The sequence below is a fragment of the Sinohyriopsis cumingii genome, chromosome 18, assembly GCF_028554795.1.
Source record: "Sinohyriopsis cumingii isolate HCF-2022 chromosome 18, ASM2855479v2, whole genome shotgun sequence".
In the NCBI taxonomy this organism is placed as follows: domain Eukaryota; kingdom Metazoa; phylum Mollusca; class Bivalvia; order Unionida; family Unionidae; genus Sinohyriopsis; species Sinohyriopsis cumingii.
This window is the reverse complement of record NC_142978.1, coordinates 55,502,728-55,605,595: the sequence shown is the minus strand read 5'-3', so window position 1 is coordinate 55,605,595 and position 102,868 is coordinate 55,502,728. Positions and strand designations below refer to the sequence as shown.

Below are 102,868 nucleotides of genomic sequence, written 5' to 3'. Positions count from 1 at the left end.
CTCTACAGTACCTATTTCCAATCTGATCCACTGCATTTGTTACCAGTCTAGAGTACCTATTTCCAATCTGATCCACTGCATTTATTACCACTCTAGAGTACCTATTTCCAGTCTGATCCACTGCGCTTGTTACCAGTCTAGAGTACCTATTTCCATTCTGATCCACTGCATTTGTTACCACTCTAGAGTACCTATTTCCAATCTGATCCACTGCATTTGTTACCACTCTACAGTACCTATTTCCAATCTGATCCACTGTGTTTGTTACCACTCTACAGTACCTATTTCCATTCTGATCCACTGCATTTGTTACCACTCTAGAGTACCTATTTCCAATCTGATCCACTGCATTTGTTACCACTCTAGAGTACCTATTTCCAATCTGATCCACTGCATTTGTTACCACTCTAGAGTACCTATTTCCAATCTGGTCCACTGCATTTGTTACCACTCTAGAGTACCTATTTCCAATCTGATCCACTGCATTTGTTACCAGTCTAGAGTACCTGTTTCCAATCAGATCCACTGCATTTATTACCACTCTAGAGTACCTATTTCCAGTCTGATCCACTGCGTTTGTTACCAGTCTAGAGTACCTATTTCCAATCTGATCCACTGCATTTGTTACCACTCTCGAATACCTATTTCCAATCTGATCCACTTAGTTTTTTTACCTCTCTAGAGTAACTATTTCCAATCTGATCCACTGAGTTTGTTACCGTTCTAGAGTACTTATTTCCAATCAGACTCACTGAGTTTGTTTCCACTCTAAAGTACCGTGTCTCTCTACTATAGCATGCTTCGTTATACAATGAATTCTGATACAGTGTAGTTGTGGCATGGCTCTCGAAATTCCATATGCATATATTTTTCTTAAAAGTATGAAAAATAATGTTTAAAAAGTTTACTGTCATTTTGAGGAAGAAAATGTAAATGAATCCTAATATAAAACAACTGTGTTGCAGCAACTAAAATTACATATACATATATTTTACTTGTACATGACAAAATACTTTTTTCTTTTTAAAAGTATGAACAAAATTGTGTAAAAAAGTGTATTTGAGGATTGCACTGGGCTTTGCCAGTGTCGAACTTTTTTGTGGGAATTTCTTATTGGCAACAAAATATACCTGGCAATTTTTTGTGACAACGCTGTTAGCTGTTTAAACTTGAATATACAATCTTGTCAAGTCATCTGAAGATAGGGTATCTTAAAGAGATGTTAAGATGTCACCAGTTTAAATACTTGTACATGTAGCATGTAAACAACTATCGCCATGTGCTACTGCGACAATATCGTAATTTATTGTTTAGTGTTACTCTGATATAGCTCAAATGAAGACAACAATGAGGGTCACACTGTATTATTATTATTGCTAGGTGATAATTATTAAGCATATGGATAAATATGTGGTCTCAAATCATTCAGTTGTGAGCATAAATAAAACATTACAAAAATCTAGCTTTTATTATTGCTGATGCAATTAAAGAGGCAGGTCTTCATACATTCCTAGACCAAAAGGAAGGAAACTTGAACTTCCAACAAGCAAATCTTACGAATCTTTTTCAAAAATGCGACAAAACATGCAAGAAAGTTCCAACTGTCATGGATTAATAATTACCTCTGCAATGAGCATAAGCATAATTATAATTATCAAAGTTCCAGTTGTTATGGAATAATAATTACCTCTGGCTTGAGCATAAGTATAATTATAATTATCAAAGTTACAGTTGTCATGGATTAATAATTACCTCTGGCTTGAGCATAAGCATAATTTTAATTATCAAAGTTCCAGTTGTCATGGATTAATAATTACCTCTGGCTTGAGCATAAGCATAATTATAATTATCAAAGTTCCAGTTGTCATGGATTAATAATTACCTCTGGCTTGAGCATAAGTATAATTATAATTATCAAAGTTCCAGTTGTCATGGATTAATAATTACCTCTGGCTTGAGCATAAGCATAATTATAATTATCAAAGTTCCAGTTGTCATGGATTAATAATTACCTCTGGCATGAGTATAAGCATAATTATAATTATCAAAGTTCCAGTTGTCATGGATTAATAATTACCTCTGGCATGAGCATAAGCATAATTATAATTATCAAAGTTCCAGTTGTCATGGATTAATAATTACCTCTGGCATGAGTATAAGCATAATTATAATTATCAAAGTTCCAGTTGTCATGGATTAATAATTACCTCTGGCATGAGCATAAGCATAATTATAATTATCAGCATATGGCTTGACTGTCTAAACATAATTAAAAACAAGAACATTCTTTATTCATAAAATAAACATAACACAATTTCTAGAAAACGCCCAGTATTTATTGTACCTTGTTTTTACAACTTTCATTGTTATATTGTCATATTTTGGAGCAAACTGATTTTTATAAAATTAGGAAAGCCCATATATACACATACGTATACAGTAGTCCCCCTCTTATAAGGCCACCCCTACTGCAGGAGGGAGGTGGCCTTATAATGGGTTTGGCCTTTCTAGAGGGGATGACAGATGTGAATAGTAAATACATATGAAGAAAGTCACAAGTACATTTAATTGAAAAACATTTCATATTTTCATTTAAAAATCACATGCATGTTGTGAAATAAATGTAAAACGGACTTTCTTCATTGTCAAAAGAATGTTATGAATAACCATTGATATAGCTTTAAAACTATCTTTATGATTATGTTACAGATCACATAATCTGTCACTTTGCTGGTAACGGTCTAAAAAATAAACCAGTCTCATCACAATAAAAATATCCTTGCTGTCATATCCCCTGCATATATAGTTTAGTCTTTTGTTCCAATCTTCGACAACTTTGTTATTATCATCAGCTGATTCTTCACTAAGGACAGAACACTTATTGTGTCAGACTTGAAATCTATGCAACCATCCGTTACTTGCGGTAAAGTCATCATATCCCATTTCAACTGACAAAATTGTTGCATATTCTTGGATCATTTGACCGATGTGTGGAATTTTCTTAGCACACGTAATGCAAAACCATTCAAAAACCTTGTCATTCAAATCAGGATACAAACATCTCCTGGCTCAAAAAATTTTCATTTCTCCATCCATTCCACCTTCCCACTTTTGCAGAATTGTTTCCTTACCTTTCAGGATATGATATTGTTTGTCTGAGTCTTTCTGACATCACAGTTTTCTGCAAGGAATCTCGACCTGCCCCCCCCCCCCTTCAGTCAGTTGAATTACTTTCGCTTTCTCTTCTATATTGAGAATTTTTCTTTTCTTTGTTGACATGTTGATCTTTTTGCAGTAAGTTAATGATGTTACCATCTACAAGACTGATAAAACAATTTTTTATGCATTTAAACAAATTGCCATGTGTTTTTAAAGGAAGTGATCTTGTCACGTGATTCGTTAGTCGTAGTCTGGTACCCTATTGTTTTTATACAGTTCTTTACACTAAGTGAGAGAAGCCAGAATGGCTTTGTTATGTACCATTAACAAAACACAGATTTGACCTCACGGCCGTTAGGATTTGTGATCTTGACAATTACTGTGAGTAGTAATAGCCACTAATTATTAAAGTGAACAAGCCCAACATCTTACTAAGGGAAGCCGTAAAGGCTATCAAACCATTTTCCTGCTGAGTTGTGTATTGTACATTGATACTGCCACTTCTCAGCTGTTACTAGGCTACTGCTCAATAATTGTAATCTTAACAATTATCAGAGTGACTAAACCGGACATCTTATGATAACACAGCAGTAAGGCTAATCAGATTACATGTACTTACCCTTTTGTGTGGATTAAAATTTTAGTCTTTCTCGGCTTTATGGAATAAATGTGGCTTCTCGTGAGGCATAAATATTATAATATTAACCTTAGTGGTACATGTACTTTAGTCAATACTTTTTTCATTAACAAAAACCTGACATCAGGAAACAAAAATCAGATTACTTAACACATGAATAAAATACTGGTTCTGGATACATATTAAAATAAAATGCAGCCGCTTGTGAGGGGTAAATTTTATATTGTTGCACTAATATGCTGGTTGCGTTAGCCGGGTGGCCTTTCATGAAGGGTACTTTTGAACACAAACTCATCGGTGCCAACAGATTCTGGCCGTAAGGAGCGGGTGGCTGCTGGTCAGGGAGGCCGTTCAAGAGGGGGACTACTGTACATATAACCCAAAAATTTATATAAAAAAATGGTGATAGTGACTGGACTATTGTTCTACTCCAGATGCTTCCATGTATACAGTTAGCAGTCACATGATCAAGTGCCACAGTGAAATAGTGCTAAATAGAATCTTGCATAAAAATTAACCATGACCTACCTTTTCTACCTTACCTAAACCCTACACCACTATAAACATTATTTCAATTGCTAACCAACAGACCTACAGAGAAAAAATCTCTTAAGTGAGGCCAATGATAGCTATGACAATAAAAAGTAATACAATTGCTATGGAACAGACCTACAGAATGAATCTCTTTAGTGAGACAGATGGTAGCTATGGCAAATTGAAACATTGCTAGAACATAAAAAATAAGCCATGGTAACATAGTATTAACGTTAGTTTAATTCTTCAAATTCTTTTACGTATCAAATTTCATGACCATTATATAAAATGTCCCAAAAAAATTCAAACCTTACCCCAGCTTAAAATATTGCCCAACTTAACAACCTCTAACCTCATTTGACAAAGTTGTAACAGGTTTCTGTAAGCACTGTTAAATTTAATTAAAATAATAAACATAATGAATTTGTGATGTGACTAACAAAGTTATTGCTATGTAGTGTTAAGTGAGTTCCCCAAAATGGTATCCACAAAAAAGAAAAGGTACAATCCTTAAAAGAAGTGGTGTGATAACATATAGATCACATGGGAATGAGTCATAACTTAACTAAAATCTTTGATCTAAAACTTGGTCTTGGTGTATTTTAGGTCACTAAAACCTTATTTGAGTAACAAAAGATGCAATAAAATGCATTGTGTGATAAAAGAAAATCAAACAACGAAATATGTCGCTTCATAAATATGTACAGATCTTGCTCATCTAACATCTTGGTGATATTGACCTAGCTACTAGTTTGATGCAGATCAAGACAGAATAGCTGGATATCCTGACAATATCAACCAATCAGATGCAAGATCACCTCAATAAATATGAAATAGGCTGGATATCTTGACAATATCAACCAATCGGATGCAAGATCACCTCAATAAATATGAAATAGCTGGACAACCTGACAATATCAACCAATCAGATGCAAGATCACCTCAATAAATATGAAATAGCTGGATATCCTGACAATATCAGCCAATCAGATGCAAGATCACCTAATTAATCTGTATGGCTCTCATTCATATATCTGTACTGAAATGAGATCCTGATGATTTAAGTAGCAAGTCAGAATCAGAAATATGTACAGTGACCCAGCTATAACACAGTAGTTGTGGTCCATAGAACCAAACAGTGTTATAGACAAACTGTGTTATAAGCAACCAGGTCAGTTAGCTTAAGAAAATGATGCATATACCAAAAAAGATGTCTGTGGGAGGTGTAATAAAAGCAGGTGAAAATATACAGTCATTTGATTAAATGAAAACAAAACTAGTCTGAAATACACTTGTGCATTGACAACTTACATTTATGTAATAAAGTCCATAATACGTTAAATACCATACATGTGTACGAAAAATCCCAGAATTTGAGTATAGATCACGTTATAAAATGTATGTATCAGTCACATCCATTAGAAAACAGAAATAAGATATATGTCAAGAATGGTAGTCCTTGTTTGATCTATGTTGTATTATCAGTAAATAATTGTCACTAAACAATTCACTACGATATTGTTACCAGTAGCATGTGGCTATGGTTGTTTACATGCTACATGTACATGTACTTAAACTGGCCTAGATTTTGGACAGCTGGAGACAGCTATCATCTTGCCACGGCTACCCTAGCAAACAGGCATTTCACAGGAAAATAAAAACACGAACAAATTAAAAAGTAACTTGACGGCCAGATATTTATGGTTTCAGAACATTGGAAATTTAATTTGCAGTTCATGACGTCATTAGTAGCAATCAAAGGCATAAACATTTTTCCTGCTAACTTGTACAGAATGATCAATGCTTCAAAGGTGACCAGTTTCTTTGAAGTTTCAGCAAAAGAAATTTTCTATGAAAATTTATTAAAAAAACTTAGTCATCGTTCGGTTGATTGTACTAATTTGTTCCTGCATTGAAGGTTGGTCAGTTGTAGTTAGTCTGATAGATGAATGAGTGGATCAAAAGCATACAGTACTCGGGACAGATGTCAGCATTATGACATTGCACTGTTAAAATGTTTTGTCAACATGAACAAAGATTCATTTATGTAACAATAGATAGATTCCAGTGCATTTTATATCCTAGTTTGCAGTTTCCTTTAATGTTGCATCTGGTTTTCTTCAATCCAAACCCAAGAAACATGTTTAAACAGCCACAAATGTTGACAGAATCTCCAGATGGTGTATTTTTTCACCAGTAAGGAAAAAAAATCACAATTTGCAACATTTACAAAGCCCAGTGCAATTCCTGAATAAACATTTTACACATTTTTCGTACTTTTAAGAAGAAAAAATGCACAAGAAAAATATGGGTATGTGATTTTTTTTCAGGAGCCATGCCACAGTCGGCTTATGTTATAATTCATAATTGATCTTTTCTCCAAAATTTTAATATACTTTTTACACACTATTTTTCATACTTTTAAGAAAGAAATGTTTTCATGAATGAAATCATGTTATAATGGAGCTTGCTCTAAAAGGGGTACATTGTAATGATGTAGACCTAGTATAGCACCTAATCTTTAGAAGCTGTAAGCACTTTCTAATATTTGATAACACTTAAAAACATGTACAACAACAGGATTACATAAACAAACCCAACAAAATTACAAAACAAGACAGAAATGTGTTTTTGAATGAGAAAATTACATGTGTTTGAAATTTCGGGAGCCATGCCACAATCGTGTTATATCCGAATTAATGTTATAACGGAGCTTGCTCTAAAAGGGGTACACTGTAATGATAATATTTGATAACGCTTAAAAACATGTACAACAACAGGATTACAAAAACAAACCCAACAAACCCAACAAAATTACAAAACACAAAAACATCCTAACAGTAGTTAACATTATTGAGTATTTAAGTCTGTTCTTGTAGTCTAAATAGTTGAGTGTTTAGAGCACTCTTGAATAAGATCACAGTGTCTTTGTGTCTAAGATCTATGGGCAATTCATTCCACATTGTTGGTGGCTTGGTATGCAAAAGAAAATCGGTATGACTTCGTTTTAACAGTGGAACAATGAGAATGCGAGTGTTGGAAGAGGAGCATAAATTTCTAGATGAAGTGTATCAGTGGATGAGGTCAGACTGGTATATTTTATTGGAGCCAGTTAACGAAATGTAGCATAGTGAACATATTTTTTACTTCATTCTGGATTGAATGGGTAGGCAATGTAGGTTACAGTGCAGGAAGAGGTGTGCTTAGTTGTATTTTTTGTATTCTAAAGATTATCTGAGCGGCTGTTTTGAACTTTTTGAAGTTTCCACAGTAGATATGAGATGAACCAGATAATGTGAATTACAAAACTCCAGTCTTGAAAGCACTAAGGAATACACCAGTATTTTAGTGGCATCAACCAATAGCAAATTGCAATGATGAGTCTCAGATACATATTTGCAGCTTTGCATATGTTCATTACATGTTGGTGTAATGAGATGGTACTGTCGAGTGTGAGACCTACATTTCTTACTGACTGTGTAAATTTAATGTTGGCATTACTGATAGTTATTGTTTGGGGCAAATGATATGATTTAGAATGTCTTTGTATGGTGATCTGGATGGCTTCAGTTATATCATTATTCATCTGCAGCTTGTTACATATCATCCATGACTTCACATCAGAAATGCACCTCTCTACACCTTGGATTGTAGCCTCAATCTCAGCTGGGCAGCTAGATTTGTATAGTTGAGTATCACTAGCATACAACTGGTAAGACACCGGCTGTCGATCTGTGTCCCTTGTGAGCAGTTGAGGGCATAGAATGAAGAGAACAGGGCTGAGAACAGAGCCTTGTGGAACTCCAAAGCATATATCAACTGGACTGGAATGTTTTCCATTCATAAACATTATTTTGAACAACAGTAAGACTGATGGATGAACTGAGGTAAGATAATATATATACACCTAGTCAACTTGGGATCAGTGACATGCATCAAAGTAGTTTTTGACTTTCATGAATGATTTGAGAACACTTACTTTTAATTATTTCATAGTTATAACCTAGTCACCTTGAAATCAGCATCAAAACAATCTTTGACAAACCAATTTTTAGAGACAATAAACTCTGCACATTTCTGAATTTAATCACAACATGGCTAGGTTAGGTCTTGAAAGTTGGCAAATCCCCAACACTTGCAGATATTATGATAAAAACATAGCTGACAAGTTAAAATGCAAGTAACTTGCTTTAGATAGTTAATGCATTTTCGTGCCTGTGCAGGTAAATACAAGACTGAAAGTATTTACTTGGACATTGTATTCTGCGAAATAAAGGATTGAAAGATGAAAGAAACTTGCAAACCTGAGTGTGCCTATAATTCACTCAGTATCAGTAATTAGCTCAATTTGGAATTCTCCAAAGTGTCAGATCAAACAAGTGGATATATACTACTATTGGCCCTACAGTCCACAAATTTTGCACATTTAAAACTCTCGTGCAATTCTTTTCCACCATATCTTAGTCTCTTAGGTTACTGTGATCTATTTATACACAATAACCATCTTGGAAAATGGTGCTTCCAGTGCTACAACTTGTAATTAAAATGGTGGCATTTGCAACTAGAAATTCAGTATAGGCAAGTGAAAATTTAACACTATGTCCCCATTATATATGGCAGGGGCAAAGAAAAACTAGAAGCCGGTATATGATGTTGCTTACTTTTTCATTGCTGCCTCACTGAATGAACCATGAGGAGGCTATTTTTGCACACAACAGTGAGATGGATTTGTCCTTAGTGTGATGCATTTAGTTTAAGCATCCTCACAAATAAAGAGATTTTCACCTGAATTTCATTTTCAAAATTTACAAATAAAAGGTGTTACATGCTGTCAGTTGAGCTACTGACTACATTGAACAAGCATTGGAGATGGCCTGCACTGGGGGGGGGGGGGGAAGAGGGGAAAAAAAGAAATATAATTATGTTCAAAACTGACAGGGAAAAAGTTAGTGATTCAGAAGAAGAAAAAAAAAAGTTTTTGAATTTTAACTTTAGTTTTATAGCTCATATCTTGACCAAATAGTTTTGATTGGAATAAGAACAAAAACATACTGATTGGGGTTTCAAAGTCAAGGTCACCACAGCTTGGAGAAGAAAACTGGCATCTGTACAATAACTTTAGTTGCAGAACATACACCTTAATGATACTTTGTGGCTTGAGCATGTTGTGATTAAATTCAGAAATGTGCAGAGTTTATTGTCTCTAAAAATTGATTTGTCAAAGGTCAAATATAAAGGTTATTATAAGACAGTAGTTTAAATATCAATAAAAGAATTTTAATTACAAATTGCATACATCCACCAAAAGAATAGCTTGCTGTTCTAGTAAGGGCATAAAATGCACATGTATAGTCAAAACCTCCAAGGTCAAGGTCAGAGTACTGCAAAGAAGGAACTCTAACGCCATGTCGTGTGTTCTTGACAGTCATCCTTCAGGTCACTTCTTGAAAGGTTTTTCCTTTAGGCAGTAAAGGAACTTAATTGCTTGAAGTTAAGAAGGGTGGCCAATATGGGTAAATGTATCATTTTTATATATTAATTTTATAAAATTGTACTTGAAATAATGCTCTTTAAATTACTGCAAATTTGATCTAAGCTGAGCTAACTGTTTTTATGATGCCTTATTGGGAAGTTTGAACTAACAAGAAACAATTATCATGGGCTGGAAGCATCAGAGTCCATCAAATGGGCGGAATATTGGGTATTGAGCGCTGTTTCGTGTTGAACAACTGCATTGTCCATGGCCAATAATTATTACATTAGTTACCCTTCATCCAAAACTGGATTGCCCATGGCAAGTAATTATTACATTAGTCACCCTTCATCCAAAACTGGATTGCCCATGGCCAATAATTATTACATTAGCTACTCTTCATTCAAGAGGAACCCAGTCTATATTACCTTTTGGAGAATTTAATATTGCAGGAGAAACAGTTATTATCAAAGAGTCTACATCTATCTTACGCAAAATAAAAAATAAAAACTGGAGAACTACACATTTCAGACATACCACTAGAGATACCCTTGGAAGCGACAGTTGAGAAGTTCGAGACAAAACTGAAAATCAAAGTGATATCTTCAAGACTAGCAACCATCCCAATGACATCAAACTACAATGGAACGAGAATCTTGGAAATAGAAATGAGTAAACTACCAGAGGTGAAACGAGCGTTTTTTCTACACGGCTTCTTGGCTAAAACATGATATAAGGGGTGTATTTACCATCGAAAATGCAACAAATGCGAACAGACAGGACACACACCTCATAAATGTCCGAATAACCAGGAGAACAACACAGCAAGCAACACAGAAAGCACAAATAATAGTCAGAGAAGACCGAGGACAAATCAACAACAACAGAAGGAGAAAGACCAAGGAGAAACTCAAACATCAAATCGATTACACCAACAATAACCTGGAAAACAACAACCAGAACAAGAAATACTAACCACAACGCAGCTGCGGAGAGAACAAATACATCACCGACAACAACAACCGCAAGGAAACCCAAAGCAACAACAACATGCAGGACAGAAGAGCCAACAAAGACAACAAGAAGAACAAGAACAGACACAGCAACAGCAAAAAATACAATGCAAAAGACACAAATAATTGACCGGAAAGTACAAGCCCCAATAACAACAACAACAACAGAGATTGGAGCGACAAATGTAACAACAACAGGACAAGTGACAGAGAACAGAGACATAATTAATAACCAGAAGCAAATAAGAGTACAAGAAAATCCACAAGATCCGGAACAACAATTATCAAAAAGAAGTGAAAAATTATACTCCAAAAGAGAAAGGTACAGAATCAAGAGAAGAGCAAAAAGACGACGGCTAAAAGAAGAGGAAGAATCAAGGATGGCAGAAGAATTATTTTTACAACTTGATGAATGTTTAGAATAAAATAAAATTAAAATGTTTTAAAACAAAATAAATTAATGAAATTTTAAAATAAATAAATAAATAAATTAAATTAAAAATAAAATGATAATAATAACAAAATATAACAATATACCATACAACCAAATATACAATATAGCAAACATTTACAAGTAGGACAGGAGGGCCTCCCTAACTGGTATGAGAAGATCAAACAGGTGAGAGCACCCTCCATAAATAAAATAAAAAAGAATAACCCAATTCTGTCGAGTTTTGTAGTCGCAGAGATGTACGTTGAGGATCAAAAGTTGTTACATATCATTGCATTAAATGAGAATGTTTAAGTCAACATATTAAAAGTTACTGGCAAGTTTATGATCACTGGTGACGTTTATCAGAAGTCTGGATTTTACTCCGTATATAAAACGCAAATACGATTATTTCATTAGCTGGAATAGTGTACAAATGTGATTCGTTATTGAAAGGTAAAATGAAGAAATGCAGCGGTGTTTTAGGAAAAAAATTGGTCATCTGCAAAACGAGCAAAACTAAATACCAGAACCCCGGGACGGGGTTTGATTTTTTAGCGCAGCAGCAAGGGTGTATGTGTGTGTGTGTGCGGCATTTAATGTTTCGCCTACATCATAAGCGCCATATCGACATTAATGGAGTGTACGTGATCTGTCGACATAAAACCACACAGCATGTTTTGCCACTCCATCACTGCAATGCAGACGCAGAAAGATCGTTTTCTAGAATGAAAAACATTTAATAAGACTTAGGGTTCTGTTTTTTTTTTTTAAAAAAAAAAACAGCTTCATTCAGTCTCGTATGACTGCCAAGATGAATCCAAATGACATTTGTATTCATGTTAAACCCTGCCTCCCCCACTCCATCAATACCGCTGAAGAATTGAGAACAGTTAAGACTATCTCATAATAAAACTGTACCACTCTCCAGTTGATTTCAAAGACAGAAATTTAGTATATAGTTTTTATTTAATGTCTATGTGTTTGCGTTTATGTGAGTGTGTATGGTGATGATATTAGACACCGCAAAGTCTATCGACTAGTTTTTTGTTTGATATAAATCCTTTGAAAAAAGCATTTTTTAAATAAAAAAAGGTGTGATTTTTACTGAAATGAACAGGAATAGTACACGCCGTCAGTGATGTAGGGGTAACTTCACTGCACTTTAGTTAGTGTAACCAGTTTCGGAAACAGTTTGCTTTTTATAGCACGGTCACTATTACAGAAAAGTTTTAGATACGGTCAATCCGAATGAAGAGTAGATTGTCGCCGGTATTTGTTTTTAAAAAAGGAAAAAGAAAACAAGGAAAGAAAATGGGCGTGGGGGAGACCGGTTTGGAGTTTTAAATGACGATCCTCTAACCTCGAGATATTTTGATCATGAAACTCGAGCTCAAGTTAAATTAAGAAATTACTTCAACACCCCACTCCTGTAAATTACAACACACACACACACACACACACACACACACACACACACACAGATACACATGCGAGCTTGCTTTTACTAAACACGTATACCATCATTGTACAAGCATGATAGGCCAACATCTGTCTTGAGCTGCCAAGTGAAACCACTCAGTAAAGTATCCGCAGGGCAATTATATTGGCCAGCGAAAGTAATGGAAATTTTGATCGCGTTCGTGTTTGTAAGTATATTAAATACTTGAAAGAAAACATTTTTAAAATTGTATTGTGTGATTTTCACCGAAATTAGCAGAAATAGTACACAGGTCGTTCCCATTAATTGCACTTTAATTAGTGTAGCCATTTTCGGAAAATAGTTCGCGTTTATCGCACTGCTGTTATTCAAAGATGTACACGATCTTAGCTATACATTGAAGATCTGAGCAGCTGTTCCAGGTATTGGAAACTTGATTTACCACGTTAAAGAAATATAATCACCTGCAAACACTAAAATGAAGGAGACACAGTTTTCTTTTGTTTCTTATATGCTTAACATAATCAACTTGTATGCCTACCTTTCTAGCAATACCTTCTTCAAAGATTCGAATTATGAAAGTACTTTACACGTGCAATCTCAGCTATTAAAATTTGGACGACGGCTTCTTTGAGCTTCGATTAGATTTCACTTCAATTTCATCTAATGACTATGCAGGGCAGCTGACGCTTTTTTGCGTGGAAAAGGTTAGAACACAGTTAACGTGGACAACTTAATGATTTTTTTAAAAATTCTCTTTGGTTTCCTCTCAGGATTAGTAAGAGACTAAGAAAAACTGGGTTTTAGATTTTTCGTTTCACATTCAATCATCTGCTATTTGTATTCTTATTTTAAATTTAATAAGATTTTGCCGAAAGTGGTCGTGTTTTACATGCATTTTATGAACTGTACCCAGATTCGTTAATACTCATTAAGATTTGTCCCTGATTTTACTGACTACTGTTGGCAGAAGCCGCCTTTGTGTCTAAGAGCTTGCATCTCGAATTCCGAGAGCCATAAAAGAGAAGAATCCTTTGAAATATCTTCGGGAAATGCTGCAGCAGTTATTGAGTCGGCATCTGACAGTCTCCTCTCCACCGATTGGGCGAGTTCTAGGAAAGCCATCAATGGAAACCTTTCAAAATTGCCTAATTTGCAATATTAGATAAACCTCATTTTACGCTCTCTCAGTTTGGCTCGTCTGTCGAAGGAAATTACATTTGTTGAAGTGTGAAACGTAAATTGAGAGAAAAAGGTGAATCTGAGAGATGAATCCATGCCCACCATCGAGTACTCCAATTCGCCCAGAAAAATCAAACACCCTCCAGGGATTCTTCGCTGCCCCTATAGGACACCCCATTCAGGACACATGTGGCTATTATGGATCAATGAGGCCTCAGGCAGGGCACGGAACCGAGGACCAAAGTGGGAGAATAAATAGCAATTTGACTAATGAATTTAACAGCCGTTTCCAAGGTATGTCGCCTCATATTACGTCCATTGTAGGATAATTTCCAATTGATTGAATAAAGCAGCAGACTGTAATAATCTTTATCAAATAATGGCTTATTGTGTTAAAAACCGCACTGTTTTATAACAGTGTATCCAATGAATGCTGCTCCAGTATCCTTTGGTAGAATGAGAGTGGGATGTAGACTTTTTACTCAAGCTAGACCACTGAGGACATAAAACATATGCATGTTTATTTTGCCTGTAATATCTAACAATATCATAATTGAAGGTACTTTCTGCAATTTCGAGCAAATCGTATAACCATTGTCAAAACTTAAAACTGATTTCGTGCAGATCATTTCACATTGAACCAGTGAACCCTTTTTAAGATGATGTAATTGGCTGTAATGTAGGATGTCAATTGAAGGCAGGTCGGCCAGACCATATATGCGAACTAGGCGGTCGTTTTTAGCGTCAGGCTTTAAGGGTCGCTAAATTAGACAGAACTTAATTTTTTCGGTTAGGAAACGCCAGAGTCATATCTCGCCTTATGCTCCTAAATTCAATGATTGAAAGTCTTACAAATAGTTTGAACAATTGATAATATTGAATTATTTGAATTTTTGGCAATTGGAATAAATCAGGCGAATCTAATTCTTATAAAATGTGCATTAGCCTGAGGAGAAAACTCGCCTTTGATATATGGTTTTGTGCTGATTTTGTGTCGTTTTACTTGATAAGATACTTATTTTAGATAACTCATATTGCACCAGCTGCAAGGTTGTCCTCAACACAAGTAAATTGATGACCACCCTATCAAAATGGGTCAAAGAAATGAAGAAATAGTCGCTTCGATATAAAAGTCTTCTTTCCCTGTCAACTTTATTAAATATTTAACTGGTACTTCATGTATAACCATAATATAGATCAATGAATAAACTATCGATTTTAAAAGATTACACATATATTCACAAAGTACACCACACACACACACACACACACACACACACACACTAAAACTCTCAAAGATCATACGCCTTCCATCGATGACTACTTACCTGAAAATTAAGAAAACTCTAAAGATCCTACGCCTTCCATCGATGACTACACACATGCATATAAGGAAACTCTCAAAGATCGCAAGTTTCTATCGATGAATAATGAAACCCTGAAAAGCGGCAACTAAATTTCGCGGCCTGTTAATGTCATTCATTTTCGTGCCGATTTAATATTGCAGATCTGTCACTGCTTATATATATATATATATATATATATATATATATATATATATATATATATATATATATATATATATATATATATATATATATATATATATAATTTTAAATGTGTATTTCTCGGCTATTTAATTTCTCGGACACGCGAAGTCCATACAATGGCAGACTGATAAAATAATATAAGCTGGCTTACTGTACATTCGTCCATGACTACAATACACCCCAGTATATCACTTCACCCCTTATAACGTTGATATGGTCATTGATCCCATTAATTTGGTCAATTGTTGTATTTTTACTACGTAATTGATTTAAACTTTCCAAATTAATCCGTTCAAAAAGTTATTACATTGTCATGTCACATCACTGAATACTCCTTTTTGTGACCTAATGCGCTTTTAAGGAACAGTCTTGTTGGAACACCTCTCAGTATAAAGCTCCCTCGCTTATAACATCGGTCACTGTTGTGGCTACCATGAACATCATTAAAGAGAGAGAGAGAGAGAGAGAGAGAGAGAGAGAGAGAGAGAGAGCATTTTATTTATTTCGAGTATTCAAGTTTTCTTCTTAGATAAAATTATATCCGTTTATTGATAATACTTTCTTGATTTCCACAAGGTAGTTTCTGGACATTGTTCTTTACACATAAAGCCACGCTAGATATATTTATGTAAGGCATTTTCAAATGCCTTTAGTCTCACAATGTTGTTCTTTACACATAAAGCCACGCTAGATATATTTATGTAAGGCATTTTCAAATGCCTTTAGTCTCAAAATGTGAACTACTATTTTCATATGTGAAGTTGAAATAGTATCTTTTGGAAAATGTTTCACACTTTTTAATATATAATTTCACTCCCTTTCTTTACAAATGCTGGACAAGATTTTGTAAGTAATGATTTTTTTAAATTCATATGTGCATTATGCGGATATATCCATAAACATTTACTAACACACCCATATATGTATGTATGTATGTATGTATGTATGTATGTATGTATGTATGTATGTATGAATGGATGGATGGATGGATGGATGGATGTGTGTGTGTGTGTGTGTGTGTGTGTGTGTGTGTGTGTGTGTGTGTACTGACCGTCTATTTTTGTTCATTATCCATCTAATTGTGTTTTGTAGGTTTCGATGGAGAGTCAAAAGGACACACGATCAAGGAAGAACTCTCGCAAAGCCAGTCTGGAGGCACGTCATCTTTTGACTCGGCTTTCCGTTTTGATGAAAATAACGTAAATAATAAAGATTCCAGTAACGGTAAGGACTATAATTTGTTGAAGAAGCAATATGCTTGCGTTCGTTATTTTGTTCTACAGATTTACATCTTTATTGAGTAGAGTAGTGCAGCTTTAAAGTCAATAAAGACACCCACAATTTTATCACCCTCTGCTTTGCAAAATGAGAAAGAAAGATATGACAAATATAAACAGTACAACCGTTGTGTGAATTGTAGCAGTCTAATTTGCGTGAACACTTTGTAATCAAGTTAAACGAAAAATGCACACCGAGAAAACAAGTCACCTTAATGGAAGCTAGAAGGTTTCTGAAGAAATCCAAATAACCTTCACAATTAAAGGTATGAACATCAAAGTATTTTAAAGCGAGTAACAAGACAGTAAGAAAGGTTTCCATATTTATTTCCTACCTTGAAGCCATTATTATGTATTATTTTATTTAATTTAGAACATTAATAAATTCAAACTTTACACAGCTTAAATGAGCTTGAAATATGGCAGTTATTACCAATACTGTCTTGTACTCGATAAATGATTATATAACTGTATCAAAATTATGTAATTGACTTATTTAATATGCTTTGATTTCTCACAATTAACTGCTTTGGTAGACATTTTCAACGTGCGTGATAGCTAATCCCGATGTGGTGGAACGACTTCCATATCTCGCAATGGTGAATCGCCATTTTTTTTATTATATATACCCACCCCGACCGCCAGTCATCTACTCTACTCCCGGACTTTGACGCACGGCTAGTAACCGAACGTTTATTATATCACAAAATCACACGCCAAAGCGTTTAAATAAACATGTCATTAGATGTTTACACTGGCACGAGTTGCCAAACTGCTTATGATGTGTAATATTTGTATTATTAGCGAAGTGGTGTTAGTGCAGACGCTGCTTATTATGTGTAATAGTTTGTAGTTAACAAATTGGTTTTACTTAAAACATTACTCATTACGTAGTAACTAGAATAACATCCTTTTCACTTTCACATTCCGAATGTAAAATACATAACGTAACATAAAAATTTCTCGCAAAGAAAATAATAGTAGCAAGAGTTGTGCAAAACACTGTGACCCGCAAACCATTCTATGACGTGTGCTAAATGACTTACAAAAAGTCTCAGCTACAACCATTCTATGACGTATACTAAATGCCCCGTAAAACACTGTCTCAGATCTCTCTGACACACGACATTATCTCAGTCTTTAACTTGCTGATGCTGCAGCGCTATCTATCCTGCATTAAAAACAAAACGCGTCTCGCTAAAGCAAGCGTGATTCTCTTCTCCGATTTTGATCTCTATCTGGCGGCTTATCCCTGGCAAATGTTCCATTTCCTTCAGAGAGGGGTCGTAATTTAATTGTACAAGCCCGAGGTCGATATTGGGTACTATATAGGTCTTCTACAGATGGAAATTGATCATTTTAGAACTAGTAGGGTTTCTTTCATTTATAACGTGAAATTTTGATCTAACAGGATAGGACGTGGTTTAAATCCCCCCCCCCAAACTCATATGCACAAGGTTTTTTGTTACCTAGCCTGTTTTCCTTATCGACATCAGTTAATGAAATATTTATTATAGTGAGAATCAATATGTGCAACAAGGTGGAAAATGTTATTACCAAAATTATTTAGCAGGGTTCAAGATCAAAACAGAAGAAAAAAATAAACAGAAATTATTACAACATTAATATGCTTTGAGAGATGCAAACGTATACAAATGGATACAAACATGGATGAACGATACGTTAAAAAATCCCGGAAATTGTTGTCAAAGAGGACATCGTTGTATCTGGACATTGTTGTGTCATTTACCATTAAATATATAATTTACCATATAATTAACCCTTTAGACTTTTCAGTTTAACTTCATTTTCATTCCCAACATGCCATTCGATCTAAAGATGACTGATTATATTTCGAAGGGAGTATATATATATATATATATATATATATATATATATATATATATATATATATATATATATATATATATATATATATATATATATATATATATATATATATATATATATCACGTGATGTAGCAGACAGATAGACAGAGAAAAACAAATAATAAGCAGAGAAAGAATCATTAAGAGAGCTAGCTGCCTGAATAATTTGGTGGGTTGGTGGCGGTGGAGAGGGGAGATAGTAATTAATCTGCAGGTAATATCCAGAATAACATGACAAGAAAAACGGACAGAAAAGTGAAGAAATGAGTTTTATGATAAGATTTACAACTCTAGATAGATTTAAAGTATTGGTCATATGGTACATAGGTATTTCACAGGTTGAATGTACGGTACTTGATCTAAAGACTGAAGTTTACATAGTTAGCAGTAATATCTGACATCCAGTCTTATTTATTTGTATACAAAAACAAAACAACAATTAGTATAATCTTTGCTGTATGGACCTTCTAAAAAATGTAGGTATCGCGTTTGTACCACTTACGTCATTTGATTAGATAAATACTGTCCCCATTGCCAGGTAGTGAACAATAACATTGAATTCCACTTAAAAAGACCATCAGACGAAACAATTTTGTGAAAACGGCTCCAATCAGACAATACGGCTGCACCCATTTTCGTATGTGATCACTTAGATTTAACAACACTAAAAAAGAGATATTAACATTATCGCTCAGTCAAACCATGCAATAAAACTAAGGGTTGGATATTAATGTTACATCACCAACAATAACCCATGTAATAAATACTTATCTTGGCATGCGTCTGTCTACGGGAGACGATGGTGTAACTCCAGTGTAAGTTTTTGTTTCTCCTTCTTTCTAACTCTCTTTTCAGCTTGCTTTATGTTTCTGTCTTCCTCGGCTTTTGAACGCCCTGTCTTCATGTCCTTCTTGCAAACATCTTTGTAGCGCAGACGTGGTCGTCCAGTCGGTCGTGTACCTTCTGCTAACTCCCCATGTAACAGGTCCTTGAGAATGCGACCTGGGTCCATTCTCTTGACATGGCTGAGTCAGCGAAGGCGCCTTTCGCTGAGAATGGAGAATATGCTGTTCATGTTGGCGCTTCCAGAACCTCTCTGTTGGATACTTTGCCCTGCCACTGGATGTGTAGAATGCTCCGCAGGCATCTCAGGTGGAAGCTGTTGAGTTTCCTCTCGTGTCTCGCATAGGTGATCCATGTTTCGCTGCTGAAGAGAAGTGAGCTTAGCATGCAGGCCTGGTAGTCACGCAGTTTGGTCTTCTTAGTGCGGTTGGGGTTGTTCCCAACCCTCTGGCTAAGTCTGGCCATCACTGCTGCTGCCTTGGCAATCCTGCTGTTCACCTCAGAATTAATGGAGTGTGAGCTGGAGATAGTGGACACGAGGTATGTAAAAAAAGTTCTCAACAACTTCCAAGTCGTACCCATCGATGGTGAAGGGGGGGGGGGGGAGTCTGCGTCCAAATTCCTTACAGGCGTGGGAGAGGCGGCATATCAGCTGCTGAAGTCCATCTTCCGTATGTGATATCAAGGCTGAATCGTCTGCGAAGATGCCTGTGGGAAGGCTCCTGGAAGCGGCGGCATTCCACCTGAAGTCCTCAAGAGCGGGAAATCAACACTGTTCCAGCCCCTACACATACTCCTCTGCCTCTGCTGTGAACAGGAACACATCCTACAGGACATGTGTGACGCCAACATCGTCACTTTGTACAAGAACAAAGGAGACGGTAACGACTGCAGGAACTGCCGGGGCATCTCCCTTCTCAGCGTCGTCAGAAAGGCTTTCGCCCGTGTTGCCTTGGTGCGCTTGCCGATTCTAGCCTTCCGCGTCACTCAGAGTCCCAGTGTGGCTTTCGAGCCGGCAGGTCAACTGTAGACATGATCTTCTCACTACGCCAGCTGCAGGAGAAGTGTCGCGAGCAGCAGATGCCCCTCTAAATTGCCTTCATAGACCTGACGAAGGCGTTTGACCTGGTTAGTCGGTGTGGACTCTTCAGACTCCTGCAGAAGATCGGCTGCATACCCCCGACGACTGCTTACTCTCGTCACATCGTTCCACGAGAACATGCACAGCACAGTGTGCTTTAATGGCGCAAAATCTGAGGCCTTCCCAGTCATCAGCGGGGTCAAACAAGGCCGTGTCATTGCGCAGACGCTCTTTGCCACCTTCTTCTCCATGCTTCTCCAGTACACCTTCAAGGATTGCACCGGGTCTGACAGCAAGCTGTTTAACATCGCCCGTCTCCGTGCTAAGAATAAAGTTCGTGAAATAAATAAATAAATAAATAAATATTTAAGAGCACCTCTTTTCTGACAGTTAAAGAATGAAGCTTTATTACTGGTAACATGAAGAGATCATAATTAGAAACCCATCGATTATGGGAATGTCTACATTTAAGATACAGATAGCTTTCTTTCTTTCAGGAGATCAGCAAGGCAAACGAAAGCAGAGACGGTATAGAACTACCTTCACTAGTTTCCAGCTGGACGAGCTTGAGCGTGCATTCCAGAAAACGCACTACCCTGATGTCTTCTACAGGGAAGAATTGGCCATGAAAATAGACTTAACGGAAGCCAGAGTACAGGTAAGGATAGGGATACGGTAAATTTGCTTTCTTACGTGCCTGCATATACATACATACATACATACATACATACATACATACATACATACACACACACATACATATGTTCAATCTTATATATATATATATATATATATATATATATATATATATATATATATATATATATATATATATATATATATATATTGTTACGAGTCTATGCTCTTAAAATAAGTAAAAGAAGTAACAGAAAAGAGTGAAGAAACAAGCTTTGTAAAATTTATAAATAATGTATTTCCCTATAATACAAATTATAAAATGAGAGAAAAAGAAGGTATGGTATTGCGAATTAAATCCAAAAATAATCCAAGAATGACAGACACAAGTCCTACCAATAAAATGTCCTGAATAAAACTCAGTTCGAGTCCCGAACGATCTGAAATTGAAGGTTATAACGTGTCTGTTGTTGTGAACGAAGTGCTGATGTGTCAACAGTCTCTTGTTGAATCACAAAAATATTATTCCAGGTTTGAATTCAGTATAAATTCCAACGAATGTCTTTATCCAAGAATTTTGTCAGAGGACTTTTGTATTTTTAGAGAAAATTATCACTAGAATTCAATATTTTAAAGAAAGTAAAATTCAGCCTAAACTGGACACAACATAAATCACCTTATAGTGCTATATATTAAAGCGCAACTGGGAAAATACTCACAATAACCAGATAACATAGTTCTCTGCTTGACATCAGGTCATGTTAGCATTTTCTAAAAACAACCATTACCTAATGGCAAATAACCTATAATATGATCTAAAGAGCCCTGTTTACTTACAACACACTAACCCATCAAATTCATATGAGAATCTCTAAAAACCCTGACCCTGGTCAACATATCTACCACTTATTGTTTACTTGAATACTAATATGGTTAATTAGCTCATACACATGGAGTATAATGAAGCTATTTTTAGCTTTTTCATAAATGAAATAAAATATTTTTACAATAGTTAATCAGGTCAAACATAACTCAATTTTGGACAGGATCAAGTCTAGTAAACAATGTTTATATCATGTAATGAAATAAAAAAATTAAAACTAACAGACAAAATTAAATTAAATAGACATTACACTTTCCTTCATAAAGGAAAAAATATTTACGCAATAAAGCTTTATTTTTTATACAATTAGTCAAATATACATGTGGTAAAAACATAAGATGAAATCTTATGAATGACATAAAATATACATGAAACAATATATTTATATACACTTGAAAGTGCATCTGCGATTAAATTGTCTTTTCCCTTGATTTGCCTGACGTTAATATTATACACTCAACCTTAATAATCTCTGAGTTTTGTTTTTCATCTTGCCAGTGAAAGTAAGGGGGTTGTGATTACTAAAACCAATAATAAGAGAAGGAGCTTACTAATGTAAACTTCAAAGTGCTGTAATGCAAATATCAAAGCCAAACATTCCTTGTCGATTGTGGAATAATTTCTCTGGTGCTTATTTAATTTCCTAGAAAAATAGCATACTAGATGATCATCACCATTTTTATCTTCTTGAATCAAATCTGCTCCAACCTCAACATCACTTGCATCGACAGGCAGTTAAAATGGTTGACTGCAGTTTGGAGCTGTAAGAACTGATGCACTCTTAAGTATGGCTTTTAACTTATCAAAAGCCTCCTGACATTTATTTCAGACCAATGAAACTTGGTTTTCTTGCTCAATAAGTTGTCAGGGGTTCAGCAGTTATGAACAAACTTGGAACAAAATTTCCGATAGTATTCCAGTCATACCCCAAAATCGCATCAGTTGCTTTTTTCTGATAGGCACAGTGAATTGAGAGATAGCATTGACCTTTGCATCTATAGGTTTAACTTGTCCAACTCCCACATGTCCTACAAATGTTACACAAGCACGGCGAAACTCACTTTTGGATAAATTTATTATCAAACATGCATCAGTGAGCCTGTAAAAGAATTTCCGAATCGTCGCTAAATGTTCTTTCCAGGTGTCGTTGTAGATGATGACATCATCAATGTAAACATCGTAATCATCTAGGCCAGGTGTAATCATGTTCAAGGTACTAGGCCAACCTTTCATACCAAATGGCATCACTTTATATTGATCACGTCCATCTGGAGTCAAATGTCGAAATTTTCTTTGCCCTTTCCATCACTGGAATTTGCAAAATCCTTTCAGAAGGTGAAACAATTTGGTGACATACTTGCAGTCATCGATTCTTGGTAATGGAAATTAATCTGTTTTAGTCATACTGTTCAGTATACATGGTGAACTCTAGTCATTTTTACTCTCGAAAATTTTCTTCAGATTAGGTATTACGGCCCTTACAATGTTAACAAGAAAATGAATGGGAATAAATACATTCTCCAATAAATACTGAATTTCTTTTTTCAACTATTCCTGTTTGAGAGTGTTCATCCTGTACGGGTGTTGTTTCACAGGTGTGGAATTCACATTTTCAAAGTCATGGCACATTTTTTCTTTTCTTGTAGGAACATCTGGAAGTAAGTGATCATATTCAAGTAATAACTGTTTTAGTTCATTCCTTTCTTGTTGTTGCAAATATGAACGTTTTTGGTCCAGATTATTTCTCCAAAATCAATAAACTCCGATTGCATTCCTTCGCTTAAATCCTCACTGAGGAGGACAGGTACAACTAAATTAATTGCATGCTTAACCTGGCTATCTCTCTCAACATACATGTTTCTCCTTTAAATTATTTACATCCCATAAGTACTATTAATATAATTTAACTACTTAATTTTCGTCTTAACTTTGTAAGGGCCGTAATACCTAATCTGAAGAAAATTTTGAAGAATGAGATAGAGAGACAGAACTCTATCACAGAATTCAAAAGTTCTCTCCACTGTAGTTCTGTCAAACCATAATTTCACCTTTGACCTGAATTCCTTGATGTCAAATTTAAGCATAACGTGACTGAAAACTCCAGACATAAAATTTTACCCTTAATCAGACTGGACAGATTTGGGAAGACCAAACTGAGCAATTGTTTTTTTATTATCAAAGTGTCTACTATTGTTTTAGTTTTAATATTCCTCAAAGGAATTGCCTCTGGGAATCTTGTTGACGCACTTATTATGGTCAACAAGTATTGGTTACCTGACTTGGACTTACGTAAGAAACCGATAGAATCTACCATTATTCTGTTAAATGGTTCGTCAAATGCAGGAACAGGTTGTAGATGAGTCTTAGGTATCTTTTGATTGGGTTTTCCTATCATTTGACAAGTATGACAATATCTGCAGTATTTAGAAACATCGCTTTTAATTTTTGGCTAATAGAAGTGATTCAAGATTTTATGATAAGACTTAATAATCCCTAAATGACCAGCCAAAGGAGTTTCATCGTCCAGACTAAACATTCCTTAACCAAATCATAGCCAGCACTCTGCTGTAATGACAGGGATACATAAATGTCTCGGGCTTTGCCAAAACGTGCACTCTGTAATAATAGTATTCAATGCTCTTGGCCACTTCAAAACTTCAGCAATTTTCTCAAAATGAACAAAATCTTGATCTACTTCTTTTTTCCGGAAACGGGGGTACTAACTTGATGTTTCTTAAAAGTGGGGGATTGTTTTCCATTTGCCAGCTCTAATTCCTTTAATATAATTTGAAGTTCCCTTTCTTCCTTTTCCCTTTGCATTGGTCAATCTTCTTTTTCTTTCTCAAACTGCATTTGTCTTACTTCCCTCTCTCTTTCCATTTGTATCATTTCTATCTGAAACTGAACATGTCTTATCTCTAATTCCGTTTTTTAAACTGTACTTCCATTTTTAAAACTTATAACCTTTCATGGGTAGAACTTAAACAAAATTCTCTAATTTAGATGATATTGTAAGAAGCTTGCTGATTTCACTAAAGATTTCTAAAATGTGAAATAATGCTTGGGATTTAAAAAATTTCGAAACTAGGGACATTTAAATTTCTAAAGCAAAGTTTTCTAAAATATTTTAGCAAAATTCGCATACCAGACGAGCCCCATAATTTTCTGTTACGAGATTATGCTCTTAAAATAAGTAACAGAAAAAGTGAAGACAATAAGCTTTGTAAAATTTAATAATTAATCTATTACTATAACACAAAGTGAAAAATGAGAAAAAAAGAACGTATGGTATTGCGAATTAAATAAAAACGATCCAAGAATTAGAGACACAATTTCTAGTAATAAAAATTCCTGAATAAAACTCAGTACAAATCCCAAAGAGATCCATAATTGAAGGCGATGACGTGTCTGTTGTGGTAAGCGAAGTGCTGATGTGCCAACAGTCTCGTTTTGAATCACAGACATATTATTTCAGGTTTGAATTCAGTATAAATTCCAATAAATGTATTTATCCAAGAATTTTGTCAGAGCACGTTTTTATTTCCAGGGAATATAATCAATTGAATTAAATAAATTGAAAAAAATAAAATTCAGCCTCAACTAGACACAGCATAACACAACTTAAAGTGCTAGATTTTAAAGCACAACTGGTATAATCATCACAATAACAAGATAATATAGTTCTCTGCTAGACCTCAGGTCACATTAGCATTTACTACAAACAACCATTACTAGCATTTTCTAAAAACAACCATTACCTAATGGAAAATAACCTTATAGTATGATCTAATGAGCCTTGCTTACTTACAACACAATAACTCATCAAATTCATATGAGAATCTCCAAAAACCCTGACCCTGATCAACATATATACCTCTTCTTGTTTACTTGAATACTAATTTGGTTAATTAGCTCATACGCGTACAGTATAATGAAGCTATTTTAGTTGCTTACATAAATGAAATAAAAAAAATTCAAAAATGTTAATCAGGTTAAGCAGAAATTAACTCAGTTTGGGACAAAGTCAAGTGCAGTAAACAAAGTTACATTACAATATCATGTATGAAATAAAACATTTAACTATATATATATATATATATATATATATATATATATATATATATATATATATATATATATATATATATATATATATGTCCGAACTTCCGTCAGTAATACAATAATAATAATAATATCTCTTTAGAAAGGAATAGATTTTTAACATTGAGAACTAATCTTCCCTATGGTCCTATAAAAAGTTAATATGCATATTGTCAGGGACTTATGTGCTATACATATATTTTTGGACTTCAGGGTACTAGTAAATTATAATAGATTTTAGAGTCTGAGATTTATTTACTTCAGGGTACTAGTACATGACGATATATGTCAGATTATGAGATTTTGGACTTAGGGTACTAGTAAATGACGATATCTGTCAGATTCTGAGATTTTGGACTTCAGGGTATTAGTAAATGACGATAGATATTAGATCCTGAGATTTATTTACTTCAGGGTACTAGTAAATGACGATAGCTGATAGATTCTGAGTTTGTAACGTCAGTGTACTTTTAAATGACGATAGCTGTCAAGTTCTGAGTTGTTTGGTTTTGGTTGCTCAGTTTTGAAGACGCGACAATGTCTATTTGAATACTGATCCAGAACGTTAACGGTACAGGACACAATATCCAAAAGAACAAAGTTATACAATTTAAAATAATAAATTTGTGCACATAATAATTATGCTGTCAATTGTTGTGTCGCGGGAATGTGCTTGCGAACTGGCTCAAAGACTCACGGTGGTTAAAACGTCCTTCTAGAAGTTTCGGATTCGATTCCATGTCCGGCGACGCATTTTTCTTCCCTTTGCATTGGTGGAGGCTGTTGGATTGTACAAAATACTTCTTTCATGCCAAAAAGAAACAAAAGAAAAGAAAAACGATCAGAATTTGATTTTAGCTTCGGTATCGAGGTGACAAATAATCGAGAAACGAGGACGTGTGTTAAAGCCGTAAATGTTATACACTACCAATGCCTTCCATTAAAGCTGAGTGAGATTGAGTTGCCAAGGTAGGCGGTGTGTGTGTGTGTGTGTGTGTGTGGAGGGTTGGGAAAACCTCCTCCAACGGTTAAACAGGTTGTTTTATTTAATTAACCGGGTGTAAATTAAAGGCACCTAGGCAAATCACCCGGCTGCGGGATGATAAGGAAAGCCCTGACTACATTCTTTGAAAACAAGGAAATTAAATCGAACGACCAGTCTATGGGTTCCAGCTCTGTAGTGGAGCACCCATCTACAGTTACTAGGGTCCAGTCCAGCGGAAGATTTCTCCCTGTAGAAATGACCTTAACAACAACAATAACAAGAACAGTTGCATCGTTAGTTATAATGGTAACAAACACGACATATTGATTGGTTTTGAATTTACAGGTGTAGTTTGGTTTTACTTTTCAGGTGTGGTTTCAAAACAGACGAGCAAAGTGGAGAAAACATCAGAAGCAGTTGGAGAAGAGAAATGAAGCTCAAGGTAATATATGTTCGTATATGACTTCTTCCGAGGCAACAGATCTGCCTCCCAAAATTCCATTAAAATTAGGACAGAAGGTTTAATGTAATAGGGCCTCATTCCTGCTAGTTTGAACGGAGACATTGCAGGAAGCACGCAAGTCACTTATGAGTACATCACTCAGTCATGCGCAGTTGTATTGTTTACACAAACTGTCCATGGATTATTACATATGTTTAAGAATAAATGCATTGTTTACAAACTTGTATGATGTTATTTGGAACCGTTATTAGAACGTTTGCAAGGGATGTATTTAACTAACTTCCTTGCTGCTTATGGAATCTGCCATAAAATTAAGGGTTTTATACAAGTATGAATATTTCTGATTCTTGTGCAGCACATATTGGTATTTTGTTTATAATAATTGTTTTCAGGGCATAATTTTAATCATCTAACTGTGAAAATAAAACTCCCGATTGTTTCGCTCTCATTTTAAGGGGGTGGGGGTGGTATTAACATAAGGTCATGTGGCGGAAAATGACAAACCTAAGACAAACCAGAGCCAAACTTTCGGGATATCTCGGGCCATTTGAAATAATTGTCATAAAATTATATTTTCCAGAATATTTATTGATAAAGGTGGTATAGAAAGAGTTCTTCTTACTTCGATGGTAGTGCTATACAATTTTGGTGTTTCGAGAAAGTAATCCTGATTGGCTAAGCTAAACGAGAGTGTGCGTGTCTTTTCAAATAAAACTCAAAGTGTCAATTGATCTCTCTCGCGGAATTAGTCAGTATAAGTTTTTGAGTGGAGCAACAAGTATTTTTCTTTAGATTGTTCAAAGGACGTGTGTCGAAAATTTGAGGACACGAAAAGAGATTCCACTGCACAGTTACAGCTAGTTTCAATAAAGAAGAAGTACAATTAGCTCCATACCTGTACTGCACAGTGAAAAAGAGCACAGTCAACAACCAAGACGACTGATGACCCGAAGAGGCTACAGAGAGAGAGAGAGAGAGAGAGAGAGAGAGAGAGAGAGAGAGAGAGAGATGTTAATGCCGACCTATCACAAACAATGATTTGGAAAAGACCGGAAGCAACCAGGTAATTCTGACGTACTGACAATTTGAGTTCGACCAGTCACTCAAATATATGATGAAATTTGTTTTATCTGCATAACAGAGCTACTAATTGAATTTCGCATGAATTTTGTGACTCTTTTCTTGGAGGAAATTAATCATTAACACATCATGTTCAATTTCATTTTGTTTATGTAATTGATTAAATTGTGCTATTTTACATACTACATAATACACAGTAAGGAGTTGAGATCTCACATTATCCCACCTCTGACACCAATACGTAACTTAAATATACTGAATACACCAATAGAAAATAATTTTAATTCACCTCTGACACCAAGACATAATACTTTTAACACCAGACCTTAATAAAGACAATGACTAGACATACTACCAATTCGTGACGTTTGGCACGTGCGATAACAGGTCCAAGGACGATAAAGAAAATAAAGATGGTCACTGACGCGTGATTGGAACATTTTCAGCAAGTTTCAACTTAATTTACAAATTCTTTCGTTTTCAATTATACCATAATGGTGACTTAATACAACGCCGTAACAAGAATTGACGCAGTGTCATAATTATGGCGTAAAGCTATGATTTTAAATTCTAGAGGTGACTATACATTTTGCCGTCTGAAATATCACATCGATTTGTTTCATTTAGTATTATTAGATAAAGTAGCATCGAAACAGTGACACTGTATACATTTCAGAAGGTTACCACGTCTTTCAGTCGACCGTACTCCTAGCAGTGGGTTAGCGATCTTTCGGTGTATAACATCACTGCCACAGCAATGCATATCTGGTTGTAAAAACGACACCTGTAGACAACCGCACACTTTGACATCTGCATCTAGCTCTATTTACATTGCATTTTCTGTGATCTTTTTCTGTAATGAATTTAGTGCAGAATGGGAACATTTTCCCCAGTAAGTGTGTGTGTGTGTGTGTGTGTGTGATTTGGATTTTTAACGTAGCTTTAACAATTTTTCAGTCATATCGCTACGACGTCTGCAGTGTGGCAGTTTAAAATGATGTCTAGCACTGGGACATCATGCCGCAGACATGTAGCATGATATCCCACCCAGTCACATTATCCTGACACCAGGCCGGACAGTCATAACACTAACCTCTTAATGCTGAGCGCCAAGCAAGGCAGCTGTTAGTACCATTTTTGTAAGTCTTTGGTATGACTCGGTCGGGGATCGAACCTACGATCTCCCGCATCCGAGGCGGACGCTCTAACCACTAGGCCACCGGCCCAGTAAGAAGGAGTAAAATGTAAAGAATTCTTCACTTGTAGCGATGTAGCGCATGGTTGATCATATTAAAGGTAGCAAGCGACAGGTGTCACAATGTACCGAAAACGCGACAATGAAGAACCACTGAGCCTCCATACAGTCTAGTTTACTCTTTTGTTTTATTTGAGTTTTGAATATGTGATACAAGGGATGATCTATTCAACGTGCAAGTGTGTTAATGCGTAGGCCCAAAGGTAATGTACCAACCACATTTAGATGACACTTTGGTCAAAGTATCCAGACGGCAGTGATATACTGAGAAGGAGAGCGAGCCTCGACGAGTGTGTATGTATATAGTACGTACAGTTTTTAGTAGATAGTATCTGTAACTTTGAGCTTTTTAGAGCCCTATTCCACGAAGTCGGCTGTGCTGTAAAAAAGTAATAACTTTATGCTCCCATATTACTCACAGCATTTGTAAAACTGTACTTTCTGGATATTTTAAACTTACACCTATGGGTGCTTTAAAGGTTCAGAAATGAGTTTGTAATTATTTGGATGGTATAAATAATAACGTTTTCATGCCCTTTAGAGGGATATCAAATGATATATTTTCAAAAGTATTTTTCAAGGAAGTTGGAGATTTTAAAATTGTTCTTAAAATACATTTGGTTCAACAATTTATATTTTTATGATTTCTTTTATATAATGAAAATGGATGTTTTAAGTATGTTTGTGTGCATTTTTGTAAAAAATATATATTCTTAATATTTATATATATATTTATCAAACTTTTTTTTGTAAGTATTTGTCAAAATGTTTTAAAACATTTTGTAAAAATTAGTTTTAAATATATATATTTACAATTTTTTTCATAATTTTCATAATACTGTAATGCGTGATTTTTCTTAAAGTTTTGTTTTTTCACAATTTGAAAATAAAATGTTTTTCTCTTCAAAACTTTGTTTATCTAATTTTTGTTTAGCGAAAGAGATTCATTATCACATTATACTATTATTTCACCTGCTTATTACTTTTTTGCCTTTAGTGATTTTCTTTTTAAATTATTAATGTATTTATGATATATAAATATTATTATAGTTTGATTTCATTCATTATCAATGTTTCTATCTTAAATATTTATAAACAGGTTAAATGAACAATTATAATATTAATTATATAGCCTATTTCCTTCAGTGTTTTGCATATTTTCTGATTTTTAATTTTAAATGTCTTTCATTCAGAGGATGCAATAGTTTTTGTTTCCTTTTTAAAAAATACACCATGATTTATTTTGGTGTAATGACTTTTTGTAATATTCAATCGCAATTTCATGAACAAAATTAAGTTTTACTACATCTTCTTGTGTCACGACCCCCCACACACTTAAGGTAAGGGAGGGTGAAGGCCACAATCACTCCATAATGGAGAGAAACTTCAGATAAATATGCATAGCCATTGGAAAGGTACCACAAACGTTATAAGCTAAATGCTCATGAAGATTAAACATTAATTACATTGACTATCTATCTATCTATCTATCTATATATATATATATATATATATATATATATATATATATATATATATATATATATATATATATATATATATATATATATATATATATATGATGAAAATAATACATATTCATGCTCAACAAACTAGAAACTCCAAACAATACTTTCTTTCGAGTTATTTTCATTATCTTATCGTCGACGCACAGATTATGGAAAAAGAAATTTGTTAATGAACCTTTTACCTGATTATCATAATTATGATTAAATTATTTCGTATACTATCTGTCAGTAATTTTAATTCAAAATTAAAGGTCATTTTAGGCTGATTTATTTGATCAGATGCATGACTTACCTTGGTCACCATGCCTTTTGTTTTGCGCTGCACGAATGCCTTAGAAACATCTTATTTCATGTTATTATTTAAATTAAGAAGGCTTTACGGTGTTGTCTTCAGAGCTTATCTAGAATAAGTCAGAGTGTCGGAATGGAGATGACTGACAACCAAATCCATCATATTGTACTTACTACAGATGCAAAACAAATGTCATTTCCACGTGCACTCCTTTCTGTAATTGGAAAATAAAATTATTGACAACACCTACCCGGGACCCCGAGTGACCGAGTGGTCTAAAGCGCTCTCCGTTACGGATCACTGCCGTTTCACCTCTGCATGGGTTCGAGTCTCGGATTCAGCCAATGTGGGTATGTGAGAAAGCTTGCCAGTAGCTTCTCGTGGGTCGGTGGTTCTTTCCGTGGGTTTTCCCGGGTTCTTCCTCCACCATTAATAATGGCCGCCATGTATAGCCTATCGTGTGCTGAAAAATGGCGTTAAGCCCTACAACAACAACAACAACACCTACCCCTTTTCTGCAGTTTAAGAGAAGTTGACTAGAACTCAGTCAGATTGGAATATGCCCCTTGCCGATTCTTTGTTAATGTTTGTTTCATCCCATCACGCTCAGTCACTGAAAAATGTCAGTATGGAAGGATACATTCCAAAACGTGTTCCCCATGTATGACTTTGTATTTTACATATCATGAAATAGTCACGTTTGCGCGAAGTTATGCTGCTCTGTATCTGTTTGGATCGAATTCTGATGTCCTACACAGTGACATTGGTTTTATTATGGTCATCACTAGTCATACAGTGACATTATTTTTATTATGGTCATCATTAGTCCTACACAGCGAAAGTTGGTTTTTATTGTGGTCATTATTCATATACGGCGACCTTGGTTGCTTTTTACTATAATAAATACTATAATTATAAGTCAATATAAGTTCTTCAAACAATTAAACTTTCCAATACATTATATTAAAGAATAGTAAAGAAATATTATAATAATCTAATGTTTAAACATACTGATGTTAGATTAACATCTTAACACTAAAAATTCTTATAACACTAAAAGTCTTATGCTATGAAAAATTGTACATAGACGATTATCTTACCAGCAAAGACAGAAGCTGTTTGAGTTTCTGGCGAGCAAACTGACGTGCCCTAGGGTTGGGGCCTTTTTATATCAGTTCTTAGGTCAAAGCCAAATATGGACATAAGCCTAGTTCTTTGCGTTGGCCAGAATCTCAAAGTGAGGCTTCGTAGTCTCTTACAGATCATCGTCTGGGTCTATGTACATTATTACGTAGGTACTTCTGCAAGATCAGCGCATTTGCCCCTAGAAAAAATCTTTGGAATCTGTCTAACTCGTCTATTTACGCAACTTAACGAATGTACTTTTTGCTGACTTGATATACAGGGCAACGTATGTATAAGACGGTTCGTATTTGATCATAAGGGCGCAATCATTGTTAAATAGTATATAATTATAATACCGAAATAAATAGATTTAATTTCAATATATTTTAATAGAAAATTACTTTCAATATAATTTGATAAAAACTTACTTTTGATACAATTTAGAGAAAATTTCAATCTTATTATTTGTACTAAAAAATTCTGTCCTAATATATATAACCTAATATATATAATCAGCCTATGATTAGAGCTGAAAGTGAGATGATTTTATAAAATGTAGGGTGGGGTTGGATGTTGAAGAGGCAAGTTTAATCTTCGCCATTGAATAAATATCACGTCTTTTTATTTCACACAATAAAACATGTCCTGTTAGAAAAGAAAATATGCTATATTTAAAGAAACTATAACTCATTTAAGAAACTAAACTGTGTAACCAAACTACTTAAAAAATATATCACAACAATTTGAAATAAAAAGTATTACTGGTTTGAAAATATATAGAGAACTGTACAATTATTTATAGGATAACTATATTTTTTCGTAGTTATAGATAGAATTTCATGAGTAAAGTGGAAACATCGTATTGTCAGGAGTGGAGGAGCCACGAGTGACAATACATACATATTTCCACTTCAAGGGTGAACTAACTCTTTATATCAACTGAAAAGAGATTTTCTTTTTATTGTATATTTTGTCAAGACAAAGTCCGTTGATTTGCCTGTATCCCCCATCCTATGCCAATATGATAAATAGATAACATTACTAAATCGATTGAAAGTAGTTCCGAAATTTACAATAATTTGATGACAGTGACGCCTAGCATGGACATTTTTTTAACTTCAAGTAACGTATTTGTTCTTCTGTTTAGTGACCGTTTGCACATATAAATGAAGATATTTTTTGTTTCATAACACATTTCTTGCGAATATTGAAACAAAGAAAATTGTTTGGGGTGGGGGTGCTGTAGAAATATCACAGATTATTTGTGTCCCACAGACTTCAGAATGTAACATCTTTAGACAAATATTTTAATGATTGTGATTTCACTTGTAAGCATTTTGGTTCCTCAGTTTGTTTATTTTTGCTTTTAAACTGGAATTTTGTGTTGCCATGGTAAGCGTTCCTGTAAATCCCGACAACAGTCGCGGTGTCAAAATTTCCGTTGTTACTTAATGTAGGTTTGCACTGAGCACTCGTCAATGACAAGGGGCTCGTTACGCCATGTAAAGCCCATTATGGCGTTAATCCCAAAACAAGAACAATTACAACAAATTAGAAAAAGAATATTGGTCAATTTATAGACCTTTTTCAGGAAGTCGAATCTGGGTTTTTCCACTCCAATATTTAACGCATGCGCAATCAACGTAGGGCAACTTTTAAGCGATTGTTATTAAAATAGTGTATGTTCGTAAAGACAGTTTCAAACAAATTTGTAAAGGTTTGGCATCTGTACACCCATCACAAAAATAGTGTGTTTAAAAATCATGAGTGAATAGTTCAGTAACCTGCGTAAAACATAAAAGTAGATATGAGCAGAAATAGCATCAGAGGGGAACAAGGCAGAAATGATTTGTGGGCACGAGGAAAAAGTATCCAGAAGACCCCAATAAATCACAAATTGAAACAACGGTGGACCCACTGACCGTTGTTATCCCCCGGAATTTGTCCTGCCCTGTCCATGGTCCTGGATAGGACTTAACAAGTTGGATGATCCATTCCCTGAAAGAAAAGGGGTGTGTGGACGATTTTCCTATGTGAACAGAATTACAATCTGTACAGACCTACGTGTATTTAAATGCCACACGAGTTACACATAAATGATAGTACTGTAGCAACTGACTATTGCAGATGTATCGCAGGATGAGCAAAGTCATCATTATTATCTATATTTGTTCAAGGAGTTAGCTAACTAAGGAGAGAGAGAGAGAGAGAGAGAGTAAATTTCTTAGTCTGTCCAATGTATCATAAACAGTTTTGGGATTCACATTCATTCCCATTTAATTTATTAACTAAATGGCATATCTTTGAGGAATCTGCATAATATGTGACGTACCGCCTTTGGTTTTCATAGTTTGCTGCTAATTTGACAAATTTACGTGTTTATTTTCGGATTATTCATTATCATGCAGTCATAAAGGGGGGGGGGGCGGAGTTAAGATGAGAGTCACGATGCAGTAACATAAAGCAATATATACTCATTTATTGTTAAAAAAATACTTGATGAAAACAGTACAGTTCAACTCTTATACTTGTGGGCTGGCATATTATTATTTGCTGCTCTCTGCGGCGATGTATAATGACCAGTGGCGTCGCTGGGAGGGGGGGGGGTGCGGACCGCACCGGGTGACACCATCTCAGAGGGGTGACACCAAAATGAAACATTTCAAATTTTACAGAGCACACACTGCTCGGTCTAGTCGGATTTCATAAGCAGATAACCGATCATAATAAAATACATGACTAGCAGGCACAGCAGTGGCGTCGCTAGGGGGATGCGGACTGCACCGGGTGACACCATCAGAGGGGGTGACACCGAAATGACATTACTAAGGACTCTGTACGGTCTGTTACGGAAGGAGGACCATGGGGGTGACACCATGAGCTACCGCACTGGGCGACACCAACCCGAGTGACGCCACTGATAATGACAAATGTTCTATTCATGTAAGAAGTAAGGGTCAGTCGAGTTGTCCTACGTAAAAATGCGCATGACCGTACCGGATGTGGCTATGGGATAGGTTTGGACATCTAAAAATAGTATCTGACAATGATCTATAGCGTGGAATGGGATGGGGATGTATATGTATAACATGTAGTCTACCTTATATTAACTATTAGGAGTTAATAATATTATTTCTCTCTTCCCTTCTCTGTCTGTCTCTCTGTCTGTCTCTGTCTCTGTCTCTCTCTCTCTCTCTCTCAAGAATGAATGTATATTGAAAATGCATCAAAACCGTTGACCCTCTGGAATATACATTTCTTTCATCAATGGAAGATGCCATGAAGACTGCGTAAAAATGAACCACCAGCATGTTTCAATTGTTGTTGTTGTGGGGTTTAACGCCATTTTTCAGCACACGATAGGCCATACATGGCGGCCAGTATTAATGGTGGAGGAAGAACTTGGGAAAATCCCTGAAAGAACCACCGACCCACGAGAAGCTACTGGCAAGCTTTCTCACATACCCACACTGGCTGAATCTGAGACTCGAACCGGCGCAGACAGAGGTGAGATGGCAGTGATCCGTAACGGAGAGCGCTTTAGACCACTCGGCCACTCGGGGCCCCCTGTTTCAATTATTAACTTTTATAACGAGTTTTCCACATGATTGACGCAAATGGTCAGCAACAGAACATATGACCTGTTTCTGCTGGATACTCAGTGCCACCCATACAGTATCATATGTTACACTCAACGACAAAATAATACAGCTGCGTCACTAGGGTTGGTGTCATCCAGTACGGAAACTCATGGTGTCACCCCCCATGGACCCCCTTCCTGCAAAAAATTAAAACTTTTATAGACAGTCACTTTGGTGTCACCCGCTCTGATGGTGTCACTCGGTGCGGTCCGCACCCCTCGTAGTGACGACACTGAATTAATACACATAGTTAAGAAAAACGCTTGATTCATATAGTAACAATTGTTTAAGTGCGTTTTTGTAACGGTCTTTGCAATAATAACCGTGTCTGAAAATGATAGAGAAATCAGGAATTGATGGGATTCCATAGCAAGCCGAAATTAAGTGACGATCTAAATTAAGTTAGAGCGTCAGTTGCCGAAATACACTGCCAACACAAAAAATTTATGTCTGAGTGCAGAAATAAAAAAAAAATAAAGGCAAAATACACTCATTGCATGGTACTAAATGATGTTGTTACGTTCATTTGGAGTGTTCTGTTATGTTACTATGGTAACCTCACCCCTGTAATATTGTTGGCTTAGTTCGCTTTATCAGTCCGAGAAGAAAACGGAAACAAAATCTCTTCGATTTGGCATGAAAAACGTGCGTTATTTTGACAAAATTAAAAAACAAACAGGACCATTATATGTTCAATCTAAATTTGTTAAAAGGAAATGAATCACTCGTAAAGTGGAAACATTCTGTATTGTCACTCACTCGAGGCGACGTCATTCGCGACAATATTTATAGGTTGCTGCATTTGTATGGGAAAATATGAACGAGTTTTTCAGATGGAATACTGCACAACCATGTGAGTGCAGTACATCCATCTGACAAAACGAGTTCATATTTTCCCATACAAATGCAGTAACCTTTTAATTATATACTAATTTTCTTATTCTACCTAATGCTTAATTGTATTAACAAAATACATTAGTAGTGAATGGGGTCACCCTAGGGACAATGGGAATTACCATTAAAAACACCCTTGGGTCACTCTGGGGACTATGTAAATTTAACATTAACCACCCTGGATCACTCTAGGGACAATGGAAATTTAACATGAGCAAAAAACCCTGGGTCACTCTGGGGACAAGGGAATTTAACATTGGAGAAAGGAAATATTCATGCTAGGGACATTCTAGGGACAAAGGCATTCGAACAATGGAAATTTAACATGGGAGATATTGCTGGGTCACTCTAGGGACAATGGGAATTGAACATGGGAATAGAGTTTGGGTTTGTCTAGGGACAAGGGGAATTGAACATGTTAGAAAAAAAAAACTACCTTAGGGACAAGGGGAATTGAACATGGGATTTATTCATTTTTGTTTTTAAAATTTTTTTTTAAAAAAGGGGTAGGCAATGGAAAGTCAATCTCTTTTCGAGAAATGTGGGTGGCCCTGAAAAGGGCCTTTGGTTTTATGTTAATATTAACATAGACGGCATCTGTCACATCTTCTTCTTAAACTCCTTCTAACTGCAGGTCCATACACAAGTACCCTCTTGAGGTATCCTTGTCTTTCTATGTAAACTCTTCTCATCCATAGACTAGTATCTGTCCTATCGACAACAGTCCACTTGGACCGGACATACATGGGTATGTCCGTCCTGAACATCATTGTTGACACAAGGGTGGAAGATTGAACGTCGGTCCACATCTTGAGGCTCCGAGAACAGGTGAGTGATTGCGCTGAACTGCGTTTATTTATAGGGAGAGGAAGGATTGAAACGAATTGAGTTCATTGACCAATCCAAACACGCGTGACAAAATTCAGTCAGCCCGCATCCAATCCGAAGAGAGCAGTCTGTGACGTCACGTGGTCTATATAGATTCGCTAGCGCCTGTGTGCAGTCAATCTATGCGACAGTGATTCAACATGACGGAAACTCAGAAAACGATTCAGTGGGGTGCACCAGCAGTGGAGACCGCCCAAGGGAACCCGGACTTACTTTCAGAAGAGGTACATTGGGATTTTGTGGATTTTCTTACCTCGCAAAAATTTGTTCCGGAACCTTCGTCTCATTCTTCATTACCGCAAGTGGAGAATTTTAGACAGAGACAGAAAGAAGAATTGGAGAAATTTATGCAACGACAAAAGGAAGCGGAACAAGCTTTTCTCCTACAGCAACAGCAACAGCAACAAGAAGAGGTAAGAAAAAAACAACAACAAGAAGAAGTAGCAGCAAAGAAACAGAGGGTGAAAATCAAACGGCCACGGTACTGTTGGACATTTTAGCGGAGTTAAGAAGTCTGAAACAAATGTATCAGACTTCTTTATCACGACCGAAGAGAATACGACCTTCCCGAGCTAAACACGCCAACCCTGTGACTAAGCCTACCGTACCACCCTTAGTGATTTCAACCCAATCATCATCATCATCAGAAGTAGGCCTTGGCCGTGGCAAAGGCTTAAGGCAGTTAAAGTTGATTGCTTAAACTCACCCCTACACCAAAAAAGGCCCTTTTCGGGGCCACCCACTTCTCTCGAAAAGAGATAGCCTTTCAATTTGCCAATAACTCAAAAATCAACCAAAAAAACCATTTTACCCTTATAGTACGTGTCTGTGTATGAGTACGTGAGTGTAGCTTCTTATTTAAAATCAAAACTCAAAGACACTTACCTTATATAATTAATGTATTCTTTTCTCCATAGTTACAATCCAATTCACAATTCACAACAGAACACTTTATAAATTACATTCACTTCTGTTTCTTTTTTTTACTCTCTCTTTTTTTTTCAATTTCTTCACCGTCACAGTCTTTTCCTCCTCTTCCTCCTCACTTTCTTCACTTCTTCTTTTCTTCTCCTGTTTCTTTTTCTTCACCTGGCTGCTTTCTTCCTCTGAAGAATCTCTCTCTTCTTCTGAAGAATCCCTCTTTTCTTCTGACTCCTCTTGTTTCTTTTTTGGGCAATCTGGAGACCAATGTCCTTTTTCTTGACAATAATAACAGGTATCTTGACTTTTGTCTTTTCTAGCCCCTGTTTTTTTTTCTTTTTTGACGGTCTGGACACTCTGAAGACCAATGCCCTTTCTTCTGACAGATATAGCAAGTATCTTGACTTTTATCTCGAAAGGAAGGAGAGTAGTCCGTCGGCTGGTCTGAAGAGAATTTTCTAATGACCCCTCGCAAAGCTCTGATGAAACGTTCGATTTGGCTAGTCTCTTCCATGGTTGTGCTCGGTTTGAGAGTGAAATGAATAGTGAAAGGACAAGACACACACCCTTTTATATACGCTGGTTTGCCATGACTATAAATTAATCTATGGTGTTTAAACTTGTGTCATTTGACGTTTTGCACTCAAGATGAAACGATCCTATTCATTCGAGAAGAAAGAAGAAGAAAGTAAGAGGCAGAAACGTGATCTATCGCCTCGTACCAGAGCTGAAGTCTTGGCACAAATTCATGCCAGTGATTTTGAAGAGGACATGAGTGAACCAGAATCTGAACCCTCTAAACAAAGTTCACCACCCTTAGTCAACCCTGAAAAGTGCTATTGCATTCGAGAGACGGAAAAGCGCTCCTCTAGAAAATTTAGAACCACGGCTTACACCTACACAGTGAAGTTTAAAGATTTCAAGTCCGACGTACCCTTGGAGAAAGCAGAAGGGTTTATCACCGAGATGTGGGATTCTTTGCTCACCGCACTCAAGCGACAATGTCAACCCAAAGAAGACGATCGCTTGACACTTTCCATAGATCACGACAGCTTGAAATCCCCTGTTTGGATCGAGTTTAGCAGACCCGCAGAACTAACCCCTTCCAAAGTCATGGACAAGATTCAACACGTACAACAATCTAATGACCAGTTTGACATCACCGATGGTAAAGCCACACTGAAAATGGCCCACGTCTCTACTCCTCAAGGGACTGGACGCAAAAAGGTCTTATTGGTGGACGACCTTCGCAACACCAAAACAAGTCTCGTCCGAATTCACAATTCTCAAGACCAGATGTGTTTAGCCCGAGCCATCGTGGTGGGACGAACCTATGCCAACAAGAACGACACGGTAGAATGGAAAAGAGCCTGGGAGAATATTCGAAAATCGGACCGAGCCAAACAACGAAGTGAAGCAGAACTCCTGTTACAACAAGCCGGACTGTCCAAAGACACACCCTGTGGCATTCCTGAGATGCAAAAATTGCAAGATGTCCTAGCTCCATTCTACACCTTGAAAGTGCACCCTCAAGAAATGCGCGGACCTCTGTTGTTTCGAGGGAAAGACTTTAAGGACGGAAAATACATTCATGTCTATTATCACGATGACCATTTCGATACCATTACCAGTATCACCGGATTCCTGGGATGTGTTTATTATTGTGAGAAATGTGACCATGGCCATAAAAATCGAGAACAACACAAACATTGTGGATGGAAATGCTCAGGATGTTTGGCCTCTCCACCCTGTCTGAGCGAAGGACAAGAAAGAGTACATTGTCCTGCTTGTCTGCACACGTTTGTCAGCCGTGCCTGTTACCAGCAACATCTGAAGACGCAAGGTTCACAGCAGAAATGTGCTTGTCAACTGCTGAGATTGTGCCCTACGTGTGGACAAGGCCTACGTACCAACAGTACCAAGACACACGTATGTTCAGGAAAAAAAAAATGTCACATTTGTCACCACATCTTGGACTTGGAACACGAATGCTACGTGCAAAAATACCAACCCCCACCAGAGAAAGAGGACGGTCACAAGAAGAAAGGCAATTTCATTTTTTTCGATTTCGAATGCATGCAAGAGACCGGCATTCACATTCCTAATTTCTGCGTGGCTCATCGAGCGTGCGAGAAGTGCATTCAGGAACCTATCTTCAGTCATTGCCCTCACTGCAGTAAGATTCCCGGAGGGCGTGAAAAAATCTTTCGAGGACCGAACACGTTAGCCGATTTTGCCCAATGGGTCTTAGACCCCATCGACAAGACGTGGAGCCAAGAGGACATCGAACGTTACGGAGATTGTCATCGTCATGCCACAGTGATGGCTCACAATTTCTCCGGATACGATGGACAGTTTCTTTTGAGATACTATACGGAACAAGGCACCGAACGTCCTAAAGTCACTTTGAACGGAGCCAAAATCATTTTCATGCAAGTGGGACAAGTGCAGTTTAAAGATTCGATGAGCTATTTGGCCATGCCTTTGAGTCGAATGCCTAAAACGTTTGGAATGACAGAAATGGCTAAAGGGTACTTTCCACACTTTTTCAATACGGAAGCCAATCAACACGCCGTTCTACCCCATTTACCTGAGGCTCACTATTACGACCCCGACAACATGCGTACCGAACAACGAGAAGCTTTCTACGCTTGGTACCAGGCTCACGCCTCGGACCCTTTCGACTTTCAGGACGAAATGTTAAAGTATTGTCGTTCCGACGTGGACATTTTACGGCGTTGCTGTGGAAAATTTCGAGAACTGTTCATGGAACACAGAGGGGTCGATCCTTTGAAAGAAGCTTGCACCATTGCCAAAGCGTGTTCCTTAGTGTATCGACAACGATTTATGCCTGAAAACACCGTGGCTGTCATCAGTCCTCAAACGACCCACTATGTCAAACGTCAATACTCGGTCAAAGCCCTACGTTGGTTACATTACTTGTGCGACAAGGAAGACAAGTGGATTCAGCATGCCCGCAACGGAGGGGGTGAAAAGACCATCGGAACGTATTCGGTCGATGGCTGGGACTTAGAAAACCCCAAGATCGTGTACGAGTTTAACGGTTGCTTATTTCACGGATGTCCCATCTGTTACCCTGATCGTAGCACTAAAAATCAGTTTTTACAACGAACCATGGAAGACTTGTACCAGGACACTTGTCAGCGACGCCTAAAGTTATAACAGGAAGGATACCAAGTGGTGGAAATGTGGGAACACGAATACGATCACCGTATGAAAACCGATCCCGAATTTAAACGCCTCGTGGAAAGTTACCAGTTCATGGACCCGCTGAAACCAAGGGATAGTTTGTACGGAGGAAGGACCAATGCCACCTGTTTGCTGTACCAAGCCGACGAAGAGAAAGGAGAAGAAATCAAATACTTGGACGTGTGTTCGCTGTATCCCTACGTGTGCAAATATTGTCACTTTCCTGCAGGGCACCCGCAATTGCTGACGGAACACATCGACCTGAAAAACATTCGACAATACGAAGGCTTGATCAAGTGTAAAGTTTTGCCTCCCACGGACTTGTACCATCCCGTCTTACCTCACCATTGCCAAGGCAAACTGATGTTTCCATTGTGCCGTACTTGTGCCGAAACGTGCAACCAAGACCAACCTTGTCAGCACACCCAGGAAGAACGGACCTTGACGGGGACGTGGGTCAGCGTAGAATTGTTCAAAGCTCTGGACATGGGATACCAACTGTTAGAAGTGTACGAAATTTGCCACTTTCCCAAGACACAACAATACCACAAGGGTGACCCCAGTCAGAAAGGCATTTTCGGCGACTACGTGGATGCCTTTTTGAAACTGAAACAAGAAGGCAGCGGCTATCCTTCCTGGTGTCACACTTCCGAAGACGAAAAGACATTCAAAGAGAAATACTATGAACAAGAAGGAATCTCTTTAGACCACATCGAGAAAAATGAAGGCAGGCGATCGTTTGCCAAAGTGATGTTAAATTGCTTGTGGGGTAAAATGGCACAACGACCGTGTTTACCCAAGACGGAATATTTGACAGAACCTTCCCGCTACTTTCAGATGATTCACGACAAAACCAAATACATGAAACACGTGGACGTCGTTCGCGAGAATTTGATCTTGGTCAATTACGAAGAAGATCTGGACTTTGTACAAGACGACCCCTTTGGAAATGTCATCACTGCGGCTTACGTGACAGCTCATGCTCGCTTAAAATTGTACGAAGCTTTAGAACTGTTAGGGGAAAGCGTCCTGTACTTTGACACGGACAGTTGCATTTACATCCATCACCCGAGTCAACAGCACCCTGACATCGAAGGAGACCGTTTAGGAGCCTGGACAGACGAGCATCCCGACGACAAGATTCTAAGTTTCGTCAGTGGCGGTCCAAAAAATTACGGCTACGAATACCGGGACCCACAAGGAGAAGTGCACACGACGTGCAAAGTGAAAGGATTGACTCTGAATTATCGTAAGAGTCATGTGGTCAACTTTGGGGTATTGAAAGAAGCCTTGCAATCCGGAGAGGATGAACACTTTAAAGTGACCACCTATCAACCGAACAAGATTGTACGTTTACACACTCACCACATCGTCAGTCGACCCTTGGAAAAAGTCTATCAAATCGTGTACCAGAAGCGAGTGCGACTTCCCAATCATTTCACCTTACGGTATGGACACGTCGGTATTGGTCTGTATATAAAAAGGAACCCTAGGCAAGATCGATAGTTCATTGTGACTACCAAGACCAAGTGAACAAGATGAATACTTTCAGAGAAACACAAAACAAGTTTAGAAGGGCACAATTCAGGTTTGGGGCTTCTGAAGTGGAATGCGATTGTGAGCCTTGCGACTTTTCAACCTGTGTTAGTGACAGTACCAGAAGAACCCGTCACCCAGGACAGGACTGTCGTGGACATCCCTGAAAGACCCTTTCGGGAGGACACTTGTGTGACCTTACCCCCCTATAGAACTGGTTAGAACATTACCCAAAACATGTTGTACAGACACTTGTGTTTATTCCACATTGATGGTTATCATGTGCCTTTTATCGTTGTACTTAAGCCTTTGGCTTTTATGTATTTTTTGTCTTTCGTATTCATGTTTAAAACATTCAATAAACGTGTTCTGAAAAAAAGTATATAAACTCTCGTCTTGTTTGTTTTTGTGTCACAAGTGACATTCCTAACACTATGGCTACCTCTGCTGTCTCTGCTCCCTCTTCCTCCACTGTCAAAGTCATCGACGAACACTTAGATCGTGCCAGTTGGGAGGCTTTGTATCTTCGTCATCCCTTTAACATGCTCATTGCCGGACCTAGCGGTGCAGGCAAAACCGAATTCGTCAAACGTTTGATCGAACATAAACATCATTTGATCGATCGAACACCTCAACGCATCGTGTGGTGTTACAAAGAGTGGCAATCGGCGTACAGCCTCTTGCGAGAAAGTCAAGGCGATTCCATCGTGTTTGTGGAAGGCATTCCTAAAGAAGACGACGGCATCGTCTCTGACTCCCGTCAAACCCATTTGGTCATTTTTGACGACATGTTAGGAGAAGACGAAGAAGAAATTAAACTGTGGTTCACGCGCAAAGGGCATCACCGTAATGCCAGTGTCGTTTACATCACCCAAAATTTGTTTCAACAAAGTAAAGCCCATCGCACCATCAGTCTCAATGCGCATTACGTGGTCTTGTTTAAAAGCCCTCGAGATAAATCGCAAGTGCAAGTCTTAGCCAAACAGTTAGGGACACCTTGGCTGACTCAGGCGAACGACGATGCCGCTCAAACTCCACACGCCTATTTGCTCGTCGATTTGAAACCTACGACCCCCGAGGATTTGCGATTTCGTACCCACTTGTTTCACCACTGGTGCCAAGACGGAGGGCCTGTCCTGTACAAGTCTCCGTCCCCGACTTAATTTCACTCCACATAAAAAAATCTATAAAAACCTCAGACCCTTTTCGTCTGTCTCACACAACGTCAACATGACGTCCCTTCAGTCGCATCTTCCCGTCAAATTGATTCGTGCCTTGTATGGCATCAGTCGAGAAAAAAATCCACAAATACGAGCTCGTGTCTTAGAAGCTAGTCTCAAAGAAGTCTTACGATGGTTCACGGTGACAGCACGTCAATTACTCCAAGGAATCATTCAGATTCCTCATCAAACCAAACGCTTTTTTGATCGAAACAAAGTCGCTTTGACCCAACTGGCCGATCCCCGCATCGACACTCAAACCAAAAAACAAATCATTTTGAAACCTGGAGGGAGCGGTACTCTAGGAGGGGTCATCATTCGCTCGCTCTTAAGATGGGATCCTAATGCCCCCAAACTTCTCCCCAAGAAAAAAGTCCAACGAAGCTCCAAGAAGAAGAAGAAAAAGACCAGGTCCCCAAGGAGAACTTCTCCAGTGGCGGGACCCTCCTCTTACCAGACACCACCCCGGAAAAAGAAAAGAAGCCCCCAGAAAAAGAAACAGAGAAAAAGTCCCCAGATAAAGAAAAGTCCACAGAAGAAAACTAGTCGCAAGAGAGGCACTTCTTCGGCCAGGACGCAACCTTACACTCGCAAACCACGACCTGCCACGACGGTGACTGCGTCTCCGGCAGCCTCACGTTCATCCACTTCTCCGTTGATGACACCAAGAACTGAAGAGTACTTGGAGACGTTGATGACACCAAGAACTTCTCCGTTGATGACCCCAAAAAGAACTTCCCCAGTGGCAGGACCCTCCAATTTAGTGGCAGTGGCTGCTGCTCACAAAGTACCTTCTCCCAAAATCAAAGTCCAAGAAAGATCGGGCATGTTACAAAGTTTACTGGATTTGTCCAAGCAAGAACTGGCTCGATTTAGTCCGCTGCGTACCCCTGCACGACGTGTCATGCCTGTCCTCAAACTGATACGACGTAAAGACAATCAGTGGCGACGCGTTCCAGTATAAAAAAGGCCTGTGACCAAGTCGGGGTATCAGTGTTTTTTGGTGCTCCTGAAGACTCAAAGATGTCACCCTCCAGAAAACATCCCTCTTCTAAACACCCCCAAGGAAAGAAAAGAAAAGGACTGCCTCCTCGTTTAGTCAAACATGGGGACATGTTATCTGTCCTGTCCAAAGCTTCTCCACCTCTACGAAAAAAACTCATTCAATCAGCCTCCAAAGAGGTCATCGATACCGTGTGCGAATGTTGTTTGAACGTCTTGAAAGGCACGATCCCTTTGTCCAAACACCAGAAACAATGCTTAGGCAAACATCGTCACGTTCTTCGCCAAATGGTTCAAAAGAAAATTCCCCTTCGTCAAAAGAAGAAGATGTTGGTCCAACGTGGAGGCATTTTACCCCTCTTGTTAGGTCCCTTACCAAAAGGAGTCTTGGGAACCATGTTGGGAGGACTGGTGGGAGTAAGATAAAAAGGCCCTCGGAAGTCCCAAGATCTCAGAATCGACCCTTGACAAACCCATGGAAGGACGAAAACTAGCTTTAGTGCCTTACAAACGATGGATGGAATACCATCGTTGGCAAGAACAACGCACCCCGCATTTACCTCCCAATCCCCATTTGAGCGAGATGTCCCAGTTACAACACGAATTGCAGTCCTTGATGGATCGCCAAGATTTGTCCGAAACAGAAAAATCGCAAAAGTACGGTCAACTCTTGCAACGACTGCAACTCTTTCACCAGAAAGCTTTAGAAGAAACAGCTCTACCCACTCTGAAAGATTTTAAGACCTTGATGAAAAGTCCAGCACCATCACCAGTACCAGTACCACCACTACCAGTGACCAAGACAGGAGAAGGAGAAGAAGAAGAGGAAGGGTTTCAAACTCCACCAGAAAAAGTACGCAAGTTAACAACACCACCTACCTCCAGAATTGGATGGATTAAAAAGATGATGGCCACCCCTTCTTCATCACAAGAGAAAAAGAAAGTGAAGACAGAAGTGAAACAAGAACCGATATCCCCCGCTCAGACATCCTCCTCCTCTTCAACACCTATTGCCGGTCGCACACGCAAAGCATTGCAATCCAAGAGAGTACCCCAAGAGAAAAAGAGTAGCATCCTCCAAGAGTGGGTGTCTTATTTACACACAAACACAATTAGCCAGCATTTACTACGATCCCTCCCATCCTGCAGGTTACGCAGGAGTTCAAAAATTGTATCGTGCTGCCAAAATGCGACTGAAAAGTCTCCGTTTACCTCAAGTGCAACGATGGTTACAAGAACAAGCTACCTACACTTTACACAAACCCATTCGACGCAAGTTTTCCAGAAGTCGCACCCGAGTGGAAGGCATCGATCATCAATGGCAAGCCGATTTAGCCGATGTCTCTCATTTGGCCAGCTACAATCGTGGCTACAAATATTTGTTTTGTGTCATCGACGTCTTTTCCAAATTTGCCCGGGTCGTGCCCTTGACTTCCAAATCGAGCAGCGAGTTAGTGCGAGCCCTGCAACGAGTGTTGAAACAAAGCGGTCGTCACCCTCTTCGATGGCAAACGGAGAAAGGTACCGAATTTTTGAACCAAGTTTTCCAAAAAGAATTAAAGAAACGTGACATTCATTTTTTTACCACCGAGAACCCCGAAACCAAAGCCAGCATCGTGGAACATTTTCAACGCACTTTGAAAGAACGCATGTGGAAATATTTTACGCATCACCACACTCTGAAGTACATCGACATCTTACCGCACCTGGTGCAAGCGTACAACCAATCTTACCATCGAAGCATCGGACGTGCCCCGCAAGAAGTGACTCCCGACAACGAAGTGTTGGTGTTTGAGCGCCTGTTTGGTACGTCCCCGACGAGGGCAGTCCCCAAGAAAAGCGGAGTGTTGGCCGTAGGAGATTGGGTGCTCACTGGCAAAACCAAACGCACTTTCGACAAAGGTTACTTACCTAACTGGACGACCGAATTGTTTCGTGTCACTGGACGAGTGCATGGCCGTCATCCTGCCGTCTATAAATTGGAAGACATGAACGGAGAAGTGCTCAAAGGAACGTTTTACTTACCCGAGTTACAACGTGTCACCAAAAAAGAAGACGACGTGTACGACATCGAAAGCATTCTCGAACGCAGATCCCGTAAAGTGGGCAAACGACGTGTCAAAGAAGTGAAAGTACGTTGGAAAGGATATCCACCCAGTTTTGATTCTTGGATCGACGCTTCGCAAGTCATCGACTATAAAAAGAAGTGACCATCATGCCCTTTCACACAGACGCAGCTACGTCGACCACTCCTTCACCTAGTTCTTCTGTGCAAGATTTACAAAAACAACCTTTGTGGGTGTGGTGCGAAGAACGTGTGCCTAAAACGCAAATCGTCTTTTTCTGCCAAATCTTCGTGGTGTATTGTGTCATCGGGGCAGCCATTGCCAATCTGAGTTTGCAACAAGGAGACAAACAATTGTGGACCATTTTATTGAGCAGTTGCATCGGTTACCTGCTTCCCAATCCCTCCCTGAAATTCTCCTCGAACGGGAACCACGGGAACCTTGTGTCCAGTGCCAGTGCCAGTCACCACTCCAACAACAACCAGAACCCCATTTTGAGCGGAGACACGCCTCTGACGTCCAGTAACCCCTTGGACAGCGACAGAACTCTGGAATTATGAGTCACGAAAACCAATTTTACTTAACCTTACCCAGTGACAGTTCCATGGAGGTGTTTCCCCACAACACGTTGTGCTGTTACACGGCCAAATTACCTCAGGCCATCCCCTTAGATCACGAAGCCCATTGGGAAGTGGCTTTGGTAGAAATGATTCACCCTACACAAATCCAAAACATCACTGAAAAGCAAAACACTTTTGAGGTCGAAATCCTGAACCAACAATTGCAAGAAACCATAAATGAAATCGGGTTTTCAGGGGACATAAGATCATCCAACAATTCACCCTTCAATATCTACACCTTGAAAATTCCGTCAGGGTTTTATTTTAGTGGCCAACATTTGGTGCACACCATTGCTTCTGGTTCGAGTTATCCTTTGGCAAAGCCCTGAACAGAGTCAAAAAAGTGTCACCCTGGAGTACCATAAAGTGGCTCGTCGCTTCCTGATGAAATTTCAGGATACCCAAACGTTGTCCATCAGTTTTAATCGTGACTTGTTTGATATTTTAGGTGGAGACACAAAAATGGCTCCAAATTTTAAACCGAAGATGAACAGCAATACGGAATTTTACAAGTTTTTTCGATTCCCTGTAGAACTGAACCAAGGACTGAATTTGATCTTTGGGTATTCCGATGTGGTGGAGTACAACGTGGTGGGACACACCTCCGTGCCGTTACTGCGTGTCATTCCTTTCAAAGTGGATAGTACCACGACACTGACCAGGAAGGTGGGAACACTTATCACGTCCACCGTGAATTTGTCCATCCTCACTATTTGCCTGTCAGTAAGTCTTATTTGGACACGGTCAACATTGCTATAAAAGGAGATCTGGGACAAAATATTTCATTCACCAAAGGAAAAGTCACGGTGAAACTCCATTTTCGAAAACGTTTCTCTCACGACTCGTAAGTCATGTATCCAGTGTACCGAGGGGTTGCTCGACAGCGAGGACACGGTTTAGGAGATATGTTAAAATCGACCTTTCGTTCGGTGGCCCCAGTCTTGAAACCGATGGTGACACGCGGATTGCACGCCTTGAAAGATGCGGAACTGACGCAAGGCAAAGAATTTCTCCAAAATGTCATCATCGACAAGACAAACAAAACCCTAAAGAAGCCTTCATGAGGGCAGGCAAAAATGTCTTGCTGCAAACGGGCAAAGACATTTTGGGCCAACGAGAAACACGTATAAATGCCCTGCACGCTACCGAGTAAGGCATTCAGCAAGGAGAAGGCAGAAAGAGACGACGAAAAAAAACACCCTTTCACCAGACTTCACCCGTCTAAAGCGAGAAAGACAAAGAAAAGAAGAACCGTTCGAGACTTAGACGTTTTCGATTATTGAGACACAGCAACAAAAAAATGATGCACCGAGAGTCTTGCACTTGTTCCAAGTCGGAACTGGATCTCTTTGCCATGCCCCCTACCATGATGACGATGCAAGAATCTCAGTGGATCGAATTTCACCCCGTCTCCTCACTGGCCGATTCCGCTCCCATCGAGTTTGAAATCAAAGGACAGCCCGAAGATTACATCGATCTGAATAGCAGTTACTTGTACCTGAAAGTCAAAGTTGTAGATAATACAGGAGGTGATATAGACACTGAGCCAGTAGCTCCCGTCAACAATTTCATGCATTCCTTGTTTAGCGGAGTGGACTTGTACTTGAATAACAAACTAGTCAGTAGCAGCATGGATACTTACCCTTATCGTGCCTACCTGGACTTGACATACGGAATAGACGCCAAGAACACTCATCTCAATGCCTGTGTGGTATGGGAAGCTGACGATGCAGGCCAGTTTGAAGAATTCGAAATTGATACAAAGAAAGAACACAATGCGGGATTTGTAGAACGAAGAGACAGAATCAAAGACGGACAGAGTTTAGAACTGATGGATCGTTTGCATTTGGACATGTGGTTGCAAGAAAAGTATTTGCTGAACGGGGTGGATGTTCGCCTGAGACTGAATCGTAGCAGTAGCGCTTTCCATTTAATGGCTGGTGCTGACGATTACAAAACCAAAATCCAAGAAGCCAGACTCTACGTACGCCGTGTGGAAGTGTTACCTAAAGTGGGAAACGACATCAGTCAGACGTTGAGCAGAACGACCGCCAAGTATCCCATACGACGCGTGGAAGTGAAAACCTTCACCATTCCCAAAGGACAGCGATCCATGATCGAAGATCATCTGTTCCAAGGACAGTTACCCAAACGTTTGATCGTTGGTATCGTCGAGAATACAGCGTTCAACGGAGCTGCCGATAAAAATCCTTTCTACTTTCGGCACTTTGGCGTGTCCAAGATCGAAGTCAGTCGCGATGGCAAAACCTTGTGTACCCGACCTTTCGAACCCGACTTTACCAAGAAGAATTACTTGAGGTCGTATTTGTCCTTGTACGAAGCTACCGGACAGTTAGGAACCAACACCAGTCATGGCATATCGCACGACGATTATGCAGGAGGCTATGCTTTGTGGGCTTTAGATTTCACTCCAGACCAAGGCAGCGACGAGGGACATTTCCACCCTATAAAATCCGGCCAGATTCGTGTGGAAATTCAGTTTGCAAACCGAGACCCTGATGTAACGGTGAACGTCAAACTGTATGCAGAATTCGATAATACGATAGAAATCAACAGTTTGAGAGAAGTCATTCTAGATTACTAGAAACCATGGAAGACTGTTATCCCTCTTTACCTAGTGGAGAAATTTTGGAGATGGAATGTAAGGAGATCGTGGAAGAAGAAGAATCCCAAGACAAAGACGAAGAAGTTATCATGATGAAGTCAAGATGGCCAGAACAAGAAGCCCATTTAGTCTCCTGTTTTGCCAAACACTTGGTCGAAAAAATGACGGAATTGATCAAGAAAAATTGCTATGGATGTCAAAACGATCATCCCAGTCAAATTCAACACGATAAATGCCTGATGTTGAGTCAAGAAGAAAAATTGGACGAGTATCTGGACGAAGCTTGAAGTCTCATCTCGGACGAAGTCGTGTGGCATCAGTGGTATAAAGACTTGCGTGAACATTCTTGTCCACCATTAACCACTCAAGAGATCCATCGTATCGAAGCTCTCCTGAATCAGAGTGAGGAGTCAAAACGAAGAAACGGTTATTTGTCAGACATTTTCAAACAAAAAGTCAGGATCGAATTGATGACTTATCATTACCTGTGAAGAAGAAAAACACACAAATCAATGGATACCTGGGAACTTTATTACCTTTTGAACCACAGTTCGTATACGGCTTCTTGGAATCCTGTCGTCTGTGCTAAAGATGAACTCCCTCATCGCAAACCTCAAGACCATCTAGCTTATGTGATCAACACGGACGACAGTCATCTCCCAGGAACCCACTGGGTAGCCGTCTACTTTCCTCAAGAAGGATGTGTGGAATATTTCGATTCGTACGGATTGCCCCCTTTGGAAGACGATATCATCGACTTTATGAGAAGAAATGCTCAGACCACCCGATTCAATAATGTGAAATTACAAGGCACAGATTCCTTGGTGTGTGGACAATATTGTGTGTATTTTCTGCATCATTGCAACCTGGGTTATTCCTTAGAACATTTAGTGGCTCATTTTGATCCTCGTTCTTCTTCAAGAAACGATGTGAAAGTAGATCGATGGTTTTGTGACCATTATGCTTATCTTTTGTCTCAAGCTAGGAAACGTAGTGTCCATCAATGGCCTAATGACTTCCAACAGTGGAAATCACAATTTCATTCACAACGTTGTCAGCCCTGTTTAAAGTAGAGTGTGAATTGAAAAAAAATGTTTGTCATTTTTAAAAAAATGTTTGATGTTATATGATTGGATTATTGTTAAAATATGTTAGAGTTGTTGGTTAGTGTTAAGTGATTTTTGAATAAAAAATGTTGTGTTTTGAAAAAAAAATGCCTTTGTCTTTTGTTTGTCTATAAGAATGTTGATTCATGCTCTTTGACTTCTTACTATCCCTCTCATGACACTCATTGAACGTTGCGGCTCGAAAAAAACCGTGGAGGGATGTTTTCCTTCACGTCCGCGCTTTGACTTTAAGAACCGGGGCAGTTTCCAGTCTAACCATCCATTGTCGACTCATCCTCCTACGAAGATGTGCTCCAAACTAGCTAAGCTAAACGAAGCCTACGTGAATTTGCACAGGGTCAGACACAGTCTGATACCGAAGCCAGAAGAGATAGAGAATGTGAGAATGCTAAAAGTCACTGAAGACCTGATAGAAGAGCTCTTCAGAGAAGAAGTGAACAGGGAGAAAGAAGAATGGACAGAGAAGTACAGACTTCAGAGACAGCAGCAACAGCAACAACAACAGCAGCAGCAGCAGCAGGAACCTGAACTTGAGAGAGGCTTTGTCGATTGTCGTATCGACACCAAAGAGTTCTTCTCTTTCCGAAGAAGCAGACCTATCGTCAGAAAGTCTATCCTCAGAGGACGTCGTATTCTTAGAAACTAAAAGATTGCCATAGCAAACAAAAAAAACCCCAAAGAAAACCAGCCCTTTTCAGGGCTACCCCAATACTCTAGAAAAGAAATAACAATCGATTTGCCAATGTGTGTAGGTAGAGTAGTGTGAATATAAACACTAACTCTTTTTTATAGTGAGAGGGTATGTGTTTGTGTATAGGATTGTGTGTTTGTAAGTGCTCAAGTACGTTGGTGTGAATAGTAGATTAAGATCATGTTTTTGGCTGTTTGAGGTGTTGGGGAGAGTAGATTTGGGGGTTTGATTGGATTGCTTTGCGTATGTGGATAGTATATTGAAGTGATTAATGAAATTTTTTTTAGAATAGTAATGGGTAGTATAAAAAAGTGAGTGAGTGTTTCTTTTAGGTCCGCGCGTTGTTTTGGTTATGATCTAGGTAAGATCAATTTTGTTTTAGGGGATGTTTTCCATCACGTCCGCGCTTTCAGTATAAATTGAAACTCGCTGGGCAGTCTAGCTACCCTTGTTGATTGATGAAGAGAATGAATACCAGAATTGTAAAGCTTCTAGAACTCCAGATACACCTGGAATATGCCAGGCGCCTGTTGAATGAACTGGCCGCGGAGGCCATTGTCGAAGAGGGAAGGATGAGAGAGGAGGAGGAAAGAAGAAAAAAGAAGAGGAGGAAAAGGAGAGAAGAAATTTCAGAATCCCAGAGACAGAAAATTGGGATTCTGAAGCCACATATCCCGCCTCTGCTCTCCCCCAAAAAAGAGTGAAAAGAGACTGGGGAAGAAGATATGTGTGTGGCGCCAGGCCAGGAAGGTGCCAGCATTAGATAGGTGCATCTGGAGTTAAAAACAAACAGCCCTTTTCAGGGCTACCCAATACTCTAGAAAAGAAATAACAATCGATTTGCTAATGTGTGTAGGTAGAGTAGTGTGAATATAAACACTGACTCTTTTTTCATAGTGTGAGTGTATTTGTTTGTGTGTTTGTGTTTGTGTGTTTGTGTTTGTAACCGCTCACGTACGATTGTGTGGATAGTAGATTATGGCTTTGTTTATTGTTTCTTAGCGTATGTGGAGAGTATAGTTTGGGTTTTGTAACCGCTCACGTACGATTGTGTGGATAGTAGATTATGGATTTGTTTATTGTTTCTTAGCGTATGTGGAGAGTATAGTTTGGGTTTTGTAACCGCTCACGTACGATTGTGTGGATAGTAGATTATGGATTTAGTTTGAATGATTTGCGTGTGTAAATAGTAGATTTGGGGTTTGTTAAATGTTGCTTCACTTATGTGGATAGTATATTATATGAAATGAGAAAAGTAGGGGATGTTTTCCTTCACGTCCGCGCTTTCACTATAAGAACCCACAAGGTTTGATGTTCAAACCATTCTACAAAGAATAAAAAAGAAGATGGAAGTGTCCCAACTGTTCAATGATTTAAGGCATGTTTATTTTTGGATGGTGGATGGTGAATATGGAGTTGAAAGGATTGAAAGAGATTGGAGGTTAAGAACCAGTGTGCACTATGTGAACGAACTAAAATTAGCCAGGGAGATGATAGAAGGATTAATTGAAGAAGAAGTGAAGAGACTGAGATGGCTAATAAATCCCCCTTATGTCAGAGTGGGAACATTAAAAGAGGCCTGGAGAAGGTAGAAGAAGTAAGAAGGTTTTTGGAAGAGATAGAAAAAAGGTCAGAGTGGCCCTTTGTCAAAAGGAGTGTTGAAAGATTGAAAAAAGGGGAAGAAAAGATGAGAAAGGTGATAGATGAAGAAGTGGAGAAAATAAAGGACAGGTGGGCAAAAGATAGAAAAGAAGAAGAAAATAGAAAGAAAAAGGAAGAACTAGAGGAACTAAACGCTAACTGGATAAAAATCCAACAGAAGTTCCGAGCCATGGGTCACCCGGACTGGATACCGGAAACAGAAAAGAAGAAGAAAGGAATGATGGAAAAAATAAGAGGATGGCTACAGAAGTGGAGGAAATAAAAGAAGATGATGATGAAACCAAAGGCCTTTTTCAGGGCCACCCACATTTCTCGAAAAGAGATTGACTTTCCATTGCCTACCCTTTTTTAAAATTTCTTTATAAAAACAAAAAAACAAACAAAACAAATCCCATGTTCAATTCCCCTTGTCCCTAAAGTAGTTTTTTTTTCTAACATGTTCAATTCCCCTTGTCCCTAGACAAATCCAAACTCTATTCCCATGTTCAATTCCCATTGTCCCTAGAGTGACCCGGCAATATCTCCCATGTTAAATTTCCATTGTTTGAATGCCTTTGTCCCTAGAATGTCCCTAGCATGAATATTTCCTTTCTCCAATGTTAAATTCCCTTGTCCCCAGAGTGACCCAGGGTTTTTTGCCCATGTTAAATTTCCATTGTCCCTAGAGTGATCCAGGGTGGTTAATGTTAAATTTACATAGTCCCCAGAGTGACCCAAGGGTGTTTTTAATGGTAATTCCCATTGTCCCTAGGGTGACCCCATTCACTACTTACATTACAAGAAACAAAGTAACTGAATGTATGCCGTATTTCAAACTAAATACACAAGTGCAGATTCATCATTACATAACAACAACATTATTACTGCGCACATAACTCCGCCCAGATAAATTTGAACTTAGTTGCGCACTCGAAAGGGCATGTTTAGTTAAAATTGAAATTTATAGTCATATGGTGAATGAATGCGCATTGCAACAACTTTTCCGTTTGAGCTGGAATGAATAGATTTTGGTATTTTGTTTTGATTCTACGAAATTTCGTGATTGTGGACTGGATTTATATTTGACAATTCCACATGAAATACATCGGATTGAAGAAGCGAGGGAGAAGCGTGTTGACATCTGCAAATGTGTTTCTGTTTCTGTTATTGGATGTCTGAAATCATAATGTGGGAAAAATATGAAGTCTTTCAATTGCAATTATCAAAAAGATGCTATGGAATTTAATGCTTATTTCACTTTGAGTGCAGTAAGGAGGATGCAATTGCACTTATATTTGACATTACAGTACATTTTCGAAATGTGTAATCAACATGGCTCATGTAATTCGGATTTGTAGAACTGAAGAAGTACATTTTGAGGAAATTCAGGATGTAAAACTTTAAGTATATGTTTTTGCCATTCTTATTACCAGCTAACGAATACAGTTTATGCCTTGTCACTTTTACTTTTTTGTAAATACCCTTTCTTGCGTCTAATTTATAATTAGCCTGAATCCAAAACATTGTATCAAAAAAGTTAATGCGGAATGTGCCAAAACAGCTGGTATGTGGCAGTCCACGAAACATTTGCTTTACTTCATCGAGAAACAAATTTAATCAACCAAAACGTAAAGCGCCTACTACGCGAGTGTATATGATTTGTTTACAAATCAAAAGTGCTGGCGTCTGCGTCCACTGTTTGTTTACAATAGAAAGTAGTTCTTTTATGCACGTGAATGCAATATGAAGGTGTGCAATATCGTAAATTACTGAAATATTCTGACAATGTAAAGTTAACGGAGAAAAAATAAGCATATAATAATTATAGGTTACTGCATTTATGGGAAAATATGAACGAGTTTTTCAGATGTAAATACTGCACGACATTGGGAGTGCAGTATATCCATCCGACAAAACGAGTTCATACTTTTCCATACAAATGCTTTAACCTTTTTATTATATGCTCATTTTTCTTATTCTACCTAAGACTTAGTTATAAGAACAAAATACACTACAAGAAATAAAGTAATTGAATGTATGTCGTAGTATAAAAAATACACAAGCGCATATTCATCATTACAAAACAACAACATTATTAATTCGCACATAACTCCGCCCAGATACATTTGAACTTAGTCGCACGCTAGACACAACTTTTGAAAGAAAATGGTGTTTTGGTCTACTTAAAATTGAAATTTAGATTCATATTGTGAATGAATGTGCATTGCAACAACTTTTCCATTTGATCTGGAATGAATAGATTTTGGTATTTTTGTCAGTTCTACGTAATTTCATAATTATGGACTGGGTTCATCTGTGCAATTTCTACATGAAATACATCGGATTGAAATAGCGAGGGAGAAGCGTGTTAACATCTGCAAGTGTGTTTCTGTTCTGTCGTTGAATATTTGAAATTATAATGTGGGAAAAATATGAAGTCTTTCAATTGGAATTGTCATAAAAGATTCAATGGAACTTAATGTTTATTTCATTTTGAGTGCAGTAAGGAGAATGTAATAACACTTGGAATATAGTCGAAAGTACAAGACAATTTCGAAATGTGTAAACAAGCTTGAGAACCTATAACATGGCTTATGTAGTTTGGATTTACAGAACTAAGAAATGCAATTCAGGATGTAAAACTGTAAGGATATTTTTGCCATTTTTATTACCAGCTAAAGAAGGCTGTTGTTTGTTGTTGTGGGGTTTAACGTCATTTTTCAGCACACGATAGGATGTTCATGGCGGCCAGTATTAATGGTGGAGGAAGAACCCGGGAAAACCCCAGAAAGAATCACCGACCCACGAGAAGCTACTGGCAAACTTTCTCACATACCCACATTGGCTGAATCCGAGAATCGAACCGGCGAGGACACAGGTGCTAAAGAAGGCAGTTTATGCCTTGTCACTTGCATGTTATTTTTAGGTACCCAGCAATTTTATCAAATCTAACATCTCCCGCTTGAATGCGAAACATTGTGCCGAAAAAGATAATGCGTAATGAAGCAAAGCAGCTGGTATGTGGCAGTCCACGAAACATCTGCTTTAGTTCATTCAGAAACAAATTTAATCAACCAAAACGTAAACCGCCTACTTTGTGAATGTACACGGTTTGTTTACAAAAAGTGCTGGCCATCTGCGTCCATTGTTTGTTTACACTAGAAAGTAGTTCCTTTATGAGTGCAATATGAAGTTGCACGCGAGTTCAGTATCGTAAATTATTATATGCTCATCTTTTCCCCCGTTAATTTTACATTGTCAGAATCGTTCAGTATTACCCGATACTGAACTCGCGCGACAATACACATATAGCATTCACGTGCATAAAGGAACTACTTTCTATTGTACACTCGCGTAAGAGGCTTTTTACGTTGTGGTTGTTTAAATTTGTTTCTGAATGAACTAAAACAGATGTTTCGTGGACTTCCACATACCAGCTGTTTTGGCACATTCCGCGTTGATACAATGTTACGGATTTAGGCTAGCTACAATATATAACAGATGCAAGATAAGGTCCTTACAAATAACATACAAGTGACAAGTCATATACTCTCTTCTTTAGCTGTGATAAAAATGGCAAATAAAATATACTTACAGTTTTACATCCTGAATTTCCTCAAAATGTATTTTCTTAATTCTACAAATCAGAATTACATGAGCAATGTCATAGGTTTTCAATCTGGATTACACATTTCGAAATTGTGCTATAATTTCGATGATAAGTGCAATTGCATCCTCCTTACTGCAGTAAAAAAGAAATAAGCATTAAATGCCATAGCGTCGTTTTGATAATTGCAATTGAAAGACTTCATATTTTTCCCACATTATGATTTCAAACATTCAATGACAGAAACAGAAACACATTTACAGATGTCAACACGCTTTTCCCTTGCTTATTAAATCTCATGTATTTCATGTGGAATCGTCACATACAAATCCAGTCCATAATCACGAAATTTCCTAGAATCGAGAAAAATACCAAAATCTATTCATTCCAGATCAAATGGAAAAGTTGTTGCAATGCACATTCATTCACAATATGACTTTAAATTTCAATTTTAACTTGACACGCCATTTTCTTTCGAAAGTTATGTCGAGCGCGCGACTAAGTTCAAATTTATCTGGCGGAGTTATGTGCGCAGAAATAATGTTGTTTTGTGTAATGAGGAATATGCGCTTGTATTTAGTTTGGAATGCTGCATATATTCATTTACGTTGTTTCTTGTGGTGCATTGTGTTTATATGATTAAACCTTAGGTAGAATAAAAAAATGAGCATATGATAAAAAGGTTACTGCATTTGTATGGGAAAATATGAACTCGTTTTGTCGGAAGGATATACTGTACTCCCAAGGTCGTGCAGTATTCCATCCCAAAACTCGTTCATATTTTCCCATACCAATGCAGTAACCTATAAATACCAGCTGCTTTGCAATATTACGCGTTAACTTTTGATAAAAAAATATCTTTCGAATTTAGGTAAGCGATAGACGCCAGAGGTCATAACATTGCTGGGGTCCCTATAAATAGCATGCATGTGACAAGGGACACACGTGTCTTCTTTATCTGGTAATAAGAATGCAAAAGATCTACTAACATTTTTATATCCTGAATTTCCTCAAAATGTACTTTCTTGGTTCTGCAAATCCGAATTACATGAGCTATGTAATGGGTTCCAAAGCTTGATTACATATTTCAAAATTGTACTGTAATTTTGACTGTATTCCAAGTGAAATAACATCCTCCTTACTTCACTCAAAATGATATGAACATTATATTCCATAGTGTCTTTTTGATTATTACAATTGAAAGAGTTCATATTTTCCCACATTTAAATTCCAAACATTCAATGACAGAACAGAAACACACATGCATATGAGTAAATACGCTGCTCCGTCGTTGCACAAATCAAATGTTACTTTATATAGAATTCGCACAGGTAGATCCGGTCCATAATCACGAAATTTAGTAGAATCGACACAAATACCAAAAATCTATTCATTCCAGACGAAATGGAAAAGTTGTTGCAATGCGCATTTATTAGAAATATGACTCTAAATTTAATATTGGTGTTGTGTTCTGATGAACATACCATTTTCTATTTAATTTGGAATATAGCATAAATTCAGTTATTATGTTTCTTGAAGTGTATTTTTGTTGATATAATTAAGCTTTAGGTGGAATAAGAAAATGAGCATATAATAAAAGTTAATGCATTTGTATGGGAAAATACATACTCGTTGTCGGATGGATAAACTGCACTCCCAAGGTCGTGCAGTATATCTATCCGACAAAAGTAGTTAATATTTTCCCATGCAAATACAGTAACCTATAAATATTTATTTTCAGCTAACCAGCTTCACAGGTTCTGTAACTTCTATATTTTTGAATCAAATGCCCAATACATTAATCAACAATCCATTAATGTTTTAGAGTGAAATGTTACAAACTAATACGAAAGTTATTTTTAATACGAACATTTTATCGAATGTTTATTCTAAAAAAAAATTTCTACAAAAGTAAATCCTATAATTACAAATTAACACCAATTTTAAAAAAGTTTAAAAATTCTAAGACACTATTTTTAAGAATTAATATTATATAAAAATAAAAGAATACCGACGTTTTAAAAGTAAGTGAAATATTTCTAAATGTGTCTTGTCAATGTATTAAGACACCTAGGAGAAATCTCAAAACAAAGACTAAGTGTCTCTCTCTTATCTGGAACCAGGACTTTGGAACCTAAAGTCTGCAACACAGCAATTCTGAGAAGGCTGTTGAGAGCGGAGTGTATATATAATTTGTTTTCTTACTAACAGGCATTTGCCTATCCTTAATTGGCCACACTCAGCTTCAACGTATGTGTTCATTGAACGCGGATGGCCACTCTTGCTCCAGAAAAACCAAAAAGAGCCCTCCATTTTGAATTTCGCTTCCAAGAATAATTTACTTCGTCAAAAATTGCCTACTGTGCAAAACTCAGACTTTGACTGTATTAATTTCTGTCCTTTTGCCTTTCTTTACGTCAGCTGCTGCGAATGTGGTTGGAGTAAATCGTTTTTCTTGTGTGTTTGCTACATTTGTTTATTAGAACATACAGGATTGCTGTGGTACATTAGAACAATAGTTATCTATACTGAAGATTTGTATGTCCAATAATACAGTTCTAACAATGATAAACGTTATTAAAGGCATATAATTTAGATATACAAAACACACAATTTCTAACAATTAGTATCTTTATTATACAAATATAAACTACAATCCAAAAAATTGCACTTTACAAAAATTCCTCAAAATTCCATCGTGACGCAACAAATAATATTTAATTCAAGCTGAATAAACGTGCCTACATGATCACATCGACGTATACGATAAGTCGTATCAGTTAGGCCCACTCTCTCTCTCTCTCTCTCTCTCTCTCTCGTGCTGACAGTCTTTATATTTTTCTTTCTCCTTGCATTTATGTCTCTCGTTTTATTATTATTTTTTAAATTTTAATTTGGATATATATTTTTTTTCGGACGTGAGTTAGATTTATTGATTTTTCAGCAATGGCTCCAGGATTGAGTGACACGGTTATGTCGGTCTCCTGTGAGAGTCAGATTTACGACGTAGTCAGTGTTTGAGAAGGATATTTTTTTTTTACTTAACTACCTTCAATACCGATGGAGTTTTACTAGTATCGGCAGTGTTCAACTAATGGGACTGTTTACTGAATATATGATAAGCAGTTTTATGAAGGAGTGATTCTCATATTTCTTACCAATCGGACTATTTTCGTTTCTTTCCTATGCCAGTAGAGTAATTTAGGCCCAGTTAAAGAGATTTAAACCGGTATCATGTCGCAGTTTTAGGTGGCGCTCTATTGTTTCGTATTTTGTATAGGGTTAGATTTTAAAAGAAAAAGCAATTTACTGGTGTTCCTCACCGATTTTAATGGCTTTTAAAAACAGAGCTTGCATATCTTAGGTATTGTTAAAAGAACATATAATTTCATTTATTGTGGTATATGATTGATGTGTGTAATATGGGTTATAAAATATACAGCTTGGCCTTTCTTCATATGTGTACCTTTAACAAAACTGCTAGTTCCGCTTGGTCATTTTCACTTACTGAACTTCTGAGGTAAATGGTAAAAAAGTTCGATAACTAGTTTTTACATTTTATGGACTTTCTAATGCATTCATTGCACTTTCAAAAGCTGGCATTGTCTAGGCTGGCAAAGTTCCTTTCCATGTTTTAATAACTGCTAAAGATATCGTACTTTAGACTAATTCAGGCTGATTTGTTAAATACAAGGGAGCATTCGTTTTAGGTACTCGTGCTTATATCATGTAAAAATGTCACAAGTATACTATCCAAAGAAATTTCAGCCACAGTACATGAAAGTAACATAGAGGTATGCCAGCATTCTCTCCACTGTACATGCTCCAAATGTAAACAACTTCACCATACACTCGCCACTCTCTCAGAAGTACATAATATCTTTGAGCGCCCCGATAAAGGACACATATGTATTATTATTGCATGGTTTAATTTCGTTTGTATTGCCGAAACATTAAAATCGCAAGCATCAAAACAGTCATTTTAAATCATTCTTATGTATTCCCCCACCCAACTATATTTATTAGTGTAAAAGTCCGATACTAGTCCGACCCCCACCCACCCCGATGTAAATTGTGCTATTTTAAAAAAAGGATATTGCATTTTGTCAGCATAGCAACCAGAGTTGTGCTGAAAGAACTTTGCCACAATTATTCCTTAGATATCATCAATACATTTTAAGTTTGAAACGGGATGGAACAGACGAGGTTCATGGAGGTCAAAGTTCAGAGATTAAAATGTTTGCATATTGTTCTAACACTAAAGTATGGAAGAAAGTGATTTTGATTTGTCATCATTCATTTTTTGATTTCGTAACAAATGAATGAGAAGAAACATTTTCACTATGTTATTTCCTTCAATTAAATGCAATTTTTAAATTTAAGATGACTTAACTAGTATGTTTTAAGATGTATAATTTCCCCGTAATTAAGATTATTACACACAATCCTGCCTCAATGTACATTCTGTAAGCTTGAGCAAATTAAGCAAAATTACCTTATTTGCATGCATAAGATCAACAGTAATGTACGATTTTATTCAGAACATCATGCATGATAATACGAAAATATGATACATATTTGCACAAATTTTCATATTTGTTTTATCTTAAACAGTATGCCGGTGCCAAAGTTGAGACTGATCATTAGCTCTGTCATAGGACGGTATTTTCGCAGTTGGTCGGATTTATTATTTTTATCGTGTGCAGTCTATCATGTATGAAAAAAAACGAGTCACAGGCAGCGAATAACGCGAGTGCGACATAACACTACAACGTCAAGTTGCCATGCAGACATTCGCTCATTCCCAGTATCGTAGAGCACTGTAGCAAGATCTGTGTTTTTTCACTTTGATTAACTTATCATTTAAATATAATTGTGGAATTTGTATTATATTTTATACAACTTACAGTGGATACAATTACAGTGTTTAAATATGTTCTTTTCATACTTATACGGGAAAACCCTTCTCCATATTTTTGACGGGCAAGGTCGAGTGATGTTCTGATGGCATCCGAGGCCGTAATTAAACTTTGCAACGTCTTAGTGCTATCGAAAAGATTCAAGTCAGGTCAAACATTTGTTTCTGTTTGCTTCTTTCCAATTTGTACAGAATAACTCGAAGCATTCCTCTGCAAACGATAGGAGCACTTGTGTAGCTTCCAATCACATATTTCCGAGTCCTATGTTCAAATGACTGCATTTAAATGTTTTCTTTTTATTTCACGTTGCTCGCGGTGTTGCTATATGGATGTGGGCGTGTGTATGTGTGGCAAATTAGTGATAATAGAAATTCTCAAGATCCTATTCTCGACAATCTACACAACTCTGAACTGTAAGATGAGAACGATAAGAACGGCGACGAAGGCTTAAAATAGCAATAAGATATTGGAGCGGGCGATATCAAAGAGATGACATAAAGAGCATACTATTTCAGGATAAAATCCTGTGAGAGACGAATTTCAAACTATTTGGCTAAAGATTTTGCATACTGATGTATTATGTTCTTTAGGTAACGCACAACACAGCCATCAACAACTGGAAGTCTCCATCATCAAACACACAACACAGCCATCAACAACTGGAAGTCTCCATCATCAAACACACAACACAGCCATCAACAACTGGAAGTCTCCATCATCAAACACACAACACAGCCATCAACAACTGGAAGTCTCCATCATCAAACACACAACACAGCCATCAACACCTGGAAGTCTCCATCATCAGACACACAACACAGCCATCAACAACTGGAAGTCTCCATCATCAGGCACACAACCCATTTATCAATAATCGGCAGTTTGGGTCATCAGATGTACAATGCAGTCATCAATAATCGGCTGTCTCGATCATCAGGTACACAAACCATTCATCAATAATCGGCAGTTTTGGTCATCAGATGTACAATGCAGTCATCAATAATCCGTTGTCTCGATCATCAGGTACACAACACAGCCATCAATAATGGGCAGTTTTGGTTATCATATATACAATGCAGCCTTCATAATTGTCTGTCTTGGTCATCATGTACACAGCACATTCATGAATAATCGGATATTTCGGTCATCAGGTATAAAACACAGTTATCAATAATCGGACATTTCGGTCATCAGGTACAAAACACAGTCATCAATAATCTGACGTTTCGATCATCATGTACACAGCACAGTCATCAATAATCGGACATTTCGATCATGAGATATACAATGCAGTCATCAATAATCGGTTGGCTTGGTCATCATGTACAATACACAGTTATCAACAATCGGATGTTTTGGTCAGGTACGCAACAGTCACCAATAGTCGGAAATGTCGGTCATGAGATATACAATGCAGTCATCAATCATCAATAATCGTGTCTCGATCATCAGGTAGACAATACAGTCATCAATAATCGGAGGTTTTGGTCATCAGATTTTACAATGCAGCCATCAATAATCGACTGTCTTGGTCATCAGGTTCACAATACAGTCATCAATAATCGGACGTATCTGTGATCAGATATACAACAAAGTCACTAATAATCAGACGTTTCAGCAATCAGGTATACAGCAGAGTCATTAATAATCGGATGGTTTGGTCATCAGGTACACAGCCGACATTACGGACTTGATCAATCAATAGCTGAAGTGAGTTGCGTAAATGACTAGACATATATCTCCATCCTTGATGTGTTTTATCCAGAGGCTGATTTTAAGCAACTTAACAATCGGAGAAAGATCTGAGGAGTCATGACAAGCGTGGAACACTTGGTTGAGGCAGACAGAATAAGTGCCTAGTGTTATGACTCTATGTTCATAAACTTAGTAACAGAAAGAAGCATAACCAGAAAGTTTTGTAAAATTTAAAAAGTAATTTAATGCTGTAAATTATAAAATGAACATTTAAGAGGTATCTAACAGTATTATGAAATAAATGCAAACTAATCTTTAAAAGTTATACACAAGTCTAAAATAATCAAGTGTTCCTGTGAATGGGCTGACGTGCCACGAGTCTTCATGTATTGCAATGGTGTTGTCCAGAACCTTTTTATAATAAATTCACAATAATCCAAAAACAAGGACAATATTTTAGTCCAAAGAACAGTTTCTAATTCAAATTATTAATCCCAAAATTTCCTCTCAAATTATATCTAAACAGAGCATTAAACACATCATCAGACTAATGTTAAAACGAGAACATGTGAAATAGGAATAAATTAATTGTCCACCTCTACGTCCTTATATATATATATATATATATATATATATATATATATATATATATATATATATACATACATACCCATAAGGATCCAATTCGTATCGCTATATTTTTCAATTCGTATCGTGACTTGTCACAATAGACCACGTCGCAATAGAACCCACCTAATTGAACCACCCCATGGGAATTTTCTCCAAACTCGTAAACAGGTTTATTATTCAAACCCTGTTAAGACCTATTTATAGATCCTATACGATCAGGCACAATATAGATATACATACCACCTGTCAGTGGATAATTTCTAGCAATGAAAAATATACAAATCTTACTAGAAGAAACGTTGTTTTTTTAAGAACCAGAAAGAATGTGCTAAGGAAAGATCATTCTGAAGGATGAAACCTATATTTGTGTCGAGTCTGATATACTGACAAACAACATATACGTGTAGACTGTTTTGACTGTATAACAAGAACATAAGGACTGTAGACTGACGCACACTGGTGACGCTTATGGTTATACAATGAAGAGTAGCATAAAAAATGAAGGCATCTCAACGTCATTGCTTGGATTTTTCAAAAGCAAGAAGCAAGCCATTCAGCAAATACGGTAGTACAGCAGTCTTGAGTAAATCGTTAATGAAGTTCAAAATGATCCATCAACCATTCCATAACACTTATTTCTTTATTTATGTATGCATTGCACAGTGAGTAAAAAATGCGATGATGTGTCCACATATGACTATGAGACAAATGACAATCAACAATTGTCATCAATCATCAATCTACCAACATCAGAGTCTACATCATTCAGACCCACCAGCCACATAAATTAGAAGATAAGAATAGATATTATTATTATTATTATTATTGTTATCATTATTCACAGCAATACAGATGCCAAGGCAAGTTTCTACCAATAGCCCGAGCGTTACCAGTATTGCGCCCTTATCCACCATGTCTGCTTTTAGCAATGTCCCTCTCTCTGGCATGTATCTCCATGGCAACCTGGGTGTAGAATGGCCGCAGTCATTTGGGGGATCCCTTTCGACGCAAATGACGTCATATTTTACTGGCGAGGATAAAGGCGATGACAGGCGAATCAAAAGTAAGTTGACGTAAAATATTAATAGAGGTAACCGTACATTAACTTTTCTGTCGTTTGGGTAGAAAAGAACATTGTGCAGTTTTAAAACACATTTATGAGAAGTATAAAAGCAACTTTTCTAACCAATTTTTAAACCAGTATATATAATGATCTTTTATTTAAATTCCAAAATTTAGGTGGGTTTTATTAGTAGTTAAAAGACGCAACATCGTTATATTTCCGACCTTTGCAGAACTGGGACCTACAAAGAGTGAATCCAAAATCGAGAATAGAATAACTTCTAGCGCCATAGCATAGGAAAACATTTCGTTAAGAATTAAAATTTGACTATTAACTACAAATGTTTTTTTCTTCTTCCTGGAAATAAAGGTAGAACAATCAGTTTCAGAACCAAGCAAATATTGTTTCTTTAATATACAAAATATCTTCTTTCACGGATATGATACAACGCTAGAAAGTGTCTTATTTTGGAGTGTTGAGCCAAAGATCATCTGTTTATTATGTTCTTTGTTTTTCTTTTGTCCATACAATTTCATGACAAAGAAGCCTTTGCTTTCATATACCGTGCTTTTTGCAGGAAGAACTACTCAACAAACGATTCGGGACAGATCACTGACTTTCATAGTTTCAAAATCTAGAAACACGTTGCATAATTTCTTACCTCAACAGCGAGAAAAAAATCCTGCTTGGCTTATATTGAAGCAAATTCTGGGTCTCTTCTCTTTAAGAAAAACAAAAACATATTACATAGTGAGCATGGTATTGAAGACGAAACAAATGATCACGACAATATCCAATGTCACCCGAATGAATAATATGCGGAAATTTTTGGAATATACAGATCTAGGACGAAAGGTAATTGCTTTACAAGCTGCCCCCGGTTTTTGGTTTTTGGAAAAACGTCCGCTTACTACGCGGCCCAGCAAACTTGAACGACTATTCATCGAGATATACCTGCATGAAATCGATATCAATATTATTTATGTTCTCAAAAATCGTCAGCATAACATTCGTCATATATTTAATCAGCTGACAGACGAGATGAAAGTACTCCGTTGCTGAAATTTGACCTGGATCTGGCCTTTTGCATCCCGAGTCACATGGCTATACAAATCTCGCAACCTACATGTCAATGACATCAGAGGTCGTATAGTCACGTGATATCGACAATAAACAAATTTCCAAAGTTCTTGTACATAGAATTTGGACATATTATATGGAAGTCACTTAATTTTTGTAAATAAATATAATACACACTTAATTCTCAACATACTTATTCTGAGAACAACGACCAGAAACCTGTCGGTATCGCAGCAGGGTGGAGAAAACCACTTTCAAGATGTACCGAGCAAGTGGCAGCGATGTTTTTTTGGTGTCACGTGACACCCAGATTGACATGTGCTCTCTGCGTAGTGAATCTGGTCTTCTTCAAATTGCTGCAACATTTACAGATTTTCGGTTGTTGTTTTCACAATAAATATTTTGAGAAGTTTGTTTTTTCATTTTTCAATAGAAATTATGATACTTTCATTTTTATGTTCGATTTGTTTTCTACAGCAACATTAGAATTAGGTTATTGTTGATATCACGTGATTGTATGACCTCTGATGTCATTGACATGTAGGTTGCGATAGTTGTGTAATCACGTGACGGGAACGCAAATGGCCGTATCCAGGTAAAATTTCAGCAACGATAATACTTTCGCCTCGTCTATCAGCGGATTAATGACATAACGAATGCTATGATCGCAATTTCTGTGAAAATAAATAATATTCCTATCGGTTTCATGCAGGTATATCTCGATGAAAGGTCATTCAAGTTTGCTGGGCCGGCTAGTAATCGGCTACCCCCATGCTGATACCAAATGGTGTCGGCAAATTCCAACTTTTCAATAGGGAATGGACTCTGACCCTACACCCCAACACAAATGTCCAAATAAAAAAATGGGGTGGCAAGGGTCAGGGGAAACTTGGACTAGGAATTATTACTGAAATTCCTCTTTATGTCGTATTATGATAACAGCATAATGCCTAAAACAGGCAGCTAATCAAAATTTCTGCTCCTGGGTGCTCGAGAAATTAATCTGAACTAGTCATTAAAATAGGCAAAATAAATTTTGTTAGAGCAAACAATACTAACGTCTGACAGAGCAATAAACGAATTACAGTATGTAGAACGGAACCATATCTGAGTGTAGACATGTTTACTCGCGTATGTACACATTGAGTTCAAATCTGTGGCTGTATTTTTGTGTGGACATGTTCACATGCGCATCAATAACTGGTATGAAATTTTTTGTCTGCTCGAGGATAATTGAAAATTATTTTTCTCTTCTTCAGCCACAAACACGTCTTTTGAGGGTCTCCACAATTCACAGGAAACGACTTTCCACGATATCAATGGCATGGAAGTAAGATCTAGCATTGCAGCTTTACGCATGCGCGCCAGAGAACATTCTCACCACCTGGGTATGCAGTCCTAAACAATATAATTGCATATAACATCGTTTTTATTATCAAATGAAGTCGAAGAGAAATCGGGAAGAAAACAGTTTCGATTTTCCTACAATTTTAGATCTAGGCGCTTCCTAGACGTATCATAATATTTAGGAAATGGACGATAACAGCAGTTGAAAAGCGGGATATTTGTTTGTTGCTGAACGATAATGTAGACTTACTATTTTGAATGAGATTTTAAATCATTTAATTATTAATGGAAAAGAACATGTCAAGTTGCAGAGTTTGCGGCATAAAATGCATTCATTATGTTGTAATATTCTTTTTGTTGTCAGTAGGACTAGCACATAAAGTGCATAGGCCCTGTAAATGTCATATAGATTTGAGAAATCGTGTAATAAATAAATGGATATGAATTAGTTGGTTTCATTTATCTTCTATTTTCTATGCATGTTATAATCAGCCAATCCATCCATCCATGCAGTCGATCCACAGGTGTGTTGTTGTCAACTCTGGCAATATCACAAATCTTTGCTTTTTTGTAACATTCATAAATATATGGGTTTTTGTTGACTGTTTTGTAAAATGTAGCCAAATATCTAAACATTTAAATTTTTCACATCCACTTTGAAAAACCTGTGGGGAAACATTTGAAAACTAATTAATTTTTTAGTGTGTTCTGCTAGACCCCACAGCCCTGTCGCCTCCATAAAACCCCACAAGGAAACAAATACCCCTCTACCCGCACCAACAACACAACAATAACAACAGCAAATGAAACAAAAGCACAATAAATACGGAATCTACATATGTTTTATTTATATATAGGATAAGCGAAGCTGATGTGCCGTACAGTGCTTTCTCACTATGTCTGTCCAAGAGAAATAAATTGCAAGAGGATAATGTTAATTCTGTCTTTGCGAGTTACTTCCCTTGAATAAGTAACGTCAATAGATTTACTCCATAATATTATGTCGTGCTTCTACATACAATATACTATAAAGAGGCTTAAAAAATAATTAAAAACAACTCCAATTGTCTGAATACGAAATCTTTTTACCATATTTATTCAAAATTCAAAGATCATGCCATGTATACATATACATATCAATGTTTATGACAGACGTTTCGTGTGCCGAATACATGCATCACAAGAAATTACTCCTATCACCTGACATCTTTGAAATAGCACAAACTGATTTCTAACTTTTGCGACTGTTCAGTACATGATAGAATATACATGGCAGTCAGTTTATCTGGCGGAGAAAATATCTGCGTAATCGCCGGGAAGAATCACCTACCGACTGGGAAGCTGGTGGCAAGCTTTCTCACATACCCCAATTGGCCGAGCCAGAGAGTCAAACACACGGGGGCAGAGATGAGATGGCATTGGTCGGTAAAGGCGAGTGCTTTAGATCACCCGGTCCCCCGGAGCCCCTACTATTGAAAGTGAATGGTTTGCTGTAAGATGCATGCAGAGCTAAGTTACCTTAAAAAGTTCAAAAATTTATACTGAAAAAGAATTAAAAAATTTGACTGAAATATTTACTCCGAGATTAACGTTTGTTGAATCTTTTCATCCATATAAGGTAAGTAAGAAGAATGTGTGTGTGTGTGTGTGTGTTTCTCAGTAGACCGATCAATACATTTATACGTTTGTATTTTTAGCGCTTATAATAAGCCGACTATATTTGTACGTGTTGGATACGATATTTAAAATTCTTGGTTTCAAGATAAAGGTACGTTTATTACTGAAATTTACACAAAGAATACATCAGTTTCAGAAAATAAGCCATTATGCTCTCCAATAGTTCTAGTTAATTCAGAAAATTAATCACACGGAAAAAGAAAATGTTTTTTGTTTGTTTGAAAGGTTAAGTATTTTGTTGTATTGTTTTTTTAAATGCTTTTGTTTTTTCTTTCTCAGAAAGTCTTACCTGTTACAGGTACTTGTGTCTGATTACCAGCGTTCGAGAGGTTCTTAGTCAAAACATTGTATCTTTCAACGACAAAAATTTCGGATAAAGTAAAACTCTTTATTGTAGCATAAACTCCGAGAACTACAATGGTGCTTATAAATCTAACTATTAAGAAACATTGACCGATGTTGAAACATTAATGTATAGGTAACTTTTATACAGAAATACATTTCCGATACCGTGGAAAAAAATAGCTTCAATAAAATCCGAATATAACAGTTTATATTTTGAATGAACACATGACAAATAAATGTCATCACCTTGTTGTAATTTATTCCTCTCTGAAAGCCTTAAGAAATCAAAAATGTCTTGTGACGTTTACCACTTATTTTAGGCTGCTACACATATCCACATATCGGCAAGTATATTTGGTCGAAGTTGAACCCGGGAAGAACCAGCGCTTCATGGTAAAGTACTGGCAAGCTTTCTCATGTACCCACGTTGGTTGAGACGAGACTCAAACCCAAGCTTACATAAGTGAGGTATGTGAGTGATTTGTACAGGCGAGCGCCTAAAATCACCTACCACACAGAGGCCGTTTTACGAAACCTCAAATGTTAACTGCTACTTTATGAGATATCCTCGAATAAAGACCTACATTTAAACCTCTGTGGAGGGATAAGAACATGGAAGAAGATTTGACAACCCACAAAATAGTCAACAACACAATTATCCTAAATAATCTTACGAAATCTTCCTTTTCTGGTAATTACAATATATTACATCAAACAATCTGCTACTAGGCAATATTTCACGAGTTTTCGCACTATTTCTCGAGAGTTTTAGGCATTATTTCAAAAGAGTTTTTGGCACTATTTCTCGAGAGTTTTAGGCATTATTTCAAAAGAGTTTTTGGCACTATTTCTCGAGAGTTTTTGGCATTATTTCAAGAGAGTTTTAGGCATTATTTCAAGAGAGGTTTTGGCATTATTTCAAGAGAGTTTTTGACATATTTCAAGAGAGTTTTTGGCATTATTTCAAGAGAGTTTTTGGCATTATTTCAAGAGAGTTTTTGGCACCAATGTATAACATTTTTAGGCAGTGATTTAAACTTAAGCACTCTTTTGCATTCTACAAATCACACGTTAGATTATAGTCTGTAATTGTGTCCCACTTGAGATTGTTATATATCAAAGGTATACCAAATAAGAAGTACACAGCCTGAAAAGTTCTTCGATTTCTGTTTAAATACATTGAAATCAAAATCAAGGTTTCTCTTTATGCATCGTAGTCTTTGGTTTCTGGTTGTATTCTTTCGTAAATACAAATTTAGTAAGAGAGAGAAAGAGAGAGAGAGAGGTTTTGTAAAAAGTCAGCAAATAATATTTATTTCCATAAAATACAAAGTGAAAATTAAAAACAAATTGTGAATTAAATCCCAGATAGTCTTAAACGTTCTATCAAAAGTCCAAGAGTACTGAGCATTCCGTATGATTTCGAGCGGTGTTCCGTAGTGTCATGTTGCCTGCCCGCGATTACGTAAGACAAGAACAAAGAAATTGGTTAGAAGCCATGTATATGTTATACCCTGCGGATATAGTGGTCTTGTTTGTAATTGTTACGAGAGCCAGCTTTGTTGGGTGTCAAAAGTCACATGTTGACGTTGATGTGGATGACATGTAACAAGCTGCAGATGAATGATGATAAAACTGAGGCCATTCTGATCACAACACAAAGACTTTCTCATTCACATCCTTTACCTCAAACAATAAATATCAGCAACACCAACATTAAATTCACACAATCAGTACGAAACCTAGGTGTTACTATGGACAGTACTCTGACATTGCACCAACATGTCATGAACATATGCATGGCTGCATATCTTGAGCTGAGACGCATCAGCTCCATTCGCAAATATCTTTCAGTTGATGCCACTAAAACACTTGTGTGTTCATTAGCACTTTCAAGACTGGACTATTGTAACTCAGTTCTGTCTGGTCATCTCAATATCTACTCCAGAAACTTCAAAAAGTTCAAAACACAGCTGCTCGGATCATACTTAGAGTACCACGATCAGAGCACACATCCCCGCTGCTCTGTACCCTACACTGGCTATCCATTCGATCCAGAATCAAACACAACAAAATTTGTGTTTTGGTCGAAGTTGAACCCGGGAAGAACAACCGCATCGTGGTAGGTAGGTAGGCCTCTACCTTAAATTGCAGAAAACGAATAAACTATATATATATATATATATATATATATATATATATATATATATATATATATATATATATATATATATATATATATATATATATATTAGCCATATCAACAAGTTTACTTAATTATGCACCAAACAGCGTTTAGAGCACAAGCAAACAAATTAATGTTTTTGTCTTCAAAGTTTTCAAGAAAGTTTCGTTCCATTGGATACACATTTTCACGAATCTCTATCATATGCAGCATTTAAAGTTTTCTTTAAAAAATAGTTGAACAGAAGTATGTTATAATTTTTCGTATGTTTCATTTCTTTGATACTTACTTTTTCAGGGATCTTAATTTAAATAACCAACTGCTACAAAATAAATATGTATGGATGTTCTGTTCCTTTTTCTTGCATTGTTTCTAAGTAACTCTACCAAAGCTTTGTCGTTCAATTTTTTTTTATTATAGGAAACCAATCTTCCAAAATATTGCTGAGTTTTCTTGGAAATTCGAATCGCGATTTAAAAAAAAAACGCTTTGACAATCTTGAAGATAGCACACGAAAATTTACACAATTATTCGTCAAGGTATGACAAATAAATTCACATTCAATAAGAGAAACATGAGCGTTCAAAATCCTGAAAAAGAGGTCATAGTGACCCGATTTTTTTTAATGTGAAATGTTTTTATTCTAAGCTGCATTTTCAGTGCAATAGTCAAGCGGAAAGGTGTTAAAATTTGAGTATAGACAAGGTGTTATGATTTGAGTACAGACAATGTGTTATAATTTGAGTACAGACATTATATTTGTGTGTGTGTGTGTGTGAATGTGTGTGATTAGGATTTTTAACGTAGCTTTAACAATTTTTCAGTTATATCGCTACGATGTCTGCAGTGTGGCAGTTTAAAGTGATGTATAACACTGGGGCATCAAACCGCAGACATGTATCATGATGTCGCACCCAGTCACATTAGGCCGACCAGTCCTAACACTAACCTCTTAATGCTGAGCGCCTAGCAAGGCACATGTTAGTACCATTTTTGTTAAGTCTTTGGTACGACTAGGCCGGGGTTTGAACCCACGACATCCTGCTTCCGAGGCCGACGCTCTAACCACTTGGCCACTGGAGCGGTGACATTATATTTAAAATATTAATTGTACAGAATCCTGTAAATGCTTGAATTCTAAGATGCAATCTTAGCGTATTTTGAAAAGCAATAGGTAAAAATGTATTGAAATTAGAGCCAATGACAATTATTGTCACAAGTTCTTAATACTAAATAGTTGGTCATAGTGATCCAGTGTTGGTGACTGACACATTAACGACCCCATCCCAAGATAAATAAAAACGGCAAGTACAATATCAACAGATGTCTTGGAGGGTGGGCAAATGTTTTGATAGCATTTTTCAAATAAACCGTGAAAAATAAATTATGCTGAACCAAATTTTCTTTGAAACAGACAAATCATAATTTGCAGTCTCGTTTTCGTTGTTGTTATTGATGCTGTTGTTGTTGTTGTTTTGAGGTTTAACGCTATCTATCACTGAAATACAGGCTATTCATGGCGGCCAGCATAGCTGGTGGAAGAAGAACCCGGAGAAAACCGCGGTAAGAACCATCGATCCACGGGAAGCTATTTGAAACTTTATCATATATCTACATTGTCCGAGCCCCGAGACTCGAACCTAGGCGGACATAGGTGAAATGGTTGTGATCGATAAAGGCGAGACCATTCAGTCACCCGGGGTCCCATGAATTTGGTTACATTAGTTTAAGTGTTAGCATTATTGTATAGGTAAACAAATTAAGCGACTGTCAATACATTCTGGTAAGGAGGATTCAATGATCCAGGTTTTGTATGTAACTTGGTCATACCAATAAGTACATATAGTACACGTTTTATAAAAGTCCTTTCTATACATAGGATTTACTGCCGAGACAAAACCGATGAACAAATATGTCTAGGATATTAGATCTAGCTCTGGTAAACAACACACATCCATCCTTTAGTTCCAGTTTGATGGCACTATATAAAATGGAGGTACAATTAGAGCCCAGACACAATTCCATTGTTTTGGTCCTCAATAAATCTTGGAAAGTAGGTCACTGTGAACCACTTTTGGTTCCCAGCACATGCTCATCCCAATTGGTAGGTTAAACTAGGCTCAGAGAATGGGTTCCATGTTACATTAACGTTAGGGATAGGTGATTTTGTTTTTTGATGTGGGGGGTGGGGTGGATAGGATCTTGTAAAGAAATGTTCAGGTACCAAATACCGTAAAACTAAATATTCTTGCTCTGATTTGTATACACTAAGAACATATTATATCCATTATATTAGTTGAAAAAAACATTATATTCAGTTTCAAATCAAATGAAGATCCAAAGCCCTCCCCAGTCACCAGCAACATCTACTGTATACAATTTGTTAAAGAAAACAGTTCTGTTATTGATAAAATATTTTAACACAAAACAATTCTGTTACTGATAAAGTTTGACTTAAACTGCCACAGCAATTTAGAATGATGAATTGCGTTATCGCATGGTTGATGAAAAAATATAAATTGCTGCGATGGAGTCTATACAAAAAGCAATATTGACTAGAACATGCCACATGGAATATTTGCTGAAAGTTTGATAACATTAAATAAAGTGGTTATTCGGAATGATTTCAAAATAATGATTCTAACCTAGCTATGATTAATACCAAGGGACACACATTTGTTTGTAAATCACGTAATGATAAAATTTTACCAGTGTATTTTTTCGATATGAAAAATATGTTTTTACTGCTTAACTGCTGTGGAAATTAAATGGATGCTTTGGAAGCTACCAAAATAAATCTTGCCTAAGTATACCGTATGCCGTGTTGTGGCAGACGCATTCTGACCGGCACGAGTTTACATGTGAAGTATACGTAAAAAAGCGCTATAGAGATCACAGTATAGTACAACGTAATAAAGCATTTCACCCTATATTTTATTCCAAATGATTATAAAATAAACGTAAAATATATTATTCAGTGTTGAAGATTGATCGAGCAAAAGCTGGACATTATTCAACAATTTTTATAATCTTAAATCATTACATATTTAAAATTCTTTTGTATCAGTGGAAATTATTTAAAGAGAAAGAAGAACGAATAATTTCGTTCATTCCGATTGAGATGATCCACATTTCATTTTGTTGTGCGTAAAAATAGTTCCAAACAAAGTTGAACGTTTACAAATAGATGATACTTTTCTTTTACAAATTATAAATCATAGAACATGCGTCATTCCCAATGAAAAGAACATTTTACAAGGACAAAATCATCATTTTTCAACACAGAATCTACAATGCGTACGATGTTTCACATTGTCGGAGACAATATCGGTTAGACTGCCCTATGTGTCACTTTCTCAACTAAACATCGTAGCTGGAGAAGTTCTGTCAGCTGGGAGACTGGTATATATAAATGTTCTTCTGTGAACAGAGGTGAGTTTATTTACTTTAAAACGCTAATATTTAAACCAAGCTAGTATATATCGTTGTCTGCATGTTACAGGTACACAACTCCCCTACCCCCACCTCCTCTATCAACTCAACAATACTACTAGTGTCACTTGTTATTTTGTGTGTGTGTGTGTGTGTGTGTGAGGGGGAGGTTTACGTCCTTTCTCGATATCATTGCATGCTATACATGGCATAATGAGCCCCTGTGTGGGTAAATTCTCCATATTCAGAAAAACATGACCATTTGTATTCCCAAATTCCTTTAGTTTAGTCGGTTCACAAAATGGCCGCCAAAATACTCGTGGTATTAGTAAAGAATATAAAGTTCCACAAGGAGGGGTAAATAAAATTTACACCTGATTGCAGCCAATCAGTAAAAAGAATACTGCCCAAGAATATCATGGGCTTATTTTAACCAATCAAAATCACATAAAGCGATATGTTAATGTTTAATATAACAAATATTAAATAGCACATACTATATATGTACAAGTGTAGTGCTCAGACTATAGGACAATACAAAAATCACACCATGACACACTATATATTTATGCTAAATTCAGTCGTAAAATTAATTATAATAAAATTTCTCTTTAAACTTATATGTACTTGTATTCACTTTATAATTTGTCAAAAACAATATACATGCAATTTATTAAATAATATTTTGGGGTAGAAGAGTAATAAATTATAAGGTGTTGGTACCGATGGATATTGTAGTCTCGCCCGAAGTATACTTGTACTTGGGTCCCGCCCACAGTACGACGGTTTAAATCTATAAATATTACACATACATAAATAACCCAGAACAACAACACAAAAATTACCCAAAAACTAAACAAAAAGAAACAAACAGCAAGCGAAACATTTGTAACATCAACGTCTCTTCCGATGCGAATGGGAAAACTTAGATTCTTACACAGAGGCTGCGAAGGTAAATTATTGGCGTACAAACGTGTGATTAGATAGAAAGAATCAAACACTAACAATAACATTACACGACTTGCTAACCATCAATCTAAAACCTGCACGTTTAATTTTCAATAAAGAAATAGGCAACGGCTGCAGTGGAGCTTTTGGAAGATCTTTCATTTTTCCAGGGCATAATTTTAGCCATCTAACTGTACGCAAAGTTTACCCCCACCCCCGATTCGAATATCTAAAGGTGCATTCAAATACCACACTTGTATGCATTGCTTTTTATGTACCATCCGAATGTCCATTTTTTCTCCAACGTTTCATAGGTGTAAGATGCTTGGCAGAGAGAGAGAGAGAGAGAGAGAGAGAGAGAGAGAGAGATTTCTTTTTATTTTGAAGCTCATTGTGCTATAGTAATAAATGGAGAAAGCATAGTTTTGTTGGTACTATGGCCAGAAATATTTAAATATCTTTTGTTTGTCAACACTACAAAACTTAAGTAGTTATTTATGGAGAGCTAGAGAGAGAGAGTAAAATTGATGTCGTTAGGATTGATACAACAGTGTTGTAAATTCGGTTCTTGTAAGTAGTAAACACGCTACCTTTCCCAAGTGATCTATGCACACACACATCAAAATGCGGGGAAAGAAACAGATCACGCTCAGCTGTCATAATTAATGTCTACGTCTGTTGTTAACAATGCGGCATGATGTGGCTTTGGGATTGACTATATCTGTTTTCAGTAGGGAAGAAGTGAAGAATCTGTTATGAATAATTATAGAATAGCAAGTTCAGAAACACGGCCAGCATGAAACTTAGCCATACATAAACCGAACTGGTAGATTCGATGTCCCAATGGATTTCTCAAAAGTATCAATAATATTTATGCGATGTACTGACTCACGGCTAGACCATAATCTTAATCGATTTTCTTATATACGCGGAAAATAAAAGACCTTGTTCTAGATTGTAATGTACGCCATATATTGTGATCGTTTTTATAATTTACTTACAGAGATTAATGACATTGAGCAACGGCTGATGTGTTTGCTGGTGTGAGTTTCATGTCAATTTTAGCACAAGATAGACGTTACATATAACTGACGGAGGAAAAACAAACAACAAAAAAATCCCGGTAAAATCCACCGACTCACGGGGAGCTACTGGTGAGGTATCCACATAAGGATGAGGTCGAGATTCGAGCCTATGCGGTCAGAGGTGAGATGGCAGTGATCAGTAAAGGCGAGCTCTTTAGATCACTTGGTCACCAGGGGCCCAGCACGACTCGATTCCAGACATTATTTGATGCCAGCCTTTACTCGATTCCAGCCAATACTCTATTCCCGACTTTACTCGATTCCAGCCATTACTCGATTCCAGACCTTGCTCGATTCCAGCCATTTCTCGATTCCAGACATTACTCGATTCCATACCTTGCTCAAAACTACTTTTACCAAACCTAAGGCTGCATTTGCACATTACGAGTAGAGGTTCCCTGTCTGGTATGTGAGAAAGCTTTCCAGCAGCTTTCCGTGAGCCGGTGGTTCTTCCCTGAATTTACATAGGTTCTTCCTCCACCAAATATTCTGCTGTTAATTTTAGCATATCATGTGCTGCAACATGGCATTATGCTCATAACAACCAACCAAATCCTTTTAAGGTATCTGAACAGGAAACTGAGAGTTCTGACCCTTTCCATCGTTCATAACATTTTTCCCAATATCACTAATGTACTAATAGAGAATGGTGAGGACATGTTTTTTTCCCTCACTGTAGAGAAATGACAAACGGACAAAATTTACTCGAAGACCATTATAGTACTGACAAAATAATCTGCGTGTTTTATAAGGGACCTATCTTTATCAATGAATACTAAAGAATAAGCCACAAACGATCCTTTCCCTTCGGAATAACCACCAGAATTTGTTACGACTCTATGAGTAATTGTGGATGAATCTTTACTACTGATTGTAGAATATCAGCTTTTCTAAGTATAATTACTGAATTTTAGTTTTATGCCGATAATCAGAAAGTGATACTGCATACCGGAATATATATTTAAAATAGATATACTATCAAATACAACTTTCAACTCATCGAAGTTTAATGAATCCCTGTGCTAATGACACATTTATCGTATACAGCAAATGCTAAGAGGTCTGACTTGTTGCCGATAAATATCGTGGAAGTGAAGCCTACGTTGACGCTAAATCGATTATCACAGTTTTGTCTTGAGAGATTGATGGTTAAAATATACAGACAGGCAATTGAATATTCAGGACATCTTTAGGGCGTAAAATGGAAGTTTATCTCAATTTGTAAGGCACAATGGAGGACAATTTGATCAGTTACTTTTGTATGAAACAAGCTATGTTAGTACATTGTTTACTACTTGCATAGTGTTACATGACGAACAGGGCAACATTAAAGAAAAAGGAAAATACGTTTTTGTTGATTAAGGAGCATATAAAATAAATATGTATTGTTTTTCTGCAATAGTTTTAGATTCCATAAAATTAACTACGGTTATTATTACTCTTTGTAAGAAAATATACAGAAATGAATTCGATTTGCCTCAGGAAGGATTTTTTAAAATTTGAATGTAGGAAACTGTACGTTTATCTCATGAGCATACTAAAACTATCTTTCTGGTTCTCAATTCAAATTTCTCTTTTTTAGATTAACGGCATTTTCCATAATAATAATAATAATAATAATATATATATATATATATATATATATATATATATATATATATATATATATATATATATATATATATATATATATATATATATATATATATATATATATATATATAGATAATAGAAGAAAGAATATCTAAAGAAATTTCAGCCACAGTACATGAATGTAACATAGAGGTATGCCAATATTTTCTCCACTGTGCATGTTGCAAATGCAGCTAACTTCACACTGCACCAGTCACTCTCTGAGAAGTTCATATCTGTAGAGTACACTCTAGTCGGATTTAGCTATACTGGTTTTCAGAGTGAAGAGTCAAAATGAATAATTGCAATACAAATGGCTTGGGAACACGTCTAGCTTCCAAATTTGGCATACAAGAAAGAACCCAGCTGGTCGATCCGAGGTCCAAAATGATTTGTCAGCAATGTTGCTAATTTTTTGTTGCGACTTTCTGCCTCACTGTCGTTTTTATAACGTTTTCCTCATAATAGCTTTTGGTGAAAGCTTCATTTGATAAAATTCGATATAGTAATTTTCTATTCTAACAACGCGCTTGATTTGGTACACTTCCTTGTGCCGGATGCTCTTTGGACGAAATCGATCGTAGCTGATAGTTCTTTTCCGGCAAGACAAGCAAAGTTTACTGGAGTGATAGTCTGCTTTTCCCTCTTTCATTGGAAAATTTTCTGTCTGCTTTGATTTTCAAGGAAACTGCGTCAGATAGGTCAGTCAATTGATTATGAAATAATGTAGACAATGCCTTACAGATAGACTAGCTTTCGTTTTTACGGAAATGTCTCTGTATACATACATACATACATACATACAATACATACAATACATACATACATACATACATACATACATACATGTTTGTCCTTTCAAGTGAACTGGAACTGGACCCAGCAAGTGATCACGTGTGTCAGTGATTGATTAAGACAAATGCAATAATATAACAACAGTGCAAAACTATTATCTAATTAGCCTGAGGGGTTTCTGCTCTTAATGAGTCTTTTTCAAAGGCTAATGCAAAACATAGACAAAACAAACAAATAAAACACAAAAACCGTTGTGTTTGCAAAACGTCACATGGCTGTTTCTACAGGAATTAAACCTTCAAAAGTATTATGTTTCATCTAGTTTATTTTAACTTGCTGCGTTTGCTGGAAAATATTTGTATTAACCGAGAAATCGATGAGCCGTAACCACATCTGTTTTTTTCAAGTAAATTTATGTAAGCGCAAATGATATTCCAGATATTTCATTGTTATTGTAGTAATTAAAGGCAATTAAGCAAATTTAGAGAATTATTCAAAAGAAAATGTTTCGGCTGCAAAAAATAATTTTCTTTCGATTTCTAGATCAATACAAATTTTTGTAAGCATACGCACAATAAATTGAAATAAACTATTTGTAACAATAAATTTAAAGGTTTAATTCCTGTAGATACAGCTATGTAAAGTTTTGCAAACACAACGGTTTTCGTGGGTTTTTTGTCTTGTCTACGTTTTGTATTTGCCTTTGAAAAAGACTCATTAGATACTAGTTTTGCACTGTTCGTTGTCAGTTTATTGCACACACACACACACACACACACACACACACACACACACATATATATATATATATATATATATATATATATATATATATATATATATATATATATATATATATATATATATATATATATATATATAGTCTGAATGTTGGTTGGAAGAACAATTAACTGAATCATGGTAAATGCAAGTTTCTGGTGCCACAAAACTGTGCCTTTTCTTCCAGCCGTGAGTATGAAACTCCATGTTCGAACCTGTACGAATGATTTCAATATTTAAAATGCAGGGAGAAAAAGGTGTTTGAGGGTTTCGCTCACCACATTATGCCCTGACTGATAGATTCTATCAGCATGTTGACTTTTGGAAAGGGTTTTTTGTGCTCTGGATCATCGGTCAGAAAAACCAGCAGGATCAATCTACGATTCAACAAAGGACTCTTGATTAACATTATAGTTATGAGTCGGCCTTGGTGTTGTTACACTGATTTTTTTTCCGGCAAGTCAAACAAAGCTTACTGGAGTGACAGTCTTCTTTTCCCCTCTTTCATTGTTAAATATTCTGTCTAATCTGATTTACAAGGGAACTGAGGCAGATAAGTCAGTCAACGCATTCTGAAACTGTCGGCAATGACTTACAGATAGCTTACCTTTCGTCTTTACGGTAATATATATGTTTCTATATGTATTTCTTTTGAAGATATAAAAATTGTAAATATATATGAATATACGGTGGATGGTATGATTTTTAATGATTAGTAATGTAGGATGCTGAATAATGAACGTGAAGAGTGTATTTTGTAAACATTAGTATTTAGCTACAGTACAGCGGGAACCATGATTTGCCACAAAGGATTTGATAAAAGATCTGATAAAGAAAAGAAAGAGAAGAAAAGAAGAAACTGAAAATAAAGAGGAAATGAAAGTGAAGAACAAAAGAAAAGAAGAAAAAAAGAAGAAGAAAAACGCGAGATTAAAAGTTTACAGTGCTTCATTTTTGAAGATTACCAATCACTCTGAGAAAGATAATTGTTGTTTAAATCTGTTTATGTTTATGACCCAAGGAAGAATGTACGTATTAGCAATATTTGCACTTAAGTAAATTTCTGTGTCTTTACAATCACATCACACATCCCTGAACACAGAGGTTTGACCGAAGAATTTGACCGAAAGATTTAACGATAGTTTTAAAGAGCTAAAATGCTAAGTATACTAGAAGAAACACGTTGTGTGAGCTGGCTAATGAACTCTAATGTCCACTTTACTGACCTTTTAACCAATCTCATTGAAAAGCCACCTTGCCAGACTCTTGAAAAGAGGAAATGTTTGTCTAGTTGTAAAGAAGGTTGACAACTCCCATGTGTTTAATTAAAGACGAATGCAAAATGTTCTAAAGACGGGGTTTATACACGCATTTAGTAACGTTTGTGAAAATAATATTTATACACCATTTCAGACAGGCTTTATTCTGGGTAATTTTACAGCTAATTAATTAACATTTCGCAATAATACGAGAAGTACCAATAAGTACTATATATTGTATACTTTCTATGCACTTGGTAAAGATTTCTTAAGACTTATTATCTCGTAAAATCGTCTTCCTGGACCTGTCAACACATTACAACTTCCCTTTTCAATACATGTTGTCAGAATACGTCTGCTGAAAAATGTATATGCTTAAACTCCATCCTGTTCAAATCTCGATCATGTGACTTTTTTTCTTGGGGAATTTTCACCTAGTTTAATAATTACTGACTCTTGAAAGCATATAGTTACACTTTGAATTGCAATGTTTATGATAAGTCTTGTTTGATATCAAATAGACACTTTAACTTCCTTTTGTCTTCCCAAATAATAAAAAAATATCATTGATGTGGCCGAGTCCATGTTAAAAAAAATGCTAGAAGAAAGCTTGTTTCAACTGGGAATAGAGATGTTTCTTCGCTTGGGGAATTGAGAACTTAAAACCAAAGTTATCGAAGAACTTTTCTTGGAATGGTGGAAAAGGAGAAAAGCCTAGGACAATGAAAGAACCACGAAAGTTATTGTCAATAAGTACTTCGCCAGGTCATTATAGTACGTCAGGCTATTTTAAAATGTGAATGAAAATCAGAAAACTGGAAATATCTTAAAAGAACTCTCAAGCTACCTGAACGATACTGGTTTCTTCAATATCGGGTTGCTCTCGAGTTTCTAAGTTCTGATGCCGACATAAAATTTCTCTGCTACTTACTATGTCCTCATCCAGTCAGAAGCTTTATTCAAGAGGAGCTCTTTTTCTCAAAGATTTAAGAATGAGATCATATGTCCCAGCAAAGGTAATGTCTAAGTTTTGAAGAAACACCACCTCTGCGGACAATGCATCCCCATCTTGTCAATTCTTTATTTGTAAAGATATGCCTGACAAAGATCCGGTCTGTTATCCTGCACAATTTCTCTCGTCTGGCACCTGTGTTCGGCTATGACGTGGTATCTCTTCACAGCACTGAGTTTATCCTGAAAATTGTTTGTGTACCTGGATTCTATGTATCTCTGCTTACTGTGACCTCAAAATATTTTGGTCAACAGGAATGCGTCTAAATGCATTATTGCCAGAATGTTAAACAGAAGTAAACCCCCATGAGTTTCTTGGTTACCTAAGGTTGTTCCACTTGAAGAATAGTCATCTGGGAATTAAAGGATATTTCAGAAGCAAAACATCAAGGGATCATAGATCGTAAGGACAGTGTGTTTCTTCTCGGGAAACACTCAGAAATGTCAAACAACTATCTTCAACCATATCCATATGTGACATCCAAGTTCAGGTTAAAAATTTCAGACACTTTGGTCAATTCAGTAGCTGGTACATTGGTGGTAGGCACGTAGCTAGTGGCAACCTATGACACATTAACTAAGTACCTTTTACTAATGCTAAACCCTAACCATCTGCGTATTTTCTGATTCACTTTTTTCTGCCTGCCCTGCAACTAGCCAAACCAGGTTTTTGTTCCAAGCAAGCCTCATCAGATGAAATTTAACAAACAAAATAACTCTATTCCCTGTGTGCATTTATCAACTGTTTTTGAACTTTTCTTTATAATTAGTAAAACATCCATCCCACAAATGAATTTTGCATGCGAAAACGTTCATAGCGATTAGGTAAACACTATGCGTTTAATAATAATTTCATTTAATGGCCTGTAAAGAACAGGATGATAGCCTCCATTAGATCGCTCCTGCATATTTCCACATGTTGTCTACGTTAGGCCTGATATATGTGAAACCTTTAACGCTAGATGCAGACTATTTTGCATGCGATATTATGATTACAAAGACATCGTTCGGTTATATAGCTATGCCGTTATCTAGTGCACATACTATACAGCATAGCTCTTACGAATACCCTTTTTCCAAAACAGGATGTACCTGCACCCTACATTTAACGCTTTGCGATTAAATTATGTGTGGCATTTTCCAGTCAATATATGCTTTACATAATATTCCGCTGCACCATGCCCACGTGACCCTATTAAGTCTATTGCCATCACAAACAGCCCTTAAATGACTGATTTTATTGCCTGCGGTTGCATTTGAATGATTCACAAATGCTTTCCTTATAGGGAGATAATCTTTTATAAATGGCTTCCTGTCAAGTACAGTCTAAATGCTAATGTATTCCTGGACTAGTATTTTTATGTACTGGCGACCTGATTCTCTTCTATGTCTAAGTTCGGATATAGTTGTCTTTGTCACTTGTTAGTAACTGCGATATGTATATATATATATATATATATATATATATATATATATATATATATATATATATATATATATATATATATATATATATATATATATATCGAGATTTAGACTTGGTTGTTTTCTTCTCAAAGGAATTTTCCAACAAATTAATTAGGTATGTAATTTGATCAAGTCAGTCATTGTATAAAACCTTTTTGGGGTTTTGACAGGAACGAAGAATCTTTCAGTGTACACACTCAGAGGGAAATATTTCATTGCCTGTTTGAATCAATTTTGGTATACTTCAGTTTAGGGTAAGGCCAAGAATTATTGCATTCAAGCTTCAGCTCTCAATATCTTCAGTTGTTGTGTTGTAACACAGGTTTACTAACTTCTGGGTGAATGTTTCAAGCTGAAAATACTTCTACACCAAAATCAATATTCTCATCAGAAGGTGAACTTATTAGAGAAGGAAAAGACGAATTAATGACGAAGATGACAAGAGTAAGTCTCCATAATCCCATCATTTATAACAGCAAGATTCTTCATCTATAATAGAATGGAACACACGTGTATACTTGGGACTGTATACAAAATCAGACTTGATTTTCGGATTGGGATTTGGTATGAAATCAGACTGGATTTTAGGATGTCGGTATAATTGGGATTATGTATTGTATCAGACTTGGTTTTTGTATTTGGGATAGTGTATCAAATCAGACTGGATTTTAGGATGTCGGTATAATTGGGATTATGTATCATATCAGACATGATTTTATGTTTGGAATAGTGTATGAAATCGGACTGGATTTTAGGATATTAGCTTATTTTATTGTAAATTATGATGACAGTGTTTCGTGAGTGATATCCACGTACAAGCAGATCTTCAAACCACGATGCACAGAGAATGGGACATTCTTTTCTAATGAAATGAAAGGTTATTGCACCTCTAGGCTACTAGTACACATATTGTACCCCTGGGCTACAAGTAAAAATATTGTATCCCCTGGTTAATATAATAAATATTTCTAAAGCGAAACCTATAATAATGTTGATGAATCAGTACAGTGTATGGAAATAGGTCGTTGATTAAATCATACGAAGAAACGAAAAGGAAAATTAACTTTCAGAACTAATGTTTGCATTAAAGTGACAATTTTCTTTCTATTAGCAACACAAAATATATTAAAGTTGAACTAACGTGCTTTTGGATGAAGGACAACGTTATATTTTAAGACAATAGTTTACTGCCACATATATAGTTATATCTTACCCAATGGATGATATTGAAAAGGAAACAAATTTGTCGCTGGGAGTTAAAAATTCAGATTCTCGATTAGTCAGCTCTTCTATGGCAATTAGTCAGACTTTATTTGTTTTGAGTGTGAGTGTCGGCAAGAGCTTGGTTTTATAATCTAGGCATCAGGAAGAAGTGTAAACACAAAGACTGTTTATAATCTAGGCATCAGGAAGAAGTGTAAACACTAAGAGTGTTTATAATCTAGGCATCAGGAACAAGTGTGAACACTAAGAGTGTTTATAATCTAGGCATCAAGAACAAGTGTGAACACAAAGAGTGCTTATAATCTAGGCATCAGGAAGAAGTGTAAACACTATGAGTGTTTATAATCTAGGCATCAGGAACAAGTGTGAACACTAAGAGTGTTTATAATCTAGGCATCAAGAACAAGTGTAAACACAAAGAGTGCTTATAATCTAGGCATCAGGAAGAAGTGTAAACACTAAGAGTGTTTATAATCTAGGCATCAGGAAGAAGTGTAAACACTAAGAGTGTTTATAATCTAGGAATCAAGAACAAGTGTGAACACTAGGAGTGTTTCTAATCTAGGAATCAAGAACAAGTGTAAACACTGGGAGTGTTTATAATCTAGACATCAGGAACAAGTGTAAACACTAAGAGTGTTTGTAATCGTTTATATAAGGTAAAAATAAGCATGGCATTTGGTGAAAGATAAAAACAAGTATTGCCTTTGATGAAAGGCAAAAGTAAGCATGGCATTTGATGAAAAGTAACAGAAAGCATGGCATTTGATGAAAGATAAAAACAAGTATTGCCTTTGATGAAAGGCAAAAGTAAGCATGGCCTTAAGTAAAAGGCAAATTTAAATATGGCGTTTTTTAAAAGGTAAACGTAAATATGACCTTTAGACTAGAGGTAAAATAAGTATGGCCTTTCATAAAAAAAGAAAAACAGTCTTTGGGTTTGATGTAGAAAAGTCAGCAAGCTATGTATTGTCATATTAACTTACTAAAAAACCACAAATCTGATTTCATTTAAAAAATACAAGGAAATCAAGCAACACATGTTCACAAGATAAGTTAGAAAGTGTTTGTCCTTGAGTAATCTCGTCCTACCCCAATTTTGCAACCAGTATCTATTGATAAGATATTAAATAAACGAGTTTTCCTTAAACATACACGATGCTGTGACAGGTTTTAGCTGGTTTTTGAGACACAGTTAGGATAATCGAGCAATATTAGGCATAAATTTGTAGAAACAAATGAATTACTTGCTATTGATAAAATGGATACTAATACATTTAATAGGAATTAGGATATAATTACAAACTATGGATTATTTGAAAATTGAAAGAACTGTCGTAATTATGCTTTATAGACAGAAACAACGTAAACAAAGACTTTATTATCACATAAGAGATATATACATATATGTATAAAATGGAAATAAAAACATAAAAACCCATAATCAAACAAAACGAAATACGAAACATCTTTGATGCACTGGCCAAAGAGAATAATGTGAACTTTCTCTTAGATGTTATCTATTGGAAATGCATGAGTTATATTGCTGGACACATACTGTTCCTTGAATAATGTGGACTGTCTCTTAGATGTTATCTATTGGAAATGCATGAGTTATATTGCTGGACACATACTGTTCCTTGAATAATGTGGACTGTCTCTTAGATGTTATCTATTGGAAATGCATGAGTTATATTGCTGGACACATACTGTTCCCTGAATAATGTGGACTTTCTCTTAGATGTTATCTATTGGAAATGCATGAGTTATATTGCTGGACACATACTGTTCCTTGAATAATGTGGACTTTCTCTTAGATGTTATCTATTGGAAATGCATGAGTTATATTGCTGGACACATACTGTTCCCTGAATAATGTGGACTTTCTCTTAGATGTTATCTATTGGAAATGCATGAGTTATATTGCTGGACACATACTGTTCCTTGAATAATGTGGACTGTCTCTTAGATGTTATCTATTGGAAATGCATGAGTTATATTGCTGGACACATACTGTTCCCTGAATAATGTGGACTTTCTCTTAGATGTTATCTATTGGAAATGCATGAGTTATATTGCTGGACACATACTGTTCCTTGAATAATGTGGACTATCTCTTAGATGTTATCTATTGGAAATGCATGAGTTATATTGCTGGACACATACTTTTCCTTGAATAATGTGGACTGTCTTTTAGATGTTATATACTGGAAATGCATGAGTTATATTGCTGGACACATACTTTTCCTTGAATAATGTGGACTGTCTCTTAGATGTTATATACTGGAAATGCATGAGTTATATTGCTGGACACATACTTTTCCCTGAATAATGTGGACTGTCTCTTAGATGTTATATACTGGAAATGCATGAGTTATATTGCTGGACACATACTTTTCTTGAATAATGTGGACTGTCTTTTAGATGTTATATACTGGAATGCATGAGTTATATTGCTGGACAGATACTTTTCCTTGATCTTCAGACACTGAGAAAAACCTCGTTCGTGTTCATTGCTATTAGATACTGTTGCCATAAATGCGGTACACATAAATTGTCTTTTAAAGGAAAAATGATGTAGCGATCCAACATCTGACTGCTATTGTCGCCTGCTTCGCCTAAAAGTCATTGCTTACATATAAAGCTGTCATTTATTACATATACAATTTGATATATAACTTCTTTTCGTCCTTACTAACTCTTAATGGGGGCGTATTAGCCATTTGAGAGAGAGAGAGAGAGAGAGAGAGAGAGAGAGAGAGAGAGAGAGAGAATGGACATTTGAACTCAAAATGAGATATAAATAAGAGCATTTATAAACTGGAAATATTCATTAAGTTATTATATATATATATATATATATATATATATATATATATATATATATATATATATATATATATATATTAATACGACCTTAAGAGTATCACTTTTCTATAATTACTAATGCACACCATGTGAAGCAACATGCAAATATTGCCAGACCTACATTAATTAGATCAGGTTGTTTAATGCCTTTGATGACTAAAGGAAAGAACCATTATGGGATGCTCTTAGCCGATTTTATTTTCATTATGGGGTGCTCTTAATCGAATTTCGTTTCCTGCAGTAATTATTATGTATTATCAATTTATCTGAATTCCGTACAAAATATATGCTTGGAGACAGAAGTAAGAATGCTAGCATATGCGAGCAGCAATGAAAACTTTGGCCTTATAAATATTTGTTTCAGGGAAAACCATATCTTCCTATCTCTAACACATGTCTACACAAAACACTTAAAACAACCAATTAACACACACACACACACACTTAAACCAAACTATTTAACACACACATACATACTCATAAAATGCACTTGAACAAAGCTAATTAAAACATACACATGCACACATACATAAGCACACTTAAACAAAACTAATGAACACACATATATACACACAAACACACTTGCACATAGCTAATTAACAAAACAGATACATTCATAAAACCGAAAATGAGTGACTCTCGAAAGTTTCGTTAATATCATAATTGAAATGCATCTTGCCTTATATAGCAGTCATTTTTACTAGATTAAAATTACTGCATTCAGTTTATTTCTACATTTCATTTTTCTCCATGTCCATTTTTTGTTTATTTCCATCCTCGGTCAATGCATGTTTCTCAGTATATTTCAGTCTGTCTGTCCAAAAGACACATTTACCCACAATCAGTTATTTTCATTTTAATAAAGCCTTAACCCCATTATGCATTTCCAATATAAACTTTGCTCTATTACAGTTAAAAAAGACATCATATTTGACAATGGATTAGAAAATAAAATCGGAATTGCCAGACTACACAGTTCTTAATCAACATGTATTCATTTAAAATGCAAACTCCATAACTGAGATAGCTTGCCAGGAATTGTTTGACTCCAATGCTGCAGAGCATATTGTCAAGCAGACAAGTTTACCCCTAGTTATGACTCCAATGATACAGTGCATATTGTCAAGCAGACAAGTTTACCCTTAATTTTGACTCCAATGCTGCAGAGCATATTATCAAGCAGACAAGTTTACCCTTAGTTATGACTCCAATGCTACAGAGCATATTGTCAAGCAGACAAGTTTACCCTTAGTTATGACTCCGATGCTACAGGGTATATTGTAAAGCAGACAAGTTTACCCTTAGTTATGACTCCAATGCTACAGGGTATATTCTCGTGAAAATACGGTTATTCATAGTTATGGTTCCACTGCTATTGGGTATATTAGCATTCAAGCAATGTCATCCGCCGATGTGTTTCATTGGTCCTTACACGGTCATCATTAATGGTACACGATAATGCATTTAAATTGAAAAATTGAAACTGCCCTTCTCTGAGTAAGAAAGGAAACCAATTTGTCACCCAGTCAAAAGCGACATAACTCTTTCGATCAAATCTCTTCATTTTATTTTGTTGCCTTCGATTGATTAAAAAAAGTATGCAGCGTTTGTGTTAATATGAAAATAAGTAAGTTCAGAAAGCAATTCAGTCTAAAATGGAAAGAAAATACAACGGGGGAATTTTACTAGTTTGACTTAAATGTATGCGGTCTTAACTACTTTAACCAACCGGATACGTCAGAAGAGATATATGAACTTTTTTGAAAATAAACTATTTATTTGACGAAAATAATCGTACAGGTATCTGAATAACATTTTGATTCACAACTGGCTCATTCCAGCCTCAGAATATAAGATAGAAACTACTTCAATAAATGTCGAGGTGTCCATCAAAGCTGATTGATGCATTGGTTTTGCATAAAATAATTTGAATTCTTATAATCATAAGGCTACGTTATAATTTAAATGGCATTAAACATAATTCATTCAAAGCACGTTAATGAGCGTGCATTTCATCATTAGATCTCACAGCGGATCTCCATCCAAAAATTCAAATGTTCATTACGCGTTTGACCATTAAAATAAAAGCAAATAATGTGAAGATAATTACTGCATATTCAGTTATATTTCATGATTTTGGCAGTGCTCCAAAAACAACGGACGTTCTTATGCGATTTCCCATTTAATTAAGTTTTTGACGCATCTCTCGACTAATGTGGCAGTTATTGGCGAAGTGAATCACACACTTGATGTTATAGATTATCATTGTTAATGTTGATAGTTCGATGATAGAAAATATTGGATACAAAATGAAGGCAATTAGGAACTAATTTCTGAGAAATAATGGCAATATTTGGTCAATTTATCAGGTATAATCAAGGCACACTTGATCAATATCTTTAGGGAAAAAGGCAGTTTGGTCTCTTTGGAACACTTCATCCCTCCCTATCAAAAGTGGTACATTTCATACTGGACGAATCTGAAGAGGGAGAAAACCATATTTAAATTATATTAGCTTTTGTGGTATATGCATAAAACTACAAACGTGTTTTGTTCTGAAAAGGTAGTAACAACAATATTATGGCGTAGGGATACATTGAAACGAAAAAGTGACAGCTGTTTAGTCGTAAATTCTCTTTGTCGATCCTTCATGACAGTGTTGGTTTTCCAAACTTAACACTTCACGTCAACTGTTGTACGAAATGTAAAAAAAAAAAAAAAAAAAAAAAAAAAAAGAAAAGTAAGGTGGGGTAGTGCTTGGGTGTTGGACCTAAATTCTGCTATTCTTTAGTTTTATTAGTTACGCACGATCCTTTGACACTGGATGGAAAATTATATTTCTATAGTTTTAATGTTTTAAAAATTGTATTTTTGAATATTTTTATTCTTATGAAAATTTGTTTTACATGCCAGAGCCTTTCTGTGGCGCTTTCTTACATACTTCATAAGATTTGTGGAGAATTTATAAGACTAAAAGTGCCAATCAAAATTACTTCAAATGGTCTGAATACTAGTTGTTTTAGCTGGTGGATGAAGCAAATGTCGTATGCTTTGATGCAATATTTAAGTCACCAAAACTGAGAAGACACTGCTTAAATTCTGTAGAAAACTGGATTTCCAGGCAAATGTGGATTGCCTGATGTAAGTATAATAACGATGCAAGATTGCAACATGCCAGTTCTTAAAGTTATATAAATTTGCTCGGTAATGATCCAAAAGTCCAGCCCTTGTAGGACAGTTGTTCCGGAAATGACGAACTGTCAAGTAGAACTTAACGACTAATTCAGTTTTATGCATCCGTAGGCTAATATTGTAATTATGGGGGAGTTCAAGCCAGTGTTGATGCTTGATGTACGTTTGCATTTGATCAGGATTGTTTGATAATTGAAAATGTAAAATTCGGGCGATATAAAGAACATGTATCTTAGTTACAATGTCACTTTTGTGTCAATTGCTCACGTGTATTACAGAAAATTTGGATCAATGAATTCCTGATTGAAGAGCATTTGTTCCCCATGTAGTTCTTTGAATTGCCACGCTGAGGGAAATTTGTTCACAGTGTAGTACCTTTTATCGCCTGGTAGAAGGGGATTTATTCCCTGTGTAGTACCTTTTATTGCCTGAAATAAATGCACTTTATTCCCTATGTAGTACTTTGTATTGCAATATCCACGGCAGTACTTTGCAACATGGACACAGTTGAAGAGATAAAGAAAAGATAAAATACAATATATTATTATATGCAATTACAAAATAGGTCCTAAAATACCAATAGTAAACAATCTAGAAAGCTACATACATCATGCATTTGTGTGTGTGTGTGTGTGTGTGTGTGTGTGAGAGAGAGAGAGAGAGAGAGAGAGAGAGAGAATCTGTGTCCTTTAAAATATGGATAGGTCACGTTTAAATTAGCTGTTTGTACTTTTCAACGAGTAAAGATCACGCTATAATTAGTCGTTTGTTCTTTTAAACGAAGAAAGGCCACGTCATAATTAAATATTTGTTTAAAAATAAAATAAACATACGTTACTCTTATGTTAATGTTAGAAAAATGAAAGTATAGATATGGTGAGAACTTATTTGTCGGTGAAGATAAAGCGCTTGCTTCAACTTGGTCTCCATGGGTTTGTGTGGGCAGTATTTGATGACAGAAGTATAATTCAACAGCAGACCGTTACTTTATACTCATCACAGTTAGATATGGGTTTGTGTGGGCAGTAATTTGATGACAGATGTATAATTCAACAGCAGACCTTTACTTTATACTCATCATACTTAGATATGGGTTTGTGTGGGCAGTATTTGATGACAGAAGTATAATTCAACAGGAGACCTTTACTTTATACTAATCACAGTTAGATATGGGTTTGTGTGGGCAGTATTTGATGACAGAAGTATAATTCAACAGCAGACCTTTACTTTATACTAATCATACTTAGATATGGGTTATGGGTTTGTGTGGGAAGTATTTGATGACAGAAGTATAATTCAACAGCAGACCTTTACTTTGTACTCATCACAATTAGATATGGGTTTGTGTGGGCAGTATTTGATGACAGAAGTATAATTCAATAACAGACCTTTACTTTATACTCATCACAGTTAGATATGGGTTTGTATGGGCAGTATGTGATGACAGATGTATAATTCAACAGCAGACCGTTACTTTATACTCATCATACTTAGATATGGATTTGTGTGGGCAGTATTTGATGACAGAAGTAATTCAACAACAGACCTTTACTTTATGCTATCACAATTAGATATGGGTTTGTGTGGGCAGTATTTGATGACAGAAGTATAATTCAATAACAGACCTTTACTTTATACTCATCACAGTTAGATATGGGTTTGTGTGGGCAGTATGTGATGACAGATGTATAATTCAATAGCAGACCTTTACTTTATACTCATCATACTTAGATATGGGTTATGGGTTTGTGTGGGAAGTATTTGATGGCAGAAGTATAATTCAACAGCAGACCTTTACTTTGTACTCATCACAATTAGATATGGGTTTGTGTGGGCAGTATTTGATGACAGAAGTATAATTCAATAACAGACCTTTACTTTATACTCATCATACTTAGATATGGGTTTGTGTGGGCAGTATTTGATGACAGAAGTATAATTCAACAGCAGACCTTTACTTTATATTCATCATACATAGATATTGGTTTGTGTGGGCAGTATTCGATGACAGAAGTATAATTCAACAGGAGACCTTTACTTTATACTAATCACAGTTAGATATGGGTTTGTGTGGGCAGTATTTGATGACAGAAGTATAATTCAACAGCAGACCGTTACTTTATACTCATCTCAGTTAGATATGGGTTTGTGTAGGCAGTATTGTATGAGAGAAGTATAATTCAACAGCAGACCGTTACTTTATACTCATCACAATTAGATACGGGTTTGTGTGGGCAGTATTTGATGACAGAAGTATAATTCAACAGCAGACCTTGACTTTATATTCATCATACTTAGATATTATTTTCAAATGGCTTTCAGCTCAAGGCGAAACAAAATCAAATATAAAACTGAGATCAAAACAATTTGATCTCAATTTGACTTTGCTAAATGTTGCTGGTATACATGTTGAGAATACGGTATAATAATCAATACTAGGGGCATTGTAAGGATGACGTTGCTATCGGCCTTGCAAGGTTGATGCTACTAGGGCATTGTAAGGATGGTGTGACAAGGGGCCTTCTTTGCAATGATTACATTAATAAGGATCTTGCAAGGATGACGCTAGTAGGGCATTGTAAGGATGGCGTTACTAGGGGCCTTGCAAGGATGACGTTGCTTGCAGTCTTGCAAGGAAATACTATATCGTGTCATTGTTTGAATCTCTCCAGTGAAAGCTGCTAAGGGGTGACTGAAAATTAACATAACTTCAGTACCCATTTAGATACTTAGATAAAATTTGCAACAAACTTGTGAACTTGAACTTAATATAACTTTTATTTATATACGACCTCGTGTTCTCAACTAATTACTGTGACGTTCTGTCGTATTGGGGTGGGGTTCTCCCAATATAATTTAATTAAATTAGATTGAAAGTTCCACCCTGGCTCGTTAGGTTAGAAAGTTAAATTAGTGATGATGTAGATTTACAGCTCTGAGCCCCCAGTCAGCAATGCCGACGGTTAAATTATAGAGAACACGAAGATGAAATTCAATCAATAACAAGTTAATAAAGGTGATAATTTAAAAACGATAACTTCCAATCACTCGTCTTTCCCTCGACCAAGTGACAGCCTAATTCATCCCGTGATTTACAGTGTGAGTTCGATTTTCCCCCTGTCCTTGCATCTACTCATCTATTTCTTCCCGCTGATTCTTCCTTCTTTCCGTTCCTCTAACTCCTTCTTTGTCTCTGTTTCCTCTCTACTATCTCCTCCAGCTTCGCTCCAGACTTCAACTTCTCCTTTCTTCTCCTTTCCCTCTCTATTATCTCCTCCTCCAATTCCGCTCCCAGACTTCAACTTCTCCCTCTTCTTCCCTCCTTTCCTCCGTCTCTCTATCCGAGACAACGGGACCAAACTTTAACTGGTCTGTCCCTCAAAGCTTCCTGTGAAAAACCACAAGGCGTTAACAAATGTTTTATCGAACCTCACCTCACACTATAACGACAATTAACCATCAGATAGCTGTCACTGTTTCGGCCACGCATGCATACACATCGAAATTCCCACACACTTCTTGCAGGGTAAACAATGGCGTAATAACACAGTATCAGCGAATGGTTATACAGACATCAATACATTGCGTCACGTCAGTATATACACACACACACACACACATATATATATATATATATATATATATATATATATATATATATATATATATATATTTAATCTCATCGTACTACAATCTGACAAAATCAGACGCATGTCTGTACATTACAAATATTCAACAATGGCAAAATCTATAATCATATGAACATATGTGTTAGTCTACTATAAAATACCCACATAGTAAATTACAATATTAACTCTTACGACGGCTGGCAAGCTATATAATTCTTTACGAATATCAACTCATTTCTTCAAAATATGCAAACATATTAACAAAACAAAGTAATTCTTCGTACTACGATTCTAGTAATAATAAAGTATACATACGACCTACAATTAAAATGCAGTCGCATTCCACAAAGACCGAACAAATATCTACTGACCTTTTGAAGCTTTCTGTACTTAGAATTTCCCGCTCTAAGATTTTCCCGCCAATAACGAAAGGCTATTCGGAGTTACGCTAACCTCTTCTCTGGGTAATTTCTCTCAGCGAACTAACTTTTGCCGGAAAACGCAGGGATATCATTCTACCCAAATCAAGGTCTCCCCCCTATCTCGATTCTGATTGGGTGGCGCTGTGCCCCTGTCCAATCGTCTTAGCGGCCAGTTCAACCTGTCTGTCTGTTTGCAGGGGAAAGAAGTTAGGACACTCCCACTTCTTCATGCAATTTCTTTTGATCTGGGAACATTTCGACACCTAGGTGATAATTGGCTGTCTGTGACTTTGCAACTCCGATGTCCGGTTCTTCTATTCTAGCCCCAACAGTCTTACGTAACGGATTAGTGCTAGCCTTCGGCAATGTTCGACATCAAACAATGACCCGTCAGAATTACCTTGATTATACATGTTTCAAACTGGCTACTCTGGGTCGGGGTAAACATGACAATTACACTAGATTAATATATGACCCCGTGTTCTTAACTCCGTATAATAGATTTATATATGACCTCGTGTTCTTATCTCTGTATAATGTATTTATATATGACCAAGTGTTCTTAACTCCGTATAATAATAAAATAAAATAGAGACAAACAGTCATACATATAATTATATTGTTATAAAGGATATACAATATATCAATTTAAATTATACAATTTTATATATGGCATTAGCATTAAGTCCGTTAGGATACAGAGTATCTAACTTACGAATCCAATAAGTTTCTTTTATGAGTCTATTCATGTCACCATGCACAATATATATTGGCATGAAAGAAAAATCAAGTAGAGAGTGATTATTGGTGTTAAAGTGTGTTGAAACATTAGAGGAAAACTGAGGATCTCTATAATTTTTTTATATGAAAGCGATGATCATTCATTCTCTTAGAAACTTGTTGTAGTGTTTGTCCAACATATTGCATGCTACATTTTTTACAGGTTATTAAATAAATCACATCAGTTGATATGCAGTTAGTGTTATCGCGTAGAGAAAATACCTCTTTTGTATTAGCACTACTGAAAGAAGTGCTTTCTCTAATGTTTGCACATTGAGAGCACCGGTGTCTGTTACATTTGGTCATACATAAATGTTCTTCGTTTGTGTTGTTTTTTTATCACAATAACTCCGTATAATAGATTTATATATGACCTCGTGTTCTTATCTCCGTATAATAGATTTATATATGACCTCGTGTTCTTATCTCCGTATAATAGATTTATATATGACCTCGTGTTCTTAACTCCGTATAATATATTTATATATATGACCAAGTGTTCTTAACTCCGTATAATAGATTTATATATGACCTCGTGTTCTTTTCTCCGTATAATAGATTTATATATGACCTCGTGTTCTTTTCTCCGTATAATAGATTTATATATGACCAAGTGTTCTTATCTCCGTATAATAGATTTATATATATGACCAAGTGTTCTTAACTCCCTATAATAGATTCATATATGACCTCGTGTTCTTTTCTCCGTATAATATATTTATATATGACCTCGTGTTCTTTTCTCCGTATAATAGATTTATATATGACCAAGTGTTCTTGACTCCGTATAATATATTTATATATGACATCGGGTTCTTATCTCCGTATAATAGATTCATATATGACCTCGTGTTCTTGTCTCCGTATAATAGATTCATATATGACCTCGTGTTCTTTTCTCCGTATAATATATTTATATATATGACCAAGTGTTCTCAACTCTTTACATTAGATTTAGATATGACCCAGTGTTCTCAACTTTGTATAATAGATTTATATATGATTCGTGTTCTTAGCTCCGTATATTAGATTCATAATAGATTTATATATGAATAAGTGTTCTCGACGCTTTACACTAGATTTAGATAAGACCCCGTGTTCTCATCTCCAAATAACAGATTTATATATGAGCTCAATTCCTTATACTAGATTTGTGTATGCTTTATTGTTCTAATTTCTTACATTAGACTTATTTATGACCTAGTGTTCTCAACTCCTTACACTAGACTTTTATATGACGTAGTGTGCTCGACTCATACCAGATTTAAATATGACACGGTGTTCTCAGTTCCTTAGATCAGATTTAAATATGACACGGTGTTCTCAGTTCCTTATATCAGATTTATATATGACACTGTGTTCTCAGTTCCTTATATTAGATTTATATATGACACGGTGCTCTCAATTCCTTATATTAGATTATGTATGACTTAGTATTATCAACTTCTTATACAAGATTTTGAGGTGGAAGCTGACCAATGAATCTACTGGAGACAAATTAGTGTTAATATTCTATTCGAAACATATTTTTGCTCCGTTTGCTGAGGTTCTGACTATAGTGGGTCACTAGGTCAACACATTACAAGGCTTAATCGTGTTGCCATTTTAAAATTTGGTCAGGGTGGCTATTATCGATTTCAGAATTAACCATTTATATTTTTACGTTCAGTGCAATATGGCCGACAAAACGTCCCCGCTGTGCACAGCGCCTTTTTAGTTCATAATTCATTGAAGGTCAGAAATAAACGGGTCAATCGTTATAATTAAAATATAAACACCACCCCAATCCCACCCCCACAAAATCATTTTTTTTAAAAAAATAGAAAAATCTGTTAAAATGTGTGTTAAACAGTCCAGTCTAGCGTGGTTTAACCGTGCACGAATACATGCGAAATCGCCATTCAATATCTGTATATTTTGAATAGAGCCAGTCAGAATAAGGCAACCAGTTGAGTAACAATATGGTACAAAGTTATTTTCGGTTATCAGTATAAGAGCAGGCTCCACTGAATTGCATATTCTAAGTGAATAAAATGAAATTATGGTAGACATATACACATATGAATAAACCGCAAATAATTTCGATTTGATTAATTACTTTTACTCACACTGACTGATGTCAAAATTAGGAGTAGCGCCTACTTGAGTTTGAGAGTGGACATCATTAGCTATTTATTAAAGAAGTTTAATTTCTTACTTAGCTTTTGCGATATAACCGACAGTTTTGTTTGAATGACAAATAAAGTCTCATTAACGGGATATCTTATTTTTATATTTTATTTTGAGAGAGAGAGAGAGAGAGAGAGAGAGAGAGTGAGAGAGAGGGAGAAAGAGAGTGCAGTTTAAACTAGTTTATCTTTCATTGACTGTTTTTGTGTGCATGTAACCTCATATGTATGGATGAGAGAGAGAGAGAGAGAGAGAGAGAGAGAGAGAGAGAGAGAGACTGAATACGTGAAATTGCATGACCTGAATTATTCGTTGAACACCTGGTCTGGAATTCAGTAGCGTATTAATTGGAGGTGAGGTGTGTGCGGACGGTGCGGTTACCAGTGGCGCCAGAGGTCATGGGACGCCAATGAAAAACCTTTTTGATGCCAGGAAAAGCCACCAAATTACATCAAATAGCAGGAAAATTGTTGGCGGCCAGGGTTCCGCTCCAGATCCCGCTTGAAGACTCACAATGCTACCCACAATCCCCTAGCTGGTGGGACCAAGCGACATTTACGCCACTGCTTCCGGGCGCCATTTACCTTTAGTACGGAGGGGCCCCGAGTGGCCGAGTGGTCTAAAGCGCTCTCCGTTACGGATCACTGCCATCTCACCTCTGTCTGCGTGGGTTCGAGTCTCGGATTCGGCCAATGTGGGTATGTGAAAAAGCTTGCCAGTAGCTTCTCGTGGGTCGGTGGTTCTTTCCGGTGTTTTCCCGGGTTCTTCCTCCACCATTAATACTGGCCGCAATGTATGGCGGCCTATCGTGTGCTGAAAAGTGGCGTTAAACCCAACAACAACAACCTTTAGTACGGCACTGCTAGAACTCGCCTGATCCATTCACCCAGCTAGCTTCTCTGCTATGCCAGGGTCTATCCATATTAAATTCCTTCACAAAAGACACGCTTACGTCCTCTTTAAATCCGAATACTAGCTTTTGTTTCGTCAGATTTGGTGCCTGCAGCTGGTTTGGTCCATAAAACTAATGTAGTCCGTTAAACAGATGTGGTCCCTACAACCGATATGATCCGTTAAACTGATTTGGTCCCTACAACCGATATGATCCGTTACAACTGATTTGGTCCGTTAAAACTGATTTGGTCCCTACAACCGATATGATCCGTTACAACTGATTTGGTCCCTACAACTGATTTGGTTGGTTACAACTGATTTGGTCCCAACAACTGATTTGGTCGGTTACACTGATTTGGCGCGTTACAACTAATTTGGTCCGTTACAACTGATTTGGTTCATATAACCGATTTGATCCGTTACAACTGATTTGGTCCCTACAACCGATGTGATCCGTTACAACTGATTTGGTCTCTACAACTGATTTATTCGGTTACAACTGATTTGGTCCCTACAACTGATTTGGTCGGTTACAACTGATTTGGTCCTTTACACAAGATTTGGTTCATAAAACCGATTTGATCCGTTACAACTGAGTTGTTGCCTACAATTTTTTGGTTCCTCCACTGATTGGTGTCTACAACTGATTTGGTCCGTTACTACTGATTTGGTCCCTTTAATTGATTCGGTTTGTTAAACTGAATTGGTACTCCACAACGGATACGGTCCGTTACAACTGATTTCGTTGCTACAGCTGATTTGGTCCCTAGAACGAATTTGGTCTCTACAGCTGATCTGGTCGTTTACAACTGATTTGGTCCCTGCATCTGATTTGGTCCCTACAACTGATTTGTTCCATTACAACTGATGTGGTGCTTACAACATATTTGGTCCGTTGCAACTGATTTGGTTCCTATCACTAATTTGGTCCATTACAATTGATTTGGTCCGTTACAACTGGTCCCGTGCCTACAACTGATTTATTATTTGGTCCATTAAAAGTGAATTTGACTGTGCTCTCAGAAGACTGCAAAATTTCTTTGTTTCACCCATTGTACGCTCTCCAGACTGCCTACGTATACACAGCCTGTCTTTTTTTTCACTAAACGCTACATGTTAAGTTGATTTTTGTTATAGCCGTATCAACGTCCACTACACATGACGTACGCAGTTCTTATTCGTTAATATTTAATGAACAAGCAAGAAAAGTGTCTGTTAGACACTTTACTTTAAAGATTTCGAATAATGAATGTATATTTTGTTAATGATTTCTGAATATATTTTATATTACATTACAAAAATCTACGATCCAGAGTCTGAAATAAATATTCTTTAATCTTTTATTTAATTTAAGTTTTACAATCCTGGTCTTCAAGGACGATGTTTATCCGGTTATTGGATAGACAGTAAAATTTAACCGAGACGTTCCGAATCATTAGCTGTAAAAGGTCCTCTATCAGAATTGACACCAACAGTGTCCCTAAGACATATATGCCAACTAAGGAGTTTGTTTGATCACGGACTGAAAGGCGACCGGAGACATTTTTAGAGTATGCTAATTTTGTTTTCAATATTGAATATAGTTTGATGACTATTGAGAGGGTTCTAAGTGCAGAGACAAATGAAATATTCCAAATTAGCACTGTATATACAAATTTATCAGACATGAACTCCCAAATGTATAGCGGACAATCGGCAATTTTCCACGACAATATCTTCGCCTGGCATGCGAGGAATACATATCTATTAAATTAGGAGCCCTTTTCAGGAGGATATGAATGCATTTGCTGT

At 36.7% G+C, this 102,868-nt stretch overlaps 1 protein-coding gene across 1 annotated transcript; it reads left to right on the top strand.

The window, feature by feature from the left end:
* Positions 1-13,955: 13,955 nt before the first annotated feature.
* On the top strand, positions 13,956-69,628 carry LOC149776686 (homeobox protein aristaless-like 4). Its single transcript, XM_089941329.1, has 6 exons — positions 13,956-14,163; positions 16,512-16,643; positions 21,008-21,168; positions 27,485-27,557; positions 66,638-66,856; positions 69,196-69,628. The coding sequence occupies exons 1-6, from the start codon at positions 13,956-13,958 to the stop codon at positions 69,336-69,338; spliced, it is 936 nt and encodes a 311-aa protein (XP_089797455.1). The 3' UTR covers positions 69,339-69,628.
* Positions 69,629-102,868: the final 33,240 nt, after the last annotated feature.

Coding starts and splice junctions, on each gene's coding strand:
- LOC149776686 (XM_089941329.1), top strand. CDS start 13,956: ATGAATCCATGCCCACCATCGAGTACTCCAATTCGCCCAGAAAAATCA. Junction 21,169..27,484: donor TAACGGAAGCCAGAGTACAG/GTAAGGATAGGG, acceptor TTTACTTTTCAG/GTGTGGTTTCAAAACAGACG. Junction 27,558..66,637: donor GAAGAGAAATGAAGCTCAAG/GTAATATATGTT, acceptor CATTATTCACAG/CAATACAGATGCCAAGGCAA.